Raw genomic sequence first — 110,434 nt, forward strand, 5'->3', positions numbered from 1 at the left:
AATCATTTGTTGATTTGAGTTGCTGCCGATTGGCCTGTGCAGAAGTATAGTGTTTCACTGTTCCTGTTCAATATACCCCTTCTTTGTAAGTTTCATCTTCATTAAGGGCATTCAACTCTAAAACTAAACTCTTGAATACAAAATTATGGTTGAGAACAATGGCTATGTGAATTTTTTGTTATTCAAACCAAAAAATGACCTTTTTAATTTTTTACAGATTACATTGATTTTGATCATAAAACCCAAGTAGCTTGAGTAACCTCTTCAATTTCTTTACAGATATTTGGATAGCACCTGTGCAATTGCAAGACTGCTTTCATGTAAAATACTAGCACAAATGTTCATAGCTGAGATACACTTACAGTAGTTTGGTGGGGGGAGGGCAGTCTGGACAAAGGAACACTTATACAAGAGCCCTTACAGGGATCATACAAAGGGGGGGAAATCTAATGTTTTTGATTGAGAAGCTTCCTGCAAGTTTACTAAGATACTACATTCGTGACTATAGGTCAAAGTTATACATAACAAAGGCATATTGTTATTTTGTCTTGAACAGCGGTGCTCAGTGATCTGGGTAGACAGCATTCCTCAACGTTTTTCTTTGGGCAAGTCTAGGTTGTAGACTTGCTATGTGTTTTTGCAGAAACCTCTTATCCATACTCGAAGCCGTAAGCATCTATGGCTACATCTAGACTGCAGGCTTCTTTCAGAAGACGCTTTTCTGGAAGAGATCTTCCAAGAAAACTTCTTCTGAAAGAGAGCATCCACATTGCCAAAGCACATCGAAAAAGCAATCTGCTTTTTCAAAAGATAGCATCCATTCAGTGTGGATGCTATCTTGCATTTAAGCTGTGATTACTACGGACGGAGTGGCCCTCAGGGCACCTGTGCTTTTTCCTCTTTCCTCTTCTTTTGAAAGAGCTCCCTCTTCCCCATCCACACATGCCTTTTTCCGAAGGAGCTTTCAGAAAAAGGCTTCTTCCTCATAGAAAGAGGATTGCAGTGTGGACATAAGAAGTTGTTGTTCTATTTAAACGGCTGTTTTTCCAAAAAAACCGCTGTAGTGTAGACATAGCCTAGGTTAGTGTTTCTTAAACTTTTTAAAACTGAGGAACACCAAACAAATTTTTTTTAATGGGGAACATCAAGAATTTTGAGGGGAAAAAAAGCCCCCAGGGAAAAGATGCTGAGCCCCCCCTCCCCCCCCCAAAAAAAAGAGGCTTGTTCCTTTAAGGTCAGCCATTTTGAAGTCTGTTCTCTCTGTGGCACACCTCTGACTTCCTGGGTGTGCCGCGGAACACACTAAGAAACACTGGACGAGGCGCATGCTGAATAGGTTGCATTTGGGGTTTATATCAAAGCACACCTGAAGTGTCTTTACTTGAGATAAAGAAGGTGGATGCTAGAAAACAGACAGGTAACTAGCTTAGAAACCAACTTGACCAGACAGATGTGAGGAAAGGAGCACGATGTGAGAGAGTAAGAGAAATCTCCCCTCACAAAAAGAATCCTGCAATCAATGAGAACAATGAAAGTTGAAGATGTGAACATTATGATAAAAAGTTAAAGCTTTAGTACTGTAAACTGTGTTCAGACAGAAGAATGCCAAATGTTACCTATGAGTATAAAAAACACTTAAAATGGGAAATAGTGAAAAGAGCTGTAGGTGGTCTCATGTGAAGGAACAAATTACGTAAGGTCACTATGAATTTGATTCTCCCATGCTGTAACTAATTTTGATATCACCTCCTACAATATATATTCCACAAGATGTGGAAAACTGAGCAGTATGCATTCCAAATTACACTTACACAATATTTAGGTGGTTGTTATTATTCTGTTTAGGCTGCATACCACAGGAAATATTTGAAAAAGGGATGGAGCATGTAGAGCCAAGATTATTACAGGAAGCAAGTATTCAAAACAGGATGTAACAGACTGTCACGTTTTATTCAAAGATGAGTATTGTAGCTGAACAGCTAACACTCCCTATTTGCTGATAAGATTGGCTGCTTCCTTGCATATTATTCTTTCCTAAAAATCTTGGGAGAGAGTCTTGATTAATCTTTTGCACAGTTTAGTGTCAACATTTTCTCTTTTTACTGTAAGGCCCTGTCTATATTACAAATATAGCCATATCAGAGACCTGGTTTCAGCACAACATGGTCATTCCACTGACTTATCTACAGTATAAACGGGGCAGTAAGAGGAAAGCAAGAATAGGTGTGCTTTACTACAGATTTAATATTTGGGAGAAATTACATTTGTCACCCAAGGAAACAAAATAATAGAAGTGCATATTGTAAACAAATCCTTATTGGCCTCAGTGCTGTATTAGATGCCTTATGTTTTTGCCTGTAAATCAGTATCTTTAATGAACGTTTTAAAATGAATAGGGTGTTTGAAATGGTACAAAGCAGGATGATGTCTTAGTATGCCAAATCCTGTTTAACATTGGACAGTGACATTAATACCTGTGTCTCTTGGGGCCCATACTGAAATTAATACTAACACTGCTTCCTTGGTCAAAAATTGATATAAAATAGATATTGAAAAATCTGTCCTTGCCCCTCTTCCCCAACCCCTCAACAATTGTTCCACTACTCCAGAAATCAGGGATAATAGATGAATTATTGAAGCATACCCTAAGGTCAGTAGATTCTGCCCATTTCAGACCAGGGCTGAAAATTGAGTTCCCCTTACAATTGCCAGTTAATTCCTTTTTTTTTGGGGGGGGGGGGGGAATAAAAAAAATAGGAGTTCCAGCTTAAGCACCTCTGTTCACTGCAACTGTGTCTGTAGACACAGCAGAACACCTTTTATTTGATCTAACTGGGACAAGAGCTAGATCCCATAATATGGAAAAATGTGTGGCTCCAACATCATCTAGTGGCCACAGGAGAGAATGACTGCTTCTGGACCTGGGTGTGCAGGTTGTTTGGTTAATACAAGAGACTGATAATGGAGGATTGTAAAAGCGAGGCTCTGCTGTATAGGGAAAAAGGTATTCTCCCAAAACTTTCTGAAGGGAGGTTCCAAAGAGGATGGAGAAAGGCTGTTCTCAGTAGTGACAGATGGCGGAACAAGGAGCAATGGTCTCAAGTTGTGGTGGGAGAGGTCCAGGTTGGATATTAGGAAAAACTATTTCACTAGGAGAGTGGTGAAACACTGGAATGGGTTACCTAGGGAAGTAGCGGAGTCTCCATCCCTAGAGATGTTTAAGTCTCGGCTTGACAAAGCCCTGGCTGGGTTGATCTAGTTGGGATTGGTCCTGCCTAGAGCAGGGGGCTGGACTTGATGACCTCCCGGGGTCTCTTTCAGCTCTATGATTCATCAGTCCAAAGCCATTTAAAGCTTTTATGGTCAGTATAGATATTTTAAATTTCATTTCTTGCAGATTATAGAGCACCAGTGTCATATACTCACAGCAAAATATGCTGTCTGGGAGAGTAAGACAAAGTTAGAGGTCACGAGCATATGGAAGATACTTGAAACTCATGTCTCCTTAATTACCCTCTCAACATACTGTTTCTAGATACTAAACAGGAGAAGAGATAAGATGCAAATTTTGGTTTACAGGCCACTCTCAATATCTCTCATTCAAATATATCAAAAGCATTTATTTCTTCTTATTTTCCCTCTAGTAAATGTTATTTAAGTACTGTTATCAGCGACCAGTGGTCATCTGCACACTACCACATATAAAGGTGAAATCCTACTTATAGGTTTTAAAATCAAAGAAAAAAAATCTTCCATTTACAACCGTTAGTTTATTTTACAACATATTTATTGTGACATTTTATGTTACTATTAACCAAAGATCTGGATTGTTTACAAATATAATGGCTGCCATTTAATGCAAACAATTAAAAAGTGTCTCTACATATTAAAATTTTACATCATGATTTTCAATTATTAAACTTAAGAACTCCTTTTGATGGAAAGGAATTAAGCAAAAATATAACTGCTTTCCAGAAATCAATTTAGAGTTTACTTGAGAAGCCCACATAGAAGTTTCAAAAGGTAACTTCCGTCACCCCCATCGACACACTTTTCTCTTGCTGTAAAAAGGAAGAAATCAAAATCCTTTTATCAAAGGATCAGCAATTGTCATCAACCAAGTCAGTTTTTATTAAGGCTTCTTTACATATTATTGAATCCCATCATGCCTTTCATGTTTCCAGCAGCACCTTGTTGAAACTGTCTCATCATTGACTGCAATCCTGCCATGCCACCTAGAGAAGAAAGATCAATAAGAATTGAGTAGTTAAGTAGCCTGGTAAGTCTACTAGTGGTAGCTCTTTTTGTTTAAGAAACCTCATACTTCACCACTAATGCACAGCATTATATGTATTCACTGTGCTTTACAAAACACAATAGACACAGTTCAGAAGAGCTCATGATCTCCTTTGGATGGAAATTCAAAGGAAGTAGTATGACAGTGGAGGTAGATGGTCAGAGGAAATCAGCAACTGAAGGCTAGATTTGAAAGTGATTTTAAAAAGGAGAGAGATAGAGAAAGAACCTGTTTCACACCTGGCAACAAGTATTCCATCTATATGCTAGTGCAAGCTTGAGAATGAATAGCCCAGGTCACAAGACAGAACTATTAAAGTTCTCAGGAGAAATTACTGTAAGGTTAGGATGCAGAACTGCTGTTCACTATGGTTCAGCCCTGCAGTATTAGAATGAAGAGAATTTTATTGGCAGATGTGTGAATCTTTTTAGTTATCACCTCTCTCATCTAACTGCTCACTACTACCCTGCCAAACCACCCCCAGAGGAAGCCGAAATAGAATGTTTTGCAGCTATCTTTCCCTACAAGCTTAAGTTGTTTCCAGGTTCTAATTAAAATATTAAAAAATCTTCAACACATGCACATATTGTAACCCTGAATTATGCTCTCTTCTGTCAAATGCTCCCAAGTCAAATCCCCTAATTTATATTGTATAAATGTAAGTTACCCATGTGATGAAGAACTCTTGGATCCATCATCTTTGCCATCTGGTGGTTCAGTTTTGCCATTTGAGATGGATTTACATTCTTTGACATGTCACCTCCTTAAATACAGCAAGTGACAAAACAAGCATTACTCAGGAGACTGATGATATGAATTATGTTTCTGATCATTATAGTAAAAATTATAGTAAATACTATAATCTCTATACTATATATTATACTAAAAATGTTGATATTTTCCTTATTAATGAGGTTACCCTTCGGTCTCCACTTATTTGATTTCTCAATCTTGTCCACTTTCACTGAACAAACACCATCAGTACTTTACCTTTATTTATTAACTTCAGATCAGAAATACCAATTTCAACTCTAGGCTCAATACATCTCAATTGTCCATAAAGTAATAGAAGGAGCTATAACCCACCATCATTCTTCTGCCTCTTTCCTTCTTCAGCCCTCAAACTAAATTTTAAACCACCTCATCTCTGCCCTATTCGCACTAAAACTATAACTACACAACAGTGTTATTTCGGAATAACTATCACTATTCTGAAATTATGAAGAGCTGCAAGCCATTACTGTATTTCAAAATAATGGTAAGCTGGAGGACTTCTTACTCTGACTCCTGTAACCCTCATTTTACAAGGAGTAAGGGAAGTTGAAGGAAGAGTGGTCTTCCTTTGACTTCCTGCTGCGTAGACAGCGCCAAAAGCCAAATTAAGCTATTTCTACATCCACTACACAATTGACTTAGCTCAAGTTGCACAGCTTAATTCGACTTTAACCATGCGGTGTAGCTGTGCCCTTAATGACTTCCACCAAAATACCTTTCCTATAGTTGTACAGTTACCGAGTAGATGGATGTTTTACTTCTTACCTTTGAAAAGTCCCTTGATACCTCCCATCTTTTTCACCATCTGTGCAAACTTTGTGTACTGCGTCAAAAGCTCCTGAACATCTCTAGTAGAAACACCTGAGCCTCTTGCTACTCTTTGGATTCTTCCTGGTTGTTTACTGAAAACCTTTGCACCATCTGTACTATCTAGTTCTGCAATTAAAAACAATGCAAAATAGCTATACCCTGATTTTATATGAACTTAACATTATCAAGATGTAATACCATGGTTTAATGAGAACTTAGTAGTAGAGAATTGTTTTCAAGTGGGGTTCTACTCTGAAAAGTGACTGAAAGTGGCAATCAATTTCCATATACATTAAGGATTTTTATAATTTTTCCCAACTATCAGTCCCACAAGTTAGGTTTCCTTCTTTCTTGTGCATCACCATTACCAACAGATATTCTGCATAATAAATTATGCCTCTACCTACATGCATGGAGTCCCGTTAAAGGCTACTGAGGTTTGTGCAGATATAACTGAGGGCATAAGCTGCCAGCAAAGCTGACTAGGGATGTAACCAACTAGTCTACTACCCAATAAGCGTAAGTGTAAGTGACTACTCGACTAGTCACTGCTCCCCCCCCTCCCCCCCCAGGCCTCTATCATAGAAAGACAGCAAGGCGGGGGGGGGGGGGGGGGGGGAGGAGGAGCCTGTGCTGGGGAGAGCCGGCCTAAAAGCTGTTTCCCCCTAGCACCATCTCTGCGGGGGGCAGGAGAGGCAGAGGCTTCACTACTGCTGCACCTCTCCCTTTAAAATGTACAAGAAGAGCAGGTGGCTCTTGTACATTTCAAAAGGAAGAGGCACAGCTGGATAATGAGCACCCCTCTTATTGACTAATTGAGTAGTCAATGGAAATTCCATCGACTACTCGATTAATCAATCAAAATTTAACATCCCTACTTTGGACTAAATGAAAAACTATCTTGAGTGCCAGAGACCAGGTTGAGCTGGACACCTGGCAAACAACCCTTTTATTTGTAAGCTGAGAAGGTTTAGATGGAAATTAGACATTACATATACAACCTCACATGGACACATTTTTGCAGTCAATTCTACCCTGACAAATGACTTTAAGGAAATGATTTAAGTCATATATAATAGTGTTTCTCAACCTTTTTTATAAAGTACCCCCTTTTAAAAAATATATAAGTAGCCCCAGTACCTACAGCTTTCAGACACACACAATTTTTTTCTACCGTAGCAAAACATTTGTTTAAACAACTTAATCATAGTAGCAGGGTGGGCGATGAAATTTTTGGGTGTAAAAAGTACAAAGATAATAAAATGCTGTAAAATTTAACACAAAAATTCAGTTCTCCCCAAATTTCAGTTGACATATCCCCAGACTTCTCGAGTACCCCTTAAGGGTACTCATACCACTTGTTGAGAAACACTGATATATAAGATCATGAACTAGTCCAGTTCCAAAAGCATGCTTAGAAATTGTATTTAGCTAATCATAACTCAACAAAATATCCACCAAAATAAATTATTTTGAATCAATCAATATCTGCATCCTCTATCAGTCTTAATCTTGAAAACCTGTATGCATTTAAACTCTATTGTGGGTTTTCCAGTTGTTTCAGAAACGTATGGCTATTTATATGAACATAATAAATTAGTTATTTCCTCTTTCTTCCCATCCTCTCCAGCACTTGTTTCCCTGATTTATTCCAATAACATAATAAACATAGCTATGAATTATTTAAATTGTTATTGCTGGAGCTTGTTTTACCTTGATCATTCATGCTGTCCATTATAGTCATCAATTTCTTTAGCCTTGCCATTGATTCTTGTTCATTGCCTTTACTCATAAAATCTGTTCCAAAACCAGGGATCATACCCTATAATATAGTACAATAAAAGAGTTAATTGGGTCAGTTTTGTAATTTACAAGATACTATTATGTTTGAGTGACCTGAGAAGAAATAGATAGCTCTATGTATTTTACATATTTTAATTCAGCAAATCTGCACATGTTCAAATGCAGAAATAGCAAAGTTATTCATGTTTACCAGAAGCCATAAAAATATCTGGTAGCACTTCAGACAGCTTCAAAGGGAAACATTCCTTAAAGTTCACAAGAGTTCTCCAGAACTTTTTACAAAAATTAAAAATAAGTGAAGTTTGAACAGAAAAATGTCAGAATAACTAACCAAGATCTGACTGAAAGGTCCCATTTTCATGATGTTTTGGAATTGTTCATACATATCTCTCAATGTAAACTGTCCTGAAGTAAAAACAGAAATGGAAAGTTAGTGAAGATCACACAGTTAAGTTTTTATTTTTACTGATTCTGTCCATTCATTTCTGATTACACTTTATGAAGGGAACTGACATATAGCCAAATAGTATTAGATGCAAAAAGACTTCTTCTGCATATTCATCTATTATTTGGCTGTATCTCACTTTGCACAACACATTTAAGAACCTTAGTTAAGTTGCAATTGTGTTGAGAAAGCATGCAAGTAATGCTATGTTAAAGGAGCAATCCATTTACTTTCATGTTTCAATTGTTCATGAGAAGTCTAGGATTTTTTATCTTAATGATTTTAATTTATATTTCTTTTTCATTACTTAGTTTACCATGACAAGAAAAAAAAAAGAATTGTTATGTATTTGAAGGAACAGTACTTTGAGGTGCCTTTTTGAGCAATTTGTAGAAAAGGTAATTTCTTTGGGGAGGGGGACAGGAGGAATGGCTTACCGTGTTTCAACTTCTCTATGAGTGCCTCGTTATCATCCAACTTTAACTCATTTACTTTATCAATCAATCCTTCAATATCACCCATACCTGGAAAACAAAGTGTCCTTCAAGATTTGTGAGGAAAATTATTCTCCACTTTTTTTCTGAGACAGCAACATTTTTGAGAACATGTGAGTACAGTCTGTAGTTATAAATAGTACATACCAAGGAGTTTGCTGATAAAAGGTTGTGTTTTGAATGGCTCAAAGTCATCTATGTGCTCTCCAGTACCAATAAAAATAATAGGACTTTTTGTGGCAGCAACTCTGCAATAAAATAATAAAAATGTATCTTTAAACAAACGAACAAACAAACAAAACCCCAATATATTCCAAATTTAGCTCCCCTATATTAAAATAAAATCAATGTAATGAACACTAGTCAGATTTTACTTTCCACAGTATTCTAGTAGCTCCTCAAGCAACCAATGAAAAAAGATTCAGGAGAGGACTTGAAACAGCCACTTACCAGTCGCAATTAGAAACCAGCCCAGAGATTTAGCCATCATTTTAAGCTTTAGTATTTTGTATAAATTAAGCTTTTATTCCTTATTACAAGTAACCTTCAAAATATGAACAAACTTTGAATAGATGTATTGTCTTCTTGAATCTTCAGACACAATATTTGTACTACTAACAGCTTTAATAAGCAATACTAATGGAAAATTAAAATGGCCATTTTCACTGTTGACATTCAGAACTTTGTGGACACCTAAAACTTTACCATGTCCATTTCCTCCTGCTGCTGGGAAGCCAAGAGAGGCAAGTACTGAAATTATTCACGGAGGAACAATCAAAAGAATGGAGACCTCTTTCCTTCTATATCGTAAAGCAGACAGGAACGCTTCCAAATGAGGAGACAGATTAAGTTTACACCTCTCTCCCCCTTCTGGAATGGAGAAACTTTAAGGTTGTCAGACCCCTACTAGCAAAAGATGCTAAAGGCAAAACTCTAGAGCAGAGACCACACTTAGTTAGATGTTCTAGCATTCTGAATTCCCAGCATCTGGTGAGAGAAGATATAAAGAAAAGGCACCTCATCACTTTAGCATGGCTCAGGACCTCAGCTCTCACCTTCAGTGTCTATTTCTGGATAAAACAAAAGACAGGCCCATTCGTAAAGTGTCAAATTTAAGCATGAGTGACAGTTCTGAGGTTTCCCTTTGTAGTCTGGTGTTAAAGTCTCTTTGAAGAAGGATATATATAGTTAGGTCATTGAGACAATGCCCAGTCTGGTTGAAATGACAAGAAACTGTTTTTTCTTTGTGAAATTGTATGATGTCTGATTTGTGTGCACTGATTCTTTGGTGAAGTGGCTGAGAAGTTTGTCCAATATACATAGCAGACGGACACTGTTGGCATAAAGGATGGCATAAATTATATTTCTGGATGAACAAGAATATGTGTTCTTGATCTTGTAATGGATGTGGTTAGGTCCAATGATGGTGTCAGCAGAGTAAATATGTGGAGAAAGCTGGCAATGGGTTTTGTTGCAAGGGTTTGTTCTAAAATCTGATTTGTCAATTTTGTGTGTGTTCACTTTTTTTGATTGTATCCCTTTGGTATATATGGTCATGCCAATTTTCTTTCACAATTTGATCTGAGGATATGGGTCTGGCCCACAAAAGCTCATCACCCAATAAACCATCCTGTTAGTCTTTAAAGTGCTGCATAGTCCTGTCTTTTGTTTCAGCAAGACCAAACTAACACTGCTACATCTCTATGACTATTTCTGGATAGTGTGCTTAGTCTCCTGACAACATTTATTTTTACTTACAGAACAGAATATTTATAGGTGTTTAAGAGCTTACAATTCCATTCAGACACTAACTTAATAAGCTAGTAACAGAACAAACAGACCACACTGTTATGTCAATATTCTCCATTGTTTCTATAACCAACTTCATTTCTAAACATTATTTCCCCCTTTGTATTTCCCTATTTGCCTGGATAAATACATATTTTAGATATGTATTTAGATATATTTTTGACATGTTTTAGTACCTTTAGAATTGGCTTTGGTTTCAGGATGCTGTGCTGCATGGCTTAGAAACATGGAATCAAAGAAAATGTGACTGAGGAATCTGTAAGCGTGTTACTTTGACCATTTTGGGGATTTTTAAATCAGGGATTTGACTTGCATTCTATTGATATTATTGCCTTGCCACATCTGAAATTTCAGTTTCTTTTTTTGGCATGTCAACTTAGCCTTTTAATGGGAAGCAAACTTTTCACCTCACCCAAGTCTATAATGGCATGTATCTACTAAATTTGTAAGGGTATAAAGACAAACTCCCAGTAACTTAGCAACCCTCTCACATGGACAGAAAGACAAGTGATATTATCCTGAGAAAACAAACTGATGCTTACAGAAAGCTGAGTAATATAAAATATAGATTAGATAGATAGATAAGAATTCCACATAGCAACTTTTAGGATTGTGTTAAGTGCCCATAACTCCTCATGAATTCAAGGTCAGATCCTAAGTTATTTGCATCAAGACAAGTGTTATTGTAAGAATCAGCACACCGAATTGCTTCCCTTCAAAAGAAATTCAACAACTCTGACTGTTTAAACATCACACAATTCTATAAATACTGAAACCCCACTACTGCACAATACTTACGCACTGAGAGCGCCACCTCCTTTTGCATGGCCATCAAGTTTTGTCACAATAACAGAGGCTACATCGACTTTATCTTTGAAAGCTTTTGCCTGAGCTTCACAAGCTTGACCAATGGAGGCATCCATCACATAAACAATGTTATCTGGTTGCTGGAAAAATTGATCTGAGTTATTTCTGGTTATTAACTCGATATCTATGTATCATGTTCTGTAGTAGAATTAATTTTACATACCATTTCTTTAAAAAAATGAAGTGTACAAATCTAGAAGGTATTTAAAGAATGGATCAAGACTGAACAATTATTGAGAGAAAAAAAAACAAAACAGAAACCTGAAATTCATTTTTATACTTAATTCCCCACAAAAAATTCAGGGAAAACTACTTATATTTAATTTCCAAAGATGATCTACTAGCTATAATAATGCCTCTTCCCTCCACAAGTCATGATACTCTATTTAATATAGACAATTAAAATATATTTGTAAACATATTTTTTTACGTTGAACAACATTGAGCCAATATTTGACCATGTTCTCCTCCTACTACTTTCCTATTATTAGGTTTACTAATAAAAGATGCCAAAGAATAAATATCTTTCTTTTGTTCCTAAACTTGGTGACCAAGCTGAGGTTGTCAGCTTTATTACTCTGTAAAAACTGTTCTTTAACCCTATGTGAGAGTGTAGTCATCAAGTTAATCCGTTCATTGAAACGACTGAGGATTACTTCATCTATATAAAGTAGCCCAGACATGCGAAAACATGGTATATGAAACCCTCACACATTTATTTGGATTTCTGTAATTATGTAAATTCACATCAGACCCTTTTTTGATCTCTTAATGCAAAGATTCCCCAAAACTGATCTTATTGTTAGAAGTGATGTCAGTCTTCACATATGCAAACCACCTTTAATTCAAAGACTAATCATATACATGAGCAGAATAACAGTTTAAAACTAAGTATTTTTACTGAACTATCACTACAGGTTTGACCTCCCTAGTCCAGCACTTTCCGGATCTGACAGGTCCAACACAAGGGAGTTTACTATACCAGAGCATGTCTGAGACGGGGGATGCCAGCCTCCTGGCCCCTCCAGAGCATCCCGGATGTTGCCAGACCACAGTGTCCCAGACCAGAGGTTCAACCTGTACTTGAAGGCTAATAACATTTCAGATTTCATTTATTCTCGCTGTTACATTGCTTCAGAACTGTCACCACATTTCAGGAACCCCTGAGATGTAAATTAAAACTCTGACATTTTATAGTGGGCAGCATATATGCAAACCATATATGGTAGACAGCAACATGTTGGTTTCAAATGACAATAAAAACAAAAGCAAAACAAGATCAATCATTAAACTTCCAGTAATTACTCACTATGGCATTGGCAACTTGTAACATTTCTTCAAACAACGAGTCTTCCTGTTTGTGACGCCCACTTGTATCAACAATGATTATCTCAAAGTTTTCATTCTTAAATTTCTCAACACCTTCTGAAGCAATAATCACAGGATCCATTTCTGTGTAACTGTTGAAAAAAAGGTAAAGATATATAAATTATGTGGAAAAAAGAACAACTTTGGGATGAGGGTACATGGAGACCGATCTATTTTTAGGAAATTAACTTTTCGTTAATTCATATTTATACAATCAAATAACTAAAAATGTATATATTTGGGATGGATTTGAAGTTATCTATTTATTTATATCATAATGTTTAAAGATTTGATATCCAACCTGTTTCCTTTGACATCTATTGCACTGAAAACAACAATTTCTGTACCTTATTTCAGCTCAACTGATATAGACCTGGACCAAGTTCAACCCTATATTCTTCCATCACTGTACATACAGTAGCAAGTTAGGAAAGTTCTGAGAATCCACTCAACGTACAATTCGGAAAAGTGATCCACGTTTTTCCTTTATAGAACTGCCTTCTTATTGTGACCCTCCTATCACTGTTAATATTTGGGGGATAGAGATTAAATGCTTACTACAATTTCTGAAGATCAAAAAAATGAGATGTACATATTTTCCTGAAGGTCTAAATGCATCAACAGCCTAATCATTTATAATGGCTCTGTTCTTATTAAAATCTGTGACAGCTCACTGATCCCAATGTATCTTTTCCAAATATGTAACATTAGAATGAGTTGAACTGTTTCCAAAACCAAAAGGTTCATACCTCCCATAAAATGGAATTCTTGCTTTTGTTGCATTCTGTTTTAGCTGGTCAAAAGCACCTGTGAAAAGGAGATAGACATTTTCAGAGGTCCACTGACAAAGTACTATAAAAATAGAATAAACCTATTTAATGTTACTCATAATACCTGCTCTGTATGTATCTGCACATATTAAACATGTCTTCCAACCTTTCCTCTGGTAATAGTAGGCTAACTGTTAAAAGGAAATACAAAATGTGAACACAGTACAAATTATGTTAGTGATTTATATGATAAAAAGCCTTTATCCTTAAAAATAAAGTCATAAATATATAAAACAGCTAAGTCAGTCATGGAAGTCCTGTATGGATGTATTGGTCTTTCCTAAATGACAGTCAAGACAGTTTTCCTAGACCATGTTGCCTACAACCAAAGACCTTTGATCACATACCAACAGTAAATAATTAAGGCATTATCAGAAAGCAAAACTTTTCTACCATTTGACTCATTAGTATCTAGATCATGGTGGATTGGCTTTGCTGTATCATGCACTAAGCAGGTTTGGAATGGGACAAGGAATTTTTATATCCTGAGCTAGTGATGGCCAAGCAAGAAGTAGACGTGTGTGGAGAATGGAAAGGTGAAAAACTACTGTGATATTTGCCAACTTTTGTTCTTGCAGACTCTGAACCTTTCAACTGATAACAGAACAGCTTTTGAAACGAGTTCAGTTTCTTTAAATAACTGCCTTTGTGAAATGAAAGCCAACATTGTATACATCCCTCCCATTCTACCACATTAACTTTCAGAGGGGATAGCATTTTTCATAAATCCATTTTCAGAGAAATAGATCTCCTCCATTCTATAAACACTAATAAAAGATGGAACAATATGACATTTATTTGTAAACACTGACACTAAACTGCAACAGTGCAAAGCAAATGTCGGAGAATATTAGAGTGGCTCAATGAGAAGATACTTCCACTATACAGTCCCTTTCCCAGAACACAAATTACCTAACCAGATGAGACCAGTGATCTATCTAGTCTAGAACCCCATCTCCAACAGTGGTGAGGACCCCGATGATTCAGAAGGTGGTGCAAGAACCACAACTCAAAATAATTATGGAAAAATTTGCCCATAGGTTGGGAGGGGAGGAATTTCTTCTCAAATCTCATCAGCTGTTGTCTGGCTTAAGGTTTCATTTCTCATGATCTCTCTTCTCTAATATAACTGAATGGTCTCATCCATATTAGTGTTTTACTTTGCTTTTAAATTATACTTTGTATAGAAAATGTCTTATGAAGAGATTGTATTTCTGCCCTAGTAAGTCTTGTGTGTAAGACACACACACACACACACACACAGGGTTGTATTATAATCAGTAAGCTGCATTAATAATAATGAAAATATACAAGCCAACAGAAACACTGAATGAAAAACTGTGTTTCAGACAGTAGAGAAAATAGTAAAAAATAAACTAAGTGTTCTCAAAGGATTTGGTATAGCTTACCTTTGAACACGTTGTTGTTTTACCACTTCCCTGCAGACCAACAAACATTATAATGTTTTGTTTTCCTTTAGTTGGTGTCCAGGCTTTGACTCCAGGATCTACAAGCTGTTTGAGAAAAGTATAATAAGTGAAAGAAAGTTAAACCTCAGAAGTTGGGAATTGTTAAGAGAAGTCACAGTTGGACATACTATGTTCCTACCTTCACCAAGTTCCTAGGTAGAGAGGTGGCTTAACTTACATAAACAACTGTGTGTCTGAACTTGGTCTTTTTAAAAGGCCAGCTGATCAAACCTTGCTATTAATTTCACATTGCATAGGTCTAACTCAAGATAGATTTTATTAGCCTGTAAGCACATGCACACAACATCTCTTTGAATTCAGATTTTAATTTGTTTGGTTTATTTTACTTAATTAAAAAAATAAAACATTTAAACAAACTTAATTCTGATTTTTATTATGGACTAAAGAAAGGCTAGACAAGACTAATTTGGCTTTGTAACACAATAAATAAATAAAAGGAACATTTTATTCAGGGCTGACAGTAGAATCCCGTCTCTTGAACAATCCCTACCTGCCCATGTTAAGTAGGAATCTTACCACAGTCAACTTGTGCAGAATTTAAGGTTTTTTTTTAATAAAAGCTATGTTTCTAGCTCTTATGGTAACAATTTCTGTCTTTTAAGACAGAACAAAAATAAACTGATATATATAGAGCCCTACAAATCCACAAATATCCACAGCTCATTTTGGTGAATATGGATACTGAGCTGGACACAAGTTTTGTATCTAGAACCCTGCAAGTTTGGAGATATTCTCTTTATATCTGAGGGTGTCCACACCTGCAAATGTCAATTCAGATATCTGCTGCTCATTTTTGTGGATACAAGTGTGCATACAGCTACAAATTTTGTATCTGCACAGGGCTCTACTAATACAGCACTATCTTCCTGAGTTTGCAGACATTCACAGCTTTGCTAAATATGCAGCAAAGTGAAAACAAGGAACAAGCATGAATTTTCACAGCTTCTACCTCAAAGCCCTATATGGAGGTGTGAAATTGAAAATCTGGCTAATTTAACTCCAATGCTGCTTCTGAGAAAAGATGAGTAATTATTCAGGCATTGAAGTTAGAGGGCAACACAAATGGAGACAAAAAGGGTACAATTATTAGAGATACTTAATATTCTTGCAGCAACCAAAAGGTTGTGGGAGAAACATACAGGAAGAAAAGAGGAAGAACACTCCTTACCCAGCCTGCCACTGTGGGAAGGATTTATATACAGGTTGGACCTTCCTGGTCCAGCGCTCTTGGGACCTGAGCTGTCCCTAACCAGGGAGTTTGCCGGACCAGGAAGGTCAATGCTCCTCAGATGACTACTCAGCTGGGCTCCTCTTCCTGGGGCTCCCTACCTATTGCTGGCCCCACAAACACTGGTTCTGGCAGAGGCTCTCCACCTTGCTGCCTGCTAGCTGCTGCCACGGTCCCTGGCCGGGACCACCTTGCTGTTGCCAGCCCCGCTACTATAGGAGGTTTTCCGGTTCCTTACCTGGGACCAGGACTCCTTGGCCACCATCTGCCCCAGCTGATACAAAGTGATACCTAGCCACGGTGGGGGCTCCCCAACTGATGCCATGATTCCCTTGCAGGGGCACCCCAACAACCACCTGGCCCAGGTGGGGCTCCCCAGCTCCCACATTCTCCCGGCTAGCTCCTGTTCCCGCCTCCGAGACACTTTGGTCCAGTAACATCCATTGCCACACCAGACCACCATGTTCTGGATTTTGGAGGTTCAATCTCTAGCTCACATTTATTAGATGTTTTCTTGATGGAACACAGGCCCAGCCCTCTGCTCCTCAAACAGCCAAAACAATAAGGGAGAAATGCTAGCACACTTTTCTTTCCCAGAGCTGGGGTATGTTGGTTTCTGACCTATGTGTTTCCTCACAAATAATACCTCTATCCCAGGCTTTCTAATCCCTTTTTCTAGCAGCTTTAGCATTCAGGCTTCTAAGAGTTGGGTAAAAATGTCAAACTCTACAAACAAGTGGACAGATGAAGGGAGAGTGCACAAATGAGAACAAGTAACATGCTGAGAGAATAAGCAGGAAAGATTGGTGGGACAATTTAGAAAGGTTGACAAAAACTGGGAGGGGAGAAAGAAACACTTATATCAACTCAAGAATAAGATATAAAATGATCTGGTGAGGAGAAAAAGAAAGAAGTGGAGTGAAACCACAAAGCACGAAAGTGTGCAAGGCGACGTTAACGCTATAAAATTAGAATGGTATAACTACGTTGCTTCATGGGTATGAAAAATCCACACCCCTGAACAATACAGTTATGCCAACCTAATCCCCATTTACACAACACTATGTCAACAGGACTTCCCCAACTGACATAATCCATCTCAGTGAGAAGACCTCCTGTTGGCATAGTAGTGTCTTCATTGAAGTGGTACAGCAGTTCTGCTGTAGCACTTTAAGGGTGTGTCTAAACTACATGGCTCCATCGACGGAGCTATGTAGATTAGGCTGATCAGCAGAGGGAAATGAAGCCGCAATTTAAATAATCGCAGCTTCATTTAATTTTAAATGGCTTCTGCGCTGAGCCAACAAACAGCTAATCAGCTGTTTGTTGGCTCAGCGTGCTAGTCTGGACGCTCCCGCACCGACCTGAAAGCCCTTTATCGACCTCCCCATTATGCTTTGTAGAATGAGGTTTACCGGGGAGGTCGATAAAGGGCTTTCATGTTGGCAGGGGAGTGTCCAGACTGCCCCGATCTGCCGACAAACAGCTGATCGGCAGAGCGGGGCAGCCATTTAAATTTAAATGAAGCTGCGATTATTTAAATCGAGGCTTCATTTCCCTTTGCCGAACAAACAAATCTACGTGGCTCCGTCGACGGAGCCATGTAGTCTAGACATACCCTTAGTATAGACATTGCCCTAAGAAAAGCAAGAGAGATATAGTTGGTTACTTAATTTTAGTAATGTAGACACACTGTAACATACTGTCAAATGTAAGAACAAAAATTCACAACTGCTTTAGTCCTTTAAATTGGGGAGGGATATGGCAGAATAGCTCTTTTCTACATGCTAAGAAGTTTATTTCTCAGCCTTGTAGAGGTTAGACAATTTTTTCAAGATCCAGTTACAGAAAGAATGGACCTGTGAGCACTAGAGTTTGAAAGAACTCCAATTACCCAATTCAACATTCTTTCAAAATTCAACAAAGAATTTTATACAGAAATTTTCCTAAACTCTCTAAAGATTTTCCCCCCTTTTTTGGGTCACGATTTAGAAAATATTATCGTATTGTTATTGAAAATAAAGTGTTAAATATCTTTAAATTTCATGTATTGGCACAGGTTAATGAAATGTTTCCAAAAAGGAACAATGTTTACCAATACCCATCTATTTTAATATTAACAATTAGCTCGTACGTAGCAACTGCCATATGTTTGTACACTATGTTCATACACTGACTAATTTGGACTGGAGAGTTATTTAAACAATACATAGAGAAACAATGCAACATAAATATGCAAATCTCATACAGTTTTACCTTGACGAGTTCTTTAAAGACAGCATGCTGAATCATTTTCCTTTTGTTAAGGCCAGATGCCATCTCTTCAAGATCAATAGCAGACCTAAGATTTAAAAAGTTATTAAAAATCCAAACAAGACAAAGAACATTAGTGTGTTTTAAGCAAGTCTTGGATTATACGAACAGAAATAAATGCTTTACATTCTTTAAGTGACTTGAACATTAAGAGATTTGGGCTGCTTTCACGTTTAAATAGATTACGAGCTTTCCAGTATACTTGAATATTTTTGCATGGATAAACAAGTACACTAAAAGTTAAACATAAGTTAACAGTACTGTGATATGTATACAGAGCTCTTTCTCTATATCAAACACAGAATGGAACAGGCAAACCTTAGAAGCATTGGTATTGCTACTGTTAAAGGTATGATGTAGGGATGTAAAATCCTAGTTAATCGGTTAACCAATTAAATATAAACGTAAGAGCTAGAAAATTGAATTTATTTTGATTGTGTGACTTACTTGACATTTTCTCTCAGCTGTTTCACTAACTTAATGTTTACGTCAGCTTCCAGTAGTGCAGTACATACTTCTTTTAGCATAGCATTTAAAACCTTTAGAAGGATTAAAAAAGGGCACTTAATCATTTACAATTGTGCATAAATCAAGTTTGTTAATTAGTGTATCATGAAAACAATAGCACTTTTTAGTGCTGAGTAAACAATGTGATTAATCTTTAATGCAATCCATTAATCTGATGTAAAGCACAGACAGAGTGATAGTCCTTGAAGTAGAAGTTGATGGTTTCAGATGTGTCATACTAGATAATGTTGATTTATAAATTAAACATTTGATTCAACTTTGTAAACACAGGAATAAGACAAAAATATTATAAAAGAATGGTAGAATTACAAACACTAGAATTACAAACTGACCAGTCAATCACATGGGTTATAAGGAACTAGTAAAAAGACAAATTGGGGGGAAAAGGGCGCGCAATACATATAATAATGTGTTAAACACAGTCTACTAAAAAAATTAGGGGAAATTTTTAAAAAAGGATTTGCCAGAGTAAGGAAACTGTTTCTGTGCTTGTTTCATTTAAAAATCAGATGGTTAAAAGCAACTTTTGTTTTCCTTCCATAGTGAAGTGTCAAAGCTTTAAGTCAACCTTCATTTGTAAATTTTTGAAGGAACAACTGTAACATTTTGTTCAGTTACAGACAACCTTGATTCCTGAGGTGTCTGTAACCCTGAGATTGTACTGTAGTTCTATCAAAAGTTGTTCAGATACAGAAAGCACAGTTAATCAGTTTCTCATATTACTTTAGTAGAAGACTTTCTACTATATTAAAGGAATGCATTCTTTCCCTTTCACCAGGTAAATTACTATAACAACAACAAAAAGAAAATCAACCACGTGAAAAGGTAAATTCAAGTCAATTAAAAGATTTCAGTAAAAAAATGAAAATAGTTATGACAAACAAATAAAATTCAGTCACCGACAAAAATGAACAAGAACAAACATCAGCCCGTTTCCTCTTAGGAAAAGACAGTTTGCTCTTCTGCACATGCCTTGTAAACTTAGTTAAAATTAAATAATTGGGGCATGGTCAAGATGACACATTAGTTTGGCCACATGACTTTGGGTTGATTATATTCCAGTGATTTTTAAGCAAGATCAATCTACTCCATCATGGTGATATTTTGCATTCTGTGTGACTATAGCTCTATTATATACATAAATATTACATTACCTCTTCATTGATAATTGTAGCATTGCTTAGCGAGCGTAATGCTGACGTTATTTTTCTTCCAAGGTCTGCTAACACCATTTTGGCGACTTCAGAAAAATCTCATACAACAATCTGTAAAGCATTAAGAAAAGGAATTAATTTTAGGAAATATACTGTTAGGGAAAAAGTAAATATGTCTCAGTGAACTATTTCAATACATGCACAGGGCAGCATTTTGGAAATGTTTAATTCTGCTAGTATGTTTCAGTGCAGATCTCCAGATACAACACTATTGTTAAGAAAATGTAATAATCAGCAATGTGTTATTCGATAATGAAATCGAACGGGATAACCTGAAAGTCCTGTGGCCTCCAGGGTAATTGCAAGCAATGGCAGACTCAGTGCATGTTTGCCCATGCAACTGAAGAGTATTAAGCAAGTTCATTTACTTCCACACCATGCCACATCAAACCAGATTGCTAATTTCAATAACTCTACATGCATACTAAGATTAATTTCACATTTTAAAATTAATAATGTTTAGAACGAGTTCAAGGGTAATTTATTTTTAATTAGTTTTTATAGAAATGAGCAATGAATCAAATATTTTTGAAAACTAAAGCTTTCTATAGACAAGCTAAATTCTGCCTCAATTCAATTAAAAATATTGATTAAATGTTCTGTAATTGTATTCCTTGAAAGGCAATTTATAAAATTATTAGAAGTTTTACCCAGCATTGCTTGGGTCCTACAGAACAGGGAGCTGGGGGGATGCAGGAGTCAGGGCAGGGACTTGGGCATGTGGGGGGCTGGGAGCAAGGGACTGGAGGTATGGGGCAATGCAGGAATCAGGACAGGGTGTTGGGAGGGTGTTCAGGGCAGGGGGTGCCCATTGGTTTCTCTCCAGTGCTGGCCTATGCTATGCTACCAGAAGCTTCCCAGGGCTGGGGCATTTGCTACCCTTGTGAGGTCATACAAGTGTATAATTGTCACTAGCTACCCCAGTGGTCATTTGTGAGCATAACTATCCCTGCTATCAAACCCTCTCTTTCCATTTGATGAGAAATTATTCCGTTCCATGCACATCCCATTGTCCTGGCACAACCAAACCCTATAAAGTGACAATAAGAGGAAGCTGCATACCAAATTTGGTGGTCCTAGCTCTTACCGCTTAAGAGGAGTACTTGAAGCAACAGACTCATGGCTGGATGGGCAGATAGATGCACAAATGCTCTCAAATATACAGTAGATAGGAGCTATAATTCTGACTATTCCGGTAATATTCTTATTTCAAGGAGTAGAATAATAGTCTCAAACAAATCCAAATTTCAAGTTTATTTACCTAACCGCCGATGTATCACTTTACACTGGGACACTGCCACACATCCTTAACTATTGAAATTTGTTTTCTCCTATATAGTATTTCACTCTCCCTCTGGATTAGAGGGTCGTGCCTTGAGACAAGTGAAAGTGAATTCACGTGGTCCCTCTTTTTGGATTTTGTAAAGAGAAAGAAACTTCCTACACAAACAGTGACTATGGCCTGAATGTTACTTCAGGCAGATAGATTATTTTTAAACACATGAACTATTTTTATAAGATATGGTCCTTCCCCAATAGATGGGTTCAAATTTTACTGTTCTATGCCTTTTTACTTTCTAGATTTTTTTACAACCTACATATTGGTTAACCGATTACAGGCCAAGGTTGCTGGGGAGGTTGCTCCAACCTGGCTGGAGCAGCCTCTGCTTGCACCCCCCGCCCCAATGCAGGCAGAGAGCGCACCAGCGTCACAGCCAGAGCAGCCCCTGCCTACAGGACAACTGGGTCCACCATGGACAAATGCTGCTCCATCTGGAACACCATAGCAGTCCCTGCCTGCGGTGTCCCTCCAGTGGAACATGGGCAATCCCCTGCCCACCTCCCCCACTGGTTAAACATTAATTACACAAATTTCCAGACAACTTCTCCCCACAAGTGTGTATCTCCATATTAGTGACAGTTCAAAAGAAAAAAAAAAAAGAGTATGTCATAATCTTATACAAAACACTTACATGCTTGTGTGTTTCTGTGATTTTTATAAAGGATTCCTGTTGGCATATTGTAAAATTTAAAATCATATAAAAAAAACCTGTATACGTAATTAAGCCTACTATTGTTTTAGGGACATCACAACCCACTGTAGCTTTACTGGAATAATATTCAAGCTTCTGTTTTAGCAAAAATTCACACAAGTGCTGGGGCTTTAATATCCCTATAACTACAGTATTCAATATTCACTACTATTCTAAAAAAGCTCATCTTAACTGTCTAGTACTCTCATCTTCAGAAAATATATATTTATATACACTTAATGCATACCTTTTCTGATTTGCTTCCATTCTTACATGTTAGATAATCAATAAGGGTACATCTACTTTACAGAGAACGAGTGAAGCAGCTGCTGTCGATCTTCCAGGGTCTAAATTAATGGTCTTAACTAGACCTCAAATTCAAAGTGAGAGGGGGACTCCGGTCAATGCCAGTGACTTGCTTTCCCGAGGAGTAAGGGAAGTCGAAGGAAGAGTGTTCTTCCTTTGACTTCCTGCAGTATAGACAGCACCAAAAGCTGAGTAAAGCTACTTTGACTTCAGCTATGCAATTAATGTAGTTGAAGTTGTATATCTGAACTCAACTTTGTCCCATAGTGTAAACATACTCTAAGAGTGTAAGAACAGACCTTTACTAACTAGAAACTGCAACTAAAAGCTATAGAAAGCTACTGTTATACCACTCTTAAGATTATTACCCTCTTACATTAACAGCTTAAGCTTCATTTTCTATACATTTTTAAGAAAATGTAAAATATATGATCACATGAATGATCAAGTTAGTGATGTTTTATTAAGAAAATTATAGAAAGGGCTCCTTCTAATTGTATTCAGTTTACTAACTATATTGTAAGAATCAAGAAAAACAAAAATTCAAGTTATATTTTTCTTGTCTTGGAGGACAAATAGACCTGAGCATATATAACTTTGTAACTTAAAAAAAACAAAAACTAAACAAAACACAAAAAAGTCAGTTGTGAGATCAAGTCTACTGGTTAGTTAGAGGAAATCATTCAAAGGTATCTGAGCAGCGGTACTGAGTCAACAAGTTAGAAAGTGAGAATACCCATTTAAGCTAAACTTTTCAGCTTCAGAAGGCAATAAGAAACATGGAAAAACACAAAGCTTTACACAATGCAAGATAAACATCTTTAGCATAAATATTGCCATTAACTGTAGCTTCACAATTCAACCTTTTTAAAAATTGGAAAAAAGAGTATAAGAAAGCAAATTTGATTTTTAGATGAGATACATTAACATGATGACATCTTGATACTTGCATGGCATGATCAGCTTTCTTCTAAGACTATTTACAGACAATTTTACTGGTCTAGAACAATCTGAATTTCTCATTTCCTAAGGACATTTTCATGAAAACTGTTATTGTGGAGTTTGTTACTGCTGCTCATTTTAGCAATGTTAAGAAGTGTGTAATTTCCTAATACATGATTAATTGATAAGGGTTAGCACTGCAAGAAGTCAGTCCAGATGTGTCAGGTCTGGCAACTACCCCCACTGTGGCTCTGCATTAAAAGTAATTTAGGAGTGGGCAGGCAGCCTGTCTCAGTCCCAGCTTGCACTGGGTCTCAGGAGCTACCCCCTCTGCAGCTCTGCATGGAAAGCATTATTGCAGAGCCACAGCGGAGGTAGCTCCCAGGACCCCGTGAGAACCGGGACTGAACGAGGCTGCTGGCCAGTCCTCTAAAAAATTTACTGGAGAGCCGCAGACTGAGGGGTGGGGTATGATGCATGTAGTCAATAGCATTAGCAGATAAGCTTTTACTTATGGGTTAATTGTTTAACCAACTACGCTATTACATCCCTAGTTCATTTCTCATCTGAAGTCCTAAAGTCCTCTTCAGAGCATTCCAACCAACTAGCAGTGATGTCACAACTAGATTTGAGTTATGGCAAGGAAGAAGAGGATATGAGCAAGCTCAAACTTTAAAGGACAAACTGTTCCAGAGAAATATAGCAAGTAAGAGATCCATATTCAAATACAGATCTTGGTCAGTGAGCCAACAACACTAGGAAACACCAGAATTAGATGGTAAATCTTGTCTTACACACATTTCTCATATCTTGCCAAGAAGAAATCTCTAGATAGGAAAAATATTGTGAAAAAAGCCACATGAACGTGAATGATGTTACATGAAGATAAGAAAACAGTTTTGACCAGTACACATCCATCCTTCTGATTTTGACTGTGCAAGGTAGATTTCACTGATTTTCCTTGTCCAACCTCTTTGAAATCCACAACATAAATTATAAAGATCTATTTTTAAGGTTACATTTGAATAGCTTACTTTTATTAGCAATCAAAGCCTCAGTCCTACAAACATTTACACAAGTGCTTTACTTTATATGTCAAGTCTGATGAGACTACTTGTGACCACAGAGCAACTATGTAAATATTTATAGAATTTATAATCAACTTTCAGAATTCTGCACATCTGCAAGTGCAGATGTTACATATTATTGCCTCACAAAGTGTTACTTTTGCCAGAGAAACATGAAACAAAAACTAAAGAAATCAAGTGGATCAGCTTGTAACAGCCTCACAATAAGGCTGCAGATAAGTAACTGGTTCAGGGGAAGGCAAAAAAAAAAAAGCTACATTTCAGCTTCAGCATACTGCCATTTTCTCACGAGTTAGCAGCCTTTACCATAAGGAGCACATTTCAATAGAAGGACTGGGAACTGCTGAAATCTAATGATGCTACAGGAATCCAAGGCTCAAAAGAAACCATAAGCATTTTACAGTAAATTAGATATAACTGACAATAAAGATGAGAAGGCAAAGGAAGACTAACAAACTTGCTTTATTCCTTCCTGACTTTGTGATAGAGATCCAAATATTTTCTTTTGTGATATTTTATTTGAATAAAGCATTGGTATTAGTAAAAAAAGAATACTACTACTCAGCGGATTCTCTTATACCAGAAAACATCATGGGGATTTTTTTTCCTGTTTGTGAAAGTTTCTATAGTTTAAAGGTAAGCATATGAATAAAAGCAAGGGTCTCAAGTAATACTGTAAGCAAACATTTGCTGTGTTACTAACATGTTGGATTATTTAGAAGAGTAAAATGCTAAATACAGATTACTTTTTACTATACATTTCCTTTTGCATTTTGCACAGCTTATACCATGAAAATAAATGAAGTCAGCTTTAATAGTCTCTTTCATTTCTAGATTGTCACAAACATTGCAAGAGAGCATTTACTTAAACAACTTTTTCTGTAGTTGCAGCTCTGCTGGTCCAAGGATATTGGAGAGCAAGTCCACATTGAAAATGCTGCACTCAACCTGAGGTCAGTCAGCAGTGGGAAATAAGACATGTGCCTGGAAGCACAGTTAAGCAGACCTAAGCGCCTGTGTAGACAGCACTAGGTCAAAAGAGGAATTCTTCCATTAACCTAGCTGTGGCACCTGGAGGAGATGGCCTGGGAGACTCTCTCCTGTTGGGTCAGTTAGACAATTGACATAGCTCAACTGGCATAGCTTATTTCGATTTAAGCTCTGCAGTGTAGACACAGCCTATCTTATTTCAAAATAGGGAGGATCTACACAGCACTTATTTCGAAATAGAGCACTCTTTCTCTGACTTCCCTTATTCCTCGTACACTGAGGGTTACAGAAGTCCGAGTATGAAGTTCTCCAGCTTGACAGTATTTTCAAATAACTGCCTGCTGCGTAGACACGGACTAAGTTATTTCGGAATAGTGTTGCAGTGTAGATGTACCCTTAGTGTCTACACTAGAACACTACAGCAATGGCTGAATTGCTGTAGCATTTCAAGTGTAGACAAGCTCTGCATACTTTTCTCAGACCTGAAGAGCTCTGGGCAGCTTGAAGGTTTGTCTCTTTCACCAAGTGTTGGTCCAATTAAAAAAAAATATTACGTCACTTGCTTTATTTTTCCTAGCTTTTTTAATTGGAAAAAAATATTATTGAGTTTTGCATTCTGTAAAATAATCTTTCAGAAAAAGTAGTTTGAAGTTCTTACTGAAAACATATCACATTCAAATTATTTTAATCGTCAACAGAAGAACTCTCTTCCATAGAACCCTCAAAGTTTAAGTGCACAGATGATCTTCCAGTCACACAGGCCTTTTCAAAATAAAGTTTAAATTTCAGTGGTATAACCCCTTACATGAGACCTATTCTGCACATTTGAAAGCCCCAAACAATTCCTACTGTTGGGTTAGAGAGCAGCCAGAGCAGGGAATAAACAGGTTGTTATGGCTGGTTGCTACTGGGAAGGGGGGTCAAGGAGTAGTCTATTAGACAATTAACTGATAAGCATAGGCTTATCTGTTAATCTTGTTGAGTACTTGCATTCCCCCCCCCAGAGGCAGCATCAGAGGCAGCAAGAGGGGGGAGCAGGAGCCAATGCTGGGGAAACTGGCTTAAAAGCTGGTTCCCCTTCAGTACCCGCTCTAAGGTGCTGCCTGCTCCCCTCCTCCCCCCACAGCCACGGGGAGGGGAGCAGGAGAGGCTGCCACAAAGCAGCATATGTGCATGGGTGTCTGAGCGCCCCATAGACAGCATCTGCTCCATGGTAGCAGCTCCTGTCCAAGCTCCGTGCAGACAGCAGCTGCTCTGTATCTCCCGGAGCAACCTCTGTCAGTGGCAAGTCTGGGCCTGCCACAGGCACAGTATGCTTCACAGACCCTCTGTAGACAGGTGCTGCAGTCACCCTGTGTGACTGCCTCTGTATCAAAGGCATAGCATGGGGAGGCAAGTAGCTGATCTGCAAGGGGAGCTGGTTTTTAAACTGGCTCCCCTCGACACCCTGCGCTCCTGCCTCTGGTACACCAGGCAGTAGTGCAGGATGGCAGAGGGCTCCCCAGGAGTTAGGTGGGAAAGGGAGAGCTCTGGCTGCCAGCCCGGCCCCCAATGACAACCGAATAATCATGTAACTGCAGATTTCATGCGGTGAACGACTATTCAAACACCTGCTATCTAACATCCCTAGTTGCTGCATTAAGAAAGCTTCCCTAGAAACCTTGATGTGTTAAGCATTCAAATATCCTATTAAATGTCTTCTTGTGTCCATGGCAGATTAAGTTTATCCCAAAGATTAAAATAGTTTGTATACCATAGGCTAAAAAATATCTACTCAGAGGCATTTTTATCTATTTCAGGTGATATTTATGGAGTCTCCTGCTTGTCCCAAGGCTGAGAGATTTGGGTCTGTTTAGTCTGCAGAAGCAAAGAGTGAGGGGGGATTTGATAGCAGCCTTCAACTTCCTGAAGGGAGGTTCCAAAGAGGATGGAGAGAGGCTGTTCTCAGTAGTGACAGATGGCAGAACAAGGAGCAATGGTCTCAAGTTGTGGTGGGAGAGGTCCAGGTTGGATATTAGGAAAAACTATTTCACTAGGAGGGTGGTGAAACACTGGAATGGGTTACCTAGGGAAGTAGTGGAGTCTCCATCGCTAGAGGTGTTTAAGTCTCGGCTTGACAAAGCCCTGGCCAGGTTGATTTAGTTGGAATTGGTCCTGCCTAGAGCAGGGGGCTGAATTTGATGACCTTCTGAGGTCTCTTCCAGTTCTATGATTCTTCCTGTGGGATTGTATAATGCAATTCGAAGTTGCATGTTTAAGTATTTGGTATTGCTAAAAGAACAAATGTCAATATTTTAAATGCAGGAGGGCAAACATAAAATCCTCCACGGCTACTTACGAACAAACCCATAGCCAACAAGAAATTATTTTGCATAAAACAATAAAGCCACATTTTGTCTGGGACAGCAACAGGCCGCAAAATGCGAAGTTATTCCCAAGCTTCAGACCTGCCCTGACAACAGGTGACGGTCCGGGTTGCTAGAAGCCGAGACGAAGCAGCGTCCGCCCAAGTTCGTGCTGACCGTACAACAGAGGCAGGACTGACTGAGAAGGAGAGCGCGGCTCTAAAGCCCCGGGGATGGGCCAGACTCAGGGGCGGGCTGGTGCCTGGAAAGGTGCGCGTCTTGTTTCGAATCTGCCCGGTTGCCAGGCAGGCGGCGGCCCCTCCCCAGGTGCCCGGTGGTACCGGCCGCAGCGAGCGAGCCGCTTCAGACTTCCCCCAGCAGTCCCAGGGAACCTACGCTCGGGGCGGGGCACTAAAGGAGACGAGAACCGACCCGCTCCCGGGACTCACCAAGGAGCACACGCGCTGAGCGGTGCCGCGGGAGGCGGTGGGCAGCCGCTCTGCCAGAGGGGCCGCAATGCAGGCCGAGCCCGCGGGGGCCACGCTTCTTTCGCCCCTGCCCGGGCCACCGGGACTCACAACACCGCGACCACAGGCGCCATCACTCAGCCTGGGAAACGTCACCTCACCACTCAACCCTCGACCTCCCGGGGCAACTACTTCCGTTTCCGGGTCACGAGCCCGCCAGCCTTAAGGTGGATCTGGGAAGCTTGTTGCTCTTCACTACACGTCCCCTTCCCCATGGGTCAGGTCATCTTCCTTGTCTGTTAACTTATCCAACGGTCAGAGACAAACCCCACACCACGAACCGTACTCAAACATCTCATCGTAGACTAATCCATTGCTACCTCCCCCAGCTGTACCTGACATATGCTATGCCTGACTGGTTACAGCCCACATCACTTATTTGTATCACGCTGAGAATTTTCCTTGAGTATTCCTGTGCCTATATACAATTCTTTCCTGGGCTTCCAAACATACAGTACCTATGCATCCGTCTAAAATTGTGCTCTTTCGGATTTCCATTTTTTGTAGTCACTATTAGCAATTATCTGTGCTCTCCTTAGCAAAAGTTTTTTAGATTTTTGGCTTCTAATTAACATCCATTAGGTTTAAAATTACATGTTTAGCTCACAACACGATGTTATTTGATGGGGGAAATTAACTCTACAATACAGTACAGTACCAAGTGTTCAGGCATTTCCAGAACATATGGGTTAAATTAGCACCTGCTGTTTATACATTTCTCTGACTTTGCAAGTGCAACATGTCCTTCTGGGGCTTTGCAGTAAGTGAATGAGCCACTGTACTGCTTGGGCTGTTGCTAAAGTTTAAAGCTGGGAAATCTAAAACCACCTGTTTTGATAGGGAGCTGCAATCTTTATAAGGAGATTGTTGCCAGCATCTCACAAAAAGACCTGAACATGTTGTCAATTTTGATAAAATACAAGGGACAGGAAGGGAAATTAGACTAAAAAATATCCTAGAAAGGACAATCACTCTGATTTTGATGTTGTCAGACTAGGTACCAGCTCACAAGAAAGTTCATATATTTCACCTGAACACTGACAAATAAAGCTGGAATCACTATGGCTCACCTCTGTATTAGTATTGTTACAAGAGATTTTAGAATTATAAGAATGTGTTTAGTTTTTATCAAATAGTTGTGAGTTACTGCACACATTAATTTATCTTACAACATCTATATCCCATATTTTAAGGTAATATTTAAGCATTTGTATTGTATCTCTCAGTAATTGTGTAAATGACCAGACAGGAGACAGACATTAATTTGTGTAAAATGCTGATCTCCAGCAGGAGGAGGTATGATGTCTTTCAGAACAGAAGAAGGCCAACAACAGATAGGCTACTGTGGGACATTAACAAGGACAAAATATTTTGTTCTGCTACTCCTAAAGGTGAGTCATGTAGGTGAATTCCTGCTGTCAACTGAGTTTCCAACTCAGAGAACTGGGGAGAAGGAGCTAAAAAGCCCTAAGAAAAAGGAACTAGATTTCTGTGTTGATTGGACTCTGCAGCAAGATGTCTAGACATAAATAAGAACTCTTCGGCTGCTGAACCTGGCTTAGCCATAAAGGACAGTTACAGATTGCTTATTAAGTTATATTACATAAGCATATATTATCTTTTGAAACTTGATTGCAACTCATTTGTGTATGTTTCCCAGATGTAACCTAATAAATAAACTCATTTCCTTTTCCTATTAATAAAACTTTAGATAACTTATTATAGAATTAGCCACAAGCAGCATCTTTGATGTGAAAACTAAGGTGCACTTCTAACAAAAGCTAATGAGGTCTTCAGTGCTTCTGACTTATCCCAATTGATCTTGAAGCCAGAGAATAATAGCAACATTACATACTGTTTGCAGGATATTCGGAATGAATTGAGCTACCCCTAACAAAAGCTTTTTATATGTCTCATAGGATGGACTGGGCTATTTCTGGGGTGCCATTTGTTTAGAAGAAAAAAAAAAGTTTATTCTGTGAAGACACCTATTTGTCAATATGTAGAATATAAGATGGGGGGGGGGGGGAGAAGTACACTGCTTCAAGGTAGGGTTCTGTAATGGATTTTATATATAATTTTTTAACCCCAATACTTCTTTATAATTTTATAATGTTTCTAGCTTAAGTGTGATTAAGTAAATTGGTACCATCAGTCTGACTCGTCTGAAGGATTTAAGACTGCATTTTAATCTTCTGATATGATGATCGATACACTGGTGGGATACTAATTAATTTGGAAAAAACATGGACATTATTATTGTGTACATAGCTAATGCCGCCAGGCAGAACTGAAACTGGGACCTCTGGAGCAGTGTTTCTCAACTTTTTTTTTATAAAGTTCCTCTTTAAAAAAACTTATAAGTACCCTCAGTACATACAGTTTTCAGACACACAATTTTTTTCTACCATTGCAATGAATTTGTTTAAACAACTTAATAATAGCCGGGTAGGCGATGAAATTTTTGGGTGTAAAAAGCACAAAAATTATAAAGCACTGTAAAACTTACAAAAAAATTGTTTTTCTCCAAATTTCAGTTGCGTTGACATACCCCCCCCGGAGTTCTCTAGAGTACCCCTAAAGATACTCATACTACTGGTAGAGAAACACTGCTCTGGAGCTTAGTGTATTAGCTTCTACTGCTTGAAGAAAAAGCTAACTGGCTCTCAGCAAAGGCTATAGTCTTAAAGCAAACTCATTCTTTCCCACTGTAAGTGGTCTAACTGCCACTGCATGGGACAGTAAACCCACTGCCAAGTATATTGGCCAAACTAGATGATTTCTATGGGAAAGATTTAATGGACACAAATCATATCCGAAAAGGCAATTCACGAAAACCTGTTGGAGAACACTTTAATCTGCCTGAACACTCATTAATTCAGTGGTTCCCAACACGGTGCCTGTGGGCGCCAAGGCACCCACCAGGGCTTTTATGTGCCCGTTTAGTCGGGGTCACGATGCGGGATGGCCGGGGGAGGACGGGCCGCATGCACTGCGGGTGCCGAACTCATGCCGTGATGGGTTGTGGGGAAGTGCCGATGGCAGGAGAACCTGCAGGGGAGCACGGCAGGGAAGCCGGGGGAGCAGGGTGGCCGGTCTGGAGTGGCGAAATGGCTGCAGTGGGGGCTCTGGCACTGGTGCAGGCGCACTTGGCACAGGGCCGGCTGGCTGGCCGGGCAATGCAGTGGGATGACGTCACCCACCGGTGCAGCACCCGCCACACAAAAAGGTTGGGGACCACTGCATTAATGGATCTGCAAGCCACCATGTTCTTTAAGACCAATTCCACAAGCCAAATAAACAGGGAAGGATTGGAATTTAACTTCCTTTACAAGTTTAATTCTTATGCAAATAATATGAACAGGGGCATTGGTTGGCTGGCACACAACCATCTACATCCTAATGATTTAATTAAGCATACAAACAATGGAGGTGTTAATTGTTCTTGTCAGCTTCCTGTAACTATTTGAACCATCTACTCACTGTCTCTTTTTTTCTTTCCTCCTCCTTTTTTCCCTCTCCCTCCTCCACCTTCCCTTATTTATTCTTGGATCTGGACTTCTAATACTCCAGTCATCTAAAGTGGGTTACACCCACAAAAGCTCATGATACCGTCTACATGTTTTGTTAGTCTCTGCGGCGCTACCAATCCATTTGTTGTTTTTTAAGTTTTTCCTGTTACAGACTAACTCAGCTACCCCTCTGAGGCCTATAGGCAGAGTCAGAGTTCCTAGCCTCGCCTCATCTGTATCAAGATCTAGAATTTGTAAATCAAGTCTTTTGGGAAACAAAGCTCCTGCGTCCATTGGACAAAACATCCCTTCCGCATCTAGCCCCCGAGCTCGCCGCTTCCACGTCACCAAAGGGGGTTTCCTGAAGGCAGATGATCTCTGCTTTCACGTGAGCAAACGTTCTTCCCTTTATGGCTTTCCTTAAAGAGCCCGCGTGACGCTCTAAAGCAGCGTAACGCGCAGCCTACTAGCTGCAGGAGTAGCCACCTTAGAAGGCAGCGCACCTCCTCCCCGCTGAGTCGGGAGGCACAGGGATTCTTAATGCACATGCGCACTGAGAGGGCAGCCAGAGCAACCGTGAATTGTGCGAGGGCCGGACACGCACGTGATTGTGCGCGTGCGCATGCGCACGGAGGGGGCCTTTTTCTAGGGCTAGGAAAGGCTGGGGGTGGGAATCGCCTTCTTCCTTGCGGGCCTACCAAATCCGAGTGATCCTAGAGAAAAGGAGGCTCTTTCTTCCACACATGCGCGTAGGGCCCCGAGACGACCAGGGGCTCCAGTACTGAGTTTCCGGCCCGAGAAAAGGGGGTGCTCCCTGTACATGCGCATTGGAAAGCACGTGCAACGGGGATATAAGGCTCGCGGCCATCTTCGCACATGCGCAGTACATTTGTGCTGCGCTCTGCCCGCTCTAGGGCGGCGGGTCAAGATCCAGCGGGCGATGGATTTCACCGGGGCTCGGAGCGCGGTGCTGGCTGTGCTAAGGGGCGCGCGCGCGGCCGACCGGTCCCGTCTGTTGCACTGGATGCGGACGACCAGTAAGGGACACGCTCGCCAGCCTCGGCACGTGCCTGGTCCTAGCGAGCCGCAGACGCCGCGCGGGGGTTGGGCTTCCTTCGGCACCTCGAGGCGCTGCGCGTGCCGCGCCCCTTGGGCCGGGGGGGTTTGGCAGCGCGCGGCTCCTCCCCTTGTGTCGTGTGAGCTCCTGCCCGGGGGCCCAGTGAGGCGCCTCGTTTGCTCGCGTGGCTGCCTCCGCGCGGGAGTCAGTGCCGCCCTCGGGAGGGGTCGCTCCTCACCAGCGCGCGTCTTCTCTTCTCGGAGCGGGGGAGCCGGGTCGGGCTTGGCTGGGCGGGAGAAACTCCGGTGTCGGCCCCCAGCAGCGTGCAGCTGCCGCCCCTTGGACACCGAACATCGTAAAATTGGCTTAAAACCTCGAGATTTCAATAAAAACCACGTAGGCTTCCTGTTGGCTGGGGGTCTGAGGCTGTGGGGCGCAGTAGGCTCAGGTGTTCGAGCTTTTCTTCGCTTTTGGGAGAGCTGGGGCGCTAGGAATGCACCTTGTTATCATAAGCATTAGTATAATTGGATTAGTTTTGGGGTCGTTTTCAAACGTTCAGGGCATGTCTATATTTTCCATTAGATCCACGATGCAGAGGCAAGTCTGGCATTTGATTTAGTGTGTTATAGACCCCCTAAATTGGATGCTGAGAGCAGCTCCTGCTGGTGCCCAGTACTCCTCCTTTTGCAGAGAGTAAGGGAAGCTGACTGAAACGTTTGCTCCCTTCACCCTCTTGCAGTGTGGATGCTGCCGAGGCTTGGCTTAAGGTAAGCTGACCCCAGTTACACATTTTGCTTAGCTGGAGTTGCATGCCCTAAGCCAACCTTTCTGGCCTGATGTAAACCAGGCCTCAGTCTTGGGCAGAAGATTCACTTCTTTAAACTGTGGTAAAATCCAGTTTTTAGTCCAGGCCTTGCACTGCAGACATACGAACAAAAGTGATTGTAAACAATATCAACACTGATTTTAATTGCTTGAAAGCTTCAGAGGGGTAGCTGAGTTTCTGTAACAGGCAAAACTTAAAAAACAACAAATAGTCTAGTAGCATTTTAAAGACTAACAAATCATGTAGATGGGATCCTGAGCTTTCATGGACACAACCCACTTCTTCAGATGACTGGTTGTGCCCACAAAAGCTCAGGATACCATCTACGTGTTTTGTTAGTCTTTAAAGTGTTACTAGACTATTTGTTGTATAAGTTTTTAATTGCTTGATGTAACAGGGAATGTAAAAGATAATGAGAAGTTAAATTGGTGTTGTTTAGGCTACAAGGGTCAGGTCGCAGGGCAGTGACAACCCCTTCCCCCCAAAATGCTTGCCCTGATACAGAGGCAGCAGAACGGGGTGGTAGCAACTTCTGTCTGCTTCTGGCAAAGCCTCAGAGGCGCGGGACCCCCCCGCGGCTGCGGCTTCAGTCCGGGGCCTGTGGTCTGCTGGGGACGGTCCCCAGCAGACCACAGGCACCCAGATTGAAGCGGCAGCAGCGGCGGGGTCCCTCCCTCTGAGGCTTTGCCAGAGCAAAGCCTCAGAGGCTCTGCTCCCCGTGTCCCTGGTCTGCTGGGGAGGGGGGGGGCGCAGCTAGTGTGCTCCCCCCCCCCAGCAGACCAGGCTTTTGTTTTGGACTCTGGGGCAGAGCAGCTGGGGCGCTGCCGATTGGTCCTGCAGCGCCCGCTCTGGGCACTACTGGACCAACCCGGCAGCACCCCAGCTGCTCTGCCCCAGGTCCTGATTCAGCCGCTGCTGGTCAGTTTCAGCAGCGGCTGAATCAGGACCCTGGGGCAGAGCAGATGTGGTGCTGCTAGGTTGGTCCAGTAGCACCCAGGAGCGGCGCTACTGGAGCAACCCAGCAGCACCCCAGCTGCTCTGCCCCAGGCGTCCCCAAGTCAGCTTCTGCTGAAACTGACCAGCGCTGACTACAGGAAGCCCCGGCAGAGTTGCTCTGCCCCGAACTTCCTGGAATCAGCTGCTGATCAGTTTCAGCAGCAGCTGACTTCGGACGCCTGGGGTTCTTAAGTTGATTCTGTATGTAAGTCAGAACTGGCGGTCAGTTTCAGCAGTGTCTGAATCTGGACGCCAGTTCCGACTTACATACAGATTCAACTTAAGAACAAACCTACAGTCCCTATCTTGTACGTAACCCGGGGACTGCCTGTATAGTTGATAGGTTTATTGGTTAATCCTAAATTTATCAGTTAATCACGTAGTTGACTGCACATTGACATCCTATTATTGATAGTAAACTGTAATATTTTTCAGTGATGGCACTTTTCTATGTCTGTCTGTCTGACTCTCATTTTTATTGTATTGGAGTGCTACACAATCTTCAATGTATTTATCCCTACAAGACTCCTCTGGATTCAAGTACTTTCTTATTTCATTTTTTAAATTTTTTGGGGGGGAGGGGAAAACTGAGGCACAAAGATTAAGTAATTTGCCCAATGTGACATGGGAAGTCTAATACAAAGTAGCATCTCCTGAGTCCCAGATAGTACTGTACCAACCAGTTTTGAGTAATGTATCGGCTATTTCTAAAAGAGACTTTGGAAAGTTAAAACTAAACTTATTAGAGACTTATGACTGTTCACAACAACCTCTGAAAAGGTTGAAAATGTACAGGATTAATTTAAATAATGCTCCGAAGCCATAGCCATTTTATTCAGCACAGTGCTAACATGCTTTTAAATCTGAAGGTACACCTGTGTTTTCCTATTGTAGGTATGGTTTGAGACCCCCCCCCAAATGCTTCCATCTAATCAATAACTCTGAGCCATTGAGTCTAGTTAGTCAAGTAGACAAAGGACTGTCATTGTCAGCCCAAGTGCTAAACCTGTCCCTCACAATACCTTGTTTACCAAAAGTTGCAATTGTAACCATCACCTACAACTCCAGTATTCCACCACCAATAATATAGGAACACTCCCAACAGGCTATTTTTTTGTTCCAATATTAAAAGTTTGTGGGTAACTTTAAAACTAGTGCAAATGTTCAGTTATCTATTGCTGCAGGAAGAAATTTTTGCAAAGGGTTCCGAGAAACCGGCTGACCTGGTCTGTCAGCAACATAGGAGAGACATAGGTAAGATCTCCAGCCATCAACTGATTAGATATACAGCAAGTTGGAAATATAGGAATTTCCATACTTGGGATTAAATATCAATTAATTGGATAGTTGAATAAGGTCAAGAATTCTCATTGGTTAGTCAACTATTCTATAGTCTCTGGGGGCAGGACCAGCAGCCAGTGTGCTCCAGCCTCACTCCTGAGGAGGCCCCTGCCACTTGGCGTTGCTGAATCTGTATCAGAGGCAGCAGTGTAGGGTGCTAGGCAGAAGGTGGTTCACAAAGGGAGGCAGTTTAAAAACCAGCTCCCCTCATAGACTGGCTGCCTGATGCCCTGTGCTGCTACCTCAGATAAAGAGGCAGCAGCCCCTGTCTAGGGCTGGGTCTGAGCTCCCGGACCCAATATGACCTGGAACTGAGCCAGGCTGCCTGCCTGCCTAGCTCCTAATACACTTTAAATGGAGAGCCACAGCAGGAGTAGGTCCCAGACCCGTTTCAAGCCAGGACTGAGCTGGACAGCCTGCTAAAAAATCTACTGGTAAGTGTGTGTGGGGGGGAAAAGGGGGTGGAAAGCCTGCAGTCTATAGCAATAATCTATGAATTTTGCTTGTCAGTTAATTGGTTAATCAACTACACTATTGCATCCCTAATCCATATCTGATTATGGCATGCTCCCAGGAAAGAGTATTGTGGAAAGGGATCTGGGAGCCCTAGTGGGCCACATGCTAAATATGAGTCCACACTCTGATACTAGTGCAAAAAAAAAAAAAACATTCTGGGATGCTTTAGGAGGAGTGATGTAATTAAGAGACAAGAAGAAATTCTTCCACTCTACTCTGCACTGATTAGGCCTCAGCTGGAATACTGTGTCCAGTTCTGGATGTCACATTTCAGAGAAGATGTGGACAAATTGGAGGAAGTCCAAAGAAGAGCAACAAAATGATTAAAGGTCTAGAAAACATGACCTATGATGGAAGATTTAAAAATTGGGTTTGTTTAGTCTGGCAAAGAGATGACTGAGGGAACATCATAACAGCTTTCAAGTCTAAAAGGTTGTTACAAGGAGGGTGAAAAATTATTACTTTCAGGATAGAATAAGAAACAGTGGATTTAAATTGCAGCAAGGGAGGTTTAGGTTGTACATGAGGAAAAATGTCCTAATTATCAGGTTGGTTAACCACTGGAATAAATTGCCTGGGGTGGTTGGGAACCTTCATCATTGGAGATATTTAAGAGCGGGATAGGCAAACATCTGTCAAGGATGCTAGAGTTCACTGGCGGGGCCGGTTAACTGGTAAGCGTACCGGTAAGACTCATGTTTACTGGTATGCTTACCAGTTAATAGTTTCACATCCCTAGTCTAGATGGTGGTTGATCCTGCCGTGAGTGCAGGGAACTGACTCAATGACTGCTAGAGGTCCCTTTCAGTTCTATGATCATGATAGATTTAGCTTAATATCAAGTTTCTGACAGTGACTGGCACCAGATGTTTCAGAGAAAGGTGGAAGACTCTGCACCTCTGTGGCTCTACATTTTAAATGTAGTAAGAGCTGCTGAGCTCTTAATACTACATTTAAAATGCAGAGCTGCAGCGGCGGTAATTCCTGGCGCTGGCGGAAGTCAGGTCTGAACAGTTCGAGCTTGTGCTGGCTCTAGAATCACTGCAGCTTTGCTTCCCCTGCCTCCTCCCCTCCCCCCACTCTTGCTGTCTCTGGTACAGAAGCAGCGGTGAGGGAGGGGTGAGTGAGTAGTTGAGTAGTCACTCGACTATCTGATAAGCCTGGTCTTATCAGGTAGTCGATTACTTGAGTAGTCGCTTACATCCCTAGTCCTGCCATGAGTGCAAAAGACTGGAATAGTAGGGATGAAAAAGGTTAACTGGTTACTCGGTAGGCATTAGGGTTACTGGAATGCTTACCAGGTAGCCAGTTGGACAGTCAGCTGTACCAGGCCCAAGTAGCCCTGTCTGCATCGGACCATCCGGCTGGACTCTGGATGCGTTGGTAGTGGGACAGCAAGACCCTGGCTCTGGTTTCATTGAGTTGGCTGAGCCAAAGCAACATGGGTAAGTTAGTCCCCGACTGCCCTCTGACAGCCTGCCAATAGTTAACAGTATAGTTTAAATATTTTAATTGGTTAACTGTTTTAATGGACATTTACATCCCTATTGACTAGATCACCCAAGGTGTTTTTTTTTTTTTTTTGAGCCATACATTCCTATGATTTGTAGACCAATTCAAAACTAACATAGCATCAGTTTTGTAACTGCATTTCATTTTTTTTAAGTTTACATGTAGAAGATCAAACGCCAAGATAGAGTGGATGCACTGGTAATACAGAATTGAGCAACTAGACTAACCAGTTAGTGAACAAAATAATTGGGTGTCCTCATTCGGTCTTCTCAGGAATCTTCCCTGTTTTAAGAGTTTCACTATTGTTAGAAGTTGAAATAGTTTGCCTTTCATAAATGGTAGCCTCCTGCCATGAGAATGTAGCCCTTAAATTTGCCTAGTTCATTTGCATACACTTCCTTCTTCAGGAAAATCGCATTTGTCAGTAATACCAAGACTACTGTGTTGCATGTAATTATTTAAGAATCAGGGATACACTTTTGGCTACTGTATTTCACAGTTTTGAAAGATTGCAAGTGAATATTGCATCAGCACCAGGCAAAAAACAAGCAGGAAACCATCTGTGTTTTTAGCTGTGAAATGGCATCAACTCCCACGCAGGCTGGCAAGTGGCAGCCCAGCACAGGGTTGGAAGCAGCCAGGGCTGCTCTAGCTTGGTCATGGTGGGTAGGTGGCAGCTCTAACCCAGCAGGCTGGAACGGATTCCTGCCCGGCGGCCCTGTTTAATCAGTTAACCAGTTAAAAGTTTAATTGATTAAATGGGATTTTACATCCCTAGTCTAGGTCAGTGGTGGGCAATCTGTGGCCCACGAGACATTTTGTTTACTGTTGCACATGTGCAGGGTTGCCAGATTCTGCTGGTTTCTGTCCATGTCCTTTTTTTCCTACTGGTATTGCTAAAGTGACATGATATGAAGTGAGGTAAGTGCTGATTGTGCACAACATTGGCTGTGGGAACCGTGTGCTCACTCTTCATCCAATCCAAGTGCTGTTACGATTCAATGGGCACATCCTGCAAATTTTAGATATGCAAGTGCAGTTAGCAAAACTATTGTGTCCCTAGAGACAGTCTTGCGGCCCATGGAGATGGAGGTCCACTAGTGGCCCGTTACCTCACCTATGTTGTCCACTGCTGGTCTAAGTGCTTATGCCACATCATTGCTGTAATATCTGAGCACTCCCATAACCACTAAGATTGGGACAGGATTAGATATTTCAGGAAGTCAGTACTAAGATGTCTAGTCAACACTTGACTACATTTCTAGAATCCACTCAAGGAGAAACCAGTATCATGAGAGATGGTGAAAAGTGATCACATCTCCATAATCATGCAATGAATTTAGAGCCCAGTATTTCTAGGAATGCAGAGGATGGAGCAGAGAAACAATGGCAAAAGAAGAACCAAATAATAGCAGGAAACCAATTTGATTGTAAATTGGGAAAGGAGAAATAAAATAGAGAAAACAACATCTTCTGAAAAACAAGTTTCTCCCTGTCTTTTCTATACTCCTACCTCAGTCCTATTTCTGTTCTCATCAATATATTGCACTGCAATAGTTCCAGTTGAGGTGGGCTGGCATGGTTCCAACATCATCAGAGCTATTTCAGGCTCACATCCTGATCACAACCCCAGGGTTGTTTTTGCAGCTCATGGCAGCTTGACATAAAGACCTGAGCAGGTGGATCCTCATGCAGTAACGTGGAATCATGTATAAGAGAGCATGATGGGGGTTTTTTTTTTACTTGAAACAATTTATTAAGATTTTACTTTTATGAAAGTGATAAATATGCAAAATGTTACCTGGCACATCAGTTAAAAGTAATTTGAGATCTTTATAGCATAGCAAAAAGTAGTAACTTTTATCTTGCCTAGAAAAAGGACATTTCTGAACAACTAAGTACTCAAATAGAAAATGTCAGTTTCTTGGTTTAAGAGTTTCCATGAGTAATATTCCTTAGTAATTATGGTAACATAAGTATAAGACATTGATTTTTCTCTTCTGCCCATATAGAGAATAAAATACAGTAATACTTTTCAGTTCTTACAAATAACAGAAGTTCCAAGTCTTTTCACATGATGATAGAAATAGTCTACTGTCTTCAGGCAGCTGCTTAGCAACACTGCTTTCACTCTGTCGCAACCAGCTTCCTCATCCCACACACTACAGTGTAATGTACGTCATTTTCTGGTGATTTACATTCCAGACTCCTTTGAATTACAGTTTTAGATCTTGAAGAAATGGAACATTAACTGTCAAATAGTAACAAAAAATGATAGATAGATAGATTAGTACTTCTCTAAAATAATACTGAGAGAGCCAAGTCCAAGAAATTTTGCCCCAGGAAACTTGGACAAAACCTAAAGGCTAATTAAAGTCAATGTGGGAGCCCCCTTGCAAATATTCCATTAAATTGGGGTACAGAGTTCAGTGTTTGAAAGAGGCTACTTTTAATATGCCCACGTTGTGTTAAAGGGGGAGACATACTGGTTTTATGGGGACTTCGGTTATCACTGCCAGTTTTCTGTCAACCTAAGGCATCTTTACTATATAAAAAACTGGAGCATTCGTGAGCAATAAATGAATGAGCATTGCTAGTAGCAGATCTGGTGCTGAAACTCTAAAAGTGTGGTGTAAACTGAAAAGAGCATTGACTCAGAACATGCACCTGGATTTATTTTCCCAAGCCCTTAGTGATGGTGCCCACTGCAGCTAGAGGATTGAGAGTATTGTGTAAACTGATCCTCCAGAGTTATATTTATAAAAGTGTCCTGAGAGATATTTATGTTTATAGAGAGGTGGTGTGGTTTCAGGTTTGGAGGGCTTATGCTTTTTTTAAAAAAAACCTCATGCAGTAAACTCTGGGGTACTTTAGTTAACCTCAGGAGCAGGGTGGGATGAGTTGACGTGACCAGGATTGACACTGTCACTTCAAGGAATCCACATTTCAAATCTGAAAGTAGGTCATTAAGTCATATTTGTTACTGACAATAAAACCATTTTTGTATTTTAAGCTTTTAAAACAGATTTTAAAAGTCTATTTGTGGATTCTTACCAATGAGTCATACATTCAGTAGAGCCCTACCAAATTCACAGCCTTAAAAAATGCATCATTTTTAAACTATTAGTGTAGGAACAACATATATTGATAAGGGGATAAGACGGAGCTTGATCCTGCCTTGAGGGCGGGAGGCTGGACTCGATGACCTCTCGAGGTCCCTTCCAGTCCTATTATTCTATGATCATGGACTGGGTGGTCTTGTCTTTTGAATGCCTTTACATATACTATACAGATTTAATGGGGGAAACCACCATTTTTCAAATTGGGGGCAATGACCCAAGGAGTTATGGAGGAGCAGGGGATGGGGGACACAGGTGATTTTAGGCTGGTCTGCAGTATTGCTACACTTATATCTGTGCTAATGCCTTTAGAGCTGGGTGGCCTGAGTCTGGCAGCTGCTGGCCAACTACCCAGATCTGAAGGCAGCACCATTCTAGCAGTAGCATAGAAGTACCATGCCATCCTTATGTGCTGCTGTTGGTGGCAGTTTTGCCTTCAGAGCTGGAATCCCAGCCAGAAGCTGCTGCTTTCCAGCTGCCCAGTTCTGTAGGCAGAAGTGGCACTGTCACCCTCAGTGCGAAAGTAAGGGTAGCAATATCATAACACCCCCTACAATAGCCTTGCAATCCCTCCCCCCCAAAAAACCCTTCTTTTTGTGTCAAGACTTGTACAATTACAGCACCATGAAAATTCAGATTTCAGTAGCTGAAATAATTACATTTACTATTTTTTAAATTCTATGACTATAAAGTTGACCAAAGTGGACTGTGAATTTGGTAGAGTTCTACTGATAAGACTAAAAATCCCCTTATCAATATATATTGTTCCTACACTAATAGTTTAAAATAGTACAGATATAGTATGATTTTTATATGTACCTTTTTCCCAGGGTAAAATGCTGAATAGTGTAATACATTAGAAATAATGCGTTTTAAAAAGTAGTTAATTTAGTAAGGAAAAAAGCAGTTTTATAAACATTACCATCTGCAGGGCTCGCCAGCTGCGCTGTCCGGCAATCTGCGCATGCGCAGATCGCCTGAACCCGGCTCTTCCGGGTTACAATCTACTCGCCACGGGTGAGTAGATTGCATTATTTGTCGAGCCCTGACCATCTGTATATTTTCCCCCGGGCCAGTGGTTAACCGGTTAAACAAGCAGTTTAACTGGTTAACTCTTGGATGGTTTTTACATCCCTACTCTTTTACAACTTAAAGCAAGGTAAAGCTTTCATTGTGCTAGGAAAATGGCACGTGCCTGGAATGGGATTGCTTCTCATAAAAACATAAAGAGGAGACAGAATCATGAGGCAGGTGAAAGGGTCTTGCTGGGTGTTCCCTCACTACAAGAGTGCCCCACCTTTGGCCCCTCACCCACCAGGTGCCCTTTAGGAAGGGCAGGGGTACTGAAGTTCCCCCCTCCATCCAATTCATATGGAAACATTGCCAGCTCTCTCAAAGATTATAGAGCACACAACAGGCTGAAACCACAAAGGGAATGTTGCATTTTCTGAGATCCAGCCTAGTCAGGAGACTTCTAAACCTCCCCTTTAGATGTCCAAAAGCACATTCAACCACCATTCTGCACTTGCTCAACCTAAAGTTGAATTGATCCTTACTGGGGTCCATGTATGGCTTTGTGAGCAAGAGGTAGGCTGGGTCACCAAGGATCACTTGGCATTTCCAAGTGCTTGTACTGGTCCCTACTGCTGTGCCTCTCCCTTTGAAATGTACAAGAGCTACCTGTGGCTCTTGTACATTTCAAAGGGAAAGGCACAGCATTCCAGACACCATGTGAGCAGGAACTACTTCGGTCCCCCCTTGTACAGGTTCCCTGCTGCACTTCTTTCTTTGAAATGGACAAGATTGTCATAACCAAAATAAGGATGTAATGGTGTGCTTGATTAAACATTTAACTCATAAGTGGGTGCTTACATGTAGCAGATAATGCTAATCTATAATACTCCCCTCACAAGTAAATTTTTGAGCCAGCACATGGCCATGGCTGACTAAGTCTCAGCTTGTGCCAGGACCTGGCATCAACTCCTATGCTGGCTTTTAGTACTTGTAGTGCAGAGCCACAGCAGGGGTTGATGCTGTGTCTTGGCTCATGCCGGGACTGAGCCAGCCTGCCCACGTCCCAGCTCTTAGTGCTTATACTGCAGAGCTGCAGCAGGGGTTGATGCTGGTCCCAGCACTAAGAGCAAGGAGGCGGGCAGGCTGGTTCAGTCCTGGCTTGTGCTGGGACCTGGCATCAACCCCTGCTGCAGCTCTACATTACAAGTGCTTATAGAGCAGAGCCACAGTGAGGGTAATTGCCAGACCCAACAGGAGTCGGGTTTGAGTGGTAGCACTGCTATTCTTTATCAACTAATTGTGTAAAATGCTTGTCAACTACATGAAAGACTCATTTATTAACATCCCTGAGCGAAAATGGTCTCCCAGCATGGGGCAGTTTTGCTAACTGGTTGGGTAACTAAAATATTCAGGGTGTGCCCATTAAATCGTAACAGTATTTTGATTGGATGAAGAGGGAACATGCAGCTCTCACAGCCAATGTTGTATGCAATCAGCACACACTTCACTTCATGTGCCCTTAATTTATGTGTATATCACTTTAGCAATTCCTATAGGGAAAAAATTACATGGATGGAAATCAGTGAAATCTGGCAACTTTGCACACGAGCAATGGTAAACAAAATGTCTTGTGAGCCGCAGGGCTACAGATTGCCCACCACTGCTATTATAGTTCTGTGCAGTCTAATTTTTGCTAGTGCCAAAATGGTACAGCAGTCAGAGGTGCTATCTATCCAGATTGAGGCTTTTGATGTTTACATGGCTAATTTTAAACCTGCTACATTAAGGCTGAGCTGTGGCAAAGTATAACTTTTTTTCCAACGTGTTAATTAAATTATAAATGCACATTGAGCAGGTCCAACAGAAATAGTTTTGGAGTGGGATACAGACAGTAATATTCCTTCCAGCAAATCCTCCTATTGACTGAGATTCATTTTAAACTAATTTATAAACACTGTGTAGTTTCTTCCGTTTTTTTTAAATGCTATTGGCTCCATGAAGGTACACATTAGAGCTTGGATTATGTACTGTACATTCTCACCATTTAGTACCAATAACAGGCCCAGTTCGATGACACAAGAAAGATATTGTGTATTGAGGTAGTTTTTGATTTCTTATTTGGAGAGAGAGGCATCAAGGAATAGTCTATCTAGTTTAACCCTACCGGAGGTGTAGTTGATATAGCCTTCCCAGGGTTAGGTGGAAATTTACATTTGAAATATTTGGTACCTAGATTTTGTGATCAATGGTGATTAGAAATACATGGATATATAAGGTTTGTGCATTTGAAGTAGGTGTTACTATATCTTTTTTGGTTATAAAATAGGTAACCTCTCAAATTATGTTTAGTCATGAATTGAAAATACAAATTCGGAATATTCCACAAGTGATACTTAAAATAAGTTGCCACTTTGGGACCTTTCCCAAAGTTAATGAGTTCCAGTCATTTTATTTCTTTGTCCTACAATGTCACCATTTGGTGATAAGTAGCTTTAGCTGGTTATCTGTTTTTCAGAATTCGTATTTCAGCAGTTTGTCCTATTGGGTTCATTAAACATAGAATGGTCTTCTGGGTTTTGGTTATATTATTGTGTGAACTCAGCACCTTACCTTGAAAGAGTGATCTTGTAATATGCTGTATCATTATTCATATGACAGCTGATCTTAGAGGCAACCGGAAAAAGATGTACAGTGAAACCTTTGTTATCCGGCACTCTGCTAACCAGAAGACTTTGTTAACCAGCATTGCCCCCAGCCACAATACTGTCACATCTTCAGGTGCACAGGCCTGGCTTGGTTTACCATGATTGGCTTAACAATTTTTTTATTCAAGAAGTACTAATAATCTTTAACTCAAAATAGAAATGTGAAACCAACTGCCTCACACTAAAAAACTACCAATATTAAAAACTTGAGTTTTACTATTATTGTCCATTGGTTTTTCCTAGGTTTTTCCTTCAGATAACCGGAATTTTGAGATAACCAGAACGCCCTAATCACCAAGCGTGCCGGATAACAGAGGCAGCAGTGGGTGTGGCAGGCAGCTAGTCCGCGAGGGGAGCTGATTTGTGCACACTGTTTGTGTAATTTGCAAAACTTAATGTTGCAACAGTTTACCTCTTCTCTGTCTTTTCCTATCCTTCGTACTATTACCCACTCTAGATTAGTTTTCAAATTAGATTGCAAGCTTTTTGTGTCAAAGCCCATGTTCTTATACAGTGCCTAATATAGTGGGGCTGCGATCGTAATTGGGGCCTTTGGGCATTATCGCAGTTTAAGTAATAATAACATCTATAAATCTTAGATGGGGTCCAACTGTTCTAAAGACCCAGCAATAATATTTTGCAGCATAATAAGAGACCTGGAAGTGACTTTTGGTCTCATTTTTGGGAAGCACTGTGGAAGCAACATTCAAAACTCTTTGTAGGTGGAAAGAACTAATCTCTTGCACCAGTCAATAGTGACTCCTTTATTTAAGCCATGTTTGCTGGCACAGTCTTAAACCCGACTCAAAAACCACTTTGAGGCTAAAACTGTAGTTTAGTTGGCCTTTGGCTGTGTTTATCCTGTGTTTAAAATTGTCCATGGTTGCTGGCATGATACAGCTCCACCAATACTAGAAACATTGGATTGCTGGCATGATACAGCTCCACCAATACTAGAAACATTGGAAACCCTAGTGTGGATCAGCCCCTGGTATTTGAACCGTTATGGCTTCTAGATTTGCTCTGAACAGTGGCTGCAATTGACAGACTGTCTATTCTAGCACTTCTACTAGTGGTAGTAGTGGAAACATTTTATTTAGTTTGAAGAGCCTAGAAGTCCCAACTAAGAACATGCTTTCATTGTCTTAGGTGCTGTATGCATGTGTAGTAAAACACAGTCTCCTTACTCAAAGACTTACATTCTAAATACATAAGACAGACAGAATGGGATAGAAAGTAATTGCTATTTGAGGAGAGACAGGTCTTAAGTGTGGACAAAGTTTTGATGGGTGGTGCCAGTCCATGTTGTTAATTTTTAAAAAATAAGTATAACTGCAACCTGGCCTATGCTGGTGGTTAAAACTAGGTCAGAGCTCAATGTGGATGGAGTATAGAGGAACTGCAAAAGGAGGTTTCAGCTAGTCCTCTGTGATTAAAACAAAATTGATTATAGATCTAAAGAGAGGAGGATGGGAGGATAAATCAGGAGAAAAATGGGAAGATCCTTATGATTGCAGGTGCCGCCATGTGGAAAACAACAAAAAAATCTGCAAATAGGATGTGAAAAATAGGATGTGACATTGGGTCCACGTATAGCTCCTGTGGCTTTGGCCAATCCTCAGCCCCTCAGGGACTGACAGCAACAGAGCTGTCCTTACCTAGATGCAGAATATGCAGCTGCATAGGACATCTGAAAATGTGGGGCACCACTGAGCCTTCAAGTCCACCTGCCTCTTTCCTAACCCGGTTTTGTTGCTCTGCTTCTTCAGGAGAGTTAAGTTAACTTAAAAGTGAAAAATGTTAGCAGAACATTGAACCTGAGAGAGAGAGAGAGAGCTATTCAAGTGTTAATGAAGCCATTTAACAGGGATTTGCCAACCCCACGTATATAGTGTCAGTGTCTGAATGTACTTACCGATTCTCTCTGCTCTCGGACTCCCACCCCCCTTCTTTTTTCTTCCCTCCCTCCTCCCCTTCCCCTCTCCTATTTATTTTGGGTGTGCACCTCCTAAACTCATACTCTGGTCACCTGAAGAAGTGGGCTGTGCCCACGAAAGCTCATGATACCATCTACATGTTTTGTTAGTCTATAAAATGCTACCAGACCTTTTTTTTTTTTCTGTAACAGGCTAACCCGGCTAACCCCTGAAGCTTCTGAATGTACTGTGTTAATCTATAGGACCTTAATTTAAAATTTGCTTTAAAATACTTTGTTTTTAAATGATAATTATAAAATCACATCTCTAAAAAGTTGTCACCCTCCCCCCTTCCGCTAGTTGCCATTGGGGCCTCAGTTTAATTGTACTGTACTGTGTAGGGTCCCATACATCCTAAGGACATCCCTGCCTGAGGTGAGCTTTTGTTTGTCTGTGTGAATGTCCATAAGTCACGTGTTTGTAACTTGGGGCATTCTATTTGAAAGATGGTCTCTATAATAGAAACCTTTCTGATAATTGTATGTGTGCAAGCAACTGTGAGTTTTGTCATTTTTACAACACTTCTAAAACATCTTTGATATTTTTATATCTTAGATTAAAACAGTATTGCTTTGGTGGGATGTAGAGTATCATGTGTAAGTTATAGATTTGTAAATATGAGCATAATTTGAAATCTAACATACTTATTTTAATAAACAAAGTTATTAGGATTTAGATTTATCTCTGGCTGAAAATACTAACAGCAAAGATTGGAAAACATGCTTCACAAAACCTCCAATACATCTAGCATTGTTACAAATCAAAGCTGTACTATATTGGTCATCATTTACAGTCCCCATGATATACACATGATTGTTTTAAATAATTTTGTAGATGACTTTGATGAATTCATGTTCAATAATGATGATGTTGTGCTCAGAAGTATTGCTGAAGATCTTCGGAATTGCTTACCCATTGAGGCAATGCTTAATTCGGAGCATCTAGCGATTCAAAAAGTAAGCTCGTCATTCTGGTTTCTCTCTGCTGTGCCACTGCACTCACTCAGGGATTATAACACTGTACTGATGACAGTATTATCTATTGGTTAGGGCATTGGACTGGAATTTGGAAGTCTGGGTTCTGGTCCAAACTCTGTCACTGCTTTGTTCTGTGACCTTGAGAAAATCCCTTCACTTCAATGTGCCTCACTTACTTACTTTGACTGTTATTTACAGACGGGCCTGTCTTTTTAATATGCATGTAGAATGCCCAGCACAATGCAGCTAACCTGACTATGGAATATAGAGTCTGGCTTGATGATCCCTAATTGGGATTCTAGGCATTATTACAATATGAACATGAACTAATAAGACAACTGAAAAGATGGGGCAGTGATGTGATGGCACTACAGTTCAGGAGATACAAGTTTGACTTCCAGTTCTTTGTTTCCTGAGATGTTAGGGACTGTAAGAGGCAGGATGCACAGCTCATGTGTATTGGGGTGGAGAAAAATAGCATATCTTGTACTTAAACACTTCTTCTGTTCAATCCAGGAACAGAGTTAATATATCCCCAGAGGAGCTGCATGTAGTTCTTAACTGAAAAAATGGATTGGCCCTATATGCCAGTGCTTTGAGGAAAGTAAAGAGAAGGTAGGGGTTGCTTGAGGAATACTCCCCCAGTAATGTTCATCTGATTAAAAATTATACATGCTTAATCAGTGGTATTTCTGATCCTGAAATATAAAGGTGTATTTCTTTAGACAATTGTAAGAAAAGCAGTGTTACCCTAGTGTGCTTCTGGGGTGAGTAATGAGGCACTCAGCTCCCCAAAGGAAAGGGGGACTGCATTCCTTTCCTAGTTTATAACCTTCTGTTGTCTCCTGGATATTAAAAGTCCCACTTGTCCGTTTCCAGCTGCTCAAACCTCCAGCTTTACCGTGACAACTTCTACAAAGCAGTTACTTGTCAGTTGAAAATTGAAGGCCACATCAACACACAAGAATTGCATTTTTTTAATCACATTTATTTTAAATAAATCTCTGCAGCCCCTCTTTTAAATTAGCTTGTGTGTCTTAAATCGATGAAGCTTAATTTGGTTAGACTAGCCCTCCATTTTGGAGAAATATATATTACATTTGATTGATTGGACTGAACTATGGGGTAAGGTGGATAGTGTGAGGAAGTAGTGCCACATAATTCTAAGACTTGTGATACATAATTTAGTCCTAATGCAATGCATAGGACACAATCTGGACCTTTAGATTGTATTTAAAAAACAAATCTTTATAAGTGAAATAGAGAGATTTGGCTGTGATTTTTTTTCTTAGATTTTATCATCTTTTTCAGGTACGTGAGCAGTCTGAGCCAACAGTTCATGTCGATGCATTCCTTTATGATGATGACATTATAGATTCATTGTGTGAGAAAGGGAAAATGAGTAGAAACTACTGTGTATCATGTGGATCATACAAGACTGCATCTTTAGGTGAGTACTGTGTTGTGAGTGCACAAGCCAAATAGATATGTTGGCTGATTTGTGACTATACAATAGATGTAGATATTTTATATATTTTTTAAATAGTCATGCAGTATCTCAGCCGAGCAACACACCATCCAGCTGATTGAGGACTTTGACCAAGTAAAGTCTACAAGTGCTTTACCAATATAGTTATACCGACATGCTATACCAGCCAAGTGCATCTAGAATGAAAGCAGTTTATACTTGCAAAACTTGTACTTTTGCCAATGTAGCTTTTTCCTGCCCCTCCTCCTTGTCGTTCCCCAAGCAAAATAAGATATATTGATAAAAGCACAGCTTTGCTGACATAACTCTGGTTACACTAGGAGCTTGTGCCTATAGCTATGTCAGTCAAGGACCATGCCACTATTGACACAGCTATTTTCTGAGACGTCTGTAGTGTAGACTTGGCCTTTGTCTTTCTAAACTGATAGTCATCAGGCCAGATGATTCCCCATATTTTGCCTGCAGGAGAGTACAAGAAGCCTCCTGCACACATAGGCAGTACACATTTGCATGAGCGACACAAGCTACCACAAAGCGGTCAGGAAGGAGATCAGACTGTGTACTGCTAAAGAGGAAAAGGCCCAGTGCCCTCCTCCTTCACCTTTTTATGTAGAAACATTAGGAGGCACCGTGCCTCTGAGAGCTGCTGTTTGACCCGTTGCAGCTCTTCTACCCCAGAATAGAGCCTTTAAGATGCAAAATATAACTACTTCATTACAGCAGCATTCAGTGTTCTAAAAGCATTCTAAAAATATTGTCTAAGTCAGATTGTCTTCATGGAACATAGAGTTTGACAAATCAGTAAATTCCAATGAAAAAGTATTTTTTGAATTTTTCCAATCAACTCTAATAATTATAGTTCACTTCTCTGTAGTAGAGGAATGATACTGATTCAACTAAATTAATCTAGTGACTGAGGCCCAGTCTACATACAAAAAATATTGACCCAGCTATATTGCTCAGTGATTTGAAAAATCTGCACCTGTGGGTAACAGCTTGATTGACCTAATCCCTGGTGTACAAAATGCTAGGATAGCAGAAGAATTCTTCCATTGACCTAGCTACCATGTCTCAGGGAGGTGGATTACCCTATACCCATGAGAAAACTCTATCCGTCTGCATAGGCGGTACCTACCCAGAAGTTCTGCAGCAGCACAGCTGCAATGGTGCAGCAGTGCTGCTATAGTGTTTCAAGTGTAGACAAACCCTAAGTCAGTGCACAAAACACTGTGGATTCAGATGGTTGGCAGAGCCCTGTAATAAAAATGTATAGGAAAGAAGAATTAGAAGAGGAGATCTGTGTCAGAGTAGGGTAATGCTCTGCTGAATATTTTGCACTTGAATGTTGTCCCATATAACACCTTTGTTTTGTTCTGCTTTTATTTCTTAGAGTTTATTTCTCATTCCTTTTCCCTCATGGAACTGAAGTTTCTTTATCAGTATGCATTGCCAGACCTGACAGGAAAGATTCTGGTTGACGTTGGCTCCAGGCTTGGTGCAGTGCTATTTGGGGTAAAATCCAACATGGGAATTGGTATTGTTTCTGTGCCATTCTTTTTCCTTTGGCAACTTTCATTGTTCCATACTGAAATAATAGATCAACAAAAAGGCATCTGTAGCATACAGCATCCAGGTAATAAGAGGTCTTCTTTTCTTGTACAGTCAGTTCTCCTTCTGCTTGTCACAAAGATGAAAACACAATCTCACTTATTGACTTGCCTCCACAAACCATGAGAATTTGTGGTCCAGCAGTGTAGTGTATTGCTGTTGCATGCTTTGGCTGCTCATTAGTTTATTACTGCTCAGTCTCACATTGCTAAATTAATGTTTTCTTACCTGGCCTGACCACATATTCTGCTGAGTTTTGGTAAATCCCATTGTGAGGCTGGGAAACTCTAAAATTTCACAGAGATACTTTTGATATCAATTTGTCTCCTAGCTCAGTGTTTCTCAGGAGTTTGATACTGGCTTGCTACTTTCCTAAACTGTATCAGGGAAATCTCAGAGACCAGTATTGGTCCATGGACCGTTCATAGAGAAACACTGCATAGCTAACACCTAAAGCATTTTGTCTTATAAAATACTTTCTCAAGAAGCTCAAGTGTAATTTCAGATTGCTGTTGGTAAAATGCATGGCCAACAATAGTACAAAATATATATGGGCATAAATTATATCAGTTAATACAAATTTCTTCAAGATGATGTCTTCTGTAAAGGCCTGATCTTGGACACACTTGAACTTGCAATTTTACTCATCTGAAAAATCCAACTTGGAATTTTTCATATGAATAAGGTTCCTCTCACATGTGAAAGTTTGCAGGATTGAGCCCGTAAATAGTAATTTTGTTGGAAGCTATTAGATTTATTTTGGCGTTCTGGAACACTTATATTGTTATAATGAAAGAAAGCCTCAAGATTAAGTAGCAGTAAAGTTAAAAGATTCTTTCTTTCATCATATTGTTGGCTTGTAGTTCAGAATTGGCAGTTTGCCATGTTTCATCTATACAGGTTGCCTTTCTAGCCATAGGGGTTGAAGGGCTTCAGATAGCTCTAATAATAAGTTGCACCTGTAACTTTGTGTGTTTTGTCGCACTATTTTTTTCAACTTTCTTACGCTAGCTAAGCATAACTATAGTGTTAATTGTAGAGAAAGTTGTAACATTTTACCTGTTATAGGCTGATTGTTTTCTGACATTCAGACTTTCTTAAAAATTCTCCTTTTGGACAGAAACTTTCCATGATTGGTTTTAGTCCAAAGGTAAGTTAGCTTAGAATAATTTTTAGAATATTTAATTCCACGATTTTTAAGTTATTGGTGAAATAAATTATGCTTTGCATTTTTACATAAGAGGTACTTTAAAAAATACTGTATCCATAAGTAGCATTGTTCAGTCTCGGAGGAAAATACTGATCTTAGGTCTTCCATCCCATTATAAGTGCAAATTGGACTTTCACATATCACTGTGTAACATGAACTGCAGAAATTCATACAGTGTGTGTGTGTGTGTGTGTGTGAGAGAGATATTTTTGTTGCTTTCTGTTCTCCTGCAAAAGAAAAAAAATACATAAGAAAAAGAATCCCAACACAATCTTTAAATGTGTTAATTCCCTCTCCCCTTTAAGTTTATATTTATAATTTTTTGTGCTAACTTTTAAGGTTTTTTTCCCCCTATTTCCTTAAGTCAGTTTCCACATATCTTACTAGTAGAAGTGGAGTTGGATTCTGTTGCTTATTTTCCGTTTCTTACCTTGGTCTGTCAGCTTCCATCTGTATTTTCATGGTGATATTCAAAAACATTAATTGTAACTGCCAAAAGAGGCTCTTAACCCAGAAAATATATGTAGTTCACTCTAGTATATTTTCTACTTTTATGTTTGTTTGTTTTTCACTTTACAATGTTTCATTTTTCCACTTTAGAGTAAAAGTAGTAATTTTACAGGCACCTCAATTATTACATTTCCTTTTCTTATTGTAGGGCTATCTTTACAGCTCAGCATCCCAGCTATATGGAGTAGAAATGAATGCAGACTTTTGCCAGTTGCAAGAAATGATTATAGCAAAATACCAATTTACAGACAGAGTAAAGGTGACTAAATACATTTTATAGTGTGTATAATTAATCTGATATGTTGGTTAAAGAATAATTCTATTCTAATGACAGAAGCTGGTAAAATCAGTGTTGTATTAAAGACCGATCTGTACTTTGTTTGATTTTAAACCAAACAAAAAACCTTAATGTCCATTAAAATTAAGAAGTGATTAAAAATTCTGTTTAAAATATAGTAATATTTGATTTGTTCAACTTTTTATCTGAGCATTCCCTTTGGGACACCTGGCATTGGCCACTGTCAGAAGACAGGCTAGTGGGCTAGATGGACCTTTGGTCTAACCCAGTATGGCTCTTGTTATGTTCTTACAAGTAGGCTCAGTCTGCTAGCTAATCCCAAACATGTAAGTACTGATCTAATTAAAATCAATGGATGTTCTTCCACTGTTTCACTATTTATTGAGACAGAATGAAAGCCAGTAAATGCTTATATCTAGAATGATTAAAAACAAGTGGCATCTGCAGTCTCTCTTTTGTTAAGAATAGCAAAGATACTATCAAGGATTTGCACTGGAGTAGAGGCTAAGGTCTGCAGGCTACCAACTTTTGGGTGTTGTATTTCTTTAGTAGTTTTCTTGGAACAGAAAAGTTCAGTTCACGTTAGTGCACATATATGTCAGAAAAATAAGAAAGGTTCCAAACAAATTCAAACCATTAATATATAGAGATACCATTCTATTATGAAAACACTCCGGCTATGTCTACATTGGCCCCTTCTCCAGAAGAGGCATGTTAATTTCCAACATCAGAATAGGGAAATCCGCGGGGGATTTAAATATCCCCCGCGGGATTTAAATAAACATGGCCGCCGCTTTTTTTCCGGCTTGGGGAAAAGCGTCTAGACTGGCGCGATCCTCCAGAATAAAGCCCTTTTCCGGAGGATCTCTTATTCCTACTTTGAAGTAGGGCTTTATTCCGGAGGATCACGCCAGTCTAGACGCTTTTTTCCGGCTTTTCCCCAAGCCGGAAAAAAAGCGGCGGCCATGTTTATTTAAATCCCGCGGGGGATATTTAAATCACCTGCGGATTTCCCTATTCTGAAGTTGGAAATTAACATGCCTCTTCCGGAGAAGAGGCCAATGTAGACGTAGCCTCCTTGTTTGGGAATTTGAGCCCATACAAAAGATCTTGGGGTGAAAGGCAATGAATAAACACAGTAGGTGAAATCCTGGCCCCATTGAAATAAGCGGCAAAACTCCCAGCATCTGTCTGCAACTGGGAGTGAGATCTTCAGGCTGGGAAAGACCCAGGGGATGATGTGGGTCCAACCTGGGTGGCTAGCCTGAGCATTTGCTGGTGCTACAGCAGCCACATTGCTATTTTTGAGCATGAATTCAGGCCCTGCTGGGATGAATTTGGGTTGTGAGGGTTGTTTCTAGATGCAGTGTAGACACGGCTTCTGATGTGTCTGAAATATATCAGTGAAATGAGATTGGACTATGCAGCAGAATGCTTTATTAGGTTAATTAGAGACTGTAGATGTGTATGCATACTCTTGGGTTGCTTTATATTTGGAAAATATACACTTACAATTTAAAGTTTTTTCTTCACACCTTGTAATTCTTCTGAAGTGTTACAGTTTTCAGTGCATAAAGATAAATCAGAGCCAACATTTTCAAAGCAGTGCCTGGGGACTTTGTCATTTAACTCTCACCTGATGTTAAATTAGTCATGTGACTCTTATTATTACGCAGTGTTTTGAACATTTTCACGCACTGCTTTTAACATTTCATTCTTGAATTTCAGCTTCATTCCTCTCTTATTGCATCTTTTAGGAGAGGCACACTAGCATGGGAAAACAGCCAAAAGCTAGATGGCTAAGTAATAACTATGTAACAAGAAGTTAAAAAAGCCTTGCAATAGCCACTGTTTTCTGGGATGTTCTGACCCACACTGTGACCCCTGTTACTTGAGAGATCTGAATAAAATAATTTCTATATTTAATAGTGAATTTATGCGTGAGTCTTGTACTGTTCTATTCATAATTTTAAAAATAAGTGTCTAGAAATCACTGATTTTATACCATGTTTGCTGTGAATGTTTATATGTTGGTTAATAAACAACAGAAGTTGGGGCAAATTCAGGAAATCACTCTTACATGTATTCAACTTTAATACACCTAACTATATTTATAAAGAAGTTTGGTTTTCCCTTATATCGTGAAAATCAAACTTTTCAGTACTGGTTTATTCTTCCCTTTCAGTTTATCAGTCAGTCCCTACCTTTGGTTGATGGACACTTATATAGCATATGCACTTTTTTTTTCTTGGCAACATTCTGAATGAGTTTAAAGAAGTTACAGTAAAACTCCAATTGTCCGACATCCAGTGGTCTGGCACTCCTGATAGTCCCGTACCAACTGCAACTCGGAAGTGCTCCAGCCAGCCGGACAATTAGAGCTGCTCTGCCCCAGGCTTCCCCAAGTCTGCTGCTGCTGAAACTGACCAGCGGCTGACTTGGGGAAGCCGGGGGCAGAGCAGCTGGGGTGCTGCCGGGTTGGTCCCGCAGCGCCGCCCTCTCCCATGCTGTGCAGACATTTATCTAACCTACTCTTAAATATTTCCAGAGATGGAGATTCCACAACCTCCCTGCGCAATTTATTCCAGTGTTTAACCACCCTGACAGTTAGGAACTTTTTCTTAATGTCCAACCTAAAACTCCCTTGCTGCAGTTTAAGCCCATTGCTTCTTGCTCTATCCTCAGAGGTCAAGATGAACACGTTTTCTCCCTCCTCATGACACCCTTTTAGATACCTGAAAACGGCTATCATGTCCCCCCTCAGTCTTCTCTTTTCTAAACTATACAAACCCAATTCTTTCAGCCTTCCTCCATAGGTCGTGTTCTCTAGACCTTTAATCATTCTTGTTGCTCTTCTCTGGACTCTCTCCAATTTCTCCACATCTTTCTTGAAATGCGGTGCCCAGAACTGGACACAGTATTCCAACTGAGGCCTAACCAGCGCAGAGTAGAGCGGAAGAATGACTTCTCATGTCTTGCTCACAACACACCTGTTAATGCATCCCAGAATCGTGTTTGCTTTTTTTGCAACAGCGTCACACTGTTGACTCATATTTAGCTCGTGGTCCACTATAACCCCTAGATCCCTTTCTGCCGTACTCCTTCCTAGATAGTTGCTTCCCATTCTGTATGTGTGAAACTGATTGTTCCTTCCTAAGTGGAGCACTTTGCATTTGTCTTTATTAAACTTCATCCAGTTTACTTCAGACCATTTCTCCAATTTGTCCAGATCATTTTGAATTATGACCCTATCCTCCAAAGTAGTTGCAAACCCTCCCAACTTGGTATTATCTGCAAACTTAATAAGCGTACTTCCTATGTCTTTCATGTGCACCTAGGCTATGTCTACACTGGCGGCTTCTTGCGCAAGAACATCTTGTGCAAGGGTTCTTGTGCAAGAAGTCTTGCGCAAAAAAAAGTCCACACTGCCATGTGCATGCTGTGCTTTTGCGCAAGAGCTCCCATGGCAGTGTGGGCGCTCTCTTGCGCAAGGAAGCTCTGATGGCCATTTTAGCCATAGGGCTTTCTTGTGCAAGAAATCCCTGCTAAGCGTCCACACTGCCCTCTTGTGCAAGAGGGCTTACACCTGTTAAAAAAGAGCATAACTCTTGCGCAAGGAGCCCTCTCTTATCACGCTGTATTGTAAATTTACTTGCGCAAGAACAGGCGAGCAGTGTAGACGCTCGACAGATTCTTGCGCAAGAACGGCTGTACTTGCGCAAGAAGCCAGGAGTGTAGACATAGCCCTAATGTGGAATAGATATAAGCAACACATCTAGAAGAAAAACAGTTATGGAAAGGTTAGCAACTTTTTCCCTGTATTATTAATCCCTTAAGTACCGACTGGGAAAGCAGACCAGTGCTACTGCATCATCCTTTTTGTCTACCATGGTAATGTTACTTGTACAAGTAACATTTTCATGTGACAATGGTCCAGTGTTCAAATTCAGATTGATTAAGCAAAGTATCAGTTTAGCTGTAGAGGTACCAAAAGTTAACCATATTCACTAGATTGATTTCTAATTGGTAGGGACACTTCAAATGAAGGATGTTAAGAGGCGGGTAATTCACTAATTGTGTAGTCGATTATGGACTACACAATTAGTCAATAAGGGAAAGCTTGCTCAGTCCCAGCTTGCACCAGGTTGAAGAGCTACCCCTGCTGCAGTTCTGAATTTTAAATGTAGCAAGAGCCGGGTGCGCAGGCAGCCTGGGCCTGCTGCAGAGTCAGAGGCTGCTTTGTGGCAGCCTCCCTTGTCCCCCTCCCCCATATTGCTGTGTCTGATAAAATTGGCAGCGCAGGGGTGGCGGAGACAGGTGGTACCGTGAATATAGTGCTGGGGGAGGAGGGAAGACTTTTAAATGGTTAAATGATTTTCTGAAATATAGTAAGCATTCACAATAAAGCACAGGAAACTAAAGTATTATCATAATTTCCTAAATCATCTTTGGTAACATTCAGTGATCAAGATAAAAAATACAATGTAACATATTTTTACTTACTATGCATAATGAATTGAGTACTACAATTACTGAGAAAATAAAGCTGGTTTCTTTAACATTCACTCTAGTGAGTTCATTTCTATATTACTTAATATGAATTGTATCCATTTTTATTATCTGTAGACCAGTGGTTTTCAAACTACAGGTCATGACCTAGTACTGGGTCATGGAATGTCAGGTACTGGATCTTGTTGTTGTAGGGTGATCAGGTGAGCAGTGGGGTGTGAAGGCAGGCTACCTGGCACTGCAGACTGCACTATGCCCTAGAAGTGGTAGCTCCTAAATGGGAGTGGGGTGTGAGCACATAGAGCTTTGTGCACTGGCCCTGCCCCGAACAGTAACTACGCACTGCCATTGGCTGGGAACCTGCTGCTGGCTGCTTCTGGGGATCAGAATGGTCTGCAGTGCCAGGAGAGGCAGGAAGCTTGCACCACTGACCAGGAGCTGCTCAAGGTAAATCCTTCCTGCCCCAGCCCTGTCCCTCCCCCAAAACTGGAGCCCCCTCTTATACCTTAAAGCTCTTATCCTTAGCCCCACCCCAGAGCCCACACCCTAGTCAGATTATATTGGGTCACGGGCACTAACCATTTTCTTCAGCTAGGACATGAGAAAAAAAGTTTGATAACCAATGCTGTAGACGTTGGCCATAGGTACTTTGTTCTTTATACAGACCTTATGTCTATTAGAAAGCTGTGTATGTTCTTTTAAGTTAACTTTTATCTATGTACAATTATTTCTCCTTCAGGTGCTTCATTCTGACATCTGTATTCAAGCTTCACTCCTTCAAAATGCTGATGTTGTTGTAATGAATAATGTCTTTGAATATTTTCTTGACAGACTGGAACAGGCCAGGTAAGATATGTGTCCATACAAGTAATCAGTTTCTTTGCCAATGTATTTAACCTTGCAGGCTATAAAAATCCATTCTGTTGTTCTTTCTGAAGTCTCACACATGATTTAGCTTTGAAAGCTACTGAAAGCTTTTTCTCATAGGCCCACCAAAACTTTTTTCATAACATTTGCTCTAATCTGTTAAAATACTGTACTGACTTTGTATGAAATAATGAAATGATCTTGAATTGCTTTACCAACATAAAGAGTAAAATCTGTAACAAAACAACAAAAGGGTCCTTCATCAAACGTATGGACTACAAAAGGGCTTTAAATATATATTCATACTTGAAATTACAATTACTAGTGACATTTCAAACATGGTCCTCAAGACCTAAACAAGCTGTAAAGGTCTACAGCTTGGTTAAAATTATACCTTTACCTTCCTTCTTAAGAATTAAAGATTATTGGTGTAATGTTGCACAACAAGCATAAGGAAGAGTAAGATTTGTAGAGTGATGGAAACTATATCTTTCTTAGTTGATATTACTATGGTATGTGAAATGATTTGACTTGTAAAATCACAAGTAGTTTTGTGAAGGATATATCTGGAATACTGTGATTATATTCATGTATTTTGTCTCCACTGCAGCATAGGGACATAAAGAGAAAACTTGTGTCTGTAATGAATAAAAAAGTGAGTGAGGATTAGCCTCCCTCCTCTAGAGTCCTGAGTTCAGATTCTGATTTAGGTCACAAATTAAATTGTCTATTGTTTGATCCTGATTTAGAGTGGATTATTTGTTGACCATCACAAAGTAAGAACCTATTGGACGTGAGTGGCAGTCTCTCAGGTTCCAGATTGGAACAGCAAGGGTGTTGTATGTTATGGGTAAAATACATCACAAGAGTTAAGTGAAGAACACTACATAATCTCTGTCCTCACAACATGCCAATGACGGAACTATTTGCTCTTCCCATCTTTGAGGAACAACTAAAGCTAATTAAAAAAGAAAACTCCAAAGTCATGTAATCCTTCTAATCTTCATTAATAGTATATCCATTGGTATTAGCCCACACAGAGACTTATATTAGGATATTAACAATTATTTTATAAAGCACAAATGGCAGATCTTTAAAGTCAGTCAATTTAGTGACCAGAAATAATCAGTGTTTAAAATTGGGTTTTATTGAATGTGTTTCTTTCTCAAAAAACTGATTATTTTGTGATCTTTAAATACTATATTTGAATTTTTAAATGTGTTTCAGAGCTTGGGAATTTATCAGTCAAAATATAAGGAAAAAAGGGTCATTATTAGTAACAGTCCCAAGCCTTGAAGAATCTATCTCAAACCTACAGGTTCGTAGTTCTTCTTTTTCAAATAGCTGTAACTGCCATGCTGTATCTTACTCTTTGTGAAAGTAGTATTACAGTGAGTCAGTGTGCATTCTAGAAGTCGCTTATGTTAGGATGCAGAGTATCACAGAGTGGGCAGTGTGGTCAAATTCTTATAGCAGAGAACTGGAAATCAGGACCCTGAAATCTGTTCCCAGCTTTGCCACCAATTTGTGGGACCTTAGAAAGTGTATTTAAATCTCTCTGTGCCTTGGTTCACCATCTATGAAAATGGGATACAGGTACTCCCCGAGTTACGAACATTCAAGTTGCAAATGTCCAAAGATATGAATGCTCAACTGCAGCCTCAGGGAGCAGGCAAGAGGCACAAGTGGGGGTGAGCAAAGGCTGGAGTACTGTGGCCAACCCTCCCAAAACTGCTCCCCCACCTGACGGCTCAGCGTGGGCTCTGGCAGTGCCCAGCCATCTCCACGAACACTCCTTACAGACTCTGGCAGGCCCCATGCTCTGGCATCTCCATCCTCCCCGTGCAGACTCTGTCCCCAGCCCCTGCTCTCCTGAAGGTGGCAAGTGGTATGATCATGGGCCAAAAGAGAAGGGGGCAGCTGCGCACAGCCAGAATGAAGTAGTGCTTTAAAATGCCATTTCTCTCCAGTTGCCTCCGCTCACTTCCTCCAGATGAGCAGGTCATTGGTGCAGGGGGACTGCCAGAGCCCCTGCTGAGCCTGCAGGTGCCGGGGGGAGAGTGGAGTGGCTGCCAGGCTACTGAGCCCATAGGTGGGAAATGGGGACTACCTGGGGGTGGGGGTGGCTGGAGCCAAGAGGAACACCCAAAAATCTAATAGCCCTGGACACCCCTTCTAATCTAGCCCTCCGGCTGCGTATTGTCCACAAGTTCCTTTCCGAATCTCTACCTACCCTTACGGTAATTAAACCTGCCTTTCTTCAAGCACCAAACAGCATTCAATATTAAATAAACTAGTCAATTTTTATTGTTTTTTCTGTTTTAATTACTAGTATTACAACTGTAATATTTTCTATTTTTCTTTGCAAATATACAGTATTTCAGCTTCATTATGGGTTAAATAGGCTTTTGTGGGCTAGCGTGGGAACCAAACTGCCATTTATAACATTATTTCTAGGGCAACTGTGTTCAGAGTTTGAAATAACTGACTTACAAATGAACTTCTGGAACACAGCCCATTCATGAATTGGGGATTTTCTGTACTATTTATCTACACCACCACAAAGCTGTTGTGATGCTTAATTTACATCACCCCCAAATTTTGAGGATCTCAAAGTATTATACTATCATTCAAGCCTATACTAGAGATGTTAAATATCGGCTAATTGAATAGTCAGTTAACCTCATGAAATCTTATTTGGTTACTCAACAATTTTGTAGTCCTCGAGGGTGGAGCCAGCAGCCACTGAGCTCTGGCTTCTCTCCCAAGGAGCCCCCTGCTATTCCACACTGCTGGCTCAGTATCAGACACACCAGCATGGAGTACCAGGTCCCCTCGCAGACCAGTTGCCTGTCGCCCCACACTGCTGCCTTTTGCTGATACAGCCCCTCTCTGGGATGGGATGGGGTGGGGCTGAGCTCCTGGACCAGGTGCAAGCTAGAACTTAGCCTGGCTGCCTTCCCACCTGGCTCCTAATACACTTTAAATGCAGAGCTGCAGCAGGGGTAGGTCCCGGACCTGGTGCAAGCCAAGACTGAACCAGGCTGCTGGCCAGATTGTTAAAAAAATTACTGGCAAGGATGGGGCAGGGAGAGAGGAATGCATGTAGTCTATAGCATTAACCTATAAGCTTTTGCTTATCGGTTAATTGGTTGATCGACTACACTATTACATCCCTAGCCTATACTATGTGTCTTTTGAGTTGGATTACATGATTTCATCAATATGTTACTGGGAACATAAGTGAAAAACTAAAACCACATGTATAATTTATCAGCAAGTGTGAATCCAAAGAGACTCCCATTCCAGATAAAAATAGTCTGACCCAAATTTGAATAAACAGATAAGCTGACAGAGTTACTTTTCGTAAGTTATCCTTACTCTTATTTAGGTAAAATGATGCTTCTATAAATAATGGCTAAACTGTCTTTCTTTCCTTTTCTCACTGATGTCTGCCTCCCTTGAAACATAAGTTAAGTTGGTTGCTCAAAAGTGTGTTAATTTATGTTTCTGCTTTTAATTGTTTCAGACGGATATACTGCTCAGCCAGTGGGTAGAAGAGATGAAGCTGGACTATGATGTATATCTGGAAAAGGACATTGATAGAGAAGCGCTTGAACAAATTCATTTGTACAAGATTCTCTAGCATACAGCCAGTGTTGATGATAATAGTATAAAATTGACTTCAGAAAGAGTTGTATGAAAAGACTCTAGGATTAAGACCTATTTCTAGAATAAATCATATGAAAAAGTTAACGATTTATATTAGAAATTATACATATTCTCACTAATGAAGTGGGCTTTTGAAAACATATTTTGAGATGTTAAATTTCTTACATTAAAGTTCTCCCAGCTGCAGGTAATGGGCTTGGGGGTGGGTGGCAGGAGACTTCCTGTAGTCTGGCAAATTCTCTCATTTGAGACTGGTCAGGTTCTAATGGTGCCAAACCAGGGAGGGTCAATCTTGGCACCATTGGAATCTGTCCAGTCCCAAAGGAGAGAATTTGCCGGGCTAGGGGAGGTTTTCCCCCAATCCTATCACCTGCAGCTGGCAGGCTGCCCCAGCAAACAGCCTGTCTTGTTCCCCTCCTTCCCCCAACCTGACTGGGCAGTTTACCCAGGTATTGCCAGCACTTTGAGAGCTATAGGCTGTGGCTCCTGCCGTGAGGCTTCAGCCCTGTGCTCAAGGGGGCTGCTGCTGGGCTCTATCCCCACCCCTGCGCTCCAATTCTAGCTCCACACTGCTGCAGGATTTTGGCCTCTGCCCCACGCTGACCCGAGCTGCCATGGGATTCCGGCCCTGTGGTGATGCAAGGCAGTTAGAGGCAGCTGCAGGGCTCCAGCCCTGATCCTGCGCTGCCCCCAGCTGAGCTGCTGATCCTGTTATCCCAGCTGATCCTGTCCTTAGGCTCCAGGCTCTCTGATCCAGGAGCATCTGTGCTTCTTCTGAACCATGGATGTTGCTGGACCATAGAGAGCTAGTTTATGGAGGTACAACCTGTACAGTACATTTTAGCCAGTAGATATCTCTGTGGCTCCACTCTGCATGGAAATGTTTTTAAAGAATAGCAGTCAACTAACACCAGAAGATTCAGAGGAGTAGCTGTGTTAGTCTGTAACTGGAAAAAATTAAAAAACAACAAATAGTCTTGCTGGAACTTAGAGACTAACAAAAAATGTAGATGATATCATGAGCTTTCGTGGCACAACCCATTTCCTCCGTTCATCTGCAGAAGTGGGTTGTGCTCACGAAAGCTCATGATACTATCTACATTTTTTGTAAGGTTTGCCGCACCTTAGAGACTATTCGTTGTTTTTTAAGTTTAACACCAGAAGAGTCTGTTATGCACAACCCTCCCAAAGTTTTTTAAAAGTGATATTAACATAAGAATAGTGACCCACTATTAAATCTGAATAGTATTCATGTATTCAACACAGCTCTGTTGAAAAGCTTTAATATATAATGTTGGGTTTTTAATACTGACAGATTTACAACACTGCTATTAATATTCTACCTATGGAATTTCTGATTATTTTTAAGGTCTGCCCAGTAACTACAGAGCTTATTGCTATTAGTATAGAAAGGACCACTGTCCCAGTTTAGAGTAGCATTGTGACAGTAATGATCTTCCCCTTCTATTCAGTTCTCCAGTTCACTGTTGATGTCAATTACTTAGGAATAAAGAAGAATCATTCAGAATTATTGGTCTAAATATAGGATAATGAAAATCTGCTTTGTTGTCTTAGTTTTTATGCATTTCATAAGTGTTTAAGAAACTAAATATTCTGAGCAGGAGTTATGGCCTAGCACAAGTGTGGTCAATTTTGGATGGGGGTCCTCTCCAAGAATTTGTTAAGTGGTTGGAGCCACACTTTTCTATGATATTAATGGAGGGGGTTTAGGTTCTCGGATGAAGTCTGGGTACAGGAGGAAGTGGTAGGTAAGGGATTGAGGTGCAGAAGGGGGTGCAGGGCCTGGGAGGGAATTTGGATGGAGGAAGAGGTTGAACTTGTGACCTGAAGCAAGGGTGCAGAGGGTTTGGGTACACGAGGGGGTTGTGACCTGGGGCGGGGGGTTACTGTATGGGAGGGGTTGGTGTACAAAGTGCAGACTCTGGTCAGGAGGCGCTGACCCTCAGACAGGCTCCCTGACTGCTGTGATTCTACATACTGCTCAAAGTAGCCAGCTGTTGAGTCCATTGTGTGTTTTTTTGGATGGTGTGCCCCTTGGGGGAAGGTGGTAGTGGGTCTCTACGTGCTGCATACACCCGCAAGCATCACACCTGCAGCTCCCATTGACCGATTTGCAGCCAGTGGGAGGCTGTGAGGACAGTGTGAGGGTGGGGGCAGGATGTAGACAGGTTGTCGACTCCCCCCTCCCTTTACCCAAGGGGCAGGCATTGCACAAAGATGCATGCTGGCCCCACTAGTGGGCAACTTTGAGCAGCATGTGGAGCAGTAGCAGCCAGGGAACCTGCCTGCCTGAGAGGCCTACTGGCCTGCGGGCTGGATCCAAGGCTATGTCTAGACTACGGGGAAGATTTGAAAGAGGATATGCAAATTCCGGCAGAGCTTTCGAAAGTGAAAGTAGTCTAGACGTGGGGGGTTTTCCGGAAAATCCCCCCACCCCTTTTCGAAAAGCCGCATAAACCTCATTTTTTGAGGAAAAGCAGCTTTTCAGAAAAGGCGGGGGGTTGCAAAAAAATTGCGTCTAGACTACTTTCACTTTCGAAAGCTCCGCTTTCAAAGGTGAGATTGGAAGAAGATATGGAAATTCCTCTTTTGAATCTTCCCCATAGTCTTGACAAGCCCCAAATGTTTGGCAAGCCAGATCTGGGCTTGTCTGCCCGTGGCCAAGCATAATCTTTGGTGATGGTGTAAAACATTGGGTACACACAATAACAGAACTGCTCTAACCCCCTTCATAAAGAATAAAAAGACTTGCACACATGCTTATATTTAGATTCTGTTCCAACTATACAAAATTTTCAGTTTGTTGAAAATGTTTTTCAGCTTTAGACAACGCTGACAATCAATATGTTTTGCATTTAACTGCAGGAATTTTTGACTAAGTGTAGTGCCAATTGGAAGCAATGTTACTGTATGTCTAAAAGTTTTCTACACAATTTATGTCCTGTTCAAATGGAAAAACATATTGGATACACTTTTTATTTTTCTAATAGTTTTCAGAGCAGCAAAGTATATCTGTAAATGTTGTAATAATATATATGGAGACAAAAAGATGTAATTGATAATTTGGGCCGTCATAGAACACCAAATAAATGGATCTTTATTACATGGGTAGAGTGTTATTTTTGAGACCAAGAAGTCAGCCCTTTTCTCATTTCATTTTGTTTTGGGAAGTTATAACTTGACTTTTGTTGAGCCTGTATCCAGAGACTCTGGTGGATGTATTTTTCACTTACTACATATTTTAGAGAGTTTGTCTCTGTTTGATCAAGAACTCCTCCTAAATGGTAAAGAGTTAGTACCACCAAATTCGGTATACAGCTTCCTCTTATCATAACTTAATGCAACATCAGGGTTTGGTTGTGCAAGGAAAATTGGATGTGCCTCGAATGGGATTGCTTCTCATAAAACCAAACAGAAAAGAGACAGAATCACCAAATCAAGTACGGTCCTCAACACTGACATAATTGGGTGAACGTTGAAAGAGACTGAACCAAGATGAGCCTGAAAAATAAGATGAAACTGGAATAGGATTGCTTCTCAAACCTTACAGAAAAGAGATAAAACAGAAATTTGGAGTAATGCTCTGTTTTGACATAGCCAATCGATGCTTAAGGTGTGAAAATTAGAACACAACCAAATTGATTATAGCCCTTTTTTGTTAAACATAGTGCATGATAAGAGTTTATAGGGATGAAGAAAAAAAATTACACTTGATGGCATTCCTGAATTATGAACCCAAGTAAAGCTGGGTAAATCTGCTAGTGAATTATAAAATGAATAAAGATGGATATTTTTGGTTAAAAAGTTTATATTTTTTATTTATCTAGAATCATTGAGCACTGTTGAATACTGTTATCCTGCTTGTACTGATCAACAAGGAAGAAATTCCATATGAGGGTAAGCCACATGCAAGATGGTGGCAGGAATCTGAAAATAAATGAAAGAGGACATGAAATAAGAAAGGAAATTTCATATGCATTTCAGAATGAGAAAACAAGCTCTGTAACCATAAGAATTAGCTCAGAAAGATATGACAAGCTATGAGTGAATTCCAAACTTACTATTAAGACTCCTGTCAATGGGAAAAAAGTAGTATAACTTGGTCACTGAAAAAAGATACATTAGTGGCAAATATCATTTTAAGAGCAGAAAATAATTCCACATATTGGTATGTTGCTTATGTTTCAGAAGTATTGCAAGGATCAGTCACTTTTCAGTTTTCCATGCTTCTTAATTATTTCTATGTGACTGGGCTGGTTTGTAGTTTTGCAGTTTGTTTTGGTAGTTACTAAGGGGGTACCAACTGTCACCAGTTTTCCTTCCTTCCTACTTCTCATTGACTCCCCAAATGCTGTGGTTTTTATGTTGCTGTTGGGTAAAAATGTTAGTAGAGAGAGACTGGAACAAATCATATTTGATGTCATATAGGCCCTTTAACTGTGAAAATATTATCCATACAATAGAAAGTAGTACAAGGAGGTGCTCCCATTGCCTTTTTCAGAAATAAGACGAAGTTCAAGGCAAGTCCAGACTAATGTGACTTATTTGGCACTCACATCAGGCATGTGAAATGTGAACACTCTTAGATTGACTAACACAGATTCACACTCACTAACCCAATGGAACTCTCATGCTTTTTGACACATCACTTCTTAATTTGATCCACAAAGTTTGTGTGTGTTGTAAGGGAGTGTGAATTGGTGTAATTAATATGTTGAGGGCTGCAAGAGAGGAACGTAGCAAGAGCAAAGTTCATGTCTGAAGGTACAAGTTAAAGTAAGACTACCCTTTCATTAATTTTCATGATCTTTTGGTTCCTTGATCCGTAGTTAGGGGCCTATAAAATTCACGGTCCCATTTTGGTCAGTTTCACTGTCACAGGATTTAAAATAGTGAATTTCATGATTTCAGATATTTGAGAGTTTATATGAAAAAAATACAACTCTGCAAATGTTAAAAGTGTAAAAAAAAATAGTGTGGCTTAGACAAAAATTGGTTCTGTTGGAGGGTTCATAGAGATTGAACATAAGAACGGCCATATTGCATCTGACCAATGGTACTCTAGCCCACTATCCTGTCTTCCAGTGCCAGGTGCTTCAGAGGAAATGAACAGAACAGGGCAATATCCCCTGTTGTTCACTTCCAGCTTCTGGCAGTCAGAAGCTAGGAATGGTTAGACCATGGGGTTGCATTCCTGAGCATGTTGGCTAATGCCATTAATGGATCTAGTCTCTGTGACTGTGCTATTCAACCCGTGGCCCATTTGTTTGCATCCTGCGATGCAGTTTGGGTTTATGCAGCATTCAACATACGGCCCGTGGGTGGGATTCTTTGAACATGGCCTCCACTGGGAACTTGCTCCACAATGGCAAGGCAGGGCAAACATTGAAACATGCAAGTGGATGGGCTGGCTGGAAAAGACAGGTACAGGGTGTTAGCATTTCTAGTCCCCAGAGAGGAGGTGTCTGGAGTGCTGGGGCATTGTGAGAAGTGCTTTGTATTCATGCCTGTCAGTGTGAAAAGCTATTTGCATATATTTGCATGTATATGCAATCACGCTTAAATTGTGGCCCTCGGCATGTGCTGTGAATATCATTGTGGTCCCCGGGGCTTCCAAAGTTGAGTAGCCCTGCTCTATTAACTTACCTAATTTTTTTGAACCCAATTATAATTTTGCTGTTCGTGACATCCCCTGGCAATGAGTTCCATAGTTGACTGTGTGTTGTTACATGCAGGCTAGTGAGACCTGCTTCAGAAGGTTTGGGCACTTAAGAAGGTTGCACAAAGCTACTGCTGTATATTCCTCCCTCATTTTTGGAGTTTTTGCCCACCTTTCTTTTCCTGTCTGTCTCCTCCCTCTCTCTTTCTTTTTTTTTTCTAGGTCTGTCTTCCAGTCTCTGCTGCACTCAGAAAAGATGAGAGACTAAGTCATTTGTCTCTGCTGCTCTGAATATTCTACCATAATCAGGTGCTTTTCAGTGGTGCAGTAGGAGGAGTGTAGAAGCACAGACACCAATCCACAGTCTGGGTCAGAGCCACCTGCTTGTGATGGTGTTCCAGCTGATTTGTCTGTAGACCCGGGATTGACAATACATAGTACAGACACAGTTTGCCAGGGTTAGTCCCTGGTTTGCTGCCAGATGCTTTATTTGCTTGCACATCCACATGTGTGGCCGTTTGTAGATCCCGTTGGCTGCAGTTCACTGTTCCAGGCCAATGGGAGCTGCAGGAACTGGTGTCCTGGCATGCACCCCTTCCTGCAGCTCCCATTGGCTGAGAATGGTGAACCATAGCCAGTGGGAGCTGTGAGCAGCTGTACTTGAAGATGTGCAGGTAAATAAAGTGTCTGGCGGCCTGCCAACAATTAACCCTGGTGAACCGTGTCCAGCCTGTAAGTTGCTTGTTGCCCACCCCTGCTGTAGATTCATTAACCACAGAAATGTCTGTCTCTGCTGCATGCCTAGGGTGCATTTATGGGGGGTGCCCCCCTCCTGAGTTTGAACCCCTGGATTTCATACTTGAGGTATACTTCAAGCTTCATGCCCTGGCTCTAAAGGCAGTTCTTAACTGCAATAGAGTTAGAGCAGCTTGCAGCTTTGCCTTTGGGGCAGGGAGTTTGTTATAAAAAGAGGGAGGCAGGTGATTAAGAATAGCAAAAGATTGATCATTCGTATAATTAAAGGATCATTAGATCATCACAAAAACATTGCCAGGTACTTAAAAGATGGGAGAGTAGGAAGAGTAGCAATGCTGTTGTGCTGCTGGGATTTGAATTTGGAACAGTACTCTTAAATTTTTAAATGTTCTTGAAAAATGGGTAAACAGTGATGTGTCAATATTTGCAGATACTACAAAATTACTCAAAATAGTTAATTCCAAAGCTGACTGCAAAGAGTTACAAAGGGAACTTATAAAACTGGATGATTGGGCAATACAAAGACAGATGGAATTCAGTGTTGATAAATGCAGAGTATTCTGCATGGAAGAATTTTAAAAAACAACAAATGGTCCTGCAGCACCTTAGAGACTAACAAAAAATGTAGACGGTATCGTGAGCTTTCATGGGCACAAGCCCCTCCTTCATTTGATATCATCATGATACATTTTTTGTTAGTCTCCAAAGTGCTGCAAGACCATTCATTGTATTTTCAATTACAGAATAACATGGCTACTCCTCTGAGACTTTTAAACATGGAAGAATATAGTTCCAACTATACACCCAAAAATGATGAGATCTAAAATAGCTGTGACTTCTCAAGAAAGAGATCTTGGAATCATTTTGGATAGTTCCCTGAAAACATCTGCTCACTGTAGAGCAGCAGTCTAAAAGCTAAAAAACTAACAAAATATTGGCAATCATTAGGAAAGGAATAGATAAGATAGAAATATCATATTGCCTCTATAAAGTCATAGTATGCCCATACCTTGAATACTGTATACAGATTTGGTCACCCCATCTAAAAAAAGATACATTGGATTTGGAAAAGGTACAGAAAGGGCAACAAAAATGAATAGGGTAAGGAACAGCTTCTCTATGAGGAGAAATTAACAAGACTGGGACTTTTCAGTTTGGAAAATAAATGACTAAACGGTGGGGGTGGGGTGGTTAGAGGTCTAGAAAATCATGAATGGTGTGGAAAAATAGAATAAGGAAAAGTTATTCCTTCACTAACATAACACAAGAATTAAATTTATAGACAGCAGATTTAAAATAAATTATTTCTTCAGTCAACCCGTGGAACTCTTTGATGGTAGAAAGGCCCAAACTGTAACAGGGTCCCCATAAGAACAAAGTATGTTATAGGAGGATAGGTCCATCAATGGCTACTAGCCAGAATGGGTGGGAATAGTGTCCCTAGCCTCTGTTTGCCAAAAGCTGGGAATGGATGACAGGATGGATCATGATGATTGCCTCTTTTGTTGATGCCTTCTGAAGCACCCCAAATTGGCCACTGTTAGAAGACAGGATACTGGGCTAGATGGACCATTGGTCTGACCCAGTATGGCCATTCTGATCATATAGAGAGCCAAAATGTATCTGCCCTCTGCTGTAACCCACTAGACCCCACTCCACTGCCAGAGATGAAATAGAGCCTTGGAGACTTGACAGTCTCTCACTTTCTTACTAACTGGAGAGAGAGAGAGAGAGAGAGAGAGAGAGACTATATATTAAAATTTTAAGGCTAAGCGGTGTCCCTTAAGTGACTTGCCATAAGATGTCAGAACATGTTAATATTAGAGCTGAGTGGGTTTGATATTTATTTAAATGGTCTTTCTTTTATATAGGAATTAGATACAGGGCTCCTGTCAGGTAATTGCTAAATTATCTGCCAAAAAATCCTAGAATTTTCCAGTGCCTTAGTACCCTAGAAAGAGGTGATGGGGGTGGGGTGAAGTGGGGAGGGCGAATGGAATCGGTACCCCCTCCCATATGCTGTTTGGCTTGTACTGAGCATACTCAGTAACACTGCTGAAGCTGCAGTCCTCATCTGCCCCCCATGTTCTCACTCTCCCCCCACTCCAATCAGGTCATGCACAGGTGGGCCTCGCCTACCAAAATCTGAAATGGCACCCCTGGCTGCATGGCAGGAGGCTTAGCTTGCCAGGGATGCTAACTGGGAGGTCCATGAAGAGTAAGGAAGCAACATTATTTTGTGATAGACCTGGGAGTTATCTCTGAGGTACATTTGGGCCCACCCATCCTGCTGAGAGTTTTACCAGCTTGCTTTCTGAGTGGCTTATTCAAATGGCTACTATTTTGGTAAAAATGACAGAGCCAGGCCTTGAAAATAGGGATAGTATGTATGACTTTCTGATGGGATAATCACCTTTATATAGAAATATTGAGATTATTATTCATTCACATTAATGCACTATGAAATGTGAATAGGGTAAATAAGTGTCAGGTTTCTTTTTCAATGCAGGGAGGATAGAACAGAATTAAGTTTTATTTTTATTATTTATAGGGATGTTATTAGGGTAGTTCATAAAAAAGGTTAAGGGATTGGCCTTGTTGCAAAATTACTAGCATTTTGGAGATAGAGTATTTCCCTCTGTGTGTGGATGATGTGTTAGTAGGAATTTATTGCTATTAAGAAATGCACTGAAACAAAATGGAGACTAAGTCTAAAAGAACAATCCAAAATGGAGTTGCGGTGCATGATGGAACCCAACAGACTGAGGACTTTTGCCGCCAAAACACCCTCTGCACACGGCACGTGTCCATGCACACCGCACCAGTCGTCTGCACCCAGTATCATGTGTTTGCACACAGCACCATGCCCTGCTTTGCACTCAAGACCATTGGAGTTTCCCGCCTTAGAGTCCATAAAACCTAGAAGTCTGAGGAGATCTGGTCGGCAGTTTCTCACTATACTTGGAGAAGGAGGAGTCGTGTCACAGAGGAGACCATGGTGAAGGCCCAGTCTAACCTGCCTGGTTCTACTCCTGCCGCCCTCAGGGTGCTTTGGCCCACACTGTGGTGAAAGCCCAGTATCGTGAGCCCTAGCTACCTGATATCTGACCCAACATCATCGGGACCGTATAGAGTCTCTGGCATCAGCTGTGGTGAAGGCCCTCCTGGGGTACGTCTAGACTACATGCCTCTGACGACAGAGGCATGTAGATTAGACTACCAGGCATAGGAAAATGAAGCAGCGATTTAAATAATCGCCGCTTCATTTAAATTTACATGGCTGCCGCGCTGAGCCAATCAGCTGTTTGTCGGCTCAGCGCAGTAGTCTGGACGTTCTGCGGTCGACATCAAAGGCATTTGTCAACCTCGCAGGTATGCCTCCCAGTCCTCTTTAGCCTCTCCTCATATGGGACCCGTTCCAAACACCTAATCATTTTAGTTGCTCTTTTCTGAACCTTTTCTAATGCCAAAATATCTTTTTTGAGGTGAGAAGCCCACATCTGTACACAATATTCAAGATGTGGGCGTACTATAGTTTTATATAGGGGCAGTAAAGATATTCTTCATCTTATTTTCTATCCCTTTTTTAATAATTTCTAGCATTCTATTGGCTTTTTTGACTGCTGCTACACACTGCGTGGATGTTTTCAGAGAACAATCCATGATAACTCCAAGATCTCTTTCCTGATTAGTTGTGGCTAAATTAGCCCCCATCATATTGTATTTATAGTTGGGGCTATTTTTTCCAATGTGCATTACTTTATACTTATCCACATTACATTTCATTTGCCATTTTGTTGCCCAGTCACTCAGTTTGGTGAGATCTTCACAGTCTGTTTTGGTCTTGACTATCTTGAACAGTTTAGTATCATCCGCACATTTTGTCACCTCACTGCTCACCCTTTTCTAGATCGTTTATGAATAAGTTGAATAGGATTGGTCCTAGGACTGATTTTACACCTGTCCATTCTGAAAATTTACCATTTATTCCTACCTTTTGTTTCCTGTCTTTTAACCAGTTCTCAATCCATGAAAGGATCTTCCTTCTTATCCCATGACAACCTACTTTAAACAAGAACCTTTGGTGAGGGACCTTGTTAAAAGCTTTCTGGAAATCTAAGTATACTATATCAATTGGATCCCCCTTGTCCACATGTTTGTTAACCCCTTCAAAGAACTCTAAGGGTACGTCTACACTGCATCCCTAGTTGGAACTAGGGATGCAAATGGAGACAACAGAAGTAGTTAATGAAGCGGGGATTTAAATATCCCGCGCTCTATTAACATGATCTCGCCGGCACGCTAGTTCGAATCAAGCTGATTCGAACCAGGAAGTGCGCGCCGGGACGCGTTAGTTCGGACTAAAACCCTTAGTCCGAACTAATGTTACTCCTCATTTTTTGCTATTATTTTTTGAGTTTTTGGCTAGCTGTTCCTCAAAATCTTTTTTGGCTTTTCTTATTACATTTTTATACTTGATTTGACAGTGTTTATGTTCCTTTCTATTTACCTCACTAAGATTGGACTTCCACTTTTTAAAAGATGCCTTTTTATCTATCTCTGCTTCTTTTACATGGTTATTAAGCCATGGTGGCTCTTTTTAAAGTTGTTCTATTTTTTTTAATTTGGGGTATACATTTAAGTTGGGCCTCTATTACGGTGTCTTTGAAAAGTTTCCATGCAGCTTTCAGGGATTTTACTCTAGTCACTGTACCTTTTTAATTTCTGTTTAACTAACCTCCTCATTTTTGCATAATTCCCCTTTTTGAAATTAAATGCCAGAATGCTGGACTGCTGAGGTGTTCTTTCCACCACAGGAATGTTAAATGTTATTATATTATGGTCACGATTCCCAAGCGGTCCTGTAATAGTTACCTCCTAGACCAGATCCTGAGCTCCACTCAGGACTAAATCGAGAATTGCCTCTCCCCTTGTGGGTTCCTATACCAGCTGCTCCAAGAAGCAGTCGTTTAAGGCATCGAGAAATTGTATCTCTGCATCTCGTCCTGAGGTGACATGTACCCAGTCAATATGGGGATAATTGAAATCCCCCATTATTATTGAGTTTTTATTTTGATAGACTCTCTAATCTCCCTCAGCATTTCAATGTTACTATCACTGTTCTGGTCAGGTGGTCGATATTATATCCCTACTATTTTATTCTTATTAAAGCATGGAATTACTATCCATAGTAATTCTATGGAACATACTTTTACAGTGGTATAAAAAGGTCATCAAGAAATATGTTAGTAGGTTAAATGGAAAATCATAAGTAAACATGAGGCCAAATTGTTTATATATGTAAAATAAATGTTAAATATAGCCTTGCAAAACTCTACTCACCCATGCATATGAGGGGTATAATGGTTTTGATGAATGATTACTTTTTATTATGACTATGAAGATGGTTGAGTAGATTGTGTGGGTGGGATGTTGAATTTTTGTGATAATTTTTCATATAGTTTCAACGCATTTTGAGTACCCAAGCATATTTCAGTTAAAAGCTTTTACAGTCTCAGCAAAAGATTATATTAATATTCCAGGTTGCACTTGTAAAGTGTCCTCATGTTTGACAGAAGTATACGCCTATATCAGAAACAGACTTCTACTAATGCCCCTCAGAAACTTTTCATTTCACCCTGATTGAGGCATTTTAGATAGGCTGGAACAATGACTAAATAGATGATTGTCAGAAGTCTGTCAAGTTGGGGTAATAACCCCATGACTGGCAGGTTATCATCAAAATTCCCCAGTGGACCTAGTCAACAACTAGTAGATCACAGTGGAAACTCCAAGATTTTATCAGAACACTGATAAAGCATTTAAGCACCACACATGATGTTGCAATAATGTAATATTAAGTGCTTACTGGAATTTAATAATAGGATTAAATGACTATTTAAAGAATGCCTTAGATAGATCTAACATCACAAAGCTGTCATCTGCATATGTTGAAACAGCATTAGGGTTCTTTGTTGAAAACAGACCTCAAGCATACAGCTTTTGGCCTTGAGTTGGGAAGAGGATGATCATGTAATATAGTACATGATTTTTCTTATGATTCATTCTTTGGATCTTACTCATTTGTCTTTCAGTGCCAAACAAATTGCAATTTAGGTCAGACTGCTGTTTGGTACTAATAGAAGCAGACATCAGTTCTGTCTATGGACTTCCCAGCTACATGTTCTTCAGAATGTAGTTTCCTCTTTAGGCTAGTACTGACATTTAGATGTAACAGTGTCACAGTAGCTTTCAAAAAAATGTTACCTGTACTATGCTATAAGGGCACATATAGCCATAGTGCAGAAGCTCAAAGGCAACTTTGTGCCACAAACTGGGCCAAAATTACCCCATCACAAGGAACTTGGGTTGAGTTTTTTATTTAATAAAGAGAAGAGGATTCATTTAAAATTATCTAATTCTCTTCTCATGTTTTTCTTTTCCATGTACAGTAGGGAATGGGATCCCAATATTTCTATAAAATATGTTTAGGTCCCTTATTTTCCATTAGCAACCTTTTTTCCTTTTGGGAAATCATCTCCATAGAGTCAATTAAGTTTTGCACCTATTGATTTTGTCCCTGAAAGGGCCTTGATAATATATTATTTAAAATATATAATTTTCCCTTGTGCATCTCATATGATTAGTTAATACCTGAAAGTCACATTCCAAATTACCAGAAGTTTGTTACAGCAATAGCATTTAATAATAACTGTACATATAGCTCAGGTCTTGCAAATAATAAGGAAAGAGTATTTATTTTGCATCATTTAGTAGAATAGATATTTTACTTGAACTTTTATGTAGACAGTTCAGCCTACACAGCCTTACAGTAACACAGAAAATAGTGTCTACAGCAGGGGTGGGGAACCTAAGGCCTATGGGCTGGATGTGGCCTCTGGCTTGCCTGGTTCTGGTCCCGAGGCTCGGGGCTTCCCCCCCCCCCCCAGCGTTGGGGAGCCCATGCTGGTGCTCCAGCCCCCCTTCGGGACTGGAGCACACAAAATCTATTAGCTCCCTGGCTTTGGTGTCCGAGGAGAATATGGAGAGTGTCTTTCATCTCAGTTGGGGGCCACATCAGTGAGGGCGAGGGCCTTTTTTTTGTTTTGTTTCTCACTTGTGTGGCCCCTGACTGATTTTTGTGTGGGTCAGCAGCTCCTGCCCCAAAAACAGTTCCCCACGCCTGGTCTACAGGATAAGATGGATTTACACTATATCCAGATCTTTGAGAAATGACCCTATCCCTGTGCATTGCTACAGGAGTGTAAAGGAACTAGAAAAGACCCCAGAGCTTTCCAGGCAAAAATTCTACCAGTATAGGCTTGAATATAAGCAGGGCTGTTCCTAAGTCCCAGTCTAGAGCTATGCAGTCCTGCCAAGTGCTGCATATTTTACATGCTGCTCATATGTGCAAGCCACCTTGCATTTATGCTGGGAATCTAAGCTAAGAGTATGTCTACACTGAAAATAAGGCATGTTCTTAATCTGTTAGCTAACATCGGTTAAGATAGGAGTGAAGGAACAAGCAATTCTGTTTTTAACCTGAGTTAGCTGACAGAGGTGACCCAAATGACACACACACTTTATATTTGAAGGGTAGATATATCCTAGAAGTGTCATTCATGTAGGCTTCTAGAGAATAGGCTGGTTTGGACTACAATTCCTGCTTTCTGCCATCAGAGGAAGCTGAGTTTCTGGCAGCTTAGTGCAACAGTCTGATGACGTATGGAGGGTCACGTGCTCCCCTAGATTTTAATTGCTGGAGCTGGGTGCCCTACTCCCCTTCAGGCATGGGTTGCTAAAGCAGGTGAGGAGCTATTGAGGGACAGAGGAGGACAAGAGCCAGGATGCTGTAAAGGAGCAGCATCTAAGAGAGGACCAGTAGCGGTTGTGGGCGAGAGATGCTAATGAGGGGACACAATGGGGCTGACAGAATCTAATTTATTGTATAGTTCTTCTTCAAGTGATTGCTCATGTGCATTCCAAGTTAGATGTGTGTGTGCTGTGTGCACAGTCATCTGAAAGCTTTTCCCTTGCAGGGGCCCGTAGGTTGGCAGGGGAGACCCCTACAGTGGCGCCAGTATGGCAAAATATACAGCCCCCTGCCAACCATCCTCTCCCTCAGTTCCTTCTTTCTGCTGGTGAGAATTGTTGGAGCTAGCTTCTCTTGCCCTGGCAAGCGTTCATTCCCTAGCTATTGTTAGTAGATTAAGTTTTTCAAGTTAGTTGTTAGTAGTCACCAAGTGATGGTATCTTCAGTAACATGATGTAGTTCTTCTAGATCACCACTGAACCTAGTCAGCAGGCATTCATTGACAATGTGTGTCATCATCTGTGTTAAGTATTCAGAGGGGTAGCCGTGTTAGTCTGAATCTGCAAAAGCGACGAGGAGTCCTGTGGCACCTTATAGACTAACAGAAGTGTAGGAGCATAAGCTTTCGTGGGCAAAGACCCACTTCGTCAGATGCAGATGTAGTGGAAATTTCCAGAGGCAGGAATAAATATGCAGGCCAGGATCAGGCTGGAGATGATGAGGTGATCCAATCAAGGAGGATGAGGCCCACTTCTAGCAGCTGATCTGGAGGTGTGAATTCCAAGGGAACAGAAGCTGCTTTTGTAGTTAGTAAGCCATCCACAGTCTTTGTTTAATCCAGAGTTGATTGTGTCAAACTTAAAGATGAACTGTAGCTCATCAGTTTCTCTTTGAAGTCTGGTCCTGAAGTTTTTTTGCTGCAGGATGGCTACTTTTAGATCTGCAATTGTGTGTCCAGGAAGATTGAAGTGTTCCCCTACAGGTTTTTGTATGTTGCCATTCCTAATATCAGATTTGTGTCCATTGATTCTTTTATGTAGGGACTGTCCTGTTTGGCCGATGTATATAGCAGTGGGGCATTGTTGGCACATGATGGCATATATTACGTTGGTGGATGTGCAGGAGAATGTACCAGTGACAGTATGGCTGATCTGGTTAGGTCCTGTGATGGTGTTGCTGGTGTATATATGTGGGCAGAGTTGGCACCGAGGTTTGTTGCAAGGGTTGGTTCCTGAGTTCGAGTTATTATGGTGCGGTGTGTAGTTGCTGGTGAGAATATGCTTCAGGTTGGCGGGTTGTCTGTGGGCAAGGACCGGCCTACCTCCCAAAGCCTGTGAAAGCGAGGGATCATTGTCCAGGATGGGTTGAAGATCACTAATGATGCGTTGGAGAGGTTTTAGCTGGAGACTGTAGGTGATGGCCAGTGGTGTTCTGTTGGTTTCTTTCTTGGGCTTGTCCCGTAGCAGGAGGCTTCTGGGTACACATCTGGCTTCTGGGTACAAGTCTGGATGCTCTCTTTCGAAGAAGCCCTATTTACATTCAAGAACGCCTTCTTTCAAAAGAGCACTTTCAAAAGAAGGCGTTCTTCCTCGTGAAATGAGGTTTACCGCCGTCGAAAGAAAAGTCGCGTTCTTTCGATTTAATTTCGAAAGAACGCGGCTGCAGTCTAGACGCAGGTGAAGTTTTTTCGGAAAAAGGCTACTTTTTCCGAAAAAACCCCTGAGTCTGGACACAGCCTCAGTCTTCTCCTTTCCAAACTAAACAAGCCCAATTCTTTCAGTTTTCCTTCATAGGTCATGTTCTCTAGACCTTTTAATTATTCTTGTTGCTCTTCTTTGGACCTTCTCCAGTTTCTCCACATCTTTCTTGAAATGTGGTGCCCAGAACTGGACACAATACTCTAACTGAGGCCTAATCAGATCAGAGTAGAGCGGAAGAATGACTTCTCGTGTCTTGCCCACAACACTCCTGTTAATGCATCCCAGAATCATGTTTGCTTTTTTTGCAACATCGTCACACTGTTGACTCATATTTAGCTTGTGGTCCACTATAACCCCTAGATCCCTTTCTGCAGTACTCCTTCCTAGACATTCACTTCCCATTCTGTATGTGTGAGACTGACTGTTCCTTCCTAAGTGGAATATTAAACTTCATCCTATTTACTTCAGACCATGTCTCCAGTTTGTCCAGATCATTTTGAATTATGACCCTATCCTCCAAAGCAGTTGCAACCCCTTCCAGCTTCGTATCATCTGCAAACTTAATAAGCATACTCTCTATGCCAATATCTAAATTATTGATGAAGATACTGCACAGACCCCTGCTGAACCCCACTTGTTATACCTTTCCTGCAGGATTGTGAACTGTTAATAACTACTCTCTGAGAACAGTTATCCAGCCAGCTATGCACCCACCTTATACTAGCCCCATCTAAATTGTATTTGTCTAGTTTATTGATTAGAATAACATGCGATGCAATATCAAATGCCTTACTAAAGTCTAGGTATACCATGTCCACCGCTTCTCCCTTATCCACAAGACTCATTATCCTATCAAAGAAAGCTATCAGATTGGTTTGACATGATTTGTTCTTTACAAATCCATGCTGGCTGTTTCCTATCACCTTACTATCTTCCAGGTGTTTGCAGATGAATTCCTTAATTACTTGCTCCATTATTTTTCCTGGCACAGACATTAAACTGACAGGTCAGTAGTTTCCTGGGTTGTTCTTATTTCCCTCTTTATAGATGGGAACTATATTTGCCCTTTTCCAGTCTTCTGAAATCTCTCCCATCTTCCATGATTTTTCAAAGTTGATAGCTAACAGCTCAGATACCACCTCTATCAGCTCCTTGAGTATTCTAGGATGCATTTCATCAGGCTCTGGTGTCTTGAAGACATCTAACTTTTCTAAGTGATTTTTAACTTGTTCTTTTTTTATTTTATCTTCTAAACCTATCCTCTTCCCACTAGTGTTCACTATGTTAGGCATTCCTTCATCAGACTTCTCGGTAAAGACCGAAACAAAGAAGTCATTAAGCATCTCTGCCATTTCCAAGTTTCCTGTTACTGTTTCTCAACGTTAAGTGCACAGTATGATTTCAGAACTGTTATTTGTGGCCACATGCAATGTCAGATTTAAGGTTCTGGGCCAATTAGGTGGCCTAAGAAAATGGGTGCCCCCAACCTCTGATCTGCTTCACCTGCCCAGTGCTTCTGTTAGGGTATGAGGGAAGCCCCCCTTGCCTCAACCCTGCTCCCTGGCACAGGGGACAGAGGGGACCACAGGCAGGGCCAATGCAATACTGCATCAGGGATTCTGGGAGGTGCTGGATATACATAGTGCTGAGAAGAGGCTGCTATAATTCAGGCAGTTGGCAGGCTGTCAGTTTCACCAGCCCCCTGCCAAAAAGCCCATATCCAGAGAATTACTTCTCTCTCATTCGAGGCTGGTCTGTATGTGCTGCATCTCTAAACTCTCAGTCTTTGCTCAGGAAAAGCTTTTATTGAAGTTAAATTACTACTACAAGTCTTCCAAAGGGTCAGTGGAAGTTTTGGTTGTACATCTTGGCCCACTATGGCTACATCTATACTGCAGCACTATAGTCTTTTGTGTGTGCCCGTTATTTTGAAATATAATGGTTTCACTATTCTGACATCCCTGTAAATCTTATTGCATGAGGAGTAAGGGATGTTTCAGAATAGCAATTTATTTCAAAATAAGTGCTGTGTAGACAGTGCCAAATTTTGAAAATAAGCTACGCAATTTGTATAGCTCAAATTGCATAGCTTATTTCGAGCTACAGGTACAATGTAGATGCACCCCAAGAGTGCTTTTGTGCTTTGTGTTTTTCACTTCTTGTCTGATAAACAGAAGGGGACATCGGAAACTCTGCTCTCTGAGAATGACAGCAAATTGGGGATGTGGTTATCTGCCTTGACTTACTACATTCTGATCAAAACAGTGAGGCTGAGCGGGATGTGTATAAACTAGGGAGGATGTGGTTTCCCAATACAGTATCATAACAGTTTTCTCCCAATATGTCTATCACTGGTAATTAAAAGCTTGAATTGTCAATCTAGTAATTAGAATGTATCTAATCTGTTTAGGGTTTGTGGGCCATTGACAGTAGATCCTTAGGCCTGTATCATGTGCAGTGGGTGAGCCCCTAGCTTGGGGAGGCTAGCCCAGCCCCACCCTACCCCTTCCATATGAGGCCATGCCCCTTTATGGTGCTATTCTTGTCTCTGAGACATGAGAGCATCTTGGCACTGCAGGTTCCATTGTAGCACCCTGTGCAGTTTAAGGAGAAGCCGGTGATGATGGCACAATCTCTGCCTCTTTGGCACCAGCCTACCATGGAATCACCCTCAAGGGAGCAGAGTCAATCCCCTGCTTCTCAGTGATCCACCCCAAGAGGAGTAGCACCCCCATGGTGCTTACTCTTACTGAGCATTGGAGTCAGAGTCACTCATACCACTCCGATTACAGCAGGAGCAAAAGAGCATCTTCTTGACACCATAGGTGGCCCAGCTCAATGCAGTGGGCCCCTCAGTGGCAAAATTCTCTGCAGTGGCCCTTTTGCACTCCTTGGGCTTTTCATCAAGCCCAGGGCTAAAGCCAAAGGTCTTATGTGGGGTAGCATCAGTGACATCCACAGCATTCATCCTGCCATGCTCAGCAGAGCTGTTGCATTGTACATTGATGCTGATGCCACCTCTGGCACTGACACTGACCACATTGGCACTGGAGGCATCAACAATCCAAATCCTTGCTTTGGGGCACAATGCACTGATTGCATTACACCAGCACTGACATCAGCACTGGCTCAGGCCCAGCACAGACACTGGTACTGATGCCTATGGCAGTTCAGCAAGAGCTGGAACCGAGATGGGGACCAACATTGAAATCAACATCCATGCCATTCCCAGCACTGGGATCGGAAAAGCCCCCATTTTCCCCCTGGGCTCAAGGGACACTCGGGGTAGGAATGGGAGAGAGCAACCACGTTCACTGGTGGCTTCCTCCTCTGCCTCACCAGATGAGGGCATCAGGCACTTCAATAGTCCCATGGAAAATTCCAGAGTATTGCAGCAGCTGCTGTGCTGGGTTGCCCAAGGGTTGGACAGTAAGGCAGAGGAAGTAGTTGATGATACTGACCCAAAGATGGACATTCTGGCTCCCGCCAGTCTTTACTGGATCACCTTGCCCCCATAAAGACGATCATAGACATGACCAAAACACATTGGCCTCACTGTAATCTATAGCCTAGTGCAATCAGCACTGGTACTTTGTACCATTCAAGTACTATGCTCGTATCCCCAACCTGATTCTCTGGAAGTAGATTCTGCTAACCAGAGAGAGAGACAAGGATTTCAAGACCTTTCATCCAAGAATAGATATGCCAAAAAATTGGACCTGTTTGGGAGAAAGGCCTACTCAGCTGGGGAACTGCAACTGAGGATATCAAACCAACAGGCCATTGACAGCAGGTACTCCTACAATACCTGCTCAGTGATGGCCAAATTTATGGAATTGCTCCCCTAAGACTCCAGTGATGAATTTTAGGCATTGGTTGAGGAGGGGAGACTGATCTCTAGTATGACCTTTCAGGCATCACTTGATGGGGTAGATGTGACTACCAAGGTTATGGCTACTGGAGCAGCCATGAGGAGAGGTTTCTGGTCCCCCATACAAGGCCTAACAAGTCATCTAAGACCTTCCCTTCAAAGGTGTAACTCTCTTCTCAGAGAAAATGGACAAAAGGCTGAACAGCCACAAAGACTGCAGAGCCACCCTCAGGTCCCTGGATCTCTACACTCCGTCAGTTCAGAGGTGACATTTCTGCCCACAGTTCCTGCAATGGCTCGGTCAGCAAAGACATCAGGATGGCTCCAGAAGAAGAATCGTAGCAGCAGCAAAAGGCCATGGCAACTATCTGGCCAGGGCTTGGGGCACCTCAAGCCATGTTTTTGATCCAAACCGGCCTTTTGAAGACATGGTCAAGGATGTTGTACCTCACCTCAGACTGGATAAACCCTGCCTTGCCTTCTTGTCCCAACTATCCCCTTTCTACTGTGAATGGATCTGTATCAGATCATTGGGTGCTCCATATGGTAGAGAGGGGATACCCCATCCCATTCTGTGCCCTCCTGTCCTTTCACCCTCATTCCCTGTCCTCCTTCAGGGATCCCTCACAAGCAACACCTTATGCAGGAGGTGCAGTCACTCCTATTTCCAGGAGCAGCAGAGGAGGTTTCTCAGGAGGTTTTGTAGGGGTGTGAGGGCTTCTGTTCCTGGTATTAGCCAACACTGAAAATGAGAGGTGACTTCAGGCCTATCTTGGACCTGAGAAAACTCAACAAGTTTGTGATGAAACTGAAGTTCCTTATGGTCTTTTTGGCCTCCATCATCCCCTCACTAGATACCACAGACTTGTATACTGCCCTCAACTTGAAGGATGCATATTTTCATATTGTTATCACTCAGCCCCAGGCTCATAGTAAAAAACATCCATGACTAATTCCCAGTTCTCCCATTCAGCCTGTCAGCAGCTCCTTTGGTCTTCACCAATGTCTGGCAGTCATCACTGCATTCCTGTGCAAGCACTATGTACAAGTGTTTTTGTAACTTGATTACTAGCCAATCAAAGGCTGCTCCAGGACTCAGGTGGGAGCTCAAGTCATATTCATCAGAGTCGCTTTCAGCAACATGGGCTTCTTTTATAAACAAGACAAAATCCACTCTGTCCCCCATCCGGAGGATAGAGTTTATAGGAGTTGCATTGGACTCGATCCAGGCCAGGGCATAACTGCTGGAAGCTGTTTCAGGCCCTGACCTCAGACAGTTTCCCACCACAACAGTAAAAAACTACCTGAAGCTTCTGGACAAATGGCTGCTTGTATCTATGTGGTGCAGCATGCCAGATTCAGACCACTTCAGTCATGGCTGTCGCCCGTCCCAAGACAGCTTGGACAGGATCGTGATCCATGGTTCTCAACGCCTTACGATTGGGTTGATCCTCAGGAGATGTTATGAGGGGGTCCCCTTTGTTCCTCCACAGCAGTCTTTTTCACTAGTGATAGAAGCAACAAACTTGGGATGAGGAGCTCATTTGGGGGACCACAGAACTCAAGGTCTGTGGTGTCAGGCTGACCTGGCTCACTACATCAATGTCAGAGAATTGAGAGCAGTGTGCTTAGCATTCTAGACCTTTCAGGCACATGTAATGGGGCATTGTGTACCATTTATGATAGAAAATACAACAGCAATGTTCTGTATCAACAGATGTCACCCTTCTCTCCACTGTGCTGAGAATCCCTCAGGCTGTCAGACTTCTGGGTAAAAGATTCAATATACCTGCAAGTGTTGTATCTTCCCTGGATACAATATGAGCTGGTGGACCACCTCAGCAGGTTGCTTCACAGTCACGAGTAGTCCCTTAACCTGGATGTCATTAATTCAGTTTACAGGAGGGAGGGTTTTTCCTCAAATAGACTTATTCAACATGCGTCTCAACAGAAAGTGCCAGCTGGTCTGCTCTGTCCAGAATTGTAACCCGTACTCCAGCACGGACACATTCCTCATTCCATGAGGGACCATCTTCTGTATTCCTTTCTGACCATACCGCTCATTCACAAGACATGCCTAGATAGCTGGAGGAATGAGTGCAAGTCATATTGATAGCACCAGTCTGGCCCTGGTAAACATCTCTCTTAAGACCTATCAGTGGAAATCCTTGTCACCCTTCCACTCTTACTTGACCTTCGGACAAAAGATCATTGTTGTCTTCAACATCCAAACCTCAAGTCCCTTCACCTCATGGTGTGGAAGCTTCATGGTTGAACAAATAAAGCTTCTTCTTTGAGGTTCCCCGTGGATGCTCCACCTTAGGTGCGTCAGCATCGCTATGCTCCGATCGGAGATTTGTATTAGCAGTACCCCTGGCCGGCAGCGTGTGCGGAGTGCCAGCATGAGTGGTTTGAGTGTGCTACTCTGCAAGCACAGCCAGCTGCCTTCAGTTCCTTCTTAACCTAGCAGTTGCCCGCTTCACCTCACAACTAATCTTTTTCTAGTACATAGTTAGATCAACAGTTACCACAAATGTTATAGCAGTAGTAGATAGTTATTAGCTCATTACCTTAAAATTTTTAAAAAAATTCTATATTAGTTAGTTACTCCATTTTAATTAGTATAGTAGATTACTATAATCTATTATTCAACTCTCGGCGATAACAACACGCCGAAACATACTCTATCTGGGTCATGCCAGGATCACCTGGCTTTAAAAGGAGTACAGGCTGTAAACTGTCCATCTTGGTCTCTGATGTACATGACCTGTGGGTTCGCTGTTTGGGGGAGGAGCACTTTAGTGAACAGTACGCTCATTGCAATAAATTAACATCCAGAACAAGAAGGACCAGCGAACTACAATTAAAAATGACACAGTTGGAGAAGATGACCCATCCTGCTTCAGACTCAGAGCACACTACCCCCCATCCACATGAAGCCATTACCGGGGACGGCATTGGACAGAGCACCTATCACTGTGCCCAGTGCAAGAGATCGTGACTCAGCGCAACAGCCCAAGAAGAGGTCTCACTCCACCACAGTGACAGATTCCCCTTCGAGGAAGCACTCTCTACGTAGCAGCACTGCCTTCAAAACCCTGACAATAAAGGGCAGAGCAGCATTTGCTAATTGGGCTGGCACTTAAAAGGGCCATGACTCCAACCTAAAAGCTCACGCCACAACAAAAGGCCCAGACAGAGGCAAAACACAAACCATCCGAGCCGGCACCAATCACAGTGCCATCGGCACCAGCCATGGCAAAGATAAAACCGTGCTGGGAAGCAGCAACGGACACCACAGCAGGGCATTCAGCAGCAACAAAGCCGTGCCGAGAACATAGAGCAGTGAGTGCAACAGCGCCATTGGTACTGACAAAGCCACTCATAGAAGCAGCAAGGAACACCACGGCAGTGCTATCCGCACCAGATAAATACTCGGTGCCAACAAAACAAAAAGCAAATGCCAATGCCACAATTCACAGCCTCCAGGGATCTCCTAGTCACATCAGTACTGGGCTCACCCCTTTTCAGCACCGATGGGACCCCACATACATCAAGGCATAGCCAGTCATTCACACCTGCCACATAAATAGCGCCGGTATTTAGTGAGGATGAAGAGGAGGTACATGCCAACACATACTCACAGCGGTACTCCTCACCCAAGTCCAACCAGCACTGGCAATTGCAGCAATGGCTCCCATCTCCTATCCCAGCAAACTGGCCTTACTGGGATCCATGGGCACCATATAGAACAGAGCAGATGCTGCTACCACAGTATCTTTCTCCAGCACTATAGCCAAGTGCTACAATTGAACACTCCCCAGACAGAGACAGTTCAGATACGGTGGAGGATGGGAAGGACAGTACATGTAATGATCATACACCCACTTCTCCCTCTATGAATATGGTGTCAGTTTCCCTTGCTGATACAATTATGCCTCCACCACTGATGGATGGCTGGAGACAACTTCAGGTCATTTCAAGAACTTTTCAAGAGAGTTGCCGATTCACTCAAGATCTCCCTGACAGACACGCTAGAAATGCAACACAAACTCACAAACATACTACACACATCTCCACACATGAAACTAGCGCTCCCGATGAATGAGGCTCTCATGGACCTGGCCAAGAACATTTGGAAAACGCTGGCCACAATACCACTGACCTACAAGAGGTCAGATTGAAAATACTATGTTGCCCCAAAAGGAGCAGAATTTCTCTTCTCCCACCCACCTCCGAATTCATTAGTGGTGGACACAGTTAACCAAAGAGGCAAACAACAGGCTACCCGAACTATCCCCTATGACAAGGACTGGAAGAGACTGGACGCAATGGGCAGAAAGGCACACTCATCGGCAATAGCCAATGAGTATAGCCAATTACGCAACGTTACTAGCAAAATATACACACCATGCCTTCAATCTACTGGCCAATCACTTCCAGATAACAAAAGGGATCAATTCAAGGCTAGCTTACAGGAAGGAGCATTAATATCTAGAACAGATCTACAGACTGCATTAGATTCCGCAGATATGGCGGCCAGATCCCTGGCCTCTGCAGTAGTGTTGAGGGGAGCATCTTGGCTTCAGCTATCAGGATTCTCCAGAGAAGTGCAATCAACGATAGGGGACCTGCCGTTCGACGGGGTCAGACTCTTTACCGAGTCCACAAACACCTCTGTACCATATCCTCAAGGACTCAAGAGCAACATTAAGGACTCTGGGCATCTATGCACCTGTCACAAAGAGAAAGGGTAGACCATTTACACAAAGGTATAGATCCACATCCTTTAATCAGCAACAATGTCATTATGACAACTGACAGAGATCATGCCAAAATAGGCGCAGGCAGCCTTCTGAACAATCAACATCTCAACAGCCATTGACATCTTGACAAGCATTTTGAAATGTTGGTCGAGGGTCAGACAGCCCTGACATTTAGACGGCAGCAATTCAAACTCTCCAAAACTTTTGGCAACAGATTAGCCACATTTTGACCAGCCTGGAATGCCATCACCACTGAAAGGTGGGTGCTGGAAATCATAAAAACTGGTTACTGTATCCCGTTTTCAGTTACCCACCCCTGCCACACACACTCCTTGCCCATCCCTTTTTAGAGACCCCTCTCATGAGCTGCTGCTCCTACAAGAAGCCGAACACTGGGAGCCATAGAAGAAGTACAACAAGAGCACAAGGGCAAGTGGTTCTACTCACATTATTTCCTGACCACAAAAAAATCAGGAGGTTGGAGATCCATATTGGACCTCCAGAGACTCAACCACTTCATAAGATACCAACAGTTCAAAATGATGACCCTCGTTACAATTATCCCTGCGTTGGAAAAAGGAGCATGGTTGTCCACCCTCAACCTCCAGGATGCCTATTTTCATATATCAATCCACCTAGCGGATAGACGCTTTCTGCGCTTCATGATAAAAGACAAACATTTTCAGTACAGAGTTCTGCCTTTCAGACTGTCAACAGCCCCATGAGTGTTCTTTAAGGTCTTGGCAGTTGTAACCGCACACTTACGAAAGAGGGTATCATATTTTCCCCTATCTAGACGATTGCCTAGTAACAGGCACTACACAGAGCCATACATCTCAGACAGTCAGCACCATCAAAGAATTATTCAACAATCTGGGGCTCCAGATAAACATACCCCAGTGCACGCTGACATCAATTCAAACATTAGAATTCATAGGGGCACAACCAGGCTGCACAACAGCCATAACCTTTCTACCAGAACACAGGTTTGCAGCAATAAAGCAACTGATTTCAATGATACAGTCCAGCCCAGTGATAACAGCCAGGCACTGCCTGCAAATTTTAGACCACATGGTTGTGGCAACATTCGTAGTGCCACACGCCCGTCTACACGAGACCACTAGAAGCATGGCTCTGCACAGTGTACAAGCCATGCATACATCACATAAACAAACAAATCGACATACCAAACAGGATAAAGGCCTCCCTCACTTGGTGGACCATACACGACAACATATGTGCTGGAGTCCCCTTCCAAAGAACTCCACCATCAACAACAATCACTACAGATACCTCACAGAAGGGATGAGGCACTCACCTGGGTTACCACGTAATATAGGCACAATGGACCAAACAATCTGCTTGAACTCAGGGCAGTAAGACACGCTTGCGCACACTTCCTTCCCCTCATTCAGAACAGAACTGTACAGATCCTGATAGACAATGTAACTACAATGTACAGGCAGTCCCTGGGTTAAGTACAAGATAGGGACTGTAGGTTTGTTCTTAAGTTGAATTTGTATGTAAGTCGGAACTGGCGTCCAGATTCAGCCGCTGTTGAAACTGACAAGCAGTGGCTGAATCGGACACGCCTGGGGTAGAGCAGATGGGGTGCTGCTGGGTGGGTCCCGCAGCGCTGCTCCTCGGTGCTACTGGACCAACCCGGCAGCACCCCAGCTGCTCTGCCCCAGGTGTTCCCAAGTCAGCCGCTGCTGAAACTGACCGGCGGCTGACTATAGGAAGCCCGAGGCAGAGCTGCTCTGCCCTGGGCTTCCTGGAATCAGCCGCTGATCAGTTTCAACAGCGGCTGAATCTGGATGCCTGGGACAAAGCAGCTGGGGCGCTGCCGGGTAGGTCCCCGCAGCACTGCACCTCGGCGCTGAGGGGACCAACCCGGCAGCACCCCAGGTGTCCCCAAGTCAGCTGCTGCTGAAACTGATCAGCTGCTGATTCCAGGAAGCCCAGGGCAGATACCTGGGGCTTTTCTCGCTGAGGAGGACGCGGGCGGCGGGACCACAGAGACGCACCACGGTTCCGCCACCCGCGTCCTCCGCAGCTTTGCTCCGCATCTCCCTGGTCTGCTGGGGGGGTCCCCCCAGCAGACCAGGGAGACGTGGAGCGGCTTTTCTCACTGTGGAGGATGCGGGCGGCGGGACCGCCGCAGCACATCTTGGCGGTCTGCTGGGGGGGGGGGGCGCAGCTAGTTCGGGGTTCCCTCACTCCGTTCGTAAGTAGGGAGCCGACATAAGTCGGATCCACGTAACCCGGGGACTGCCTGTACTGTATCAACAGAGGGAGAGGCCAGATCATACGAAGTCTGCCAAGAAACAGACCAATTAAGGGAGTAGTGCATGTGATGGGGTATGGTCACAGACAACCCCTCGGCGGTGACTCCCAGAGTGCTGACCCAGCCACTGCCACTCGCCTTCCTGCTCTCTGGGGCTCCTCACTGTCCGGTCCTGCTGGGCCAGCTCCACTGGTCTACCCCAGCCAAGACCCCGAGCTGAGGTCCCTGCCCCCACCGAGAAGCAGTACAGACACTGAACCTCTTCAGGTCCAAGAAGAGTGCAGTTTAGGCCCAGCTTCCTAAGATACCACTCCCCGGAAGGGGTCAAGCCCCAAATAATTAGATACGGGTAAGCCACCTTTAACAATGAAAGGGGGAATGTACACACTGTTTGCCCCCCAAGGTAACAATTATTTATACTGGATTTGATAGAAAATAAAAATGATTTTATTAAGTGGAAGCAGTAGGATTTAAGTGGTAATAAGTGAGAATAGACAGAGCAAAGTAGGTTACAATCAAAATAAATAAAAACGCTTGGCTAATTCTACATTGAAACCTCAGTACAAACTTTTCAAACTCACCCTAAAATCTCTTTTCCAGCTGCCACTCCAAACCAGGGCTGTCTCCCCTCCCCTAGGGTCTTCGGCTCCTTCCTTCAGGTGCAGCCCAGCCAAAAGACCAAGGCCTCTGCTTTCCTATTCCTTTTGTTAAGGAGTTGAGGTCACTCCCTACCAATCACTGCTCAGACTTAAGGACAAATCAGATTGTTTAATAGTTAAGTTTAACCTCCATGTCTCTCATTCACACATTTGAAACCCACAAAGTATTCCCCACTCCGTATGTCTAATTTTACACACACAAATGATTAGGGCTCAACAAACTGCGGCGAGAGCTACTCGCCAGCCCCACACCGCACATGCACCAGATCAGCACTGCGCATGTGCGCAGCGCCGGTGAATGGGGCACACAGAGTGACCGGCTGAAATCTACTCGTCACGGACGAGTAGAAACAGCGGTTTGTCAAGCCCTGCAAATGATACATACATTAGAGTAAGATAAACAGAACCAGCAGATCATGACATGAAGATTGATGGGTTACACAAAATAATTTGCTCAAAGTACTTTTGAGTAATGTATATTCATGTCCATAAATCCATTTCATAAAGCATGGGGGGAGTGTCCATCAAAGTGCATTCCAAGGAAGATACACCTGGTTGCAACTTACTTTCTGGGCAAGGACAACACACTTGCAAACAGACTAAGCAGGCAGTTCCCGCAAAACCACGAATGGGAAATAAACCCATCAGTGCTAACCTTCCTCTTCAAGAAGTGAGGGTTCCCATCGATAGACCTATTTGCCACACAACACAACGCCCGTTATCCACAGTATTGCTCCAGAGCAGGCATAGGACACAACTCATTAGGAGATGCCTTTGCCATACAGTGGAAAACACATCTGTACTACACATTCCCTCCGTTCCCTCTGATACAAGTAATTCTCAAGGTCAAGCAGGATGGGGCCAGAGTGATCCTCATAGCACCCATCTGGCCTGGGCAAATGTGGTATCCATACTTGTTGCAGATGAGCATCCATCCACCGCACCGTTTCCCACCAGTTCGAGCTCTGCTCACTCAATACAATGGTCAAATTCACCATCCCGGCATACAAACTCTGTATCTCCAAGCGTGGCTGTTAGCTGGCTAGACAACATGGAACATACTCTACCAAAGACAGTACAGTATATTCTTAAAAACTCCAGGAGACCTACAATGAGAAAAACATACTCACAGAAATGGAAACATTTCACAATGTGGTGTTCCACCCACAAGTACAAACTACAACGCACACAAATAACACACATACTACAGTATTTGTTTCATCTGCACAAGGCAGGCCTCTCCATGAGCTCTATAAGAGTACACCTCACCTCCATTTTGGCCCTCCATCACCCACTGCATTCACACTCAGTCTTTACCCATGCAGCGGTCAAAAGGTTCCTGCATGGCCTACAAAACATGTATCCACCAATTAAGGACCCAATACCAGCATGGGACTTAAATCTAGTACTCATAAGGCTCATGGGCAGACTCTTCAAGCCGTTAGCTACATGCTCTTTTATTACACCTATCAATGAAGGTGGCATTCCTTGTCGCAATTGCTTCTGCAAGATGTATAAGTGAATTGGGGGCCCTCATATCGGACCCACCATACACAATATTCCACACAGATAAAGTAGTTCTGCGAACACTCCCAAAATTCACACCAAAGGTACTTACCTCCTTTCACTGTAACGATCCAATACACTTACCTGTCTTCTACCCAAAACCGCATAAAGACTGAAGGAAGGAGGTGCTCCGTACCTTGGACGTCTGCAGGGCACTTGCCTTTTACCTACAGTGCACAAAACCCTTCCAAAAATCTCCACAATTATTCATATCAATGACACAGAGATCACAAGGCTTACCTATATCAAAACAAAGATTATTGAAATGGGTATCTAGCTGCATACACCTTGTGTACACATTAGCACAAAAGGAATCACTTCATAACATAAGAGCTCACTCCACAAGAGCTATGGCGGCCACAACAGCGTTCCTACGAGGCATTCCAACAGAACAGGTATGTAAGGCCGCCACATGGGCATCTACACACACATTCACCAGCACTATGCCATCCAGACAGTCACAGATTCTGAAATTAAATTTGGCCAAACAATTCTTGCCATCACAGAGTCACACAGTCCGAAGCTCCCACCTCCTAACATGACTACTGCTTCATAATCTCCTACGGTGGAGCACGCATGGGGACTCTCGAAGAAGAAAGGAAGGTTACTCACCTGTGCAGTAACTAGAGTTTTTTGTGGTAGTTGTCCCCGTGGGTGCTCCACCACTCACCCTTCCTCCCCTCGACTTCGGACTCACACATATCCGGGTCAAGAAGGAACCGAAGGCAGCCAGCTGTGCATGTGGAGCAGCGCACTCAGACCACTCATGCTGGCACTCCGTGCACGCTGCCAGCCAGAGGCACTGCTAATACAAATCTCCAATCAGAGTGCAGTGACTCTGGTGCACCTAAGGTGGAACACCCATGAGGACAGCCATTTTGAAGAACTCCAGTTACTGCACAGGTGAATAACCTTCCCTGTCCTGCTCAGACCAGGTCAGACAACCCTTCCTTGTCATCAGGAAACCCTCTACAAGAGCCACCTACCTGTCCAAGTAGAAGAGATTTTCATTCTGCTCAGTGCAGCACCATTTGCCTCCAACATTTGCCTCCAAAAGAGTCAGTGCCTCTTTTTCTGGACTATATCTTAGATCTGAAGCAGCAGATACTTTTTTCATCAATAAGGGTGCACTTAGCCATCATCTCAGACTTCCATTTGAGTGCCAGGGGTCTTGTGGTGTTTGCTAACCCCATGGTCAGCTGATTTTTAAAAGGGCTTGACAGGCTGTATCTCATATAAGTCCTCTCCAGGCTCATGGACCCACCATTTAAACCATTGGCAATATGCTCCCTCCTCTACCTGGGTGCCCAGGCCAACCTCACAGGTTGCTGCAAGGGGAAAAATCTTCTGGCTGCTGTGCACATGTGCACAAACTCCTGATTGGAAAGGGCGTGAACACCACATCTTGAAGAACAAGTTACAAGAAGGTGAGTAACCATATTTTCCTCCATTTTCTGACCCAGATTCCTTGTATAGTCAGGGCTTACCTTACCATGAGGTGAACTGAGGCAGCCGCCTCAGGTGCCAGACTGTGGGGGGGGGGGGGATGGGGCTCCACTAGGACCCAGAGAATTGAGACCTTTCAAAGTTTTGGCCCACGCAAGGGAGCATGGGGGTGTCATTTGAGCTCCCCGCCTCAGGTGCCAAAATGTTGTGGGCCAGCCCTGTGTATAGTTAACTGTGACATAAGACTCATTGCCACAGCCACAGATTTTGATTGTAGTCCTATTTTATCTAGTGTTTTTAGGAATTGAAATATAAATATCCTTACACAATAAAACATGGACAAAAAGTTAATAATGAAACGTGTATACCTACATTGTATTGATTTAAAATTTTCTAGTGAAAGTTCATACAGTTTTCTTTTAGCTATCACAAGTGACACACGGTGCCTAATTTCATCATTACTCGTTCAAATTTTTAAGCAGAATTAGTTCTGTGATTGGTTGTAGAATCCACATTGCACTGATTCTGGTTCTCTAATTGGCTGTGGTTAGAAGCAGGATGGAACAATTTAAGAAGATTTAAATAATTTGATTTTTTTATTGTTTTTAAACTAGATAGAGGTTTTGTAAAGCTAATTTGAAAAATTGTTCCATTGCGATTTTAAAATATCTAATGAACTAAATTGTGATTTTTTTTTTCTAAAATATCACTAGTAGTATTGCATGCTATTTGAATTTGAGAATTGACTGTCATAATGAGATATTGGGATTTGTCTCTAATCCTGCAAAAAACAAAGCAAATATGTAACAATATTCATATGAATAGTTCCATGGGTTAATTCATGCTCTTAAAGTTTAGCATGTGTCATAAGTGTGTTTTTATTAACAACTTTTGTCTTAGTGGCATAAAATCTTTGTCACCTCAAAACAAAATTGCTAGAATGTTAACAATGAAAACTCTTAATACATTAACAAACTTATTAGGAATGTTGTTATACCCACGGGCAAACATTTTTAAAAAATCAGAGCTTAGAATTAGACTCCTAGCCCCATATTTAGTCAGTTAACAGTGGGATTTTTCAAAAGTACCTAAGTAATTTAGGGGTACAAGTCCCATTAATTAAAAACTGTAAAAAATCCTACATGGGAGTACAGCAAGATTGAAGCATTTAATCCTTGACTTATGGAAGTTCAATAAATGGGAAGTGTTGGTTGCAAATACAGCTCAGGCTATTTGCTTATGAATTTTTTGTTTGAGTTTGTGCTGTTCTCCCAGTAGGAATGATAAAGAGGCCTTGGACTTATCTTTTGCAGTACAGACAACCACGTAAGTGTGAAACTTAGTAGAAAAAAAATCTCCTTGTGCAATCTGAAATTCTAGTAACAATTAAGAAACTTTAAAGAAAAAAGTACAAAACATCCACTGTAGCAGTTTAAGACTATAAAATGGATAGTACAGAACTAACACCCCATAATTTAAATACTCTTTATTTACATTAAAAATCCATGTAAATAACAAAAAGAATTAACATAAGAACATAAGAATGGCCGTACTGAGTCAGACCAAAGGTCCATCTAGCCCAGTAGCCTGTCTGCTGACAGTGACCGGCACCAGGTGCCCCAGAGGTGGTGGACCGAAGACAATGATCAAGCGATTTATCTCCTGCCATCCTTCTCCAGCCTCTGACAAACAGAGGCCAGGGACACCATTTCTATCTCCTGGCTAATAGCCTTTTATGGACCTAACCTCCATGAAATTATCTAGCTCCTCTTTAAACTCTGTTATAGTCCTAGCCTTCACAGCTTCCTCTGGCAAGGAGTTCCACAGGTTGACTACGCACTGTGTGAAGAAGAATTTTCTTTTATTAGTTTTTAAATTAATTTTTTTAAATTAGTATCCACCTGAGATAGAAAGGTAAGGAGGACCCTTTCTCACTCATTGTTTTCAGAGGGAGGCTGTTTTTGTGAGAATAACGCTCCCCCTTCCCCCCCGAAAAAAACCTCTGCAAACAAGGCAGCAAAAGGGGAGTAGTTCATTACTTTTCTCTGTTGCATTGGGTATCCCCGTCTCAATAAAATGCATTAGGGACCTTCCCCGTTTCCACCCACACTCAAAGGCAACTATGCAGGTAGCAATCTTCCTGATCTTTTCTCAGAGAAAGACAATGGGGATGATTAGAGAGGGACTGTGTGGTGAAAAAGGGGCCACATGTGAGCTGGTGGGTCTTCTTTAGGTTTGATGATCATTAAACTTTTGAACCTTTTCCAGACTCTTCAAGCACTTTATAATACTGAAATTGGTATGTACCATGCTTTTTATGTGTATTTTGGTCATGATTAAATTGGTTTACAGCATGATTTTAGATGATTGGCTTTATTAAAAAAATTAAATTTTATAGAAAATGATACTGAGAATTCAAAATGAATGGGAAATGAGGTAGTGATCTTTTGTATGTGTATCAGATTTCACCAAAGAATTCTTTGCCAGTGTTGATGAGCCCTATACAATTTGATATAAAGGAAGAATGGTCTCTAAGCCAGATGTTCCTCATTGTTTCATGAGGTGTTAGTATTTGAAGACTTGTCTACATACAATTTTTGTATAAACTGAATTATATGTCAGCATAGAAATAGATTCCTGTACAGGAATAACTTGTACTAATAGAAAATATTTTTACACCAGAATAATTTTATTGACATTAGGGGGTTGCACTAATTTAACAATATCTATTTCTAAATTAAATTGGTACAAAATGTGTGTAGACCAGCCCTAACACACAGTTTAATCTTGTATGTGTTTAAACATAGTTGTATTTCAATAGTGTGTTTAGGCTGTAATGTTAATGTAATGTACATGTTTAAAAACATCTTCAGAAAGGGCTAAAACAACTAATAACTTTTACATGACCACTCAGTTTACTGCAGTTGTATTTATTTCTTCCAACCTTTTTCTCTCCCATTTCAATCCCTGAACAATTCACAATAATTGAAATTGATTTTACCAAATATTGCTTTATAGAAACTTTTCTAAAAGATCTATTAAAATTCTTAGTCACATAAGCTGCTTTAAGTAGTAGATTTTACTCCAGATCAGGACTGAGGTACATAGACAGGACAATATGAATAGTTTAGACTGCTGCCCATGCTGCAGTGCCTATGCAAAACTGAAAATTTCAGATTCTAGAACTATCAGTTAGCTTTCTTAACCCTCATTACATTCACTAAGAATTAAACCAGGATGGGGGTGGGGAGTGAATGATTTTTTTTTAAAGCATCTCTCAAAATGACTGACTATGCCAACAGACAGTATTGTCACAAGAAAGCCTTTGCTAATCTCACAAAGCATCTGTTATGAATATTCTTCACCTCCCCCACTCCAGTTTGCTGCCAGAAGCAGCTTATGAGTGTTTAGTTGAACACACTTTGTGAAATTTTGTGTGCAGTTAAACGGGTGTAAATCATGAATAACTCAATTAATTTTGTTAAAAATACTGCAGGTTGACACACATGTATATGAGAGCCAAATTGGGTCCAGTTTTGCCCTAAGTAGCACCCATACAGCCCAGATTGGTGGCATAATTCCACTGGTGTCAATAGGAAGTGTGTGCTTGAGAAGAGTCTGTCCACAGTTTTCCAAATTAATTATTTTAAACAGCTTTAAACAACTTTTTTTTAACAAAACAAACCAGTCAGCAGGCTCCATTTTCCTAATGCTTTATTCAGGAACAAAAATCAAGTTAATTATATTAAACTACTTCCACCCCCAATACACACATATAATTGCTTCCAGCTTGCTGATTATTACCCTTTTGTTAATTGACAGAGTAAGGGGGGAAAGATATCTACATATCTTCATTTTGTGTGAAGTGACATGGTCCATCAGAGTTAATCAAGCTGTGCTGATTTACACCAGATGAGGCTCTGGCCCACAATAATTTTTACTTTCTTTTAAAAAACAAAACCCTATGTGATTGTGTAACCCAAATTGCAACATAAACAAGCATTTTCAGCTTTATAAGTGAGATACATGATTTTAAAACATTTTCACTTAGAAGTTTCCTTACCTTCAGACCCAGTCTTCAGAGCAATGTTTTACTATACCAGTATCATGACAAATGTACAAACTATGCTAGAAAGAACACATCACACACATGGAGATGTCTGTGAGGCAATTACGAAGAGGAGGGCAGTTGTCAGGCTTTCCCTGATGCAGCAGGACACCAAGCCAAGTAAGTGTCCCCCCTCATGCCCAGACCCCACATCCAAATCCCCCTCACTCAATCTCCTCCTCCCACCAAGACCCCATATTCCCAGTGTGCTCTGATACCCTGCCCCAATACCCCTCCTGGCCAGACACCCTGCCCCAAGGTGGGCCGAGCAGCTGGGACCCTCAGATAACCAGAATTTTTAAATAACCGGAATACCCTAATCCCCGAGCATGCCAGATAAGACAGGTTTTACTGTAGTTGAACAAAAGTAATTCAGTCAGGATAGTGACTGTAGACTTTCAGAAAGCCTTCAATAAGGTCCCACACTAAAAGCTCTTCAGCAAAGAAACAATCATGGAAAAAGAAGGAAGATCCTTTCATGGATCAGGAATTGGTTAAAAGGACAGAAAACAAAGGATAGGAATACATGATCAGTTTTCACAATGGAGAGATGAAAATATCAGGGTCCTCCAAGGACCTGTACAGATACCTGTTCTGTTCACAATATTCATGAGTGACCTGGAAAAGAGGGTAAACAGTGAGGTAATTAAATTTGCAGATGATACAGAATTACTTAAAATAGTTAAGTCCAAAGTTGACAGCAAAGTGCTATGAAGTAATCTCACAAAATGGGGTGACAGAGCAAAAAATGGCAGATTAAATTCAATGTTGATAAATACAAAGTAATAAACATTGGAAAACATAATTCCACCTATATTAACAAATTATGGAATCTAAATTAGCTATTACTGCTTAAGAAAGAGATCCTAGAGACATTATGGATAGTTCTCTGAAAACATCTTCTCAATGGCCATGTCTACACTAGGAAATGATTTTGAAATTACTAAAATCAACTTAAGTCCTGATTTAACAAATTCAAAATAGTGTGTCCTCACTATGGGGAAGCGTCAAAATTAGCCCGAATTAATCTGAGAGCGCACGTACACATTGAATGGAGCCTGCCTTGGACTTAGAGCCCCCGGAAGCACTCTGGGGAGGGCACCAGGAAAGTGAATTCTTCCTGTGGCTACTTTGTCCAGCAAGCTGCAATGTGTGCTTACAAGGGCTCCTCTCTACAGCTGTGTTTCACTAGCTACTCCTCCACTGCCTCCTCCCTCGCGGGACACAAAAGGGACACAGTGGACACATGCTTTCTTGTGCTCTTATTGCCCTTGCAGATGTCACAGCACTCACACCATGGAGTTAGAGTTGCTGCAAAGCAGTATTAGGTTCACTGGCCTCGTGTTGTGCCTCAAGGCACAGGACTTCCAAACTGCCTATATGTTGCTCCAGCAGTAGGAGGATGAACCCCTGCTTGGGTCGCAGGCCCTGCTGCTGCACATGTCCCTCAATCCCCTGGACACCATGGAACACCACTTCTAATGGAGGGAGACAAGCTTGGACTGGTTGGACCACATCAACTTGCAGGGATGGGATGATCTGCAGTGGCTGCAGAATTTCCACATGTGGAAGGCCACTTTCCTGGAGCTTTGTGAGTGGCTGGCCCCTGCCCTCAAGTGACAGGACACCCGCATGAGACCTGCCATCCCCAAGCAGAAGCATGTGACCATCGCTCTGTGGAAGCTCGACAGCAACCACTCAGTTGGGAACCAGTTCGGCATGGGGAAATCCACAGTCGAGGCCACACACCTGCAGGTAACCAACACAATCAACCATATGCTGCTACAGAGTGTCATTACTCTGGGCCACATGGACACCATCATCTATGGCCTTGTCACCATGGACTTCCCCAACTACGGCGTGGGGGCCATGGATGGCATGCATATGCCCATTCTGGCCCCCGACCACCATGCCTCAGAGTTTATCAGCAGGAAGAGGTACTTTTCCATGGTACTGCAGGCCCTCAATCACAAAGGGCCACTTCACCAACATCAACATCAGATGATCGGGAAAGGCGCATGACGCCGGCATCTTCTGGAACTCCTGCCTCTTCTGAAAGATGCATGCCATCACTATTTTCCCTGACCGCACCATCAGAGTCAGGGAGGTGGACATGCCCATAGTGATCTTGGCGACACAGCCAATGCCTTGCTCTCATGGCTCATGAAACCCTACAAAGGCAGCCTGTATCTACCCCAAGAAGCAGTTCAACGCCAGGCTAGGCAGGTGCTGCATGGTTGTGGAATGAGCATTTGGCCATTTAAAGGGAAGATTCAGGAGTCTCCTCACTTGTCTGGACCTCAGTGAGTGCAACATCTCCTTAACGGTGGTGGCAGCCTGCTGTGTTCTCCACAACCTGTGTGAAAGCAAGGGGGAGACTTTTCTGCCAGAGTGAGGAGCTGAAGCTGAATGTCTGGTCAGGGAGTTTCAGCGGCTGGATATCAGTGCTATCATGAGAGCATAGAAAGGGGTAGTGCTCATCAGAGAGTCCTTGAAGGAGAGTTTTGTGCAATGCCAGTTCGGAGACTCTCGCTGGTATCTCTCCACAAGGGGCCCCTGCAATCCCTGTGTATGCCTTTCATCCCCCACCTCTCCCTTCCCATGTCCTGCCTTCCCACCTTCCTCTCCCTTTCAGAGCAAACAATAAAGACATCTTTTTTGAAAAAAAAAAAAAAAAAACCCACCAGGACTCTTTATTGGAGGGACATACAACACAGGAGAAACTGGGGAAAGAACCTGCAATGGGGAGAGGGGTTCAGGAATAGGGCTAGAAAAATGGTCTGGAGGCTTCAGCTAAGATGAAGGACCCCAGTTATTGGAAATGGAAAAGGTAGAGAAGGACAAAAATAATTATTAGGAGTATGGAACAGCTTCCATATAAGGTGAGATTAAAATAACTGAGGCCCTTTATCTTAGAAAAGAGGTGCCTTAGGGGAGATATGAAACAGATCTATAAAACTGTGATGTGGAGAAAGTGAATGGAGAGGTTTTATTTACGCCTGTATTTCACACAAAAGTCAGGGGGCACCCAATGAAATTAATAAGCATCAGGTTTAAAATTAACATAAGGAAGTTCTTCACACAACACACAATTAGTCTGTGGAACTCGTTGCCAGTGGATGTTATGAAGATCAAAAGTATAACTGGGCTCAAAAAGAGTTAAGTAAATTCATGGAGGATACATTCATAATTGGCCATTAACCCACAGGGTCAGGGATGCAACTCCATGCTTTGGGTGCCTGTAAACCTCTGACTGCCAATATTGGGGACTGGGCAACAGGGCATGGATCCACTTGATGATTACCCCATTATGTTCATTTTCCCTGAAGCATCTGGCACTGGCCACTGTTGGAAGACAGAATGCTGGATTTGTGGGACCATGGGTCTGTCCCTCATAGTCATTCTTATGTTATCTGAATGTGAACAATAAAGCCATTTTTGTTGTGTCAAAGCTCTCAAGGGCATCTGCTATTACAAAACAGACATGCTTGAGAACATTCTCACTCATTCACTTGCAGAAATATAGTATATACTCCGGAAACCTTTTCCCTCTACTTGTAACAGATGGTGAAATAGTTTGAAAGGCTGAACTCTTTGATGTACTGTACTGCATTCTTTAAGTGAAGCTACATAAGACAGGCCAAAACATAATTAAGTCATGTTTTTATTTATACTTAACTATATTATTATTATTTTATTGTTTTATTATCACTGGAATAGACTTTCTAATGGCCCAAAAATTATGGAGCTAGGAAACAGGAAGTTGTAAACAAACTACAAGTTTAAAGGACAGTATTAATGATAAAAAAATTACCACTACTACAGAAAACAAGTCTAAAATTAGGCATCTGTTGCATGAGGTTTTAGGGAATAAGGTGAATTTCACATTGTGCAGAGGGCCAGAAAAATTATATATAAAATTTAAGTTCCACTTAAACCCACAAAATAGTAAGTGGAATTTAAGTGGTATATAGCAGTATTTCTCAACCTTTTTTTAAAAAAACCCTGTAAGTACCCCCAGTACCTACAGTTTTCAGACACACAATTTTTTTCTACCATTGCAACACATTTATTTAAACAACTTAATCGTAGCCGTGCAGGCGATGAAATTTTTGGATGTAAAAAGTACAAAATAACAAAGCGCTGTAAAACTTAAAACAAAAATTCAGTGTTCTCCAAATTTCAATTGTGTTGATGTACCCTCTCCCCACAGTCTTCTCTTGAGTATCCCTAAGGATACTAGTACCACTGGTTGAGAAACACTGGTATAGAGCCCCTGTGTTTGTCTTTTGCACAGGGATGGAATTCACCTAGGATGTGTCTAACTACAGGGTTTTTTCGAAAAAAGTAGCTTTTTTCAAAAAAACTTCCCCTGCGTCTAGACTGTTGCCACATTCTTTTGAAAGTATATCGAAAGAATACCGCAGTTTTTTCGACTGCAGAAAACCTCGTTTTACGAGGAATAACACCTTTTATGAAAGTGCTCTTTCGAAAAAAAGTGCTATGTAATGCAAACTGTACTTTTTTGAAAGCGAGCATCCAGACTGCCTGGGTGCTCTCTTTCGAAAAAGCAGCTTGCTTTTTCGAATGTACTGGTTGTAGTCTAGACGCTCTTTTTCAAAAGAGGCTTTTTTGAAAGTATCTTTTGAAAAAGCCTCTTTCAAAAGAGGCTTGCAGTCTAGACATAGCCCTATAGGAGTAAAGAGATGCAGTAAATTTTTGGGGAATGATAAACTTCAGGCCTTTGAGGAGATGCCCATGTCATTTTTTTAGCAATATGGCTATCATGTTCACATTTTCGGCCTTCTTATCACCTACACTTGCAAAATGTTCTGCTGACCAAAATCCTTTCTTCACTCGCAGGGATGGGAGAGCAGTAAGTTGTAACATTTGTGACAGCGGAGTAGCTTTAAACTCTAGTGAAATCCAGCACATCTTCCAGGTGACCTTGCCTTGTTTCCATCCCAGGTAGCCCTATGAGAATTGTGTGGTTAACCATAATTTAATTTTGTTAAACGAATGCTATACTTTGGTGCTGTTTCTAGATAACAATATTTTATCTTTCTGTGTTAGCTATTATATCTTCTAATAATGAGAAGCTTAGTATTCAACTTAATAAATAGATTCTGGTTTCTCTTTTTATATAAGTTTTTGTACTGGTCATTTGCTGTTCTTGTTACTGGCAATCTGGTGGACGAACATAGTTTATTAGGATGAAGAAGAAAGAAATGTTCTCTTTTCCTTACAACTAGTTTTACTATTTCTTGTTCTTCCTACCACATATCTTAATGATAACAGAAGGGGGAAATGATGTTTCCCCGTTGCCCTAAGCTTTTCATCATTATCCAGGACCTTGCAGGATTATTTCTGTAGGCTACATCTACACTGCATTATTTTTGCAGAAGAGGAAATGCAAATGAAGTGCTCATTAGCGTTTCTCATGATCTCATTTGCATATTCTCTTCCGATCCCTTTTACGGAAGAGGTTTTTGCGGAAAAAAACGCAGTGTAGATGGGGCCATTTTCTGCAAAAAAAAACCCAAATGGCCCCATCTATACTGCATTTTTTCCCGCAAAAACCTCTTCCGCAAAAGGGATCGGAAGAGAATATGCAAATGAGAGCGTGAGAAATACTAATGAACACTTCATTTGTATTTCCTCTTCCACAAAAACCTGACAGTGTAGATGGAGCCTTAGAGAGGAGCAATGGATACTACTCATGTATATTTTTTGATGTAATCCTGTTTGTTTACAAAGTATGTACATAAAGTTCTGTTTCCTTGAGACACAATAGAATCAAATAGCAGGAGGCAGTTTACTTGCTCACAATAACCTAATCTGTCCCTCCAATCACTTCTGTTTCTAAGGAACTATCTATTCTTCCAGTGCTTGCTCATGTCCATTCCACAACAGGTGTGTGTGCTTCCCACATGCACCGGTGCCAGAAGTTTACCCCCTAGCAGTATCTGTAGGGGTGCACCTCTAGCAGCCTCTGGAATAGTGCCTCTATGGCACAGAATAAGGGGCACTGTGTGCTCCTCCCACCTCCAGTTCCTTTTCGCCACCAGTGGAGGTGTATCAGAATGGCTTTGCTTTAGTATCTGCTGTTGCCTTCTCCCCTTTTCATTGGTATTTTCTTCATAGTTAGTTCCTATAGTAATTAGTGTCACCTAGTCTCCTTTGGGACATCTGGCCAGATTGGGGCATGCAACAAGTTTTACGACATGTGCAAATGGTCCATGCCAGTCAACAATCCACACAGGAGTCAGCCTTGGCTTCGGGCCCCACACACTGATTGGATTTAGTGCCAGGCACCCAGGCCTCAGTGTGTAGTGCCCCTGTGGTACCATCTGCCAGCTGGTACTACTCCCCTTCTCTGGCTCTAGCAAAGAAGCCAAAGAGGATGGCAAGGAGTCATTTACTCCCATCCCAAAAACAATGGGATAAAGAAGCGGTAGCGCATAGAACCATGTTGGGCAGCTCTGTCCCCTTCAGGCTTAAGTAGAATGGAGCACTTCTGTGCTCCTTCCGTGGGCATGAGCGGATCCTGAGTCACATTCAGATGACCTCCACGTGGAAGGTCCTGCAAGGACGCACAAGGGATACTGGATCTGGCGGAAAACATTTTATCTGTTTCCTAATTGTACAAACATAGCTTGTCCTCAAGACTTGATTATTCTGTGCAATGGTGACGTTCAGATGGTATCATTTTTAACAGTAACTATAATAGGAACTATGCAGACATCTCCCACTGTGTCTTGGTTGCTTGCCTTCCTTAAATGCCAAATAATGGTTTGCAGCTCTTGAAAATTGGAGACTTTGGAGTGAGACCAAACCCCCGGTCTACTTCCAAATTCTATCTTCTGACAGTTAGGTGCCATTTGGACATATCCATAACCAGCACATCCTCTTAAACATTGTGCTCAGCCCAGCATGTGTTTTTTAAACATATGATTGAATTGTCCTCCCATTGATTTTGGCCTGTTACAGTTTTAGGTGGGGAAAATAATATTTTATAATAAACTATTGAGTCGTTTATCATTAAATTTGATTGCATAGTGTTAGCATTTTTCCTTACTGGATTTTATACCAAATGATAACTTCATCATTACTGTTCAATCTATTCTTGTTTGAAGATTTCTCAGTGTTCAATCTTCCCATAACAGTGATGTTTATCAGGGGTTGAGTAACATTTTCCATAAAGTTAAAGAATCTAAACTTAGTATTTAGTGAGACCTTCCTTTGAGCTAAAAGCTACCTGTTCCTTTCTTAACCTACCTATAAAGGCAGCCTTTTTGGTGATTGTAATCTCTGCCCAAAGGGTCAGGGAAAAAGACGCTTTAATGGTAGAACTTCCATTACATATTTTTCAAGGGCAAATTTGTATTATGTCCACATCCTAAATTTTTACCTAAAGTATCATTTGAGTTTCACATCAACCAAGTCATCCCAATCCCAATATTGTTCCTGAAACAACATCAGTACAAACGGGATGCTGCTGTACACATCTTGAACATTCGGAGGTCATTAGACTTTTATCTGAAAGGAACAAATGTAATTTAGGAAATCATCCAGACTGTTGGTATCAGTTGCTGATAGGTCCTGAGGATCTGCAGTCTCCACCTAGAGATTCTGCAGATGAATTTATGGTTGCACTTTATCTTCTTATGAATCTGCCAGTATACAACCTCCCACAAGAGTGCTAGCCTATTCCACAAGACAGCTCTCTGCTTTGAATTTCCTCTGTGTGATTTTGCAGTGGAGAAGAAACTGTGGGTGATTCACCCATACAGCCCTACATAATTTTAGTGTGGAGGAGCACATGTGCTGACCGAACAGGTACTGCTACTGAAAATCTATGATTGAAGGCTCACTGGGCATGTGCGCACCTGATGTGGAGCATGTCTTGTGACATGTCTTGAAGAACTCCAGTTACTGCATAAGATGAGTAACCTCTCATTTTATTTCATTGGCCAGAGTTTTGATTTGATTCAAGGAACATACAGAATACAAGGCAACTTACTTATATTTTTAGAGTAGAACAGGCCTAATGCACCTGTCTTTCCCCATTAAATATTTAGGGAGCCTAGATACTTAACCCAGGCCTAATGAATTCTGATGATTTTCAAGGTGCCTAAAAATTAGGTGTTTCAACAACTAAGTCTCTTTGTGGATCTGATCAAAGGGCCTAATTGTGAAGGGCTTAGTATATTATATATTGAAACCTTGATTTTTATTCCTGCCCAGATAGACAGCAGGCTAGATTGTTGTGTTGGGATTGTCTCCTATGCCCTTATCCTAATGTGCAAGGGGAGCTGCAGAACATAAGAAAGGCCATACTGGGTCAGACCAATGGCCCATCCAACCCAGTATGCTGTCTGACAACCGTGGCTAATACCAGATGCCCAAAGGGAGGGAACACAACAGGTAATCCTCCCGTGAGCCCTCCACTGTCCCCCACGTCCAGAGAAACAGAGGCGAGGGACACCATTCCTACCCATCCTGACTAATAGTCATTGATGGACTTAACCTCCATGAATCTATCTTGCTCTTTTTTGAACCCTGTTGAAGTCCTAGCCTTCACTACATCCTCTGGCAAGGATACCTAGAGACTGACTGTGCGTTGAGTAAAGAAGAACTTCCTTTTGTTTGTTTTAAACCTGAGGCCTATTAATTTCATTTGGTGACCCCTAGTTCTTATATTGCGGCAATAAGTAAATAACTTTTCCTTATTTACTTTTTCCATACCAGTCATGATTGTATATACCTCTATCATATCCCACCCCTTATTCTCCTCTTTTCTAAGCTGAAAAATCCAAGTATTTTTAATTTCTCTTCATATGAGACCCGTTCCAGACCCCTAATAATTTTTGTTGCCCTTTTCTGAACCTTTTCCAATGCCAATATATCTTTTTTGAGACGAGGTGACCACATCTATGGGAGTACCATGGTTTTATATAAAAGCATTAATATATTTTCTGTCTTATTCTCTATGAGTGGATGTTTTCAGAGAGCTATCCAAAATAACTCCAAGATCTCTCTCTTGAGTAGTTGTAGCTAAATTAGTCCCCATCATATTGTACGTATAGTTGGGATTATTTTTTCCAATGTTCATTACTTTACATTTATCAACATTAAATTTAATTTGCCATTTTGTTGTCCAATCACTTAGAAGAGTTGCAGCCTCTGGATCAGTTTAAAAGAAAGTTTGATAGGCTATAACCTGGTGAAGTTTGCATTCCAGAGAAACAAATGTAAGTTTCCTGATAAGTGTAAGGCAAGAATAACCACTCTTGAGCACTACTGCTATGTAAGTCTTCATAACAAAAAAACAGTCAGTTTTGAATGGGTTGAGTTTTGTATAAAGAAAAATGTCCATTATAGGGCAATTGATAAGGAGCTAGAATTGTGAATTGTAGTTTATTGAGCATATGAGCAATTTGTTTTGGCTAAGGAAAGATTGAAATCTTGATATTTGCTTCTAACAGTTCACATTGCTTTATTTTTCATTACCCAACAGAGACACGCCTAATTTCCTGTTAGGTGTCTGTGTGGGCTACTCCAGTGTTTCTCAGTGACTGATTTGTAGACTGGTGCCAATTTCTGAGATCTTCCTGACAATTTAGGAAGGCACCAAGCAGGTATTCAAAAGTTTGAGAAACACTGATCCAGTCTAGCAGGTAGTTTCTGTATTTATTTGTGCAACCACTAGAGGGCATCCAAAACATTAAGGCCTACATTTTCAAAAGTGGCCTTTAGTTTTTGTGTGACCATCTTCAGCAATAAAGGGCATGATTTCAAGAGGTGCTGAACAGCAACAACTCCAGCTGAAATAAATGGGAGCTGCATGTGTTTGGTATCTCTAAAAATCAAGCCGAAAGCCAGTATTTTCAAAGGGGATGATTTGGGGGTACCTCAATTTTGGATGCCCAATTTGAGACTTCTAAGGGGGCCTGATTTTCAGATGCTGGATGCTCTGTGGCTTGTGAATACCAGACCTGTTTTGAAGGTATCACCTTTTTAAAGTATCCCCAAAATGGAGGCACCAAAAATTCCTAATCATTTCTGAAAATGTTGGCCTAAGTTTTAAAGTTACACATGCAAATAATAGTGGTCACTCTTGAAAATGTGATCCTGTATGCCCACAATTCTAAATTACACATGATTAACAAACTCTATAGGTAACATACTGTTAAATCTGGAGCATTAAAAACATTTGTAGCACCTTTCAGACAAGTAATCAAAGCACTTGATAAAGGAATGTTTTTAGCCCTATTTTAGAGGTAAAGACACTGGGAGCAGAGTAGTCAAACACCCATATCTCTTGTTGACTTCAAGGCAGAACATTTTCTGATAATCATATCTTTTGTGACTTTCAGAGCTGCACAGGGAGCCTGTGGCAAAACCAGAGATTCTGTGCCCCACAGACATAGTTCTGTCTGGGAATAGTTGCATCCCATAGAAAAAAAGCTGTAGAGCCTACTTTCAAAACTCAGAAAATACACAGAAATTGAGAGAGACATACAAAGCTAGCACATTTGTGTGACGGCCCTGTACTTCCATACAAGCTCCTACACACTCCCCTTGTTTCCTTAGCAGTCCCATTCCATTGCACCCATCCGATTAGGGATGCCATCTGATCCTAGCTTGCCTAGAAAAGATATCCCAGCTGTAATATCTTTCCTGGGGGAAACTTGCTGTGTCTGGATGAGTGCTGCATTCAACTCCAGACCAAAGGAGATTGCTTTGTGGAGTCCAAAGAGGGTGTAGGTGAGGATATAATGGAATGAAGATGTCTGGGCATTCTTTCTATGCAGAAATGGGGAGCTCTGTGCATGGAAGGTCCCATCAGTGCACACCTCAGACTCCACAACAGCATTTTACCTCTAAAGCTATTTGGTCTTAACTGTTGGCATGTAATCAGACTGTTATCACCATATTAGAGACCCATGCATGATTTCAAGCTGACAGAAAAAAGTTCAGTGGAATCATTGAACAATATAAGACAATAACAATAGTGCCTGTGTATCCCATGACTGTAACTGAGTAAGAAGACTTAGTGTCAACCCTTCTAGAGTTTTAACCTGGTTACAGAGATACTGTTGGGAAATGACTAGTGATTGCACAACACTTTTTTGCCATGTTGTAATCAAGTCGGGGCTGACCATACATGGTTATAGCTCAAGTGTAAATGTAATCAGTTCTTCCCCATTAGTGTAGGCTGTCACTTTAAATAGCCTTAAAACATTAGGCAGAGAAAGAAATATGATTAAAAGAAACCTCAAAGGTATGTATCTTTTTATTTTCAGAGTTACTTGGGAAGTAAGCATACAACATCCATTAACATCAGTGGTAGCTCTGTGCCTAAAATGTGTTACACTCTGAAAATGTAAGGTGCAGTGATAGAATAATTATTTCTGTGCCCCTTATTGAAGAAATCACAATAGTGCCAGGATGGCCTGTTTAGGATTGAGCTGTGCTAGGTGCTGTACAAACTGAATAGCAAACACATATTGTCTTCTAGGCTACTCTAGTAAAAGGCAAAAAGTAAAGAACTCATCTCCATTTGCAGCTGTACTTCTGTCAAGGGGACTAGTATTCAATTAAGCTAATGGACAAAATTTTCAGTATAGGTAAGAATGTGCTAGATACAGGATGTGATTCTAGAGCTGCTGCCTATGTATGACTCCTATGGAAATCAATAGGTGTTAAAATCATACTACTGCAAAATCAGGAACTCAAAATCCAAGTGATCAGAGAGCCATTCAAGGACCCTACTGAAACACAACTGAGCCAAACAGAAACAAAATTAAACATTTTATAAAAATCACCTGTCTTTTAATTTTGTCAATTGAAGGATGTTATTATTTATACCAAAATGTGCATAACATTTTACAGTCTAGTAAAACACAACAGACAAAATGTAATGGTACACAACCAATCAGAGAATACTAGTAAATCTGGTTCATTGTCTCTGCTCAAATAGCTTGAAATATAAGTTAAGTCAAAAGTTACAGCCATAGGTGGCCTTGAATATTAAAGTATGCAGCATCAAAATTATGGAAGATATTTTTGGTTTGTTATTTATTTTAATATTTGGTTTCTAGGCTTGTCGAAGAAAAATGTTTTAAAAATCATGGCCCCTAAATCAGATATTCCTAAAAAAAAAATGCAAATCTTCATGTTTGTCTTTTTCCTTATATTTCTCTCACTTCTTGATCAGCAGTTAAATAGTTAAGTATATTGCCATTTAAATGGTCATCACTGGTCATTTGAAAGTTTGTCTTCATGGCAACAATTAGGGGTTGTCTACATTTAAAATACATAGGTAATCCACCTCCACTCTATTGGAAAATTCTAGACATAGTGCTGGAGTTAGGTTGATTTTAACTGCATCATTCAGGAATATAGGGGTTTTTAACAACCCTATGTGATGTAATTATGCTGGCCTAATTCCTAGTGATGACCCAGGTTTTAATTTGCGTTCAGTGATTCTGAACCAGAGGGACACGTATCTCTCAGGGTATGCAGAGGTCTTCCAGGGGGTACATCAGCTCCTCTTGATCTTTGGCTAGTTTTACAATAGGGTACATAAATAGCATTAGCAAAGTCAGTACAAGGTAAAATAACATACAGGCAATGACAAGTTTATATGTACAATGTTTATAATCCAGTTGATTTATTTTATAGTTATATGGTAAAACAGAGAGAAAGCAATTTTTCAGTAATAATGTGCTGTGAAACTTTTGTATATTTTAGGGCTGTCAAGTGATTAAAATTGTGATTAATCAATGTTAATAGAATAAAATTAATGTAAATATTTTGGGTGTTTTCTATATTTTCAAATATATTGATTTCAATTATAACATAAAACACAAAGTGTAATGAGGTCACTTTATATTTTATTATAAATATTTGCACTTTAAAAGCTTTTTTTCAATTCAGTGAAATTCATCCTCCCTAATACAAGTACTGTGGTGCAATCTCTTTACCATAAACACTGAACTTACAAATATAGAATTATGTGCAAAAAAACTGCATTCAAAAATAGAACAATGTAGAGCTTTAGAGCCTACAAGTCTACTCAATTCTATTTCTTGTTCAGCCAATTGTTCAAACAAACAAGTTTGTTTACATATGCAGGAAACTGCCTGCTTCTTTTTCACAATGTCACCTGAAAGTGAGAAAAGGTGTTTCTATGGCACTTCTTCTCCTGGCATTGCAAGATATTTACATCCATGTCAGATGTGCTAAAAAGATGTATATGTCCCATCTTGCTTTAACCACCATTCCAGAGGACATATCTCCATGCTGATGACAGAGTCTAAATTATAACAATCCAAAAAAGTGTAAATCATGTTCATTTTCATCATCAGATGTCACTAGCAGAAGGTTTTCTTTTTTGGTGATTTGGCTTCTGTAGTTTCTGCATTGGAGTGTTATTCTTTTTGAAGGCATGCCCCACACCTCAGATTTCTCAGATTTTGGAAGATGCTTTTGATTCCGAAACCTTGGTTTGAGTGCTGTAGCTATCTTTGGAAATCTCACACTGGTACTTTCTTTGTGT

General features: G+C 41.3%; 2 protein-coding genes across 2 annotated transcripts; one reads left to right on the forward strand and one right to left on the reverse strand.

Moving 5' to 3' along the window:
* Positions 1–3,769: 3,769 nt before the first annotated feature.
* SRP54 (signal recognition particle 54) lies at positions 3,770–28,631 on the reverse strand. Its single transcript, XM_075926930.2, has 16 exons — positions 28,424–28,631; positions 20,211–20,321; positions 18,976–19,067; positions 18,472–18,556; positions 14,907–15,011; positions 13,562–13,628; positions 13,417–13,474; positions 12,609–12,759; positions 11,231–11,379; positions 8,771–8,871; positions 8,567–8,653; positions 8,016–8,089; positions 7,595–7,703; positions 5,837–6,007; positions 4,965–5,060; positions 3,770–4,235 (listed from the first exon to the last, which is right to left on the reverse strand). Exons 2-16 carry the CDS (start codon positions 20,286–20,288, stop codon positions 4,144–4,146), a joined length of 1,515 nt encoding a protein of 504 aa, XP_075783045.1. The 5' UTR covers positions 20,289–20,321; positions 28,424–28,631; the 3' UTR covers positions 3,770–4,143.
* Positions 28,632–32,717: 4,086 nt separating this feature from the next.
* Positions 32,718–65,341, forward strand: LOC102456449 (uncharacterized). The gene is made up of 8 exons (XM_075926932.2): positions 32,718–33,050; positions 47,910–48,031; positions 49,364–49,502; positions 50,932–51,053; positions 53,018–53,128; positions 58,416–58,522; positions 59,771–59,861; positions 62,073–65,341. The coding sequence occupies exons 1-8, from the start codon at positions 32,834–32,836 to the stop codon at positions 62,187–62,189; spliced, it is 1,026 nt and encodes a 341-aa protein (XP_075783047.2). The 5' UTR covers positions 32,718–32,833; the 3' UTR covers positions 62,190–65,341.
* Positions 65,342–110,434: the final 45,093 nt, after the last annotated feature.

This window comes from Pelodiscus sinensis, chromosome 5 (genome assembly GCF_052426305.1).
Source record: "Pelodiscus sinensis isolate ZL-2025 chromosome 5, ASM5242630v1, whole genome shotgun sequence".
NCBI lineage: Eukaryota > Metazoa > Chordata > Testudines > Trionychidae > Pelodiscus > Pelodiscus sinensis.

What these genes read in the sequence shown, in the direction of transcription:
- SRP54 (XM_075926930.2), bottom strand. Translation starts at nt 20,288, where the DNA reads ATGGTGTTAGCAGACCTTGGAAGAAAAATAACGTCAGCATTACGCTCG. An exon ending in TACAAGTTGCCAATGCCATA is followed by an intron (nt 11,380 to 12,608) that starts GTGAGTAATTAC and finishes CAATTTTTCCAG; the next exon opens with CAACCAGATAACATTGTTTA. An exon ending in AAGAGTTCTTCATCACATGG is followed by an intron (nt 4,236 to 4,964) that starts GTAACTTACATT and finishes TTTCTTCTCTAG; the next exon opens with GTGGCATGGCAGGATTGCAG.
- LOC102456449 (XM_075926932.2), top strand. Translation starts at nt 32,834, where the DNA reads ATGCGCATTGGAAAGCACGTGCAACGGGGATATAAGGCTCGCGGCCAT. An exon ending in ATACAAGACTGCATCTTTAG is followed by an intron (nt 49,503 to 50,931) that starts GTGAGTACTGTG and finishes TTTATTTCTTAG; the next exon opens with AGTTTATTTCTCATTCCTTT. An exon ending in GACAGACTGGAACAGGCCAG is followed by an intron (nt 58,523 to 59,770) that starts GTAAGATATGTG and finishes AATGTGTTTCAG; the next exon opens with AGCTTGGGAATTTATCAGTC.